General features: G+C 38.6%; 2 protein-coding genes across 8 annotated transcripts in view; both read right to left on the minus strand.

Moving 5' to 3' along the window:
* The window catches only part of SRP19 (signal recognition particle 19), a 5,759-nt gene extending 1,260 nt beyond the window's left edge, over positions 1-4,499 (minus strand). The window contains exons 1-3 of the mRNA XM_070742900.1: positions 4,333-4,499; positions 2,719-2,794; positions 1,624-1,695 (exon numbers count right to left, since the gene is read on the minus strand). Of these exons, the coding sequence (XP_070599001.1) occupies positions 1,624-1,695; positions 2,719-2,794; positions 4,333-4,373 (189 nt within the window). The 5' untranslated portion in view covers positions 4,374-4,499. The remainder of the gene's footprint in view (positions 1-1,623; positions 1,696-2,718; positions 2,795-4,332) is intronic.
* A 6,710-nt stretch (positions 4,500-11,209) lies between these two features.
* Positions 11,210-98,945, minus strand: APC (APC regulator of WNT signaling pathway). 7 transcript variants are annotated; one of them, XM_070742918.1, is made up of 17 exons: positions 98,481-98,945; positions 96,744-96,790; positions 71,216-71,368; positions 61,782-61,866; positions 58,642-58,843; positions 54,533-54,641; positions 54,112-54,225; positions 49,805-49,888; positions 45,691-45,795; positions 37,229-37,327; positions 28,657-29,035; positions 27,366-27,461; positions 25,262-25,401; positions 24,568-24,645; positions 23,092-23,208; positions 21,621-21,835; positions 11,210-20,852 (listed from the first exon to the last, which is right to left on the minus strand). In XM_070742918.1, the coding sequence occupies exons 3-17, from the start codon at positions 71,348-71,350 to the stop codon at positions 14,297-14,299; spliced, it is 8,514 nt and encodes a 2,837-aa protein (XP_070599019.1). In that variant the 5' UTR covers positions 71,351-71,368; positions 96,744-96,790; positions 98,481-98,945; the 3' UTR covers positions 11,210-14,296. The 7 variants fall into 7 exon arrangements, with proteins under 7 accessions (XP_070599019.1, XP_070599022.1, XP_070599020.1 ...); XM_070742921.1 differs by having other exon boundaries at positions 54,112-54,213; positions 98,481-98,936; XM_070742919.1 differs by having other exon boundaries at positions 98,489-98,636.
* Between the last annotated feature and the right edge of the window lie 45,234 nt (positions 98,946-144,179).

Consider the following 144,179-nt stretch of genomic DNA (forward strand, 5'->3'; position numbering starts at 1 on the left):
TTTGTCACAAACTGGAATTATAGTTTTACATAAGTGTACAGTAGAACAGTGTTTCCCAACCTTTTTGGAGCTGCGGCACATTTTTCATATTTTCAAAATCCTGGGGAACATTGGGGGGGGGGGGGGGGGGGCTAAAAAAGTTTGGACAAAAAAAATCTCTCTTCCTCCCTTTCGCTATATTTCTCTCTCCCTCCCTCTTTCTCTCTCTTCCTTCCCTTCTCTCTCCATCCCTCTTTCTTTCTCTCTTCCTTCCTTCCTCTTTCTGTCTCCTCCTTCCTCTCTCATCTCTTTCCTTCCTCTCCCTCCCTTTCTCTCTTTCCTTTCTCTCCCTTTCTGTCTATCCTTTCTATCTCTCACTCCTCCCTCTTTCATTCCCTTTCTCTCCCTCCCTTTCTCTCTCATTCCTTTCTCTCCCTCTTTCCTTTCTATCTCTCTTTCTTTTTCTCCCTCCTTCATATCTTCTTTCTCTCCCCCCTTCCTCCCTCTTTCCTTTCTCCCCCTCCCTTTCTCTTCCTTTTTCTCTATCCTTTCTACCTCTTACTCTTTCTTTCTCTCCCTCCTTCATTCAATTTTCTCTCCCTCCCTTTCTCTCTCTTTCCTTTCTCTCCCTCCCTTGTTCTCCCCTGGGGCTGCCTGTGCCTGCCCTGCACCACCCAACACGGACGGACAGCCTCCGGTCGTCGGTTCATGCCCCCCCCCCACGGAGGGAGATCAGGCTGGCGAGGGCGGTGGATCCGCGTCCCCAGCCACTGGAGGGAAATCGGGCTGGCGGGGGCGGCGAATCCACCTCCCCAGCCAGGCGTAGAGAAATCGGACTGGCGGGAGCAGCAAATCCACCTCCCCAGCTGGGTGGAGGGAGATCAGGCCGGCGAGGGCGGTGGATCCACGTCCCCAGCCACTGGAGGGAAATCGGGCTGGCGGGGGCGGCGAATCCACCTCCCCAGCTGGGTGGAGGGAGATCGGGCTGGCGAGGGCGGTGGATCCACGTCCCCAGCCGCGCGGAGAGAAATCGGGCTGGCGGGAGCAGCGAATCCACCTCCCCAGCTGGGTGGAGGGAGATCGGGCTGGCGAGAGCGGTGGATCCGCGTCCCCAGCCGCGCGGAGGGAAATCGGGCAGGCGGGCGAGTGGCCGCGGCTCCCTGTGCGGCTCTGGAAAAGGGTGCGCGGGGGAGGCAGTTTGGGGGGCGCAGGCATGCCCAGCCTACAGGGAACGGTGCCCGGGGCCGCTGCACCAGGCAGCCTCCTGTTTCTGCTGCCATTGCCCTCCCGCCGGGCCCCAAAGGACAATTGTTGCCACCCCCGCCAGGAAAACTCCAGCTGGGCGGGGTGCTGCCGGTGGCTCCGCCCTGGAGCTCTTGCTCGCCGCTGCCATCCCCAGCATCTGCCCGGGGCCGCTGCAGCCAGCAGCCTCCCGTTCCTGCTGCCATTGCCCTCCCGCCGGGCCCGAAAGGACACTTCTTGCCGCCTACACTGGGAAGCTCCAGCTGGGCGCGAATAATAAAGCTCAGCTTCCGGTCTCAGAAGCTGAGCTTTGCGGCACACCTGATGATGTCTCGCGGCACACCAGTGTGCCGCGGCACACCGGTTGAAAAACACTGCAGTAGAAAATAACAAAAAAATTACCTCCAAAAGGACAGTAAGACCAACTGCTTCACAAACATCTTGAATTTCCGTTGATGTAGGATTTTCAATAGCCTGCCAAACCGAAAAACCCAGAGATTTATTATCTTCTATGATTTCTTGCCACCAGTTAATCAATTATCAGTTAATACTACTAGAATTTGGAGCCTTCAGCATTCTATTGCAATAGCATTAAAATGATTGTGTGCATCTTATCCATTTATAGGTAAAAGGAAAAAAAACAATTCCTAAAATATATTTAAGAGCAATTGACTGAAACAACAAAAATTAACAACATTTAACGCAGTGGTTCTCAACCTTTCTAATGTCGCGACCCCTTAATACAGCTCCTCATCTTGTAGTGACCCCCAACTATAAGTTTAGTGCCAATTCTTCCAACAGATCTTTAAGCTGATTGGCAAGAGGTCAGAGGGACACCCCCCCTGTAAGCACTTGATTGGTTGGATTGTAAAAATATGTTCCGAGATGCCAGAATAGAAACTTTAGTTGCTAACATCATTGGAAATTTGTCTTTTCCCATGGTCTTAGGCGACCCCTGTGAAATGGTCGTTCGACCCCAAGGTTGAGAACCACCGATTTAATGGGAGCATTTAGTCCATATGGTGTATAGAATTTGAGTGTGTACAGCTTTAAATATTGCAAGCCATATGTAGCTTTAAAAATTGGCACTGACAATCCTTGCCAATGTGTTAGTTGATACCAAAACAAAAAAAACAGCAAATAAATGTTCAAGTAACAAAAATGTTACAGTTAACCATGGAGTAATTATAGGTTGCAACTGAACTTTTTAATGTTCCTACAAACATAAATTACTTTAATAATTACATTAAAACAACCAAGTCTTTTTATGAATGCAGGATATAAACATGCAGTGACAAAACTAACATTGTGAGCTAATGAATATATACAAAAAAAGAGCTTTACTTAAAGCAAATACAGATACTACATCTTAAGTTTCTGGTTAATAAAGCTTTATCCATAAAATAACACATATGTCACAGAAATATTTTATTCTACATAGTTTACAAATTATATTTTTGATGCACAGATTTTCTTTCCTCCCATCACCCCAATTACTTTGTCAAGAGGTATTCTTCTTCCTTCTGCTATTGTCTTCTTGTTATTTATATAGGCTGGATATATACAGATAAACCTAAGGCAAGAAATAAGAATTGAAAGCTGTCAGGATATAGAAAAGAATGTTTATTCTTTGAAATATTCTTCAAATATGACATACACAGCTCCTAAAGTAAATAAATCCACTATGGCTGAGAACTGTATGAGTGAAAGGGCTTATTTTTATATTTTTAAAGTTTAACTAGACAACCTTCAATGGGTCATTGTTTCAAAGACATTGTTTAACCCTTTGATGGTGAACCTATGGCATGCGTGCCACAGGTGGCACGCAGAGCCATATCCGAGGGCATGCAAGGCTTTGCCCTATATCAGCTCCAGTACGCATGCACCAGCTATTTTTGGCTTTCTGGAGGCGGGAGGCCATTTTTGCCCTCCCCAGGCTTCAGAAAAGCCTCCTTCTAAAGCTGCACGCATGTGCCAAACGGCAGAGTGTCAGAACCATGCTGCCCCGCCAATGGGATAAAGTGAGGCAATGTCAGTCATTTTTTGGCAGCAGAGCTGAAAGGGTCCAGCAGAACAGCTATGAAGGCACATCAAAGGTAAGGGGCTGGGACACCAACAGGGCTGGAGTCGATCTGTGAGCGAGTGACAGGCAAACTCTAGGGTGTCCACGGGGAAAGCATTTTGAAATTCCCTGATATTTCCCTGACATTTTCCTTATAACTAGTGATCTAGTTAAGATGCAGTCGTAGATGACATCATACCAAATGGCTAAGACGTGGAGCAATATTGGTAACTGAGGAAGCAAGTTATTGCCACAGTTATGCTAATTTTTGCTTGACTCTACTAGGCAGCGTGATCTGTTCCCCCCCCCCCACAATTTATTCCGGTTTTTTCACAATTTCCCCGATAATTCTGATATTTTTCGAACCGCTGATTTCCATGATTTATTCAGGTTTTTTCACGAATTCCTTTATAATTCCGATATTTCCCAAACCACCTATTTCCCTGATTTATTCCGTTTTTTTCCACAAATTCCCTGATATTTCCAGAACCACAGATTCCCGATTTATTCCATTTTTGTTCACGAATTCCCTGATATTTCCAGAACCACCTATTTCCCTGATAATCCCCCGGTTTCCCTGATTTCCAGGTTTGCTGGACACCCAGTGAACTACAGCTGGCAGTTATCTGAGGTAGCCTGCAGTGCAGCTGCACTCTTAACAACCGCGGCGAAAGAACCTAAAAGTCGCCAGATGGGGCAAAGTCACTTCACAAATGTCTCACTGAGCAACACACATTTGGGAGGGGGGGGGGGGCCTTCAAATGTGGTCGTAACTCGAGGACGGAGCAGAGGTCTCCAACCTCTGCTCTAAATGACAAGCTGGCTAAGGAACTCTAGGTCTAGGAGATGAAGTCCACAAGTCTTAAAGGGGCCAAGGTTGGAGACCTCTGATTTACGGACTCTGAAACGAAGCGCATTTGCACTGCGGCGCAAAGCCGACAAGGCTCCTTTATATAAGCGACCGGATGACTCTCGGCCACCGCACCATCCCTACAACCACAGCCGCCCGAGCCGGGGGCCCATCCCCCCCCCATTAAACCCTACCTTACCGAGATTTATCGGAGGGCAAAGAGGGGGCAGCCCAAGCCATGGCCTCCGCATCGGCAAGCGGCGGCGGCTTTGAGTGACTCAGCCATTCACCGGCCACGGCGAAGCGGAGGGAGCCAAACCGGCTGTCCCACCCTTCGCATCAGCGATGCCGTTCGATCTCATTGGCTAGCTGGAAACGTCGCTCGTAGATTAAAGCGAATTGGAACGGGGAGACTGAGCTTCGGTGTCGCGAGAGTTTCTGTCGGGTCAGGTGACGCGGTAACGATAGAGACGGGAAATCGAGGTGCGGGCGGAAGTCGCTGATTTTACCTCCCTAGCCGGGCGGGTGACGTAGCAAGCCACAAAGATGTTTGGAGATTTATGTAGAGGGGCCACTGTGAACAGCTTCGGGATAGTGATGTAGTTTCCCTGCTGGCATTATTGCACGTGACTGATTGTTCTTTTTGGGGGGTTCTATCTCTTATAGAGAGACTCAAAGGATGATAAAAGAAGGGAAAGGAAGGTTGAGTGAATAGAAAATGGAAGTTCAGACTGGCAGATATTGACAGTAAAGATCTGTATTGAAGCCAAACATCTTTTTGCTGTTTTTTTATTTTTATATGGATGTAATTATTTGGAGAAAAAAATATTTTTTTAAAAAAAAGATAAAAGAACTTGATAAATGTCTGAATCAAAAGCAATGGCAACCATGGGAGAAAATTCAGAATCCATGCTTGCATAAGAGTAAAAAAAACATAAATGAGCAATTTAAACAGAGAAGAAAATTGACTGAAATTACACTCGCTGTACATCATCTGTGCTGAGTGCGCAACTTGTTGGGTGACTTTGACCCTTGACATGAAAGCTTGCTCATCATTCCCAGTTTGGTGCTCTCCAGTTACCTGTCAGGGATTGTGGGAATGAATTGAGATTGGAAAAATGTTTCCTAGTTATGAAAATTTCAACAGCAGTAGGGAGCGAGGTACATTAGCAATAACATAACGACTTATATACCGCTTCACAGCCCTCTCTAAGCACTTTACAGAGAGTAAGCATGTTGCCCCCAACAATCTGGGTCCTCATTTTACTGACCTTGGAAGAATAGAAGGCTGAGTCAACTTGAGCTTACTGAGATTCGATCTGCCAAACTGCTGGCAGCCAGTGATCGGCATTACATTGGTTCACCTAATTCAAAACTAATAGAGCCTTTGGAAGCTCTATTTTATTTTTATTCATTTATTTTATTTAGTCAATTACATATTGGTAGTATACATAGATATAACGCTGTTTATATACATCAGGTGGGTATTAATAAGAGGGAAATATTAGGACAGGGATTCCATGCTCTATTGTTCATTCCTGAGTTGGTCCTTTTTTCTGTTCCAAAACCTTATTACATAAAATGAATAAAATGGAAAAGAGGTTCAGCTGACTATGAGTGCTGAGTACTCCCACATCTCTCCCCCCCATATTTTTTATTATTATTTTTATCTCCGCATCCATACATATATTTAATGCATATACTGTACCTTAAAAACAAAGTATCCATAACATATATAAATTCATAATTCTCTCTAATCTCTTACATTGTCATAACTACTCCTACATCTCTTGCTTTATTACATAAGGTAAGGGAGACAGCATGAGGTGTGGTACAAATTTGCAATTCCCCCCTGTTGCTGTCATAATTGGTGGATAGTTTCTTGACAGCTGGTAACATACTGAAACTGGGAGGGCAGCAAAGCCAGAAGAGAGTTTAACATTGTGGCTGTTAACTCTGTAACATTGGCAAATAGATAGTGTATCCATCCGGATTTATTTCTCCTGTCACATTATATGTTTATAGATGTGTTGATTTACTTTAAATTGTGAAGATATAAGCTACAGAAACATGTTTTTATGCAAAGATGTAAATGGTACATGCAAAATCACTGCAAAATTCAGAGATCTACTTCAAATGCCTTATTAATCCATTTGGCTTCTGGTAAGTGCTTGGGGATGATTTGCTTGAGAGCAAGATCCCCCCACTGGTAGGAGAAAGTATCTCAGATCCTTGACAAAATCCCATCTGAGAAGCTTCTCTCTGCCAGCCAGTCCTAGTTAGCTCATCAGGTCTTTGAGGATCTCCAGGAGATAAAGATGCAAAACCTGAGCACATTAGACAACAATTAAGATTACTTGAATTCTCACTTACTACATCAGGTAGCTGTTGTCCAATGACCCTGTTCCAGGTATCCGGCTCCCTTTGATTACGGACAATAGTACTGATTTCTCCTCTGTCTGCTATGATTACTTCGTTCAACACTTTGCTGGCAAAGTCACTTAAATCTAATCTAATCTGGACTCTACTCGAGTGAGGCTTTGCACAGTGTTTTTTAGAGCACCATCTTACCAAGTTATCTGATCTGTAACTTCATTTGGCATTATACCTTTTAATAGGGGGCTCTCAGGGACATCTTTATCCATGGCTGGATTTTTGTCCTTAGCTTCTTTGGTCAGCTGGAGAAGTATTATTTCCCTCAATCTAAGTGGTGGTTGTAGGCAGCGAAAGGCTACCTTCACAGTGGGCGTGGCTTATGCAAGAAGCCCTGCATTTTCTTTCAACATATTTCAGGGCAAATTGGGTGCTCTGTGGTGGAGCTCCATTTTTGCCACCCCACTGCGTCTCCCCCCCCCCCAATCCAGGCAGCAGCCTACCGCTGGTTGTAGGGAAGAGATCATTGTGGTAGTTTTGGTCCTGCACAGTCCTACAAGTGTTGATTATGTAACATCTACCTGAGTCACCGGAGGAGATGATCAGACAGTTTGATCTTGGTACCATCAATATGCTGATTAAACCCTACTACACATTGCACCTCTAAGCCATGCTGGAGATGCTTTTGAAGTCCTGCCTGATGCCTGGAGATTATATGGGTCTTACTGGGAAAGGACTGAACCCTAGACAAACATAGTTTCTGTTTGTATATTCCTCTATACCAGGGCTGTTAAAGTCACAGTCCACGGGCCAGATGCATCATGCACTGGCCCCACCCACACCCAATTTAGCAAAGGGAGGGAAAGTCCCAATATGTCACATGATGCTGCTGTGATGCAATGAGTTTAACAGCTCTGCTTTATACCCCTTACACCTAGGAAGAAACCTGAATATGCCAAGATCTTCATATGTGTGTGTGTGGTGTGTGTGTACTGCTCAAAAAAATAAAGGGAACACTCAAATAACACATTCTAGATCTGAATGAATGAAATATTCTCATTGAATACTTTGTTCTGTACAAAGTCAAATTTGTACAGCATGTGAAATGATTGTCAATCAGTGTTGCTTCCTAAGCGGACAGCTTGATTTCACAGATGTTTGATATACTTGGAGTTATATTGTGTTGTTTAAGTGCTCCCTTTATTTTTTTGAGCAGTGTACACATACACAGTATAAGAAAGAAAGAAAAAAGAAAAGAGAGATTAGAGAATATGCTACTGAAAAGGTTTGTACTGTATCACAATTCCCTAGGCATCTTTATATTGCTCATCTTCTGAGAAAATATATGAGAGATTGGTCCTTAGAAACAGAGAGCAGCTGACTACATAGGCAAATAGACTGCATATTTTAACAGTTTCCCAAACAACCAACTGTTAAGGACAGCACGAGATGCTTAACAGTAAGCCATTGGTCCCTTGAGTTTCCCAACACATTTGAATGTTGGCATATATTCCAAGAGTTGATCAGTACTGAAAAATACACAAGCATCTGTTTCTAGCATACTCAGTGAAGCTGATCTACATATACAAATTCCTTTAAAGACACATACTTTAATATTTTAATGAAGCACCAAAACTCACATTTAAATTATATCATGCTTTAGTCTCACTGAAATAAGTGGGAAAGTTAATCATAGTTCTATCCATTTCATAGAAACATAGAAAACTGGTAGCATCTTTCGGGAATTAGAGAGATTAATCCTTCCTTCCAGGACTGTGGAGTCTCGCCTTTATTGAGTACAGTACTTCATTAAATGTTGTAATACTTTTTAGTAGGTTCCTGTAATTGCTTATAAAATTCAGCCGGGATCCCATCAGTCCCTGGTATTTTATTATTATTTTGCTTCTGGATTGCATTTTCTAATTCTGTCATTGTTATATCTTCCTCCACTCTAAATTAATTTCTGACATTTCTGGTAATTTGGATTGGTTTAAATACATTTATATATCTTGTTCCTCTATTTCATCTTTCATATAGTTTTTGAATTTTTTTTTTTTAACAATGCCTCTAGCTCAAATTGTTTATAGTATTCCCCATTTTATCTTCCAATTGTTGTATATATCTTTTATCCCTTTCTTTTTTAAATTTATAAGATAACCATCTACCTGGTTTGTTGGCCTGTTCGAAGTCATTTTGTTTTGCTAATTTGATCTTTTGTGCCATTTCTTCTTGTACCATGAGGTTTATTCTGTTTTAACAATTCCTTCTCTTCTCTTACTTTTGCATTAGCTGGATCGTTTTGTAATTTAATTCCTAACTACAGTACTCTAGTTCCTTTTGACTTTCCTTCATTTGATTAGCTCTGGAAGTTGAAGTCCACATGTCATAGAAGAGCCAACTTTCCCTACCCCTGCCCTAAGCTGATGTCTTGACTAGAAGTGATTTGAATCAGCCAGAAGTATCCCGTAATTGCCAGCTAAAAACATCAGACATTAATGTTTTCTGGGTACCCACAGCAGACTCAAAGAATAGATCTCCCTGTTATATTTTCATTGGCAGGGAAACCCCAAAGTGTATCTCAAGAGAACTGGCATTCATTAAAATAAGTATTTTGTTTTATGATAAAATCCATAAATGAGGCATCAATTTAGAGCATCCACATCTTAGTCAGTATATATACTGCTCAAAAAAATAGGGAACACTCAAATAACACATCCTAGATCTGAATGAATGAAATATTCTCATTGAATACTTTGTTCTGTGCCAAGTTGAATGTGCACCACAGCATGTGAAATTGATTGTCAATCAGTTTTGCTTCCTAAGTGGACTGTTTGATTTCACAGAAGTTGGATTTGCTTGTAGTTATATTGTGTTGCTTAAGTGTTCTCTTCATTTTTTTGAGCAGTGTATATTCCATAGCCCTTGTCATCTTCATGAATGACATACCACGTATGTCATTCAGATGTAGCCTATAATAAACAAAGGTAGGCAGGAGCAAATTCTGGACAATGTTTATAACTAAGAAAAAAGCAGTGAAATGTTTGCATAATTACAGGAAAGCCATATTGCTGCAGATTTCCAATTTTAAAAAAATGATATTTACTTTAAATAAAACAATTTTATTGTCGCAGAAGACAAACCGTACATTTTACTCCTATTTAAACTGAGCCATGCTTTAGTTCCCTTGAGATTGTATAAAATATGAATTTTCAAATACAATAAAAAGATGTTTTAAGTCTATTTTGAAGCAAGGTTCAAACCAAAATACTTCTCTATAGACGTTGCTTAAAGGTGAGTGGAATGTCATACATGCATTTTTAACACATGTTAAAAGATCAGCAGAGAAATGATTACAGTACGTCTGGTAAAGGCTTTGTGATATTGAATGTTTCCTCAGCAATAATGGATAAACAATAAACAACAACAAGATTGCCTAGCTCTGAAAATGATGTTGTGATGTTAAGCCAAAATCTGGGTGTGATATACTGTATTAGGATCTTATACTCCATTCTATTTAATATCTATTCAACTTTATAAAACTACGAGTAGACCAAATTTACTGTCTTGCACTTTTTCATTTCAAGGAAAAGTTTTTCAATCTAGTTTAAGAACGAATGAAACCAAGGTTATCTGTATATATATTTAAATGTTCCCATGCACATGAATACCCTATGCTCAATTATACCTATGTTTCAGGAAATCCTAAATTGAGCAACAATGCAGTTATATACTGTACCCTACTGTGGAAAAGCACCCAATTCTTTTAATTTTACAGTTTTCAAATTCTGCTTTGAAAATTTCCATTTCAGATCTCTAGGTCATAACTGGCTAGTTCAGTTTATTTAAAAAACAAAATACTATGGCTGTATTTAAATGAAAACAGGGCAGATAAAAGAGCACAAAAGATATAGAGGATAGGTTAACTACAATATTAAGTGTCAAATAGTAATGATAATTAAGCAAAATCGGGCGATCTTCAAAATCATGGCTGGTTAAGTCATGGGTGGTATTCTCAGCAAATCTATCACAGTTATTAAGAAAAGTTATTTCGGCCACTCACCAAGTGGAAAATGCAACATCGAAGCATATATATGAGTGACATAATTTTTCAGAACTATTCTTAAACCAAGCACACGTGAGGAGTCTCCATGAGCTGGGCATAAAGTGTAACTGGCAAAAGGAAAGTCTTCAGACACCCCGCCAACCCCCAAACACAGACACAAAGTTCTTTCTGAATGTCAGTCTAGAGCCAGATATTTTCACCTTGGAGCAATCTTATGAGACCAACTGGGGTTAAATATTAAGCTTACATGTAGGTTCAGATTTACAGCTGATCCAGGGTTATAAATAATTATAATGAAACTTTAGAACTCAATGTCAGTTAAAAAAAAAGTTTAAGCCAAAATGTCAGATAGCAAACCTCAACAGAAATTAAGCCAGATTTCAATTTCAGCAATGCATTTGATACACAATATGGCTCCTTCTTATATATAAAATAATGGAAGGCTTTGTAAACAGGATATAACAAATGATTAGAATACTGATTTTTTAAAACCTGTAATACATTGTGAATTCATTCATTTCCCCCCCTGTATGTTTATATATTTGATATATTGGAACTGAAAGTGTTTAATGTAAATAAAAACAGACACAATAATACATGCACATTTTCTGGAACATTTTGTTAAAAGGATGCACTTTGGTTTGTCAAATAATTTGTTTATTTCAGTGTGAGAATTAAATTACAAAAGAAAAGCTCTTGTCTTATACATCAACTCACAAATAATCAAAGAAGTGAAGAAAATTAGTACAATTCTCATTAGCAAAATTGCAGAAAGGAGCAGAAAAGCTTTAAACAAATCTGTCAACTTTTAAAAAAAACGTTGCCTTAATTTCTTGACTTGGTTCTATCCATACTGCACTTTTACAAGATAGTGATTAATTTCAGTAGAAGCAAAATAGCAGTAATCAGCAAGTACAAATATGACAACATTAGTGATCTCCAGATGCTAAATTAAAGTTTAATGGTCAGCAAAGACAGGGGTACATAATGGGCTTTTCCTGTTCTGTTTTCCTATTGTCTTTATACAAGAAGTGATTTAAAGATAAATTGAGATGAACCATACTGTGTACTGATCCTGTTTATTGATCCACATAAGATGCCTCACAAAAGTACATTGAAACATATACATTAATCCATCACAAAGATTATATATATGATAAGCAGGCCTTGTGTTCACATAAGATATTCTACCAATATGGTATGCCAATAAATATGCCCCGTTAAAAGGCAAAAAGTACAAGAAATAAATATGTATAATATTTTTGACCAAGAATCAGTAATGGGGAGTTACGGTACATCTATTCTTTTGCCATACTTTGGGGGAGATACCTTGAATTTAAATTAATTATTTTTGTAGACTTAGTAATGATAGGATTAGAATTGGGCTAAATGCCAACCTATGTGTGTGCATTTTTTTTAAAGAAGTGGAATAGGGGCTGGGAAATTATAAACCAAGCCTGCATCATAAAATACTATTATGTAATGCTAAACCAACTTACTGTTACAAGGCCTGGATCTGCCTCTCTTTCAGTATAGCTCTTTTAGACTATGCCACCTTAAATAACCTGATACGTTTTAGGTACTTTGGATTTCATCAATCCTGGTTACTAAGGTCAATGGCAGATGACTGCAGAAGCTGTCATTCCAAACACCCCCCCAAAATCCCTATAATTCCTACTGCAGGCTAATTTATCATTATGTCAAGGCCTGGACAAATTGCAATTAATCTCAATTATCCTTAATATAAAAATACTTAAAAATTATTAGTTTGCAAGGGGGGTGTTGCTAACCTTAATAACAGCAATAATAATTTAAGGTTTTATGAAGTGTTTTAAAACTGAGCGCTGTAAAACCTTAAATTGTTTCTCTAACTTTTATTTTTTTCACATTTTTATCATGTGTAAGAAGAGAAAATATAAGGAAATAAGTAGAAGGGAGACTTGCAACCATTTTTCATTATCTAGTTTCCTGTTTTATGTGAATTTGGCCATTGATCAGTTGAAAATACATACTAACTGTTGCTGTCACTCTAGCTTAATGTAGAGGTTATTATCTGGTCTGAAAAAGTAAAAGAGGTACTAAAATAGTTGTAGCATCCGTACATTTTACGCATTGGTTTGATTTACAGATTAAATGGGATTATCTGAGAACATCTGTAAACAGATATTGAATTTGTAAAATAAACATGAATAGTATTGTAATGATGAAAACCTGCCTGAGATACACATTTGACTTGCTTACTACTGTTTTAATTAACAATGTGCACACACATGTTGCTATTTCTGTATAGAGGCACTTAGTAGAGTACTTCTGTTGTAAACAGTCCACGGAAGGTCTCTAAAAAGTAAAATATATGTAAATACCAAGTTGGTTTGTCCAGAGTAGTTTAATATACAAATCTTATTTTCTATAAGACACTAAAATTTAGTATATTAGTTTCTAGTGCATTAACCAAATGAAAAAAAATATTTTAAACAACTTTCATTCTCAATACTTATCATGTTGTATTTGTATATTGAAAGCACTCTAGGCTGTGCAATAGGAAATGTATGCCTTTGGGCATATGTATGGAAGTACTTATTTTAGCCTCTTTTTTGTACTGGAGGAACCAATAAACATTTCAGCTGAAAACACTAATGCTATATCCTAAAGCTGCAGCTGATACATATAAACAGCTATTAGAAATTGGAAGAAAACCAGTGTGCGACTGTATTAGGCAGTGGATATAACGCAGACCCATTCAAATATGTAAGAATGTTTCCACTGACTTCAGTAGAATTATTATTGTTCCCAACACGCTTTTTGAGGAAATGCATAATACGAAAAGGATTTCTTAAACATATTAAAATTAAACATTGATTGTTATGTACTGCAAAAGTAACACACAACAAAATGTACATACAGCAATAATTTATTCTGTCATTTAGTTTTGTTGAGACTTCACCTGTGCCTCATTAATAAAAGAGCAGCCATCTTACCTCAAATACCAGAATATACAACAAGTTACAGCATAGCAAAAATCCTACCTACTGTCAGTTAAAATCTAGTTCTGGTAAAATAATTTTGTTCAAGGTTTACACATACACAGATGTCCTTTTTTTCTTTTTTCTTTTTTTGTAGAGCACAAAACCAAAATGTATTCATCTCACTATAACTATCTATGCACATTATGTGACCACAGAAATGTTAATTATCATTTCAGAAAATGAACCATCAGTTCTATCCATGCAGGAATAAAAGGCTTGTTCAGCAGAAACCATATTACTGTGAATTTCACAGCCACATGATTAATTAAAAGATTAGTGGCTTCACAAATACTAAGGTGGAGGTGTTTTTGTTTTGTTTTTGGCATAAATACCAATTTTTCCCTGAAGTTATTTAGCCATTTTGCAACTCTTGAAGTGAGAGATATATTAATAGAATTATTTATTTTAATCTGTTTTCTAAATTCCCCCAACCCATCAAAACAATTATAAAGGTATGGGATGTTAATTAAATATATGTAAAATATACTGTACAAATATAATTATTTTAGCAATTTTATTGCTAAGTTATCAATTGGGAATCCCTCAAATATTAGTGAAGACAAAGAATATTATATATGGCTTCCAGAACAAGAACCCTCTACAAGAATCAAACCTATTTACAAAAAAAAGAGGGGCTAACCACAATTTTGCTGCTTTATTTTTAAAAAATCCACATAAATCAATACATTGTTAATTTCCCATTAAACAGAAGTTACCAGATAAGACCCTGAATGGCGCTTAGGGCTTTGTGCACCACTCGAATCTGTACTTTCAGTCTTTGAGTCTCGTTTTTTTGTACTGTTATTTACTGGTGTTGGTATCTGCGATGGTCGAACAGAACTGTTATCTACACTACTTTTCCTGGGGCTTGGATTATAGTTAAAAGGCGTCACACGTGCTGCAACAGCACCACTTGGTGAGCTGTGTTTACTTGAGCTGCTAGAACTAAATGGTGTGCGCTCAGTCAGAGTGGTTTCACTAGTCTCTGGGGCAGCTGTAGAGCTGCTTAGAACAATTTTAGTTTCAGTTCCTTTCTTGTCTGGACCATCGGATTGGATAAATGAATTCAATCGGGTTTCTAAACCCATGGTGCGAATAGGGACGTTTCCGTTTCCGTTTCCGTTTCCTGCATTTTGTTGTCCATGAAGATCTTTTGAATCTTTGCTATTTATACTACTTTTCTCTGAACCACTGTCAATAATGGGGGGAGTATTTCCTGTTGGAGATTTTCCAGACCTTGGATTATTAATAGGACAGTCCTCAATCCTCACCCATACATCCTCTGTTTTAGAGACTGCAGGAGCCATCTGATAAATTAGAGTTTTTGAATCAACACCATTGGTGGGACTGGGTGAGATATTCTGAGGAGGACTTGTCATTATTTGAGGAATTTCATTTTCCTTTATTTTTCTCCAAGTCCCTTTGGTTGGTGCTTGGTTTTCTTTACCTTGTTTGAGTCCAGAAAAGGAAGTTACATGTTGCTTTTCATCTTCACTTTTTGCCTTTTCACTGGATTCTGAAGAAGCTGAAAGAATTGAGGAAGAACTTCCTGTCCTTCGCCAAGTACTTACACGAGGAAGTGATGAAGAATGTTTGCTGTGTTCACGCTTCCATGTTCCTGATCTGTTAATTGGCAATCTGGATGGACTCTCAGAATGAGATCGAGTTATGTCATGCCGTTTTGTTGGCCTCCCATCATTGTATTCTAAAGATGGACTCAGGTTAGGAGGTAATTTTCTCCAACCATTGGCTTGAATGGCCGAGTGAGCAGATAAAGACATGTCAGGAAGCGATGGACTTAAAACTGGAGTCTGTGTTTGGGACTGGGTTGGAGAGTCTGGTCTAGAAGGTGACAAAGATTCAAAGGAGACAGACTCTTCTAATTTCCTTCTTAAAGTAGGACTTGGGGTTTCTTTAATAAAAGTTGACTGACGTACTAAAACAGGTCTCTCTGATCGGTCAGATTCACTTCCACTTGATTTGGCTGATGACATTCTCGGTAACTCAGTCTTTTTATTTGACCCACTGATATTAGAATTTTGATTTAATCCTTTTGAGGCGGATTCACTTCTAGGAATTCCACTAGTGCTTTTAGGCAATCCTGTTTGTTTCGCTACAGTTTGCTGGTTCATTTGTCTGCCAGGTGATGTATATGCCATTCTTCCTGGACCTGATGACTTATTGGAAGCTGTATTTGGTGATGCTGTTCTTGGCAGCTGGGAAAGCTTATTGGGAGGACTTATGCCATTTCTACCTGGTGAAATTGAGTTTCTGCCAGGAGACTGCAGAGGCCTACTTAATGGTTGTTGTTGTGGTCTAGAAGGTGTAGAATCTCTAGATCCTGATCTAGAAGGTCCTTTACTTGAAATAACCTGTTGAGACGGCTGTCTAGATATAGGGCTTGGGTCAGATTTCATAGGTTTGACAACTCTTGGAGAGTTAGTAGAACTTTGGCTTTCATTGGGACTTTTGGATGCTGCATTCTTTAGTTGTGGTCCTTTTTTAGAAACTGGACTTGTACTTGAAGAACTATTTCGAACTCCAGGAATATGAATCATTGTTCTTCCTCGGGAAATAGAGGGCATATTTGTTTGCAAGGGCTGTTTCAAATGACTTGTAAGTTCAGAATTAGAACGAGCTTTACCTGTAATCATGCTTTTATAAACTTTCTTTCCCCCTTTAATTCCTTTACTTTCACACTCATTTTTCTTATTTTCCAGTGTACTTTTATCTCCTGGTTTAATAATTCTTGGACCCTTATTAGAAGTAAAAGGTTTTTCTTCTTGATCTGGTGTAAGATGAAATGGTGATCCTAAGGAAATTCCTGATTTTAATGAAAGGATTGAATCTGAATCTGATGAAGCTTGTCTAGATAGTGATGCTGCTGCAGCAGCTTGATGTAAACAGCTAACTATAGAATTTGCACCTTCTTGAATAGCTTTCCAGTCAAAGTTTTCTGAATCGGGTGAGAAGCCGTTCTCTGAATCAGGCCTTTGTATATCTTTCAAATCTAATGTGAGATCTTCTGCTAAAATGCTTCTGGTGTTTCTAGAACTAAATTTTTCACTATCCCCCTTTGATCTTGATGGCTTTTTCTTTTTAGGCATGGCTGAACTAATACATTCCTGCAAAAGATCATCTTCTGAATCAATACTAAGAGAACTAAGGGAACTGTTCCTTGAAAAGCATACAGGTGTATCTTCCACATGAAACGATTTAGGAGCATATCCAGAAACTGGTGCTCTATTTGACTCTATGTGTTTCTCAGGTGGTTCTATTTGTTCTACAGGTTCACTTTCTTTGCTATTGTTATTTTCCTGGTCAATATCACTGAGAGAACTCAGAGAGGAATTACGAGAGAAACAAACAGGTGTATTTTCTATTGCAAAATTTTGTGTTTTTTCATCCGCAGATGTAATTTCTTTGGCTGATGGACAAAAAGAGGTCTGGTTTTGCCCCAAAGGTTTGGGTTGATTTCTTCCAGTTGAAGAATGCTTTTGGCCAGCTTGTGTCCCAGCGACTGATTGCTGATTTGAAATATATTCCGTATTAGAGTTGACTTCAATTTCATTGTTTTTTCCCTTTCTCAGTTCTGCCTTTTCTCTTGAAAGATCTACATCGTCATCAAATTCCAAGGAACTCAAAGAGTCATTTCGAGAAAACGAATATGGGGTTCCTTCAATTGGAGTGTAGTGATGGGGAGAATCAAATGCAAAGCTTCCTCTTGTACGCTCTTCATTATTTGGAGGTTTATCATTAAAATCTTTTGAATTATTTTCAAGAGTCTGCTTCTTTGTCTCTTTATTCTCATTATTTCTTTCACTACTAAAATTATTTTTTGATTCTACATTTTTTCTTAAGCGTGCTCTATACTCATTGCTTTGTGGCATAGGCTTTACTGGGGACGTTGGTTTCTTTTTGTCTATTTCTAATTGATTTTTATTATTTATTGAGGATGATGTAGATACTAGCTGGACCTGATCCATTATCTTTTTCACTCTGAAAGGTTTGTGACTTTTCCCTTTTGGCATAGCAGAATTAATACATTCTGCAAGAATATCATCACCTTCTTCTGTTTTGTCATCATTCAACCCAACAGTAGTGCTGCTTTTTCCCCTTTGAGCATCTTCCGTATTTCTTCCTTCTGTTGGAATTGTATCCCTCTTTTCAATTTCAGCCGATTCCATTTCTGAAACAGCAATCCCTGTACTGGCCAGTTCATTTGGTGGTGATTCTATTGTTAGATCACTCAGAGATGTAGCTGTTGAAAAATTTATTGGTGTTCCCTCAACACAATAAACACGTGGCATGTCATCACCAGGAGTAAATGTAACATGCTTCTGGGAATGTAATCTGCTCTGAGAAGGAAGAAGTTTATATACAGGCAAATGGCTTGGTTTTCTGGCTACAGGTGGAGGTATTTTGGAAGCAGTTACTTGCAAAGGCTTTTTGGCTTTACGTGAAGACTTTGTTGGCATAGCAGAAATAATACACTCCTCCAATATTTCAATATCATCTTCATCTGAATCATCTAGAATATCTTTCTCTATTTCAGTGCATTCTTTTGTATCTTTTTCTATATTATCCTTTGTATCATCTGATTGTTCAAGTTCTGCTTCATTTACATGATCATTTTCATGCACAGGAGGCATTATTCTCAGTTCTACATCTTTCTGTATAAATGGTTCATCAAGACTCAAAGCACTCAGACTTGATGAACAAGAAAATCCATCTGGTGTACTTTCTGTTGCAAAGTGTAACAAAGTGTCAGCATCTTGCATTACCTGTACCCTTTGAACAGCTGTATTTACAGTTGTTTGCCTTGGTCCAGATTCTCTCTTTTCAGTGTTGGATACTTTTGCCTTGGCTGCTTCTCTCTTTACTTGGGGCACTTGGGTAGGTGGTGGAGTTTTATTTCTGCTAGGTGGCATTGTCTGCCCAGGACTATCTGGAAGATCACTTGGGCTTATTATACCACTTATCATCCCACTGCATGGCTCACTTTGAACAGAGCTAGCAATTGAACGACTCTCAAAACTATCCAAGGAACTCACAGAGGTACATCTGCTAAACATAAGTGGAGTCTCCTGTACATAATGTTCTGGTGGGCTCTTGGGAGTCTGGGCACCACTTTTTGAAGGAGATTTGGCGCCCGAAGAAAACTCAACAGCTTTATGTCTTGCTGAATCAGATGAAGAAACAGTGGAAGTCTGAAGTCTATTTGATTTTGTTCTAAGATGCTGGGAAGCTATTGAGGTTTGATTAGTTGCTGCTGCTGTTGACAGATTCCCACTGTTTTCTTTCATTCCAACTATCTTCAGAAAGTTATCAGTATCAGCTACCTGTGTGGAATGATCACGTCCTGTTTCATCTTCAGCGGATGATAAAGATGATAGAGAACTACATCTTGAAAAACATATTGGAGTATCTTCTACACAGTAAGTCTGTATTGTTTCCTGGTTAATAGAAGATGTTTTGCAGGATGTAGGCTTCTGAGCATGATTTGCCCTATGATGAGCAGAATTTGGATGAAGTTGGTTATGTTTTTTTGATGCAGCAGAAGATGATGTATTTCTACTGCTTGGTGAAATGTGATCTGTTTTAGTACTCTGTACTGATGGAGTTTTTGAAAATGAAAAAGATGGTTTCTGTGCAGGAGGAACCTCCGTTGAATATCGAAGACTGTAATCAATTGGCTGATCCACATGATGCACTTCTTCATTGTATTTTATGCTGTAATTAGTTGTATGATCTTCTTCCTCATGCTGTTCTTCTTCAGAATAATGCTCACTATAATTTGTGGGCTTATCAGTCTCATAATCATCCACCTGACACAAGGACTGATTGGCTTTGTGATTTACTCCATGATTACACCCTACTCTGTTTTGTTCTGAATTGCTAGATTCTCTTGATCTGAAAGGAGGTACACATTCTGGCTGTCCAAAAGCTGACTGGTAATTTAGGTGTTTATTATCACCATTCTTAGGATACGCAGGATATGTTCCACTTTGACTTCTAGATTGCCTTTGCTCATTTTGCTTTATTTCTTCTTCTATTACATGCTTAGGTCTTGCCCATCTTTCATTCTGAGATGGGCTTTGCCTTCCAGAATTCAATTGTTCATCAGAATATTTCAAACTATAGTTTATTGGAGTATCCAGTTCTCCATCATTATCATCCATATGATTAGCACTATGTATTTTATGAGCTAAATCAGCAGGATACTGTCCATAACTGCAAAATTTACTTTCTTCGTCTTCAGAATAAGATTCTATAGGTTTCATTTGTCCTCTTTTACCATACCCATCACTGCTACTGACACTGTTTAAACTATCATTAGAAGCTCTTTTATACTCTACTTTTGAATATGGTACAGAACATGCCCTGTTCTCAGATTTTGGAAAGTTATAACTACTTGTGTGTGAGTGAGCAGTAGAAGTTCTTCTTAAAGCATTTCTGTCTTCTGATAAACTGTGAATTTCTGTTATAGATCCACTGCTTCTTTCATCTTGTGATATGTGCATATTTGCTGTTTCCTCCGTTGTTTTTGAAATCTGAGAAGCAGCAGTAGAAATCTGCATTCCTATTCGTTTAGAAGAGTTTTCTGTTGTGGTATGATAGCTGTTCAATCCCACTGCACGGTCCCTATCTAAACTCCGGTCTTTTTCAGAACGAGAATTCTCCGTGTTTCCTCTGCTTGATGAGGAGGAACCAGGCAATACTGTAGTATTTAAATATGGCGAAAGTACAGTCACATTTCCACTGTTAAAGTTTTCTGATCTGCATACTCCATCTTCGTGGCGATTACCATCCAAAACATATTCACTGTAAAGATTCTGTTTATGCCTTTGCTTATTGCGGTGAGATGTTTTAGGACTTAAATTATCAATGTTGTCAAAAGTCTCAGATAATTGTTGAGCATCTAATTCGGCTTCCAGTGCTTTTTGCTTTCTGACATGAAGTGATGGCAAGCTTGAACCTGGAGACATAATATTAGCATCTTTGTATTTTGCAGGTCTGTTTGCCATTAAATTTCGAAGAGCTGCAGCACTCCCCATGGCTATCATTTTGTGCTTTGAATGTATGAGATTTTTGAGCATACTGACTGCTCCCAAGTCCCACAACGCTTCCTGGTCCTTTGCATTCCGTGCAGACAAGTTCCACAAAGTTCCACATGCATTACTGACTATTGTCAAACTGTGAGACTTCAAATGATGTAAGAGGGTTTGCAAGCAATTATTCTCTCTCAGTATTTGCCTGGAATTGAGATGTAAACATAAAAATTATCACATTAATACCATGAAAAAGCTCAAATATATATCAACTTGTTATTTTTCATAAATAATATTGCTTGAAGCTCTGAATAACAAATCCTCTTAAAAAACGAATCAGAAATGTCAAAATAATTCTATGGAAACAATAGTTTCCAACAGATCACTAACTATGGCAAATATTCTCTATGCCAGCGGTAGGCAAAGTTGGCTCTTCTATGACATGTGGACTTCAACTCCCAGAATTCTTGAGCTAGCATGATTGGGTCAGGAATTCTGGGAGTTGAAGTCCACAGCTCATAGAAGAGCCAACTTTGCCTATCTCTGCTCTATGCCAAGGAGATAGCCATATGAATATCCTTAATTATTACATGCAGATATTATATATTATATATTATATTTATTAGATTTGTACGCCGACCTTTTCCGAAAACTCGAGGCGGCTCACAGAATAAATATAAACAAGGCGTACAATTATTATGCCGATAATGCTATTTCACTTAAATATTCTGCACATACAATACTTTTACTCTGGAAATATGAATTTAATACAGAAGGATGAGAAGGAAACAGGGCTACTCAGCTGGCTCTGCTGAAACAGAGGCTCCTCCTCTCCTTATAAGAGATTCAGTATGTTAAGATCTAATTCCAGAGTTTGCCCCCCACTCCCAAAGGATTCATAAAATAAATTTGACTGAATCGATAAATTTGACTGAATAGATAACTAAATACTGCAATAAAACAGTATTCTCACCTATGGTCCTCATTTGTAGCAATCAAGCTAGACACATTACGAAGAATTCCCCCTCCACTTTCAATAATGGCTAAAGTATTTGTTTGGCTTCGGTATGTCAGTGTGCCAACCAAAAAGGCAAGAGCACCATCCACTGCACATATATCAGCTTTATTCTCAGTGCAATGTGCTGATAGATTCCATAAGGCACTCAATACACTTTTCAGCGTAGATTCCTGCAGAGTAAAACATTACATTAGATTTCTTAGCTGTATTAACACTTTATTTCAATAGGAAATAACTTAAGACAGTGGTCCCTCAACTTTGTAGCCTAGCAACCTGGCTAGGTGTAGTGGGGTAGAGGAGAATTGGGCCGTATGAGCAGTGGGCCAGTGAACAAGTGTGCACAGCTCAACTTGTGCAAGTGGCAGACCAGAGGGCACGTGCATACACATGCACTCAACTGCAAGTTAAGCTGTGCACATGTGTGTGTGCTGGCCCACATCCTGGTTGCGACTAGGTAATAGCCTAGTAGTGGGCCACTGCTCAGGGAACAGTGAGCCCCTCTTATGATGGATAAATTGATTAGTAGATAAATTGGCCCTACAGGATCAACAGGTTTCTATGTCCCTCACAAGTGCTTGGTAGACTTTCTCTTCCGCTTCCCTTTTTGCTCAAAATCACTGCCCTGCCCATGGCAGCAACCATGTCGCAACTTTATCAGTGCATGGGTCTATGTCTATATGTGAAACAGACTATATGTCTTTATTTAAATTTACAAGGAATTTGTATATGTATACTCATTTACTATTATGTCATTGGAAATACACCATAGGCATTTTATTATTTGAAAATAATTCAGTGATAGCTTCTTCACTGTGGCATGGGAAAAAAGAAATAAATACATTTATGCATTCATGTACATTAACATGTAGACATATTGTAGCACTAATAAAAACTTCAAATTGTTAATATAATCAGATTTATTAGAGAACACCTCTCTCCCCGAAATAAGGTACTTATTTTGGTAGTTACTTCTTATCAACTTTTCTAACAATTTAAATGTAAGCATATTTATCAATATCATTTACTAAATGGAAATTACTCTATAAATTCATACAGACTTTAATCTATGGGAACTAACTAATTTTACCCAACATATTCAATTGATTTCACTGGGATTCAAGAGTAATTTAATCCACAACCAACTAAATTTGTTCTAAACTATTACTAACAATTAAAAACAGCTATCAAATAAAAATGTGTAGTTTATTTAGAAAAATTCTATTAGTGGAAAAGACTTTTTAAAACCAATTCTTCCTCCTAGGTTCCTTCCCAGAGAAGCTCCCACTTTCCAAGAACTATTACTGATGATTGTCTTCTTTTCCAAAAGTAACTATCTGAACTTTCTTTTATGTATTATTCTTAAACAAGGAAATATAATTTTTAAAACATAGTTAAATACTAAAGAAACACTGATTTGCTACAGTACCTTTTTTACTTCCAAAGCACATTCCATCAGTGCTTTCACACTCCCCACCTCTCGTAGTGTCTTCTTACTATTCACATCTGCCCGCCAAGACAAATTTCTTAAAACACTTGCAATAACCTATAATATTGTCAATAGAAAATAGAAAAAAGTAATGTGCTTTAATTACCATGCATTTAACAGACTCTTACTTGGTATTCTGAGAAATAGTTTATTACTCATTTTATTATGCTAGTTTATACAGTGGTATAAACCAGTGGTGTAAACTGCTTTGAAATTCATCGAATTTGGTACTCAACACAATTTGACATGCAAATTTTGTCCCGGTACTCATCATTTGTTTGGTATTCAATGCACAAGCTAGAACTTGTCAGTGTTGGCTGTTTTGTGACTCACTACACTATTTTTTACAGGAAAAAAATGTTTGGTATTTGTTTTTGGTATTCATTGTACCTCCCAGAACTAATTAATTATGAGTACTGAAATATCGCTGTGTATTGATTTTAAATAATTCTGTGCTTGAGAGTTGTCAGAAATGTAGAACATCATCTTTTTAAAATTTATCCTAAAAATTCTTGACAATAGACAACATTTACTATGAGGTAAAATGGTATCTATAAATCTTTTTCTACGTTTTCTATGTTTTTTACACTATTCATCTGTAAATGAAAGTGTTCTAGTACATTATTGTGAAATAAGAAAACTTTTCCAATGTAACTATTTTAGCATAAAATATTCAAAATAAAAAATATTTCTCAGGATACAGAAATAAATTGAATCAATTTAAAATCCTTAATATAGACAGTTTGCTTATAGCAAATTATCTTATTTGACAGACTTTCATACATTATGAATTAGTTCAACTCCACATTCATTTAGAATTTCTTTAAAAAATCAAATGTTGTAATAAAACAAAGGACAAATAACATTTAATGTTTGGTTTGTGCCATTAATCAATTTAGTGACTGTATACTTCCTAAAAATTGTCCATGGTTGTATCAATTGTTTTCTTTCCCTCAAAAGCAAATTAAAAAAAAATTATGCCACTCAATATACTAATTGAAAGTTTACAGAGTAAGAAAATAAAAAGGGAAAACTTTTGAAAAACCAGAAGATCCAGATAGCAGATTACAGTATACCAGTGGTTCTCAACTTTTCTAATGCTGCAACCTCTTAATACAGTTCCTCGTGTTGTGGTGACCCCCAACCATAAGCCTAGCACCAATTCTCCCAACGGAGCTTTAAGCTTATAAAAATACGTTCCAAGGTGCCAGGATAGAAGCTTTAGTTCCTACCGCATTGGGAAATTTGTCTTTTCCCATGAAGGTCTTAGGCGACCCCTGTGAAACGGTCATTCGACCCCCAAGGGGGTCCAGACCCCCAGGTTGAGAACCACTGCAGTATACAAAAGAAGCAAAAAAGAAACTGCATGAAAGTTATAAATATATAGGAACATAATACTTGAGCAATGAAGTTTACCTGCTGCAAATCTTCACTTTCAGATTTTAACTGTGCTACTAAAGCTCTCATGCAACCCTTCATAGAACACAAAGTAGCCTATTTGTGAGAGAGAGACAGAGAGAGATTTTATGAAGCAGATAATTAGATATATGTTGGTAGTGGAGGATAAATTAACTAATGGATTTTCAAAATATAATTCTTTTCTCTATTTTTGAACTTAGTCCACTAACCGCTTCTCATAGAACTAAAGTAATAAGCAAATCTTAGCTGAGAACCCCCAAACCTAATTGAATATCAAAAGGGGAAGGATCCCTCCCCAAATTATGGGGGAGATCTGAAATAAACATCTCAAAAAATCACAATAAAGCAAAGACATTTCCAAATATAAATTAAAATAATTCATGAATAAGCATAAATAACACATATAATTATAGGTCAACATTCATTGCACAGAACAAGAGTAGGAGCATAATCTTTTTTATAAAAAGACAATTTTAACTAACAGAGCTGCATGAATAATGCAAAACAAAAAGAACTACATCTTAGCTCATTTATAATTAGTTCACACAAGAAGAAAACTGCTTATGATAGATTCAGATGGCACCTAAATTCAGAGTTTACAACAAGACTTAAAATAGCAAGAATCAATCTGCGAAGTACCACAACATCTATTACAGTAAACAGAAATAAATCCAAAGATATTCAAACCTACCTTATTGGCTACATCTCCAAAAGTTAAATTTGTCAGAGCCATTCCAGCATATCGTCTTAATGTGACACTATAATGGTCGTTAGTAAGACCATACATTTCACAATCTACCTGTAGCAATTCTGCAATGGCTTGTAAACCTCCTATTAAAATAATTGAAAGATTTGTTAGAAATATTGTGGCAAATTGGTATATTTATTCTCCAAAATTCCTTTCTTAAAAATGTTAATATATAAAAAAACAAAAAACAAAAATTAATTATTATGGCTTTATTGTACCCAAGAGAAACAAAACTGATCACTCTTGGAAATAGCATATTCTTAGCTTTACAATCCTGAATTACAGATACAGTGATACCTCGTCTTACAAACGCCTCGTCATACAAACTTTTTGAGATACAAACCCGGGGCTTAAGATTTTTTTGCCTCTTCTTACAAACTATTTTCACCTTACAAACCCAACGCCGCTGCTGGGATGCCCCGCCTCCGGACTTCTGTTGCCAGCGAAGCACCCGGTTTTGCACTGCTGGGTTTCCCCTGAGGCTCGCAAAAACACAGAGGCCTGGAGGTAGGGTTTCGAGGACTTTGGTGTTTTTGTGATGCTGCGATTTCACTGATGCTCCCTTCGCTGGAAAACCCCACCTCCAGACTTCCGTTGCCAGCGAACCGCTCGTTTTTGCGATGCTGGGATTCCCCTGCTGGGATTCCCTTGCAGCATCGCAAAAACACAGAAGTCCGGAGGTGGGGTTTCCTATGGAAGGGAACCTCAGGGGAATACCAGCAGCGCAAAAACAGGTGCTTCAGCTGGCAAAAGGGGTGAATTTTGGGCTTTTCTATTGATTCCTATGGGATTCCTATGGGAAACATTGTTTCGTCTTACAAACTTTTCACCTTAAGAACCTCGTCCCGGAACCAATTAAGTTTGTAAGACAAGGTATCACTGTATATGGTCAGTTTCTATTTATTGATTTAATGGAAATTCTAATATTATTTTGTCAGGTTTAATGATTTAATTAAAATTATGAATGAATTAATGTCTTGTATGCTTTAAATTTCAAATTTTATTGAATGCTCTACATTTTCCTGTATGCCTCAATCTCCAAATTTTATCTTTGTAAGCCACAGGAGTTACTGAGTGTGAGTTGGGCAACTACATACATTTTCATTTATTCATAAATGTGTAAAATGTAAATATGAAGCAAGGAAATTGGGCTGTGAACAAGTTCATGGGCTGCTTTGAAAACTCCTGCTGGTTATTGAAATATACATGTACAACCTTTGGGCTGAAACTGCCAGTGAAGCAAGATAATATAATAAGTAATTAATTAAGTATATATATATATATATATATATATAAATAAAATAATTAATATAACAGTTGAATTAAATTGGTGGAAGAGCCTCTATGTGTGTAGATGACTATCTCTGCCTATGTAGGTATGTGTGTATGACCTCTGTGTTGGCATAACAGAACTACCATGCTAATACGGATTTTGAAATCTTTTTCTTGGCTAGCTTCCTTTATTTTATGTATAACATGAAAAACACCAGATGGAGCTATTTAAAATTGGACCCTAAAAATTCTTGAGAATTCCGTTATTTTTCCTTCTAAATACTAACTAAAGCTATCAAGTTGCATATTTTGCTTTTTTAAAATAAAATCATCATTTAGCTTCATCTTTTTCTAATACTGTAGTAAGCTTACTTAAATAACTCTTACATTTTATATTTTTAAACACGGAAACTCAAAACAAAAGCACTTTTTTCTTTTTTTGGTGGACGTCTCAGAGCAAACTGAAACTGCAGAACACCAGACAAACCCTGATTTATATTTCTCCCCTTATGAGTGTATTTTACTGTACTGTCAGTATTTTCCCATTTTCATCAGTATATTTTCAGATAAAAAGGAATTTTTAAAAGTGTGTTCAGTTCTCAATACACCTAATAAAAACATCTAACGTATAATAGAATGTTTCCAAATCTGCATTAAATCATGCAGATTTGGAAACATTCTATTATACGTTATATATCTGCTCCCTGTAAAAGAATGCCCTAACCTTCGTCTAACAATTGTATGTTATTTTTCTGCAATGTCTTTGTTTACTTACCAAGTTCATTCATTGCATGCCTATGCTCTTCATCAAATGAAAGCTTCATTAAAACACATACTGCAGGACAGATCTGATGGTCAACTGGAGCTGGCACTATGTCAGAAGAAAAAAATCATTTTCATTGAATGTATCAGTTGAGGAATGCAACAAAACCTTTAAAATTACACTGTCAAACAATTTATTAAACAAATGCAATCTAACAGATATACTTCTCTAAGCTTTTGCAATGAGAAAAATAATGAAATATGCCAGTTTTGCATTAGGAAGAATCACCAATCAGTTACAACACTTCCATACTTGCTATCAATGAATGTGATACCTATCGTCAAATGTAAACAGGGCCTGTCACTCATAATCATTTCCATGTAACTTCAATTTACAGGTAGTCAATTTACAACTATTCATTTGGTGACTGTTGGAAGTTACAAAGGCACTGAAAAAAAGAGCTCTGGTGTGAATTATATTGTTACTTTAGTTATTTCCTGAAGCCATTTATGTATTTTGGACAATATATTTTTGTTTCAGGATACAACCACCCCATATGAAAGAAGGTGCCTTGTGTTTTTTTACATTTCCAACAAATTGAGTTCAAATTTGGATAAATGTTAGCTAATCTAACTGTAGCTCAGTGCCATCGATAAAATATTTTGTAATAATTTTCCTTATATGATGGTGATTTAGTACATTTAAGATTTCTATCCCATACTTTATCCCAGTCTGCCAAGTAGATATTATGTCTTATATTTTGTGCCCATGCACTCATGGGTCCTTTAACTATACTGTATCTTCCATTCTTTCAAATTGTAACAGATAATTATAGAGTTTAGAAATAATATTATTTTCTGGGCCTGTCAACAATTTGTCTAGTGTTCTTAATTCTGTTTTGATTCCATTTTCTTCCATGTCTTTCTTATATCGGGATTGTATTTGTGCATATGGCCACCAATCAGTATTTATATTTTATTTATCTAATTCTTCTCTGCTTTTTAGTTTTCCAGTTCCATCCAAGATGTCCTTCTATTTAATCATTTTGTTCCTATCTATTGTATTTGGATACATAATTGCTTTCTCTGTGGACAGCCAATTCGGAATTTTAATATGTTTTTTTATTTCCCGCCAAATTGAAATGAGTGTATCTCTAATAATGTGTCTATGGAAATATTTAATATATTTTTATTTATAACAACCTTCTTGGGGAAAAATATTCCATAAATAGCTACAGTTCAAAGCTGTTAACACCAAAGAATACTTCACAACATTTTTGAAACCTGAATTGCAATCAACATACTTGGATTTTTATCTTGGTCCATGCCTTGATCATGTGCTTCCTGCCATTCCCAACAAGTTTCACAGTAAGCTCGGATTTGTTCTAGAAGATGGAGAACACGTATTTCTCGTCTGCCTCGTTTATCATCAGGCTGAGAATGAATGATATTATGTAGTGCTGCACTGGCTCTGGCACGAGCCTCTTTACTTCCACGAGAGTTGCCCAACAACACAGAGTCTTTATCATTGCCATGCAAAAGTTGAATGAGAAGAGGAAGACATCCAGACTGACGCATAGCTATGCAGCTATCCTGGGAGCTAGACATGGCTAGCAATGTTCGTGACATATCATCTTTATCATGAGTGCCCAACATTGACAGCAGTGAATACACCATTTCAACCTGCAAAGCAAATAGTTTGAAAACACTGTTATGTACAGTTAATGTGGATGGGATACACTAACATGAATATTCAAGGGTGACTCCTCTTATATGAGATGTATGAGTAATTTACATATAAATATTGTTTATACATGCACAGAGGTAGAGATTGATGTAACGTAATGTAAGATAACATAAAGTAATGTAACTTACCATAACATGTTTATGCACCAAAGGCAAAGCACAGGCCTTTTTGGGTAGTAATAATTTATGTAGATAAACAAAGTACTCCAAAATAATTATGCATTAGCATTCAACTGAAACTATTAATTTGGCAATAAACAGATATTATACCATTTAACAATATTAACAGTATCATGACAGGCATATTAGCTACCTCGTTTCATAAAACTGAAATAATTATTGAACGGGTCCAAAGACGGGCTACAAGAATGGTGGAAGGTCTTAAGCATAAAACGTATCAGGAAAGACTTAATGAACTCAATCTGTATAGTCTGGAGGACAGAAGGGAAAGGGGGGACATGATCGAAACATTTAAATATGTTAAAGGGTTAAATAAGGTCCAGGAGGGAAGTGTTTTTAATAGGAAAGTGAACACAAGAACAAGGGGACACAATCTGAAGTTAGTTGGGGGAAAGATCAAAAGCAACATGAGAAAATATTATTTTACTGAAAGAGTAGTAGATCCTTGGAACAAATTTCCAGCAGATGTGGTAGATAAATCCACAGTAACTGAATTTAAACATGCCTGGGATAAACATACTGTATATCCATCCTAAGATAAAATACAGAAAATAGTATAAGGGCAGACTAGATGGATCATGAGGTCTTTTTCTGCCGTCAGTCTTCTATGTTTCTATGTATTAAACAGTAGGTTAAATGTTAAAATTTGGTAATTTTTACATATTACAAATAAGACAGCCAGGTTGGTCTAGTAATTGTCTCTATCAGTCATCCATATCATGACTGTCGTAAAGGTGCTTTTTTTCAAGAAGCAACAAGATTTTTTTTGTTTTTCCTTGAAGACATTTTGCTTTTTTCCCAAGAAGCTTCTTTAATTCATGAAGAAGCTTCTTGGATAAGAAGAGAAACGTTTTCAAGGAAAAACAAAGAAAGTCCAGTTGCCTTTTGAATGAAGCACCTATAGGTCTAGTGCTTCTAGTCCAATTTTAGACATAAAAAGCGGGCTCTGACTTTGGGTTAATCTCTCTCAGCCCAATCCCCCTCACAGGATTGTTGTAGTGGGGAAAATAAGAGGAGCAAATAATAATAGGAATGTTAGCTGCTTTGAGTTATTTATAAACAACAATAAATGTCGGATAAAAAGTTCAAATAAATAAATAAAAATTCAAAAACATGTAAAATAAAATTTTTCCACAGGATACATAATCCAAATGGATTAAGAATAAAGAATTCACTGTTAAGTAAAAATTATACTATATTGCATGTATGGAGCTTGCTTTTAAAAACAAAATAACAAAATAAGGACACGTTTGTTAATATTACATTTTGCATTATTGGAAAAATAATGACGCAGGATTAGAGACACTGGGTTAGAAGACTCTTAGAAATTTTCTAGTCCAGCCCCCTGCCAAGGACAAGAGTGATCAGACCATTGCAGACAAATTGCTGTCCCAACTCGGATTGATGATGGAGAACCCAAGACTTCATGAGCCAGTATGGTCCACTACTTAATAGCATTAATAGTCAGAAAATTCAAGTTTATCTCTTCAAAGTACAACCATTAGTTCTGGCCCTACCTTTTGACTGTCTTGCTTTCAGTTAGGACTGAATTCGTGTTTTCTGCTCTTTTCTTTAGGCTAAATATTGCTAGTTGTGTTCTCTGTAGGATTCAGTCTCAAGCCTCTAACCTTCTTAATACCTCAGCATTTTTCTTGTATTGTGGTAATCAATACTGGATAAAATACTTGAGGTGTACTCTGACCACTCTGGCACAGATTGGAAGTATCATTTCCCATTTCCCATTATCATTTCCCATTATCTAATCCAGAGTTTAATTGGAAGTTACAGAAAACTGCTGGCTCATGCTTAATCTGTGGTCTATAAGGATATCCAGATGCTTTTTGTAAGTAGTACTGCTGAGCTAATTACTTATCTTATATCTGTACAACTTATTTGTTTCCTTCTTAAATGGAGAATGGTACATTTCTCACAACTGAATTGCATTTTGTTGGAAAAGACTCATTGTTCAAATCTATTAAATTCCTTTTTACAGAATCTGTCTTTTGAGATATCAAATCTAACTGCACAAATTATCGGACAAGCAAAGGTGATGATTTTAAAATTGTGAAGAATTGAAGCTGTATTTATGTTAAATAATGTATTTAATTTTGAATGGTATGTGTGACAAAACAGAAACAAATTTACATGCATGTTTGTAATGACAAATTAAGGACTAAGAAGATTATCTTCGTATCTTCCTAACTGTGAGACAAATATGCCCCATTATCCATTTTTAGAAGAAATATCCTACTACACAGCCTTTCTTTTATACCAATCCCAAAATGAAGATATAGTATATTTTTAAAGTAGAATTTTTCATAATTTCTCAACATAAATCTACGTGAACAACTGGGTATTACCTTCACAGCCATTATTGCTTGGGCTGCAGGAGAAACCTCTCCTATGTCAGCAAATATAAGTGCAGGAAGTTAGACTTTGAGCTCTTTATAATTCACTATAGTGCAGGAATGAAAAAACTCAAGAAAACTGAACAAGCTTACTAAATTTCATGCCGACAAATCTTAAGATCCAGGAATCAGAGTTCACTCTATAGTCTTGTGCCAGTCCAAAGGTCAATCGGGGAATCAGAACATGTTTAGATGGTCACTTCTGGGACTGGAAAGATGTTTTCTAACAATAGGCTGATGCCAAAACTCTTTTACAGCTCTGAGTCATGCACGTCTATCTTTCTGGGTTCTGCCTTTCTTTTAAGCAATCTCGCTGAACATTTCTGTTCTACTCACTTGATATTTGTGTGAAGGCTGATGATCTTTTCCTGCTCAGGTTCTAGGTCAGGTGATTCAGCCTTCCGCCACGCTTCTGTACAGGTAACTGACTATCTAACCTTATCCCTACCCCATTTAAGCAAACATTAAGCAAAATAAAGATGTGATTAATGCTTCACAGAGGGGGTACCATAGATCCCCCCCCCCTTAGCTACCTTAACCTAAATTATTTCACAAAATTGCCACACTCAACTTTAATTTTCAGCACTTATGGAATCTTAATGTCTTCTCAGTGAATCAATGAAAGGGCTGATGCTTAAGGCATCAACTGGCCTTAATCTGATCTACCCCTTTGAACACATGTGAAGTTCTCCGAAAAACTGCTGGTTCTGAATCGCAGAAATCAGTACCAATCATGTACTGTTCTTTTAAGTCAGAATTTGAATCTATTCAGTACAGGATCTTAATGGGAGATGAAGCATGAAATATTTCTATCTTTTCACTAATTTTCCTGTGCTAATGTCATTTTGCAATTATCGATGCAATAATTTTAGTTGTCAATTAATAGCTCACTGCTGCACTGCCACTCCCCGACAGCACATATTGTTTTGTAAAATTTATGAGCTGGGTAAGATCAAAAGAATTCTGCCACTTTTCCCTTTTAGCCCTAGTGCTAGGAAGATCAGAGAACCTATTTATCAATCTTTTGGAAGACTGCTAAAACTCTGCCTAAAAATACTCAGCTGAGTGGTTGGTAAGGGAAGGATGTGGGCCGGGATGCAGCTGGAAAGTTATTCCTTCCTGTTTAACCTGCAACCTCCTCTGCTTCATTACTAAAGCTGATTGCCTAGCATTGTCCAGGTATTTCTTCATTGCAATCTTGTGTTAGACAGGAAAAGGTATGAATTTTATATATAGGTCAAATCAAAGCAATTTTACTTATGGTGTTTTAAAAGTACAGTGATACCTCGTCTTACGAACCCCTCTTCATATAAACTTTTCGTGATACGAACCCAGTGTTTAGGATTTTTTTTGCCTCTTCTTCCAAACTATTTTCACCTTATGAATCCGAGCTGCCAGATGCCCCAAAGTGCTGGGATTTCCCTGGGAATCCCCACCTCCAAACTTCCATTGCCAGCCAAAGCGCCCGTTCTTGCATTGCTGGGATTTTCCTGAGGCTCCCCTCGCTAAGATTCCCTTTATTTTTGCCAGCACTGCTTTGAATCCCAGCGACAAACTCCCCCCTTCTAAACTGCATGGGGGAAATGAGAAGAGTGGGGGGGGGACACGACAAAAATGGGAGGCAAAGACTCATGGAGCTCAAGAGAGGAGAAAGTTGTGGGGGAGATGAGCAGAGTGGGGGGGACAAAAACGGGAGGCTCCTGAGCTCCATAAGAGAGGAGAAAGGTGTAGGGGAGATGAGCAGAGTGGGGGGGACAAAAACGGGAGGCTCCTGAGCTCCATAAGAGAGGAGAAAGGTGTAGGGGAGATGAGCAGAGTGGGGGGGGGGGGGAAACAGGAGGCAAAGACTCATGGAGCTCAAGAGGAGGAAGGTGTGGGGGAGATGAGCAGAGTGGGAGGGGGGGACAAAACAGGAGGCAAAGACCCATGGAGGGTCTGAGTTGGGGTGAAGGACAATTCTGGGAACACAGACTGAAGCTGTTCCCTGTAAGATGGGTTGCCACAGTGAGGTGGGTGGTTGATCTGCTTAGGCCATGACACACTTGATCAAAGCCTCTGTACTGGTCTAATCAGGTTCCCTTCATAGGCCTATTGTGTGAGGGAGGCCTAGGCCTCTTCAGAAAAATGTTGAGCTAGGCTCAGTGTACAGAACACATTATTCCGAAAGGCTACCCTAGAGGTGCTAGATTGTGTCTTACTCCCACAGTATTTTTCGCCAGATAGTAAGTCATATGTGTACCAGGTTTGGTTGAAATTGCTCAAGGTGTTCCACAGTTATGCTAGAACATACATACATAAGAAATGCTGGAGATATGCACATTAACTCTGCCAGGAGGAAAAACCCTAGGAATAGCCAGTGGTACAAATTTGTCACAGTCATTGTAACTATATTATCTAGGCCCTCAGAAGTCAGGATTCAGGCCCGACTACAGCACAGAAACTGCTTTTGTCGCGCTGATGGATGATCTCTGGCGGGCTGTGGCGAGGAGGGTGTTTGCCCAGGTTCATGTGGTGTACCAGTTGCAGCCTTATTTGGACAGGGAGTCCCTGTTCACAGTCACTCATGTCCTTGTTACCTCAAAGTTTGACTACTGCAATGCTCTCTACATGGGGCTATCTCTGAAGAGTGTTCGGAAATGTCAGATCAGGCAGAATGTGGCCGCGTGAGCATTCATGGGTCTTCCCAGACATACCCATGTTTCGTCAACACTCTGCACTGGTTGCCGATTGGTTTCCAGACACAATTCAAAGTGTTGGTGATGACCTATAAAGCCCTACGTGGCATTGGATCAGACTACTTACGGGACCGCCTTCTGCCGCATAAATCCCAGCGGCCGATCAGGTCCCACAGAGTTGCCCTTCTCCAGGTCCCGTCGATCAGACAATTTCGTCTGATGGGGCATAAGGGAAGAGCCTTCTCTTTGGAACCAGCTCCCTCTGGAGATTCGGACTGCCCCCACCCTTCCCGCCTTTTGCAAGAGCCTTAAGACCTATCTATGTCGCCAGGCACGGGGCAACTATCAAATAACCCCCCTCTTCTGAACATTAAAAGTTATGTGTGGTTATGATTGTAATATTGATTGTTTGATTGTGTACTATTGCTTGTTTTTTAAGATAATGGGGTTTAGCCATAGTTTTAATTATTATATTTGTACTTATATTGTTTTTATTGTTGTGAGCCGCCCCGAGTCTCCAGAGAGGGGCGGCATACAAGTCTAATAAATTATTATTATTATTATTATTATTGTTGTTGTTGTTGTTATATGCTTTCTCATTATGTGATAGAAATAAGACTCATAAGACTTTTGATAACAAATAATCACCCACTATTCTTCTTCATACATATGTGAATGCTCCCAAAATAGACACACCAGCTTGCACAAAGTTGGCCAGTCAAATTTCTCTTACTAAAGCATGGCCATACATTTGCAAGAGTAGTTCTGGCTGAAATTTTATACAATTAGTTTTGAAAAATCCTAAAGACATGATAAAGTGGCAAAAGTTTGGAGGTGGGCAAATTTGTCTTTATCTGAAGAATACAGATCATATTGTCTGATACTAATACTTGAAAAAATTAAAGAGGAGATGATAAAGAGACTGGTTTATAGATGGCTCTTAGTTCTCTCTGAGCTTGGTTGTTTTTTTGCAGATGTTTCATTACCCAAACTAGGTAACATCAAGGTAATGCTAGCAAGGAGTGAGATTTGCTCTCAGTTTATATTCTAGTGGATTGTCCTGAGGTCTTAGAGGTTCTTTGGCTGGGCTGTTTACTGTTGATCCTGGCATCAGGTCTCCCAAGGTCATATCATTACATCAGTACAGTATAAGACAGAACAAAAATTTTGTCTTAACAAATCAGTTAAATGAGCTGGTAATAACAATGCAACTAAACAGAATCAAATGCAAAACATTTCACTTAGGAAACAAAATTCAAATGGGCAGAAATAGGATAGAAAATATATTCTCAGACTTGATAATATTGTAAAATGATTTTGTAATATTGATTGAAAACTGAATATGAACCAGCAAGGTAATGTGGTTATCAAAAATGCAAATACAAATAATAGAAAACATGTCATTTCCCCCCTATAACTCGGGCCCCTCCCTTGAATGTGTATTCAGACCTGGCTATCACACTTTGAAGACTCAAATAAAATGGAATACGTTTAGAGAAAAGCAATGAGAACAATTAGAAAGTTTAGAAAGTTAGCACAACAAAGTAACTGGGAATAATGAAAGATAGTCTTTTTAAAATGTCTCAAAGGACACAACACAGATCAAGATATTTAATCCAAAAATGCATTTCAGCAACATTGAATTCCAAGTAGAAAAAGTAACCTGATAGTAGTATCACATAAGCAGAGAAATTGTAGATTGTTTTTTATTGCATATGTTCAAGCAGACTAAATAGCCATCTGTTGAGAGACTATTAATTCCTGCACCAAGCAGGGAACTGGAGTCAATAGGCTAAACTCTTTTAACTTTATAATTTTAAGATGAAACTATACAAAGGTACTCTCCCCCTATAATTTGGGATGGCAGCTTCAGGAATAACTTTAGGATGTGAGAATATATTAGTAAGCACAGTGCACATAGCAGATTTAAATCTTACAGCCGTGCAGAATTGCAAATTTCTTTACACTGACTATAGGAGAATATGCAAATTTTACATAGCAAACATTTAAGCAAATTGAAATCTAAAACATCTGGATAGTATCAGCTTGCCCTTGATCGTACCAGCATTAACAGGACATATGCACAATCTGAGGACTCACTCAACTTCTTTCAGGATGTCTATTAAAATGTTGTTACAGATACTGTTAGGTCTTAAAATCATTATTTAAAATAATATTGATAACTAGCTCTATATATACCAGGTGTGCATTATTGGAGTTATATATTAATTATGGCCATCTTCATTATAATAAATGTCTATCTCTCTATCTATACATTTTACCCTAAATTTCAACCTATAGTATTTTTTCAACTATTCAGTTTTTTGTATTTTTCTGTATCTATTAAATGACTGCTGCAATAATCTTAAAACCCCAAATTTTATGAATGTTGTAAAGCAGGGGTCCCCAAACTTGGCAACTTTAAGATTTGTAGACTTCAAATCCCAGAATTCTCCAGCCCACACAGCTGGCTGGAGAATTCTGGGAGTTGAAGTCCACCAGTCTTAAAATTGCCAAGTTTGGGGACCTCTGTTGTAAAGCATTACTAAACACAAAACAATGAATTTTTTAAAAAGTAGGATTACAATTGTATCAGTTTAAAAACATTCATATAAACCATTAAAATAGTCCAAAGCAACAGACTATTCCATCTATTGAAATCTCTTTCATAGTTTAAACAAAAATGGAGTCAATTCGTCTCCAAACTGATACTCTTCATTTTCACACCTATTTCTCTGAATTCACAAAGCAGAATAGGAACTACAGTGTCCAATACTGATTATAAATTCAGATAGGTCAATGCAGATGTTAAATATATTTTAATTATAAAATGGAGAATTAGCAAATCTACAGAAAACTTTGGTTACCTTGGTTCCCAAATGACTTGTCAGTCTTCGAGGAACAGAGTAATTACTATTAGAACTCATAACACTGGATGTTTCATGGTCCATCCGAGCAGTTGAACTCTGTAAGTTTAAGAAATAGGGTTATAAGGGGGTTAAAATATTAGCACAATGCAAATGTGGAATATCTCCTTATTTTTGTACATATATTTTACTGAAGTATAATTAACAAACATTATCAAGTAACAAAGTAACATACTGTAAATCCAAGATGCATAGAGAAAAGATATATAGAAAATATTTTTAAAATCTATTTAAAAAGTAAGTAAAGTAAAGGTACTATAGATATACAAATTTACCATAAAAGTTATAAAATTTTAGCCTACCCTATTGCTTTTGAAATAAACTATGAAACCTATCCAAACCTGATAGAATTGCTTGTGATGTTTTATTATTTTAATAATTCCTATATTTTTTTTTGTAAGATAGAAATTGAACTAAATTTGTTAAATTCATCTTAACTGTTAAGGGTATTTCAATGTTGGGAAATTATTTTATCTGCTAATATTAAATAGATAAATAAGCTTCCCGTTTTTAAGCGTGAGACCTGGTCCTGTAAATAAATGTAATAAATTTAAATCTGGGAAGCATTTGGTTGTTTCTTTAATAGAAGTACTTAATCCTACAAAAATATTATACCATAAGGACATACCTTTATCGAATTACTATCACAATTGAAATTGAGGCCACTTTTTGGGCAACCTATCCAGCAATTGGAAAAACGTCTGATATATGTGTGCCAATCTAAATGGACAATTTAGTGCTGGCAATGTATTATCTTCCACTGCAGTTCTTACACTGATGCTCGTATCCTTTTGTTTAGATTTTGTATAGCCAGTATAGTATAGATAGGAAAAAACATTTCCCACTTATGCAAAAACAGGTTCTTCTGTAGGATTTTATTTTTTTTTCTATTGGTCTAACTTGGTCTTTCAGATCTTCTAGCAGTATACAGTGGTACCTCTACTTAAGAACACCTCTTCTTAAGAACTTTTCTAGATAAGAACCGGGTGTTCAAGATTTTTTTGCCTCTACTTAAGAACCATTTTCTACTTAAGAACCCGAGCCCGGAAAAATTTCCCAAGAAATTTGAGAGCGGCACAAAGGCCTGGCCAGTTTCCTGCCATTTCCCCTTTAATCCCAGCCATCTGGGCTGCCAGAGGAGCCTTTAGGTGGCCCTTAAAGAGGCTTTGGCAGTCCAGAGCGAACAAAGCATTTTCCTTTCTCTGGGCAGTTGGACAGGGAATAAACCTCTGCCGGCGCCCAGAGAAAAGAAATGCTCCCTTCGCTCTGGGCAACCGAAGAGTCACCACAGCGAAGGAAAGGCGCCGGCTAAAAAGCGAGTGGAGAGGAGAGCCCTTCAGCATGACAAGGAAGAGGCATCAGGTAGCAGCAGCCAGTATATGGGCGGCAGTGTATGGAGGGCAGCCTTGCGCCAGGTGTATTGGAGGCACGTGCTCCTCCTTGCCGCCTCAGAGTTCCTCTTTTTTTTAAGCCTTAAAGATTTTGATTTTTTTGATTCCCCTCACCACCGTTCCCTGTAAGCTGCGCACGTGCGCGTGCGCTCCAAGGTGCGCGGCTACTTCCTCTTCGCTGCAGAGCCGCACGGAGGTGAAGACATGGCGCCCGGCCACACTCTGCCTCCCAGGAGCCCGGCCGACTTTTGGAGCCGTTTTGTTTTCGGCCGGGCGGAGGCAGCGCGCGGAGGTGAAGACACAGTGCCTGGCCACACTCCGCCTCCCGGGAGCCCAGCTGAAAACAAAACGGCTCCAAAAGTTGGCTGGGCTCCCGAGAGGCGGAGCTTGGCCGCGCGCCGTGTCTTCGCCTCCGCGCGCTGCCTCCGCCCGGCCAAAAATAAAACGGCTCCAAAAGTCGGCCGGGCTCTCGGGAGGCGGTGCGCGGCTACTTCCTCTTCGCTGCAGAGCCGCACAGAGGCGAAGACACGGCGCCCGGCCACACTCTGCCTCCCAGGAGCCCGGCCGACTTTTGGAACCGTTTTGTTTTCGGCCGGGCGGAGGCGGCGTGCGGAGACTAAGACACGGTGCCCGGCCACGCTCCGCCTCCCGGGAGCCCAGCTGAAAACAAAACGGCTCCAAAAGTCGGCTGGGCTCCCGGGAGGCGGAGCTTGGCCGGGAGCCGTGTCTTCGCCTCCACGCGCCGCCTCCACCCGGCCGAAAACAAAACAGCTCCAAAAGTCGGCCGGGCTCCCGGGAGGCGGTGCGCGGCTGCTTCCTCTTCACTGCAGAACCGCCGGGCAGAGGCGAAGACAACAGTGCCCTCCACTCTCTCTCCATCTCTCTCTCTCTCTCTTTTTCTCTCTGTTGCCGGCGTGGTGAACGAGAGAGAAAGAGAGAGAGAGAGAAAGGAGGGGAGAGAGAATGAGAAAGAAAGCGAGAAAGCAAGCAAGAGAGAAAGACAGGGAAAGAAAGCAAGAGAGGGGGGAAGGAGGGGGAGGGAAAGACATAGAGGGAGGGAATGAGGGAGAAAGAACAAAAAAGAGAGGAAGGAAGGAAGAGAGAAAGGAAGAGGGATGGAGAGAGAGGGAATGAAAGATGAAGGAAGGGAGAGAGAAAGGGGGAGGGAGAGATAGAAAGGAGGGAGAAGGGGGTAGTTAGGGAGAGGGAAAAGGAAGGGCTTGGAGAAAGGGGGAAAGAAAGATAGAAAGGAAAGAGGGAGGGAGAGATAGAAAGGAAAGAGGGAGGGAAAGATAGAAAGAAAAGAGGGAGGGAGAGATAGAAAGGAAAGTGGGAGGGAGGAAAGAGGGAGGAAGACATAGAAAGGATAGAATTATGGATGCAAGAACTTGCTCATGTGTGATAGCGCATGCCCACACTTACTTACTTACTTACTTACTTAATTTATTTATTTATACTTATATGCCGCCCAGTGCCAAAGGGACTGCCGCTCAGACACTATACTTTTCCGCTCACCCCGAAAAAAAATTAGAGGGAACACTGCCCCTCACCGTACCTTCTTCCTCCTCCTCCTTCCACCCAAATTCCGCGCTTTTATTTCTTTCCTATTGGGTTTGCATACATTATTTGCATTTACATTGATTCCTATGGGAAAAATTGCTTCTACTTAAGAACGTTTTCTACTTAGGAACCTGGTCACAGAACGAATTAAGTTCTTATGTAGAGGTACCACTGTACCTATCTTCTTCGTAAATGAATCCATTCCATCTTTTCATTGAATGAGTGGGAATAACATAGCTCCCAGATGGGCAAATATTCTGCAATATAAGGTAGAACTAATGATTTAAAGGTTTTCAAAGTCACATGGATAGGTGGAACTGGATATATGTGGAACAACAAGGCCTAAAGCCAAGACACACAATTATATCAGCTTACAACAGGGAAAGAGAAATGTTGATTTCCAGAAATGATTTATTAGCAGATTAAATGGGATGGCAAAGTTCTAAAATAGGGCTGCTATTTTAAATAAACAGTATAAATGAAATAAAACCAAAGAGAGATATACTAAGGTCAAAATGCATCAGTATCAGTAAATATCAGTTGCATAAATAAAAAAAGAATCCATTAAATAGTAGGATGTATTGATTAAAACAACATCAAGCAAAATAGTCTGTGAGCATTGCAAGGGTACAGCTATTTTACATCACAGAAATAACTATGGATTTTGGTGTCAAAAATATTTATTTATTTCGCAGCTCTGTTATTTTTTAAAATAACTTTAAGGCAGTGAACACACTCAATACTTCTACATCCTCCCTTTCCCCCTATTACAACAATAACCCTCTGAGGTAAAATGAACTGAGAGAAAGTGACTCACAGTCACAACTCACAGTCTAGTGGTTTCTAGTCTAGTGTGCCTTAACCACTAGACCAAACTGCATGATAGGCATCATATATATATTAGAATAGTATCTGTTAAAAGGCTCAATTTTAATCAATTGTAATCAATTTTACAAGGACCAGGAAATCCCAAAGGCAGCAGTCTGGAAAACATTTTATAAGATTCAAGCTATCACCGTACATTGCCAACACAATTATATGGATTTATGAAGTCACCAGAAGTTGAGTTAAACTTGAAGATGGTTTTACATACAATTCTACTGTGAAACACACCAGTGGAAGATAGTTAATGATATCCTCTTCCCCCTACAAAGGGCTCCATATTATTCTGTAGGATCCTCTTGAGCTAGGGTAGTTTGTCACAGATGTCTGTCTAAGAAACTAAACACTTACCACTAGAAGAAGGGAGAAAACCACTATCTGTTGGTACAATTCTCTGAATCTGAGTCACTGAAGGCAGAACCAGTATTAATACCAAATATATAATAATATAGAAGCGACCAAAGCTCAATTACAGGACATTAATATTCAACAAAGAAGTTAAAACACTATTTTTCTACAGAGCCTTCCTGGAATAAAGTTTTATTATGTTGTGGTTGAATTAGTGGATGATTATCTGGGAAGTGATGATTGCATCTGATGTTACAACAGATTACTTTGCTTTTGTTCTGTGGCTTGAATTAATGTATAGGGTAAACAACTCAAAAGCTATGAATTTTTAAATTTTCAACAATCATAGCCTATCCCAATTGTAAGACTTTGGGCAGAGTACAAAAAGGGTGTATAAGAACAGAAGATGCCAAAAGTAAAAGCAAAATATGCAAAGATAGAATTGCTACATGAAACCGCTGGTTGAGATCATCCAGGGGCATGTGGTGAGGTATCATCAGTACACTGATGATATCCAGCTGTACATCTCCACCCCATGTCCAGTCGGTGAAGCAGTGGAAGTGATGTGCCAGTGTCTGGAGGCTGTTAGGGTCTGGATGGGTGTCAACAGACTCAAGCTCAACTCTGATAAGACAGAGTGGCTGTGGGTTTTGCCTCTCAAGACAATTCTATCTGTCCATCCATTACCCTGGGGGGGAGAATTATTGACCCCCTGGGAGAGGGTTCGCAACTTGGGCGTCCTCCTCGATCCACAGCTAACATTAGAGAACTATCTTTCAGCTGTGGTGAGGATGGCGTTTGCCCAGGTTCGCCTGGTGCACCAGTTGCAGCCCTATTTGGACCGGGAGTTACTCCTCACAGTCACTCATGTCCTTGTCACCTCAAGGTTAGACTACTGCAACACTTTCTACATGGGGCTACCTTTGAAGAGTGTTCGGAAACTCCAGATTGTGCAGAACACGGCCGCGAGAGCTATCATAGGGCTACCTAGATTTTCCCACGTCTTTCCAACACTCCGCGGCCTGCACTGGCTGCCCATCAGTTTCCGGTCACAATTCAAAGTGTTGGTAATGACCTATAAAGCCCTACATGGCATCGGACCAGAATACCTTCGGGACCGTCTTCTGCCGCACGAATCCCAGTGACTGATAAGGTCCCACAGAGTTGGCCTTCTCCGGGTACTGTCAACTAAACAATGTCATCTGGCGGGCCCCAGGGGAAAAGCCTTCTCTGTGGCGGCCCCGGCCCTCTGGAATCAACTCTCCCCAGAGATTAGAACCGCCCTCACCCTCCTTGCCTTTCGTAAGTTACTAAAGACCCACTTATGTCGCCAGGCATGAGGGAACTGAGATATCCCCCAGGCTTATACAGTTTACGCATGGTATGATTGTGTTGCATGGTTCCAATGTTGGGTTTTAGAATGATTTTGATATTAGATTTGTTACACTGTCACTATTTTTTGTGAGCCGCCCCGAGTCTACGGAGAGGGGTGGCATATTATTATTATTATTATTATTATTATTATTATTATTATTATTATTATTATTATGTCAATACAACACAGCAAACGAGATCACTATGCTGGATTTTGTATTTCATCCCCAGTCAGGCACTTCCCAAGCACCTAGGACTGCGTGATGTAGCGGCGAATTATGTTTGCCGATCCCAGTAAAGAGGCCTTTTGCAATTGACAGATGGAGATTTTGTCAATTCCGATGGTTTTCAAATGTTCGCTGAGATTCTTTGGCACTGCGCCCAGCGTGCCAAGTACCACTGGGATCACTTTCACTGACTTATGCCAGAGTCGTTGCAGCTCGATTTTTAGATCTTCGTATTTCACTAATTTCTCTAGCTGCTTCTCCTCAATTCTGCTGTCCCCTGGGATTGCGATGTCAATGATCCATACATCATCATCATCATCATTATTATTTTAAGTCAACTATGACCAAATACGATGGAAACTTTTCATTAACTTGGAAAATATTAAGGAAGAAAGAGTGGGCATATTTCTCCAGGAAAGCAGATTCTAGTTTAAGTGGTCACTCCACAGAAGGCTTTTCATTTAACCCAGGGATCCCCAAGTCCTGGTCCATTGCCAAAACTGGATCACAGTTCATTTAGAACCAAGCCACAGAAATGGTGGGTAAGTGCATATGTGCACGCAAATCTGCATTTATGAAAGTGGTTGACTCCTCACAAAACCATTCCTTTCCCCTGAGCTGCCTCTGCCTCTGCCAAGCCAGAAAGATTGGAGACCGCTGATCTAAACCAAGTTCTAAGTACTTCCTGCAAGAAAGATTCTCAACAGACCTCCACGTGACTTGACTGAATATTTTTGGGAAAGCAGTATCCCAGTTCAACAGCATATACAAGGGTTGCCAAGAAAGTAATGCACCACATTTCCCACCCACCCTCAGCCTACAGTAATGGTACAAATGCGAAACTTTAGATATACATTATTTGAATTGTCAGGAGTGTGTGTGTAAATTTAGCATTTCTTCAGACAGATAGCATAGCTGCAGCAGTGTTTTGAAATGGCGTCTGTAAGTGATGTATGTTACAAGCAGCGTGTCGTCATTGAATTTCTCACTGCGGAGAAAGAAACATTGGGAACATTCACAAACATTTGTGTACAGTTTATGGAGAATCTGCAGTCGACAGAAGTACGGTTAGTCCCTGGGCACAGAGGGTGAGGCCATTACAATGCAGAAATATCTTTGTGACCAGAACAAGGAGTAGTACTGACAGAGCATACACGCCCTTGTGTCTTGTTCAAGAAAGGCCAAAGAATGGGACGGAGATTCCGTGGAAAAATAGTGAGTGTAGAAGAAACATTATTATTTCTTTTGTGTAAGTTTCATTGTGTTCAATAAATAATAGTTGAAGAAAAAAAATATGGTGCATTACTTTCTGGGCGACCCTCGTATGTCTCTGTTGATGATAACCAGTACTTTGGGAAACCTACTTTTAACCATTAGAGAAGCCACAAGATTGAGTCAGCATACTAGCTGTACAAATAAGTAACTGAATTACTTTGTATTGATACCACCTTCTCAGTAACTTTATTATTGCTATCTGAACATTATTACTGCTCTGACTTGCTTTTACATTTTTTAAGTCCAGTTCTTTTATCACATCTTATTTTAAGCCATCTAATTTTAATGTTATTTTCTATAAAAATGATCAAATAAAAAAATAAAAATTCACAGACTGAAATCTTGTTACTTAAACACGTTATGATGAAATATTTCTTACTAAAAAGGAAAGCTGTTTAAAATTCATTTGCTGGTTTGATATATTTAGGTTTCAGAACACAAATAATCCAAATAAAATGTGATAAAGCAACAACAACAAAGATAAATAGCCTTTGTTTTTATTTATACTAATATGTCCTCCTGACTTTTTAAAAAAACTTTTAAAATAAGTTTTCATTAGGATTTAGCAATGGATATTTGTTGTTCCAAAACAGGGGAGAAAAAGAATAAAATTAAAAATATGTTTTAGCCATATCTGGTACATAATACTAGGAAGTCTTAGTAGCATTACATAAAATCAACTCTAGGTATATATTTGTATATAAAGGGATTTAAACTATTTTACAGATTTATAAACATTGATTTATAAAAGCCAATTATAATAATTACAGTATATATATTATATATTAATGTAGAGATTCCAAAGCATGTTGTCAAGGACTCTTGAAAGCAAAATGCAGATTTATATTAAATTAGATAATCCCTGCCCTTTATATAGCTAGAGCTGGACTAAATCCAAAATACAGCGTAAAACACAGGAAGCATTTTAAAATAATATATCTCCTTTCAACATTTCCCCAGAATGATAAAATTATTTGGTTTACAAATTTCCACCTTTTGAGAAAAACAAAACTATTTCAAAATTGTTCCACAATTGAAAAGAATATTCTTTTGACTAACATATCCATATTTATAATGACAAGCCAAACTGAAAGATACATTTATTCCTTTTCATTCAAATGTATACGTAACAGCTATTTGAAGAAGAATTATTCTATTACAATGTGGAATGTTAAAATATTTCACTTTAGAAAAAGATTAATGAGCGCTCATCTCTTCCAGTGGGACGCTAGCTTTCTGGTTTAGCAAAAATGAAATTAATTCACGCAGGTACAGTTGCTATTAGAGAATTACTACCGCTAGCGTACAAGACGACCGTATTTTTAAGCAAAATGTATAGCCTTACCTGGCTACTGCCAGCAGTTGCCGCAATGATTTCAGCTGCTCCTTGACATTCATTTTGCCTTTCAGATTCATGTGTACTTGCACCATGCTTGCTTGGAGCTGTTCTCTGTTAATGCAAGAATTTCTGGCATTATGCATAGAGATCAAATACACTTCATCATGCAAAATCTTCTAAAAACTGAACAAATCAATGCTGTAGTTTTTCATGCCATTAAAGTGCACTTTGCATTTTCTAATCCCCAGCCTCAATAATTAGCACTCGAGACTGGCTGCCTAAGCAAAACTGCAGAATGAAAGTGAAGCATGTCCTCTGAGGATTATAGCTCTAGAAGACAAAGGATCTGCTGTGAGACACAAGACACCATCTTCCACCAGCTGTGCTCACATCACTTTCAGAAATGTAACAGAATTAGAACAAGCTGCTTTGTCACATGATCTACGCATTTACTGGAGGCTACCACTAAAGCAATAAATATAACACAAATAAATATTTGCATGAAAATATACACAGAACTTCAGCTTAAAAAACATTTTTTAACGTTTCAGTTATAGGATGACCTATATTGAAGCATCCATTTTAACAGCAAAGAATGCATTGTCCCTAGTTTAATTTCCAACTAGACATATAAAACTATCCATTTCCCCCGAACCCTCCCCCCAAATTTATAAATAAAAAGTTTATAGGTTCTTTACTTATAAAAGCAACATTATTTTTGTTAAAAAAATGACTGAATATAGAACAGCATACAGTACCATTTTACTGCTCAGAGCAATTTATGCATATTTTATGGAGACAGCTCTATAATACAGGATTTTAAAAGATCCCCAGCCCCAAGCATGCTAGGCAAATGATGCACGCACAATCCTTTCAATGTATATTCTACACTGTCTGCCTGTTTACTCTCTTGTAATCCCATTCCCTCCAATGAATGTAAAGACAACATCAATTCCCTTCTTGTTAATTGTCCCAGGTGAGCATTCCAAAGGGCAAGAGAGTTGGGGAAAAGGAAAAGCTGAAATAAAATCATGAACACAGTCATGGTCATATGATGTCTCACTTAATGACCAAATTGCTGATCCTGATTGTGGTTGCTAAAGAAGGATTTTCAATCACAAATTATTTTCGCATGTTATGACCGTTTCTGAAGGATATCAGTAATCATTCCATTCCCTTTTAACCTTATTTGCCTCTATCTGATCACTGTTATGTTTATTTTTGAATATTCCTGCACGTTTTCCTGTATTTTCACTTATCTTCTTTTAAAGGTCTCACCTTTTCTTCCCCACCTTCCTTTTGTGTTATTGTTGCCATTATTGATACTTTCTTGTCCTATTTTGTTTAAATTTTGCACTCAGTTATAGATTATTTAGGGGAAATGGTACAGACCACAGATAAGTGGATTTTATCTTCTTTTGATGCAAGGATTTATTGGAGAGAGAGAGAGGGAGGGAGGGAGGGAGGATATACACTTACTCCAATAGTTGTACTTTATTTCCATGTTTTCTTTTTTTATTGCTAAAAAATAGCAATCCCTGGGGGGGGGGTGTTTCATGTACTTCTATATCTTACATTTCTATATCTTATGTCCATGTACAACATTTCTATAGGTTTCTATAAATTTATGCAAAGCCTCTCCCTTACTTCTTCCTCTTTTCTTTTGTAATCAGGCTTCAATTGCCAATATTTTCTAAGATTTAAGTTAACCACCTGTCCTTGGCTGCTTTTCCTGCCATGGAATGCAACTGTTCACCTCATCCTAATCATTCCAGATTTGGGTAACCTGGTTGCTGGCTGGCATTTCCCAAACTTTTCAGCCAAGTCTCTGGCTTAAGTTGCCATTGCGATTTTTTTGCAGTGTTTTCCTGGGAGGAAGGAAAGCTGCTGGGCTTAATTGTTGTTTCTAGCTCTTATTCTACTGCTGGATTCCAAATTTTGCAGTTGTGTTCTTCTTCAGTACCATCAAGGAAATGCTGTATCCTTTCCCTGGCCCATAAGTATCACCACAGTAGGATTTTGTTCACTCTAATTCCAGTATTTCTGCCTTTTTCATACTGTTCCCTTTCTTCCTCCCTGGTGAACACTAAGGAGAATCTCCTCCCAAAACATCTGCATCCAAATAAAAAAAAAAGTTTCGCTTTCATTAGCTGGAGCAGAAATGCAGTCCTGCTAATTTGCTTGCACCAAAATCCCATGAAAAAAGTAAAAAGGAAGAAAGGGCTCATACCGATTATTATGAGGTCCTTCCTCCACATACTTATCCCTCCATCTTTTCTTATTTTGATAGACAGGGAAAGATATTTAGATCTTTTCCTCTTTAAACGTTTGTGAGTAATTTATTCAGTTTTCACAATGTTCCTACAAACACCCAGGTTCTCCTCTTAAGCTACTTATGTATAACTATGTTATGTTATATTGGTCTTTTATCTCCTTTCCCTTTTGTTCTTACTTTCCTCTTCTTTTTTTTCTCCTTTGGCTCTATTCTGGTGTATAAATTAGGTTAGGAATTACCACATATACAGCTCTAAGTCAAGCTGTTATCTACTCTTGAAGTATACACACCTTTGAACTTACACAGAAGTTGATTCACGTGAGTCAACTGTGTTTTTGTGTTGAATTTATCATAACCTGGCACCCTTGTTTAGTTATAGCTATTCTGATGTTTTAAAAACATCTCATTGCTGTTTTGCTTGGTTTATCATAAAAGAATGTTCTTTACTGTTAAAAAATGTTGGTTCCTTCCAATAGTAAAATTTAATTTTTCTCTACTAGGATAAAATAGATATTATCCCTTGTTATATTTTGCAGATAAAAGTTGTTCCTCATTTTAAACCAAACTGTAGTCAATAATAGATTCAGTAATTGTATGGAATTACAACTCCCATCCTTGATAAAATCAGATTTATCGGGCCAGAAGCATTCTTCCTTTTAACTTTATCTTTCTGATAAATATCTTGATACTACTATACCAAAATGATAAATCTAGACTTCATATAGTACTATTCCTTCTCCTTTTTCTTCTTTTCCTAGGTAGAATCTTCTACTAACTATTAGAATAAAATGGGTTCTCCAGTTTTAAAGCAGACAATACCTGGTTTCAAAGGAATGAAATGCCATGAAAGTTTTACCGTTGTCAATTAATTTTAATTTATGGAGCCCAGAAATATAACTTTAAAAGGAATGACTTTTACATGGAAGTACAATTCTTTGTGCAGAATTTTACAATGAAGTCTCAACAATTATAAACTTGTGTATTTCCTGCTCTTAATATATTTTAGGTATTTATTTATTAGATTCATTGCTCAACAAATAACTCTCAGCAGTGGGAGATCACTAGTAGGTTCTACTAGAAAATCCATGGCTCTGAGCTATAATTGAGAGCCAAATAATGTATGGCCTTAAAAATAAAATTAATATTTTTAACTTTTGTCAATACAGGGCATGGAACATTTGCTGGATGCTACATATATCCACTGTACTAATCATCAAGTAAATATTGATATTGGTGATTTTTAAAAATATCCAGAATAAAATATGCATATGGCATGAGAGGTGTGATGTCCTGGCCTAATTACTACAATTGGGACTGTCTGCATGTTGTTTTAAGTCAGAGGGAATTTTTTAATACGGCTATTGATGCTTTATGTAATTGGAGGATCATGCTATTAGTTGTACATTATATATCATATTAAAGAAGAAAATAGGACATACACACTTTAAATAAACCTCTTGTGTGATTGAAACAATGTAATACTGGTATGCAAAACATTTCAAACCCAAAACAAATTTCAACTGTTTATCTTTTGAGCTCAAAAAATGTTTTAAAAGTCTAAAATGGGGCAGTTTTGCACTTAGAACACTTTTAAAATAGACAAAACAATATCAGTTAAAACAGTTGCTTCAAATTCAAAACAGGATTATTTTGAGCTCAAGATGAGGCATTTTGACATTTTTTTATTACCATCATAATATTACTCAGCTGCAGTTTAGCCAGAACTAAAAGACTGGCATAGGTTACTAGTTATTTCTATTGAACATGCTCAACAATCTGTTAATTCCGATTGTTTCTTTTAATCCCATTGATGTCTGAATAAGTAGGGGGGAAAAACCCACTAACCTCTGGCTCAGCAACCTGGGATTGCAATAGTTGTCTTATACGTAGAATATCTTTCTCAATTTGTTGAATTCTAGCTACTCGCACCTGAAACAATATGAAGTTTAAAAACTATTACTTATTATTTCCCCTTTAAAAATTAGATATGAAACTGACAATATAAAAGCTTCATATAGTATAAAGCTTGACTCATAATATTTATTTATTTATTAAATTTGTTTGCTACCTAGCTTGTTTCGAAGTGAATATATTGCTACTAGCTGATACCCATGCTTTGCTATGAAACTATGTGATGGGGCTTGATAAATTGACATTTAGAGCTTGAAAATTAATGAATAGTTTAAAAATGGACTGCATTATTTGGACTGTGATGGAGGTTTCTGTTATAGATGAAGACATTATTTGCATAGCATAGACATTCAATTAATTTCTCAGATGAATTGCTCAGGACCTCCCTGTAAACAACATTCCTGATTTTGCTTTCTGGCTAGAGATGACCAGGCTGTCAAGTGAACTGACTCTGGAGCATGCCACATAGAACCGGCCCTAGGAGAAACAAGCAGCTTCCCTTATTTGTGTTTTCCTAATTGCATCTGTAAATCCTTTCCAGTGTTTTTTGACTGTTTTCCCTTTAACTGGTGTTACAGTAGAAGGAACAGATTCATCTGAGCTGAGGAGGAAAATAAGGGGACAAAATCTGTCTCTGCCTACCAGTATCCATTGGTATTCATCTGGCTAATGTTCTGTTAGTGTGTTAGAATGTTGAAGGATGTTTGGAAACTCAAACAGTATTTGCTGGTGAGCAAGGAGACAGGAAGGAGTCTGTGCATGGCTTAGCTCAACTGTTCTGTAGTAAAGCTGATTGCTGCTGTGAAAGCAAAAGTGAAACTGAAACTCCTCTGCTTGTGTTCTGCATTTAAATAAGATTTCTTTTCAGGTGGGGAGGGGGAAGTAGAACTCTTTAGCATCAGAGTCTGTTAATAATAAGAAATACTGCAATGGTCATTTTGAAAAATCCCTTCTTAGTAAGCACCTAGAAGCCAAGAAGAACATATGTGGCAAATTTCAAGTTTGTATGCTTTAAAGTTCTAGAGATTTCATGATTAATGTGTGAGTGGTTTTCGCTTTTATATATACAGTGTTCCCTCGCTTTTCGCAGGGGATCCGTTCCGAGACTGCCCGCGAAAGTCGAATTTCCGTGAAGTAGAGATGCGAAAGTAAATACACTATTTTTGGCTATGAACAGTATCATAAGCCTTCCCTTAACACTTTAAACCCCTAAATTGCAATTTCCCATTCCCTTAGCAACCATTCAGATTATTACTCACCATGTTTATTTATTAAAGTTTATTTAAAAAAATATTTATTAAAGGCAGACGAAAGTTTGGCGATGACATATGACGTCATCGGGTGGGAAAAACTGTGGTATAGGGGAAAAACCCGCAAAGTATTTTTAATTAATATTTTTGAAAAACCATGGTATAGACTTTCCGCGAAGTTCGAACCCGCGAAAATCGAGGGAACACTGTATAGATAAATAGAATGGAAGCTAATTCTGAATTAAGACAATCTTCCAGAGAAGCAGGAGGACATCATGGTAATAGAGAAGGTGAAGCATCATTAGGAAAACACCTTAAAAATAGTCAAATCAAGATTCAAATGTTCTTTTCTCACGATATAAGGTCTCTTATTTCCAGCTAAAATTAATCCTACAAATATTTTTATCCCCAAATGACAGAAACATGACAAGAATTAAATAACATTTCATTGAATTATAATTGCTCATTAAAATTGTCAATTTATAAAATTAATTGATACAACATGAATCTTCCACAAGGCCCTTCTAAATTGTTTAAGACCCATCTATATCGCCAGGCATGGGGGGAGTTGAGATATCCCCCGCCCCAGGCTTATATAGTTTTATGTATGGTATGCTTGTGTTGTATGGTTTTAATGATGGGTTTTAGATGTTTTTTAAATATTAGGTTTGCTATATTGTACTATTGTTGTTGTGAGTCGCCCCTAGTCTGCGCAGAGGGGTGGCATACAAATCTAATATATTATTATTATTATTATTATTATTATTATTATTATTATTTCATTTTTTTTATTATTATTACCAGAAATAGGAAAGAATGTTTCACACAAAATGTGTTGAAGATAAACAAGACGTATTTGATCCATAATAGAGCCATTCATTCATTCATTCATTCATTCATTCATTCATTCATTCATTCATTCATTCATTCAATTTTTTATGCCGTCCTTCTCCTTAGATTCAGGGCGGCTTACAACATGTTAGCAATAGCACTTTTTAACAGAGCCAGCATATTGCCCCCACAATCCGGGTCCTCGTTTTACCCACCTAAGAAGGATGGAAGGATGAGTCAACCTTGAGCCGGTGATGAGATTTAAATCGCTAACCTGCAGATCTAGTAGTCAGCTTTAGTGGCCTGCAATACTGCACTCTACCCACTATGCCACTTGGCCCATTATGGAGGGAAGTAGTGACAACTGTTAAGTTAGACAGCCTTGTTTAATGACCCCTATCCTGTGCTCTCCTTGATGCCACTATTAAACAAATGCAAGGGTCGTCACGAAAGCATGAAGTAATTCATGGGTGAGGGAGGCCCTGAGGGGCAGGTCACCCAGTTGAGTACACACGTGAGGCAGACAAACAGCAAAAAGCTTGGCAAAGCCAAACCCAACCCAACAGGGAAGAAGAACCCAGTTCAATTAAGACTTACTGCTGGATTCCAATACCAGAGAAGCTTCCAGACAAGTCTTCATGCTTGGCTAGTGAAGTCAGTTTGTGGGCTGGGTTAGGGTTAGCCTCCTCCAGAAACCAACATTTCTTTGTAACAACAAACAAAACAACTGGGAAGAACAGACTTCTTAATCCCCCCCCCCAAAGGTTTCCAAGATTTTTTTTATGCCTATCTGATTACCTTTAGGACCCAGCTTCTGCTTCCCACATTTGTACTTTAGATTTTTTTTTAAAGAGATGGACTTTTTTTCCAGTGCCTCAAGGCAAATAAGCTGTAGGAGGATTTTCTTGGCTTCCTTTCCTCTATTCTTCAGCTTGGCAGAGACTCATCAAGATAATTTACAGATTTTTGTCACCCTCTTTCCAAGAATGCAGTAAATTTAGCAAAGTAAGTGATTAAAAGTATCAGGATTGGAGGGCAGAGGTGAAGAGTTCAGTTTCAGCACCTAGCTGGAGGGGCTTGTAGAAAGATCAACAGAGTCTATCCCTTCATTTCTTGATACAAACAACCATTTGTTGAAGGACTAAAGGGGCATATTGTGAAATAAATATATACTACATTATAGAACAGCCATAAGAGCCTAAATCTTTATTAGATCTTCTTAGATTTTTTTCTTGGTAGCTTAATAACAATATGAACAACATATTAGAAGATCAGATCTTAAGTACATCTGCAGTCCTTTCATAATCCAGTGTTCTTTTACAATCCATGTGAAGCAAACTACTGATGATTCAAAAATATACTTTAAAATGACCTGTTTCAAATTGTCTAATATGATTAAGTCATTCTTTTTTTTGCTAAGCATAGGAATCTGCGTAGAATTATTTGACAGAAGACTCTAATAATATCCTTTTTTATTTTTTATTGCTGAAAGATTACTGATACTACATTGTGCTGTACTGCTATACAGTATTATATTTGAGTCTATAATGCCTTTTAACTACTTAAAAAGAACTGACCTCAATTATCACATCTTTTTAGATACAGATAACAACATTCAGGATTCTTTTTGAGACTTAACCTTTCCCCAAAAGAGAAGGACTTATGTTCACTCGGTCTATAGATTCATTTTTGGGGGTCAATCCAGTCATTCTTCCATATGAAAGAAAATAAGCATTTAGACTAAGAAATCCATTGATTCCTTGATCTCTCTTACTGTACACATAAGAGAGAACTTCTGTCTCCTGGTTGATCTCTCTTTGATAAGAAGAGTGAGAAAAGGAATGGCAGGGAACAGATCGACAAAAGTACTAAGCAGAGAAAGATTGTAAAACTTTGGAAACAGATGCATGAAGACAAATAAGCAATGCATTTACTTTTCTTTGAGTGAAATTGTGCACTCAGTTCATACTATGTCAATACTATATTGTATTCAATACCACTGTTTCTGTTCTCAGTTTTTTGAACTGTTAGGCTTACTGCATAATTATTAAACATATTATCTGAAAACAAAGGCACTTTCTCAAACAGCTTTAAATGCACAAAAAACAGGTACATCTTTGTTGCTAAATTGTTACTGAATTGATGTGGAGAAGTGATTACCTGTGCTCTCTTCTCCATGTCCTGACAGGTACCAAGTTGTTCTTCCATGGCAGCTCTGATCTGTCTTGCTTCATATTCCAATTGCCGTCTGTTCATGTCAGTCTGCAATGAAAACTAAAAACATAGGAAATACAATAATCCCAATTAAGAATAACGCTAATATTCCATAATAAACTAAAGAGATTTAATTATGCGAATCTAATGTTTATAAAGGTTAAGGTTAATTAATGTCATTTTCCCAATATGACATACACAGATACACGGAAAGACTGAGAAAATCTAGAAACATATGAAGTCTTAAAAAAATATTCTCAATGTATTTTTGTATACCTTAACCTTGTCCTCAAAAAATCTGAAAAAATGACATATTTTAACCGGTATATTTTGATTTAAATAATACTTATCACATGTTAACACTTACATTTTCAGTAAGAGGAAGACTATCTATCCTTTTAGTCAAATTCTGAAGCTGAGCATAATACCAGTCTTTTTCTTTTTCTTCCTTTTCAAGCTCAGCAAGCAAAAGAGATCTAGAAATGAAGAAACAAGTATTTTATTATTCTACATTAGCCAATATATAACATGTAATGTGAATCATTTTTCATTTTCATAATCATCCATGATTATGGATGAGCCAGTGAGGTTCATAGTGTTGATTACAGATTTAAATGTACCCTCACTTCAATCCAAATCCAATATTTTATTACTTACGCTTATCGCATTCTCATCTTAACTAATTTTTTTCTCATCTTGTACTATGCTTGATTTGAGGTTCCCTTCATAGTGCTGTATATTTATTTGGATTGATACATTCTGATTTGTTGTTACCTTAACAATATCAAACATATAGTTAAGGAATACATTTAAAAATTAGAAAAGGCTACCTTTCAAATTGTTAATATTGTCATATTAACTTGTTATCTTTCAAGTGTAAGAAACTAGATGTTTCACAGCTGCTCAAAATTTCAACAATACATAATATTCATACTTATTCAGCATGTGAAAAATTCAGAAAAGGGGCATTGGTTTTTGTAATATGGAGCTAACCTCCAAGATTGTAGTTGCATTCCTTTTAGCCAATGAGAACTGACTCTGCCAATATCTTCATCCTCCTGCCTTAATTCTCCCCTTTTTGATGAAGGACCATGAACAGATTGGGCGTGTAGCTCCCAAATGCAAAAACAAATAAGAAAATAACAATGCAGCAAGGAGCGCAGATCATAAGCTTTTGCTCTTAAGCTTCACAGCTAGCGGTCCATGGTGGAGGAGGATACCTTTTGCCCCAAAGGTTGAAAAGAGACAAACATGCCTCTGTTCTGTGCAAGGTGGAAGTGCACTTGAGGTAGATCTTCAGGGCTCTTCTAACATCAAGGTTGTGCCACTGTCTTCCTAAAACATGTGAAGGATAGCAGCAAAAATTGTGGACAATTTTCTGGGCGCTGTGAAAATAATTGTTTATTTTTGGGACAAATGTGGGGTCCAGTTGGAGGATCTTTCAATCACAATGAAATATATAGAAATCCCAAAGCAGCAAGCTCATAATTCTGTGAGTGCAGGTAATTGCCACCAGGAATGCAAAATGGTCCTCAAGGGCTCATGGGGGCACCTGTTTCTGTCGAGAGAACATTTGAGAGGTCCTAGGTTGGGTTCCGATGGATGACAGGAGAACACAAATTCACAGCCCCTTTCAAGAACCTGGATAAGGAGTCCAGAAAACCGCAGGACAAAACAGAAAAGAGCGCCACCACCTGATGGCAAAGCATGTTGGGGGGAAAGACCCTTGTCCATGCTGCAAGAGTTCGAGGATGTTGGTGATGGACAGCTCAAAGGGAGACTAGTCCTCCTGTGAGCACCAGGAGCAAAAAATTTTCCAAGTGGCTGAATAAGGTTAAATCAGAGTCCAAGGCAAAGTATTCCTCAAAGTTCCAATTAGGGAACTCCAATTTCCAAGACCTCTCCAATCAGCTGTTGACCTTTCAAAGGGGTGGATGCCAGGCACCACTTATGGTGTGTGTCCACAGTCCAATTGCACAGCCTCTCTCCCTCTCAACATGATGGGGACACAACAACATGATGAACTGTATTAAAGGATCGCAGCATTAGAAATGTTGAGAACCACTGCCCTAAGAACTGCCTCAATCAATACCTTGTTTTAGCAGCAGCTATCCATGCCTGAAAATTGGAGTCAAGCATTGCTATTGGTGATGGGGTCAAAGCCTGGCAGCTGTTGGAGTAAAGGTAGCAGTAGCCTGAGAAGCTGAAGCCCCTGATATCTTGTGACAGGGAGGAGCCTCCCACACGTCATAGTCCATGATAGTTAGATCTCGACTGTCCAAGACATGGTCTCCAAGGGTTGAAGGGAGGCCATCTCAGCTTGGTCTACATCCTGGTCACTCTTGGCTGCAGAGTCAGCGCCACTTGATGGAGCATGAGGAGGTTCCTGGTCTTTGTGGCTGAATTTGACACAAATTTTGGCCAGTGCCTTAGTCCAGCGACTTTCATTCCTCCGGGTCATCCTGGAGACCTTGGGAGGATTGAGAGAAGCAAAGCAGTGCTGTTGGTGTGCCCTCTCCCTATGAGTGGATGACCTGGACATGTCCAGGGAGACCTCGTGGTCCAAGGCCGAAGGCAGGTTATTCCAGCTCATGGTAAAGCAGATATTGTGCTTGCCTTTGCCAGTGTCCACCAGTCCTAGGCCATAGGGAAATTTGGCAGAATGACAAGTCAAAAAACAGTCCAGGCCATTAGAAATGGGTGCAGTCTTGTCACAAAATGGCTACTGCTACACTCAATGGGTGTGGATAGGCTTAAAATGGCTGATGCCTTGTTCAAAATGTCTGCCCGAATGAGCATACTATCAAGGCCAGTGTAAAATGGCAACTGATATAATCAAGATAGCCACCATCCCACAGAATGATGTCACCTCACAAAATGACAAAATGAAAATGGTGGTCAGTTTTATTTTGATCTCTCCAATTATTAAATGGACACAAGGCAGACTGGCTTAATCCAGGAGCGTTCCTCCTCTTGTGAAGCCAATGATGAGCAGAGCCTGGCGGCAAAATAGATGGCCAAAATACGGGTGGGAAATACCGGCCTGAGGGGACAAAGGCCCTCTGCCGGAGAATAGACAACAGCAGGCTGCTCAACCATGATGGCTTTTGTGGCAATAACTCAAGTCCATGCTGTCACTCGACAGCTCCAGTGAGAGTCGATCCTGATCAGAGACAGCAAGCATTAGAAATGTCTAGCCTAGGTCGCCAAGCCTCATAGAGGCGGAAGAATGGAGCAGTAAGTTCCTGAGGGAATCCCCACCCCGGTCAGCAATGGTCCTTGACTCAAGCCCTGGCAAGAGGGAAGAGCCGAAGCCTCACCATGCTTGACCCAGTGCCTTCAATGAAATCAAGTCAACAGGAGAGAACTCACTGTGCAAAACTCGGTGACTTATGTCAGTAATGATGAACCTCTTTTGGTTTGCATGCCAAAAGGTTGTGTGGTGTGTGTGCTAGCACATACCCACCTTCCCACACCCATTTCCTCCCCCCCCATGCATGCGCAACCCCCCTGCACTATCCCCTGACGATATGCACCATTCCCCCCACATTCCGGCAAATGCACACAAGCTTCATTGAAGTCTCAGACGGTAAAGAAATGGCCAAATGGACAAACTGGAAGTTCAGAAAAATGGACTTCCAGTTTTCCCATTGTAATGTTTTTCACACTCTGGAGCTTTTATGGAAGCTTCTTGAACCCCCAGAGTGTGAAAAACAGCACAACAGGCAAACTGGAAATCAATTTTTCTGAACTTCCACTCTATCCATTGTGCTGTTTTTTGCACTACATGGCTTCAGGGAAGCTTCCCTAAAGCCTCCACCCGGAAGGTGAAACGGCCTTCCCCAAGGCCAAAAATTAGCTGGCTAGTGTGCGTATGCGCACTGGAACTGACATAGGACAACGCCTAGCATGCCCTCCGATATAGCTCTGCGTACCACCTGTGTCATACGTTCACTATCACTGACCTTTGTGGTGGAAAAACACAGCTGAATAATGGGAGAAGGAGAACAAGAATCCTATTCACGCTGAGTCAAAGAGAGGGAATTAAGGCAGGAGGATATACAATTTGATAGACTCAATCCTTACTGGCTGAAGCAATAATGCCATCCCATTCTTGGAGGTTAGCTTCACCCAATGTGGAGTATGCCTACAATAACTTTTCTGGAGTGTCATTTCCCATTCACCCCCAACAAAAGCTCTCTGGATTTCCTGTTTTCCAACTTCTCCTTTCCTTCAGACCTTCTGGAAGTTGCTCCAAACAACCCTGCCAAAGGGTTGTTATAGATTTGCCATCAGCTACACTAACATAGCTTGAAACATACATTTTCAAATTTGGGGAAATTATAAATAAAATTGTTTCAACATGCCAGAAATAAATATTTTTGTCTGGTCTATCCATTCCTGGGGGAGGGAGGGAGGCAGGCAGGCAATAAGACTAATTTAAAGTTTCAGATTTATATATGAAATAAAAATTACCTTTCTTTCTCTAGTTCTTCTAGATAACCAGTGCTTTCTCTACTTCCGTTCATAAAACCTCTTCTGGGAAATGATCCCATGGGAACAGGGCTGCATTCACCTGATCGACTGGAAACTGATCCTTCTCTGCTTCCGTATGAACGCATGGATATCTTTGGCCTTAGCTTCACTCCAGGGAAGTTATTGCTATCCAAATTCAGTTCTAAGCAGAAACAAAGAAAACTGTTGCGTTAACAAGAAAAAAAACTATGATTTTTTAATAAAAAGTATGCCATTTCCTGTTCAGGTAAGCAATGTTACTCCAAAAAAGTACATAGGTAGTTCTTGACTCGCAAGCATAATGGAGCATGCCCATTATGGTAGGAAATTGTGAGAGCCATTAAGTCAAGAGCCCATGTGATCTTGTTATTTACAACCCCTCATTCCTGTTTTCCTAATTTGGTTGTTAAACAAATGCATGGATGGTTAATTGGAATTAACCAAGTTAATTTCCTAGGAAGCGGAAAAGCCCTGCCTAAGATTTCCCAAGGCCTCCCCCAGTTCCTGGAGCATCATGTGCTCTGCTACTTGCTCAATGCGGTCCCCGCAGGGCTTGGGCATGCTTTCCATCCAATGGGTCCCACCCTGCATGAGCCAATGAGAACTTACCTTTCTATGATCTCTAGAGCTTGGGTTAGGGAAGGAGGACAGGCCACTCCATTGCTGGGCTACATGACACAATCCCAGAAACGGTAACTTTTTTGGGTGCTCACAATTCCATGCAGAATGTAGCTGTGGGATGCCGTAGAAAAGCTATTCCATTGCTGGGCTACACAATATAATCTGGAAACACCTGCCATTTTCCAGGTGGCCATAATTCAATGCAGCTACTCGTAAAAATGGCAGTCTCAAGAATTGTACCACGCGACCCATCAATGGAGTAGCCTGTTCCCCTTTCTTAACCCAAGCTCTACAGATTTTTGAAAAATAAATAAGAAGGGGGGGATGGGGGACCAAGGTCTGCAAGGATGGCGGGGGCGGGGGAATGGGGGAGATAGGCAGAAGAGAACTTGGCTGTAAGAGTGAATGGCCATGGGGAGCACCGGCATCTATAACTTTGGGACTGAAATGTAAAGTAGTTTTGGGGGATCTGTTAAAATGGTCACTAAGTGACCGGTTATACATTCAGGACTACTTCTAAGAAATAAACAACAGCAACAACAAAAACCCCTCAAAGAATGCAGTAAGAGAAAATAAAAGGAATACTGCTAAATCTAGTTTGCCCCAGCATTTTCTTTATCTTTTTATGCCTTCCTGTCCTTGGAAACAATCTTTCTACCGTGTCCCTGCACTAGCTAAGTTATACACTGCATTTTTTCTTTAAAGACTTCAATATTCACCTTTTTCTCAACCATTTTGTAATTTGAACACACATTTTTTTCATTCAGCACCATTCTTGCTCTCTCCTTTTTATTCTTTTATTATTTCCTTCTAGATACCAGTTTATATTGCATTCAAATATTCCTTTCTTAACAAGAATTCATTCCCTACCCAAAGTCAACTGCCTTAACACCACAACTACCCTTCTTTGCGATTATGTTTATTGGATAAGCTTTGACAGAGTATTGAAACATAAATCACATAAAAACACTAAAGATATTATTACCGTTACCTTTTTACCTAGTATTTGTATCTCTTAAAATTTCTCCAGCTATTTCTCTACCTTTAGGAAATATTCTATCAAGATACACCAATTTATCTATTTGTTCCAGTTTGTCATTAGTTTGGTGAAAGTTTCCTCCAAATAAAAAAATAAAAGTAGGCAATAAAATCTTCTACATTGTTTCCCTGAAAGTAAGACTCAATCTAAAAACAAGCCCTAGTTTGATTTTTTGGGGGGGTGGGCCTAATATAAATCCTATCTTGAAAATAAGCCCAGGGTAAGGGCATAGCCAGCATAAGAGGGGATAAGCAGGGGGGACGGGGGACGATGGTGTCCAACAGCAGTCACAGCCCACTGGTCCCTTGGCACAGTGCAAATACAAATAAGTCTGAGTGTGGAGACAGAGGTGGAAAAAGACAGGTGATCTGGATGTGCTGGGCAGCTGCTTGACTCACAGGAGGCCTGCGTGGTAGCACAGGCATGGGGAAGCATGTAATCCTGATATGCCATGCAGGTGTTGGCTTAGCATGGCCCCAGAAAAGCCAAGAGACGGTGGGTCAGAGTGAGTGGTGTGGTGGGATTTCCTTTGTCTCTGCCTGGCTCTGCAGTGCACTTTTCGCCCAGAGGGAAATGAAGTTTTGTCTGCTTGCAAAGGGGACGCTGCTCTGTTTCATCCTCTTTGCAAGCAGACAAAGCTTTGTTTCACTCTAGATGACAAATGTTTGGGCAGCTACCACTGGCTTTGTCCTGTCCCATTGTTGCTCACACAAAGCCTCAACCAGGGCCAAACTCTCGCCATGCCCACCCTGCCAGAAGGGGAAGAGCCCCTGCGAGGCTAGCAACAGCATGGGCAGCCGCTTGATGGCCAGCACAGCACTCACCGTGGCCAAGAAGTGTAATGGCAGCACCTGGGCTAGCAGGCAGGAGGCCAGCAGGGCGGGTGGAGGCTGGGGCATGCTAAGAACATGGCCAATTGCAGCCTTAGGCAAGCAGACAGTAGGATGAGAGGGTGGGGCCAGCAATAGCTGCGTTCACACTCCCTTTGGCTCCCATGCTTTCCATCTCCTGCATTTAAAAAAAGCCTGAGTGCTTATTTTCAAGCCAAAAAGAAAATAAGACCATGTCTTATTTTCGGGAGAAACATGGTAATACTTCCTAAAGACACAATATTTTCATACTAAATTAAAATTAGTATCAGTTAGGATTACAATTATTCAGCTATTTTATCTTCTACTAAATAGCATTTTATTAGGAATCTCACAAAATATTGCGAAAAATGTTTTTAAGTTGCAAGAATGGGAATCTATTCAGTATTAAATATGACTAAACATATAACTTTTAAAGTATGACAGTTAAATTGGCAGTGTTTTCATATTTGAATAATTTGAGAAACTTTTTTGGGGGGCGTATATATGTTTGGCTCGCAATGTTCATCCTCGCAGAAAGAATTCATGGAAAATATTTGCTTTGCTAACTGGTGTAGCCTTCTTCCATTTACCTTTAAGACGTTCCAGCAAATCAATCTGACCAGATGAAGCCATTGCTTCATCTTCAATACTTCCTTGCAATTGCTTCAATACCTCCTGTAATATAAGGAATGGTATTATTTTTAAAAATTAAGCAAGAATGAAATATAAAGATTACTGTTTTGTAGTGTACCCACTTTCAAACACATCTTTTGAATTAGGTAAGACCATGTATAGATTTATTTTATTTAAAATGAGGAATTAGATGATAGAAAATGCTGCACATCTTTAATCCCAAATAGCTATTATTTAGTGCAGAATGATATTTTTTTCAAGAAATGTATATATGATGTCTTAATACTTTTACAACATGTACTCTGTACATTAGAATAAGTGCTGTGCTTTTAGAATGAAAACAGATTAATTTGTGTGCGTTTCAATAAAAATATGAAATTCTATTAATGTGTTAAAATTAAAATTATTTTAATCAATTGCTAATTAAAATATAATATAAAAAGCAAACAGTAATGGGAGCACTTGGAGTTATAGTTTCAATCTGAACTTGATGTTCTAATTTATGACATGATATGTCTCCTTGAAGTCTATGTTAACATATGATAACAGGTCTTCAAGATGACCAGCTATTCGATTCCCCTCCCCAAACTTTTCTTTTAGTTAACATTTTGATTATGTTGTAGGATGTTGAAGGCACTGAGTTTAACCTTTTTGGGTGCTTTTAAAAATATTTATTCATTATGTTTTGTTCACAGAAAATGCCGCTACCAATCAACAGTGCTTTCTGTAGCAAATAATTGTATTCCTATGAGTACCTTATTTTCAGAAAAGGTGTTTCAAAAAAGCATAGCTGCTTTGTGATTAAAAGCTATTTTGGGACTTTTATGAAGAGGCAGCCATACCCTAAATGATGCACAACTAGTAAGTAAAAATGAGCTGTGATAATATACTACATATTGACATACATTTTAATCTCTTTATATAAGCACTGTGTTCTCTTCCTGTTATGCATATGATCACCAGATTTAAAGTCCAAAGGACATACAGTGGTACCTCTACTTAAGAACTTAATTCGTTCCGTGACCAGGTTCTTAAGTAGAAACGTTCTTAAGTAGAAGCAATTTTTCCCAATGTAAAGCAAATAATGTGTGCAAACCCATTAGGAAAGAAATAAAAGCTCGGAATTTAGGCGGGAAGAGGAGGAGGAAGAAGAGGAGGAGGATAATTGCTGCCAAAGGAAGAAGGTAAGGTGAGGGGAATCAAAAAGAGGGACTCTGAGACAGCGAGGAGGAGCACGCACCTCCAATACACCCAGCGCAAGGCTGCCTCCCATACACTGCCTGCTGCTGCTGCTACCTGCTGCCTCTTCCTTCCCATGCTAAAGGGCTCCCTACTTCTCTCACTCACTCGCTTTGTAGCCGGCACCTTTCCTTCACTGTGGTGATTCCTCAGCTGCCCAGAGCGAAGGGAGTGTTTCTTTCATCTGGGCGCCGGCAGAGGTTTATTCCCTCTCCAAGAGCCCAGAGAAAGGAAAATGCTTCGTTTGCTCTGGACTGCCAAAGCCTCCTTAAGCGCCACCGAAAGGCTCCTCTGGCAGCCCAGAAAAGCCCGAGATGGCTGGGATTAAAGGGGGATGGAAGGAAACTGGCCGGGCCTTCGTGCTGCTCTCAAATTTCCTGGGAAATTTTTCCGGGCTTGGGTTCTTAAGTAGAAAATGGTTCTTAAGAAGAGACAAAAAAATCTTGAACACCCGGTTCTTATCTAGAAAAGTTCTTAAGTGGAGGCGTTCTTAAGTAGAGGTACCACTGTATTTCAAATCTGATGTTTCATTCCTTATGCTGAACACCTTGTCAATTAAGTAGGAAAACGACAGAATCGTTTCAAAAACTGAATTATATCCGTGCAATGATTTTTCTATAAAGTTTGCTTTGTTATTGGTATTTATCTAATGAGGATATCCAGTGTTATCTTCTATTGAAACAATTTTGTTGCCAATTCTTCAAATGTGGGAAATTTGGGATGAAATTGCTTAATAAATGATTCAATAAAAAAATTGTATAATCTTTAATTTTTGCAGAACAGAAATAAAAAAAACAGAAAATCACTACAGTACTGAGCAGTGATTTTTAAAAAACCCTAATCTTTTCTTATTATAGAGCAAAGAGTGAAAAGAAGCTTATCGGTTCAATACTATCTAAAAAATTTAGAATATGTTTCTCATTGAGCTACCAAACCACCTTCTGCTTTCTTTTCAATTTCAGAATAAAGAAAGATGAGATGGAGATTATAATGTACAGTAGTTGTAATAGATTTTTATTTATTTATTATTAGAGTTGAAAGGGACCTTGCAGGTCATCAAGTCCAACCCCCTGCTCAAGCAGGATCCTTACATCAATTGCCCAGTCCTTATTTTTGTGTATTTAAAATTAGAAGGGCCCTGTTAGATGAGTACTTCAAACTCTGAGAAAGCAAGAAATGGAAGACAAATTCAAGGAATGGCAGATGTCAACTAATAAAGAGAAGGGCAGAAATATTGACTCTGGGTAGTTCCTGCCACTTCTGCTGACTGAATTTTTCCTCCCCATCACCTCACCTTCCATACGGATACAAATGTTATGTCTGTCACAACCAAAACCAAAGTTAGGCAATCTATTGTCAACTGGGGGAGCACACTTAAAAAAATTGAGGGTGGGTCTATTTAGTAAGATTTGAGTTATATCATGAAATTAAATGGGTCTGGGATTTTTCTGGACTGAGTTTTGGATGTCTCTTTTCTATGCTTGTGCCTAATTTAGAGCCTTATAATTTATTTATTTATTTGTTTAATTTAATTTATATGCTGCCCAATCCCACAGGACTCAGGGCAGCTCACAACAATAAAACTAACACAGTATAAAGTCAAATTAACACATTAATAACAGTAAAAACCCTTAATCTAATCAATACAGTCATACTATCACACACACCACTCAAAACATGTTTCGCCCGGGATTAAAGTTGTTAATTTTCATGGCCTGCTGGCAGAGCCAGGTCTTCAACGCTTTTCAGAAGGCCAGTAGGATGGGGGCAATATAGACCTCGAAGGGTAGTTGGGCCACCACAGAGAAGGCCCTCTCCCACGGGCCCCCCAACTGGCACTGCTTAGTCTATGGGACCCAGAGAATGCTGACCCTATGGGATACAATTGGTTTCTGGGAGATATGTGGCAGGAAACGGTCCTGTAAATAGTCTGGTCCTAAGCCTAAGCTTTATAGGTGATAACCAACACCTTGAATTGTCACCGGAAACAGCTGGTAGCCAGTGCAGAACGTGGAGTGTTGATGTTATGTGGGTGTACCCAGCTCGCGCAGCTGCACTCTGGACTAACTGTAGTCTCTAAACACTTTTCAAAGGTAGCCCCATGTAGAGCGCACTGCAATAATCAAGATATGAGGTGATAAGGGCAGGAATGACTGAGAGCAGAGCCTCCTGGTCCAGATAAGTGGTGTTATAAATTTGATTTATCTGTGCTTCCTATCTTAATTACAGCAACAAAAACCAAAAGGGATGTAAAGGCACAATTAAAGGATGTATTAAGTCCTGGACCCAGTGGTTGCTCACTCCCTATATACACCCAGATCACTCTATATTTTCTGGAAGAATTGTCTGGACTATTAAACAGCCCTTAACAAATTTTATAATCTCATATTTCTATGTAGATAGGGCAATAAATTGTTGTGCTGAAAAGTGTAAGTGTAACTTTACAAGGTCAGTACCTCCAACTCAGTGTTTCTGAATACCAAGAGAGAAAAAACTCTCAGTGCTCAGAAATATTTTTGCCATGGACTGTTCTTAGTGCGTTGTGCAACTATATGAAAAGGCAGACGGACAGACAACTTAGGCTCTTGCATTTTTTAAAAAATCCCTGTTTTTAACTCCCTAACTTGGGTACCTAATCCATTTAAGCGTTGGCTTCCCAGCACTAGCAGCAACTAAAGAGGGAAGTCTGGGGTGAATTTGGCAGGCTCATGCCTACATCAAATAATTAAAGAAGTATGTTGTCATTTTCTGTTCTCGGTAGCAATGGAAGACAGACTATGAGATACTATGACTTAATCAATTGTTGAGAGTTTGGATCCTGACCAGAATATAAATTGACCAGGGAAGTCTCAGTTTAAACTATAGAGGTCTTGTTTGTAGCTTACCCAATCACATGGAATGCAGAGGAACCCTTGATATGAATGAAGGAGGGGGATGGCCCTTGGATACTAGGCTACTGATATTGATAGGTCAACATCATCTACCAGGTGGTGTTAAAGTTGCTTTAAATTATTGAATGTGTCTCGGATAGGCAATACATTCATTCCACTCACTTCAAAGTTTTCTAATCTGTTTATGCATATTTAAGTAGGGTATAAGTACACTTTTATATATATTATTGCATGAATAAAAAAGTACTCCATGCTAAGTAGTTGCATCCAATTTATGCTAGTGTTTGTCAAGGCTATCCATAATGTTTTGTTCTAGGAATATGATTTTAAAAACCAGCAGAAAAAGCAGACATGCCTTCATAAAAATTCAAAGTTTTGGTGCTCTCTGAGCTTGGCTGTTTTCTTGCAGGTGTTTTATTAGCAAACTAGTTGTTCTGCCCGCGTGTTTCAACCGCCCGTAATTACAGGGTAATTAGTCCAGGAAGACACACACCACACGATAAAAAGAAAACCCAAAAGTTTTTATAAACAGAAAAACAGAAACAGCTCCCTTTTTAAATGTCAAAGGGATTTTCTGGCACACAAAAGGCACAGGTTAAATGCAATCCAATTGCTCACCCAATAACTGGGAAATTGAGTCCAATTCTAAAGTCCAGAGAGTCCCCCCACAATCTTGAACAGTACAAAAACCACGATATTGATGAAACAATGAATCAGATAAACTGCCATGAGGTTAAAACACCAAGCTGCACTTTTATCTGTAGCACTAATTACAGCAACCCCACCCAACCACAGGTGGCCTCATTTTCTCTTGTAATAATCCTTCAGTTGTTGTTTCCTATGCATCACTCTACGCATGCGTGGATGTGTCATTAATTCTTGTTCAGAATCCAGGGATGATACAGATGATTGATCTCCTCCTGGGCTGTCTGCCAAACTCCCCTCTTCCCTGTCAGTCACGCTTCCTTGGTCAGAGGAGGCTTCGTCGGCAGATTCCATCGGGAGCAAAACAGGCCTGCGGCATGTGGATGTTTCCCCCACATCCACCTGCACATTTCTTGGGGCAGGAGCTGGGCCAGAGCTAACCACAACACTAGTTAACTTCATCAGTGCTAGCAGGAAGTGGAGTTTGCTTTCATTTTATATACTAGTAGTTTGCCCTGTCAGTATTGGTGGGAATGATCTTGGTGGTTTCTTGGACTGTTATTTATAATTAACTTGTTTAGCTAATAATAAACAGTAGATTTGATTTCATCCTCTAATATGTTTTGTTGCTGTTTCTTTTTTTATTCCTTCTTGCCACATATACTATTGTTAGACCTCAAATGTATGGTTTGGTGGTATGCCACAAATTTCGCAGTGATGTTTCTTCTTTCTTATTCTCTTTGAAGGAGTTTCATTTGTCTTTCCATAATTTGAGTGTATTCCTTTTCTCTCAAAATATTTTGGTTCATTTATTTATTTATTATTTATTATTTAGATTTGTATGCCGCCCCTCTCCGAAGACTCATTGTCCATCTCCGCCTCTTCTTCTGTCCATTCCATATAACTTAGGGAGTTATGATCAGCCCATGTGTTTGTCATTATGTCTACTTTAACTATATCTCTTCTGAGTCCCAAGTTCATCCATACCATATCGATTCTCAAGCATGATTTGTGTGTATTTGAGTAAAATGTATGTTTATTCTTTAAATTTATTTCCCTTCATATATCTTGTAAATTTAATTCTCGAAAAATATGTTTGGTAATGTTCTTTTTTTCTAGTTTCTTTTATTGCTTTTATAATATTTTTGATGTCTGCTACTGTGTTAAAATCACCTGTTAGACAAATGGTTTCATAGTCTTTGTCTGTTATTAAGTTTTCTATAGATTTCTTTCTGATGGTTGTTTGGTGCATAGATTGAAGTAAGCAACATTTGTTTCTGTTTTGTTACGATTTCCATCATTAGTATTTTTCCTTCCTTTTCAGCATATATTTGTTTAGGTTTTCACCATTCTTTAATATATAAGGCTATACCTCTCTTTTGCTGTGTTAGGGATAGATAAAAACTTTCCAATTTTGGGATATTCTAGTATATTGCCATATTGTTTTTTTAATATTAACTTCCTGTAGGCAGACTATGTCCATATTCAGTCTTTCTAATTTTGTCAACATTTGTTTCCTTTTTGCTGGGGAGTTCAAGCCATTAATATTAATTGAAATCATATTAATTTCCTCTTCCTGGCTGCGAGGAGGAGGAGGCGAGCCAGGGATTGAGGCTCTGGAGCTACCGCCGCAAGAGGGGAGAAACCCCCTGCCCCCATTCGCCAGCATGACGCAGAGGCAAGGAAGGGCCCTTCCAGCCGCCTACTCCTAGGATTCGCTTCCCTACACCTCTGGCTTGGTGGGTGATTCTCTTGGCGGGCTCTGTAGCAGGGCCCTCCAGCCGCCTCGCCTCTTTCCCACCACGATCGCCATGCCACTGGGCATGAGTTCAATCGTTGGGCGAGTTGCTTCTGCCGCCTTCTTTCTCCTTTTCTTTCTCTCCAAGAAAAGGGTGGCTTGGAACAAATGGGAGCTCCACACACTGGGGGCAGCCACCGGGCAAGGGAATAGATGCATCTGTTGCCCCCGAGTATGCTTGGCCCAGGGAAAGCGGTAGCGGGAGGGGGACTCGACAGCTAGACAGAGAGAGAGAGACATCAGCCTTATCAGCAAGGCGTGGGGCGTGAGGCAGCAGGTGAGCAAGAGTGGATGGCGAGCAATATACCTCAATAAGGGTGTGTCAGGTATTTGAGGCATGCCCCCCCTTCCCTGAAAGTTGTTGGGGGGCTTATTTTTTTGGGGGGGGGGGCTTATTTTAGCCCATGTGCTAAAAAGCCCTATTGGGCTTACTATTGGAACATGTCTTATTTTGGGGGAAACATAGTATAAAATGAAGAAAATTGCTTAATAAAAACCATTTTTAAAAAAGGGGAAAAAAACAGCCAAGCTCAGAGAGCCCCATGGATATCACAATTCAACCCTGAGTTAAAAATATTCTCTTCTATTGGCACAACATAAAATGCTTGGTAAGGTACTCATGCTGTGTTGCTGATTCTTGTTTTTTACAGGTAGTCCTCGAGTTACGAATGTAATGGAGCCTGCCAATTACATTCTTAAGCCAAGGATTCGTAGGAGTGAATCGTATGACTTGACCGTGATCTCTCCCTGCTTTCGCGCACACATTCTCTAATTGAATGCATTAAATGCACATTTAAGTATCTCAGGTGGGGAAGACCATGGGGCACTCTAGTGATGGAACAGACTCCCTGCTTCAGACTACCCAAGCCTCTGCTGACCCACAGATACCTCATGCAACTGCTTCCTCTCCCCATTCCACCATGCTGGGTTTCCAAAGGCAGGCCTGTGGAGACTCACTTACCTTTTGAGGATCAATCTGTCTCCTCTCCAGCCTGTTTCTTTGCCTGTTCCCAGTGAATGGTGAGAGCAGAGGAAGAGCAGGACGGGCATGCCCTGCTCAGCTTCTCTGACTCACTGAGACTGAGACTGCCTGCCACTTGTGGAATGAAAGCTTTTGAAAGCCATGATCTTATAAGATTTCAGGCGCCCAAACACTTTTGCAGAGAATGGGTACTTTAAATCCTACAAGATCAGGGCCCCCAGAAGCTTACAGTTTTTGTTTGCATGCACACATTGTGATGCATTATTTTGAGTTACGGAGATGAAGCCGAATTCGCTGTCCCAAAGCCTTCCAATCAGTGTGCAAACGCTTTTCTATGCCAAGCCTGGAAACCTTTGGAGGAGACTCATTGAGGCTTCCCGCAATTCCAAAAGTGGCAGGCAGCCTCAGTGAGTGAGAGAAGCCGAGCAGGGTGTGCTCATCCAGGCCTCCCTCTGCTCACACTGCTCGCTGGGAGCAGGCGAGAGAGACTGGAGAAGAGACAGCTAGCTAGATCCTTAAAAGGTAAGTAAGTCTCCACAGGCCTGCCCGTAAAGATCTGGCAGGGGGAGGGAATAGGTTGTTCATAAGGGTGAATGGTGTGGTGCTACAATATTCATAATCTTGGGATTGTGTCATATGTAGGGTCGCAACTTCAAAAGGTCACTAAGTGAACTGTCGCAATTTGGGGATTACTTGTATTTACAAACATCTCATATTGCAAGAAATTCAATCTACTTATATTCTATTCCATATAATTATTAAATGATAAATCTAAGATTTTGAGCTTCAAGGTCTGAAAAGATTTTTTTTAAGCCAAGGTGGCTTCATGCAGTCTTACCAAACTTGGGCTTAAAATAATGTGTGGAGTAATTTTCAAAGAGGAATTCAGGAGCCCACCAAGGCAGTTTCATTCCTAGCCAAATGCTGTGACTAATATACTATGCTAAAAATATAGTCCTGAAAGGGAGATTAGATATAAATTTTAAAATGTAGAAGCTGCAACTATACCAAGAGGTCAGCAACCCATGGCTCTGGAGCCGCATGTGGCTCCTTCATCCCTCTGCTGCAGCTCCATAACTCAAAATATGCATCACAACATGTGACACCTACCAATGTGCAATTTATTAAGCTTTTTAACCTCCTGTAGGCCAACAACAGATAAATCCAAAGAAAAAGAAAGTTTAAGAAGAAAACAGAATCTTTAATTCAACTATACAGTATATGCTAGCTTTGTGGCTGCTCAGGAAATAGTCAGGCATGGAAAGTGGCTCCCGGTGTTTCCTTTTCTGTGGGAAATGGGTCCAAAAGGCTCCCTGAGTGTTTAATGTTGCTGACTTCCAAACAAGTCCAAACAATTCTGGGTCTTCCATGGAGCACACTTCAATGCCTTTCTCAGTGCAATAATGCACTGAAGATATAATCAGACAACTTTTAAACACAGAAAATGTCCCTGTTATCTCTAATGAAATTGAAACCTTAGAATATGTTTTCTTAAGGCATACATTTTACAAGGAATTGATCTCAACCTAAAAATACAAAGCACATGAACAAGCAGCACTCACCATTAATAAGGCATAATTGCCGATTATTTTAAGAAATTGTATTATATGGGTATTATAGTCCTGGGAATATGAATACACACACACACACACACACACACACAAACAAACAAACAAATATACAAAAGAGGTCTGATACAACAGAGGTTTTTTTAAAGGAAAATCAATTATCTAAAAGGGCAAAACTCAATATACATTGCATTACGGGGAAAAATATAGAGCCTTTTAATCCTAACCACAATCTCAAAATGCTTTTAAAGTAAAATTATTTTCATACCTTCATATTAGATGCTTCAGTTTCCAGTTTTGTAAGATGATTTGAATTATCTTCCAGTTCTTGTCGAAGATTTGAGTTCTCCATTTTTAAAACCTCTACTTGTTTTAACAACTGATCATATGACACTGCAGCCATTCTGGGCTACCCCAGGACCTGAAGCAAATAGACAATAAACATTTGTTTTCATTTGGTCCAAAAAACATGATTTTTTTTTAAAGGACATTGCTTTCCATCTAAATAATCTATCATTCCATTTTTCATATATTGTAAAAATGTCTTGGAACTTCAAGTAATTATCTATTTAAGTACAAAGTACAGAGCCTATCTACTTGGTTTCCAGACATATACAGTAAATGTTTTAAATATATAAATAAATAAACTTTTGAACGACTTTATTTCAAACAATTACATTTAAGACAATATCAAAGTATTAATCAATGAGGACTTTTCATTTCAAATTTTAGCATACAGCATGCATTTCTATATAGAGACAAATAGTATGCTTGAATTTATTTGCAAAATAATTAAGAACCAATGAATGTGCGGTAATAAATAGATAAGTCCCTTAATTCAATGTGGTAAACTTAAGATAGACTCAATTTCTCACTGTGGAAAAAGGGATGAAAGTTTAATATTAACAATCAGTGTGAGCTGAGTTTGCAAGAGATACCAAAAATAAAAAAGACTATCTTAAAAGTAAAGTCAGATGGGTTCAGTGTGAGAAAATAATATGAATTGATGGTCTGAACTCCCATTTTATGCATGTTGTTTTTTAGAACAGAAATAGAGCCCTAGCTGGTCATTCCGCCACTGAGAAAACAAAGAAACTACAATTTAGGAGAGGCAAAAGAGACAGAACAGCTAATTTAAAGAAATTCAAGACTTCAAGTCAAATGTATCAGAGGTAGCCCCTGGTTTCTGACAGCAATAGAAATTGCCATCGTTAAGTAATGTGACTATAAAGTACAATGTCATGTGTCTGCATTGCTTTATGAGGGCAGTTTCAGCAGTCCCAGTTGTCTTTATTAAGCAAAGATTGTGTGTGCCATTAAGTGAGGACTTCATGTGATGTTTACTTCCAACTTCCCTCTGGCTTCCCCATTGATTTTGCTTATGAGAAGCCAGGAGGGAACATTATAAATAGTCACTACATGATTGTGGAAATGCTACAAGGGCTGGAACTCTGAGAACTGGTTGTAATGAGCACTCATTCAGCACTGTCCTTATCTCTATATCTCAGGATATAGAAGGAGCTGAAAGAAGGAATGATGGGAACACTTTTAGTTCTCTTTGAGAACTCCTGGGGTACTGATGAGATCACAGAAATCTGGAAGAAGGCAAAAGTCATTCCAATCTTCACAAATGGGAAGAAAGACGACACAGGAAACTACAAGTCAGTCTGATATTTATGCTGGACAAGATTTTTAAAATGATGATCAGGCAGTATGTTTATAAACACTTCGATAGGTATGCTACAGTTAGCTGCAATTAGAATGGGCTTGTTATAAAGAAATTTGCCTAACTAATATAATCTTTATCTGTGAGAGTAATAAATTTAGTAGGTCAGAATAATGATAGAATAATAGACATGTTGTATCTGGATTTCAGTAAAGCTTTCGATGGAATAACTCCTTATTAATAAAATTGTATAGCATGGCCTAGAATCTATTATTGGACTAGAGAAGATTAAATAACTGTATTCAAAGAGTGCTCATCAATGGTTCGAAGCAACTTCAGCTTGAAAAGAAATATTTTTTAAAATGCCCAGGCCTCTATCTTTTATGTTTTGGCTAATGTTTAACATAAAAGGGATATTTATAAAGATTGCAAACAATACAAAACTCAGAAAAGTGGCTAATGTTTACTGTTTCTTTTTATTTTTATTACATAAATAAATATATCTATTTACAGATCATTGCCCATTTTTGGTATACATTCTTGGCTAATGTTTACATAAAAGAGCAATTCCAAATAATCAGGACAGACTTGAGCAGTCTGCTAAAATGAACAATTTAACTGATAACATGTAAATTCTGCATGCATAGGAAACCTGTAAAACACAATTATAGGATGGGCAAGACTTGACTTATATGACTGCAAGTCAAACATGAGTTAGCAGTGTAATGCAACTGCTATATTGGGGTGCATCCACAAGAGCTCAGAGTCCAGATAATGAAAAGTAACTGGGACTGAGACCAGGCCTCACTTGTGGAGTAATGTCTCCAGCTCTGAGTACCATACTTCATAAATGACAATGACAATTTGAAGTAAATTCAAATCATCAAGAAACTGAGAGGTACAGAAACCAAATCCCATATGGAATGATTAAAAGATCTAAGATATGTTTATCTTAAAAGATAGCTGAGAGGAGATACGACAACAGTCGTATGTGAAGGGCTGTTTCACAAGACAAAGTACAGTACTTACTTTGATACCGCACAGGGTAGGCATGTCCCCTGAATTTACTTCAATTTGTCACTGTCATTTATAAAGTTAAAATTACAAAGGGGAAAGTTCAAATAAGTTATGAAGTGAACCAGACTACCATATGAAATGGTAAGTTCTTCCTTGATGAAAGCCGTCAAACAGGCTGAATGGACATGCGGGAGCTGTTAAGTGGATCCTGTATTGACTAAAAGGGTTAGATGATCTCTAAATTCCATGTGAATTTTATGAAAAATGGATATGCTTCTAGGTAGCTACAGAAAGGATAGTAGGCAACCGTTTCACCATATGCCTGATGGCAAGTACTTGCATACATAGATGTTATGTGACTAACATTCCATTTGAGAATGTTACTTGAGTACAATAGACAAATCTATTTTCCTACTTTTTTCTAAAACAGTGAAATAAAATGGAAATTAAGCAGAGAATGCACCTAATTGAAATACAGTATATTAAAATGTAAGTGAAAACTTAGTTCTAAAATAGTAGGTGTTCAGCCATGAATGAGCAACAGGGTATTTTGGATGGGAGTACAGTTAAGCATTTTCCTTGATTTCAAGGACTGTGTGTCAGCTGCTCCATGACGATCAGAAAGTATGCATGTATATACAAATATTCCATTCATACCAGGGGCATATGAGATGACTGGAGAAAAGTTTAATTCATATGTGAACTATGAACAGTAAGTAAAAAAAAATCAAATGAATCTTCCTTGCTAATTAGTTTGGTCCCATTCATTCATTTTCCTGGCCTAAATAAGGCCAGGAATGTAACTTATGGAGTTTCCAAAAGGATATCTACAGTAAAAAATAAGTGTGCAGTATGTGATATGGGTAGAGAATAGTGTAGGAGGATCTGATGGGATGGCAAAGCAGGCCCAGGGCCTGCAGGGATTCTGAGGGTGGGAAGCGGAGCACAGGATGCCTCAGGGAATAGGAAAAGCCCAGGCAGGGCTTGCCTCCCAGGGACCCTGAGGCATCCCTGCTCCACTTTATAACTGCATTGGGGAAAACAGATAGAGTCATTCAAATGGAGCAAGCATGTGAGTGCTTCATTTAATAGCCATCACAACTTGAAAGAGTAATGGGCAGGCTTATTATAATCATTGATCAAAGGCTACCTGTAAATTTGATGCCTGGCTTCCATATCATCAATTCCTATTTTGTACTTGGTACAGAAATTGCAAATTTAGGCAATTTCCTCCAAACATACATTACTGGTTAGTTCACATATTGACAAACCCAACCGATGAGGTACGTAGTACTGACAATGTTTGGGGGGGGAGGGGGTGACATCTCCCTGAATTTTTAGAAATCATTTTTACCCTTTTGTATGATCTTTGGATGGGATCATTACAATTCTATAGAGTTTACATTTGACTATATAAGTTCCAAATATACGCAAAATAAGAATGAAAATGTAAATTATGTTAATCTCAACTTATATATGTTATCCCTACTTAGTGATAAATTAATATATATCGACACAATATATCCATGAAAATCACTTTTGATAGTCACCGCATTAAGTTTTTACTTTTGTGATGTGTACCACCTACAGTTTACATTTTGGAAATGCTCATTTAATGTTTTGTTATGTCTTATGTCTTATGTTTGTTTGTATGTTTTCTTCTTTATAATCAATACAATTATTTTTTTTTAAAAAGAAACAATTTATTTTCCAAAATAGATCAGATTTTAATGACTGCTTAGAACAGACCTGGGCAAAATGCGGCCCGAGGGCCAGATACAGCCCGCCCGCTGAGTTAATTATATTAGTCCAGCCCTCTAAAGCCATCCCAATTTCTCATGCGGCCCTATGGCAAAATTAATTGCCCACCCCTGGCTTAGAAGGTAGTAATTTTGGGGAAAATAGTATTAGGTTACAGAAAAAACTTATATTCTTCATTGCAATCATTTTTCAAAGCATTTGCAAGTTGAAATTTTGCATATTAAAAGATGACTACACAACATGAAACCTACTTAGTAAACATTTGCACCAGGAAATGAGTATAAATATATAAATGTACTGTAAATATGCATATTGCATGCAGAGTATCATTGTACCCAGAGAGACTAATTAATGTGTCAAGAGGTTCATCCACACTACTTTTCATTTTAGTAAAATGATAGCATTGAAAGAAGGAGTAAGGGTTTGTACTCTTCTCAAGAATGAAAAAGGTAGATAATGAAGTGTTAATTACTAAAGTAACACTTTGGCAAGAATTAAATAAATGAAGGATTAGATGAAAGAAAAAGACTAGCTGAAAAAAACAAAATGTTGTAAAGAGCCTACACAGCATCCTGGACTCAATTGAAAATTTTCAAGGAAGCTGGAGGAGTGGAAGACAAAGAAGAGTTAGTACAGTAGTATCCACCTTTTTAAATCTCTTTTAGAGCAGGTGATGCTCATGGACCAACTGATGGTCCACAAGAAAATTTTGGTGGTTTGCAGAAAAATTATTTGCATTTTTATATTGTACTAAATGCTATTTGTTTTTTAAAAAATTCATATTGGTGGTCCATGGGATTTAAAATTACGAATTTGGTGATCCCTGAGGTCCAAGAGGTTGGTGACCTATTTTAGAGGGCTTCAAGGGCAGACTTACATTAAGAATACTTCAGGAGTCTTTTTAAAAAAAAAAACAAAATCAGATTAGCAAATTGCCTGTGCCCGAGACTGTATAGACTCTAAATATTATATGCAACTGTTAAAATATCAGCGAACCATTCTGGCTCATAAAGAATTATAATGTTATGCATCTATTCAAATAGAAAAAATGAAATTCAGTCAATCTAGTTCTTGTAAGTGCTTACCAACGTAATTTCTGATTTGTTCGGATTCAGTTTAAGGCTATTTTGTCTTATTCAATAGGTATCACTTCAAACAGGAATTCTGCATTTCAAATGTTCTTTGCTTAATGACCCTATCTGGGGCAGGAATTTCCATCACTAAGCATTGTCTAAACGTCTCTTAAGGTTAAGTGAAATATTGCGTTAACACATCACTTAATGTGTCCCAGTCATCAGTCCCAGTTTCAGTTCTTAGGCCAAGACTTTGCCCTAATTAGGCTTCTCCTGCCTTCTGCTTCATTTTTGTTGCTACTTCAGTCCCTACCCACCTATCTCCCCTTCCATCTTACTGTTTTGGTTACCCGGCACTCTGCCACCCCAGCCTCAGCTTTTTCCTACCAATCTTCACTATCTCCTTCCTCCTGCTTATACAAGATGTACCTGGGCTAACTCTTTGCAAAGGTAGCTGCTGGCAGCACAAGGCCTTGGGAATGCCGCATGCACCCAAAAGCTGCTTTGGAGAGGGACCGGCATGTGAGCCATTCCAGCAGCAGGAGGGAGAACATGGTGAAAATCACCTGGGTGTGGTGGAGGGCAAGATGGCAGAGGTGCAGAGCACAGGTTGGGTAAAAGGGCAAAGTTGGGGGGGGGCAGAAAGACGGGGAGGACTGAAGTGCACTTGGCAGTTGTGAATGCTGGGTTCTCAAATTCTGATCACCTGGCCATGGGGTCCTTGCAACAGAAATATCTCCAAGGAAAAACTAGAAGTACCATTCATTCAGCATCATTGTAATTTTGAACAGTTACTGAATAAATCATTATTAAAACAAGGACTAGCTGTATAAAGCAGTTACAAGCCTTGGTAACAAAAATTTCAACAATCATTTGAAACTAATACCAAGTGACAGAACAACACTGAATTTCCAAAAAAATTAAATATTAAGTAGCATTCTATTTAAGTATTTTAATGTTAAATATTATTATTAAATATTGAAGAGCATTTACTACTACTAAACAATGCTAATATTGAATATTATGGAGCACCATTTAATAATTTATATATGTCTGTTTAGACAAAAAAAAGAGATACTTAAAAGACGAATCAGAAACTCATCATATAAACAAGGCTTTTTGGCATTCACAGTTCAGGACATCAATTAGAAGTGTCAGTTGGCTTTATCATCCAGGAAGGATTAGAAGCCATATTCTATGTAGCAACTTTCAAAAATAATAAAAATCTTAAAGGTAACTCAATATGGGTTTCAGTAGGACAATGTATATGTGACAAAGATAAATATTTACCTTCAATTAAGAGTATGTCAATCTCAAGTAGTAATCCACACAATCTCCTTGCTGAATTACAAGATTTTCACTTACATATTAGCTAACAGACTATAGAAATGTATTTCAGATATACTGGTAGATAAAAATCAGTGGAACAACTTGCCTCCAGAAGTTATGAATGCTCCAACACTGGAAGCTTTTAAGAAGATGTTGAATAATCATTTGTCTGAAGTGGTGTAGGGTTTCCTGCCTGGGCAGGGGTTGGATTAGACCACCTCCAAGGTCCCTTCCAACTCTGTTATTCTATTCTAATTTGGATCAAACGGATTTTTTTCTTATAGAGAAATATAAAGGGCTAGAGTAGATTCATAATAAATACAACAAAATATATAAACAAAAAGAAGAAAGCTGAACACATTTTTTTGGATGGAAAAAAGCCTTTGACAACTAAGAATGGTACTAAATAAAATGAATCAGGCAGAAGAGATGCAAGCTTGGGTTAAAGGATATACAAATGGCAAAAAGCAATAATGTGTTGACAGAATTCCAAATCAGTAAAGGGACAAGGCAAGAATAAATATTTTTTCCTTTACTATTTATCATTGCTAAAGAAATATTGGCTAAAAGTAGCCCACAGTGATAAACAAGTAATAGGCCTCAACATTTGTGAAGAAGAATGTAAGCTTAAAATTGTAAGCAGATAATGCAGTATTAACTGTGATAATTAGTACATTTCAGTTAATGAAAACAATTTACAATTATGGAGAACAGTTTATATAAAACTCTTTAAGAAAACAAAACTTTTGTTGTGAGCCGCCCTGAGACCCTAAGGAGCTGGGCAGCATAGAAATATAAATAAACAAACAAATAAACAAATAAACAAATAAATAAATAAAACTAGCTACAGCATTTTTATTACAAAGAGAAATCAATTTTCTGCCAGAAGAATTGAGTTGTTACTCTATTTACAAAACATTAGTTTGGAATTGATAGGACACAATAAAGAAATATATAAAAATAACAATATAAAATTATGGCCAGAAATTAAGCGAGATCTTGAATAATGGAGGAATCTAAAACAATTTTGATTATAAGATATTTTACAATTTTCAAGATGAATGTATTACCCAAGATAAACTATTTATTTCAAATGGTACTAATTGGCAAGAAATGGCAAGAAACTGTCACAAAATTTATATAAAGATGGAAAAAACCCAGAATCAAACAAAAAATTCTATGAGATTTCAAAAAGAGAGGTGGTCTCACTCTCCCAAATTTCAAATTGCATCATAAAGCAAGCTGTCATGAATATTACTGAATAAAATTTCCAAATAGCAGAATAGCAATTCTGGAAATAATTGGCTTAGCTAATAGATTTCATAGATATTTATGGTATAGAGACATGGAGGAAATATGTTAAAGAAAAGATTAATAAACGAAATTTGATAAATGTAAGGAATTCTTCAAAGGGAATAACAGGCCGTATAGTTTCATCTCTGGCTTTTCCTTCAAATATTTTTCATGTTGCAGATAATTACAGCAAGAAAAATGTTACCGTATATGAAGATATGGTTAATTAAGATTCTGCAAATTTACTGAAAAAGACTACTTAAATCATGGGGGATGTATTTACAAATTGCAGGAAGGATAAAATCAGATGTGAAGAAGAAAGAAGCATATTAAGTAAAAAAAAAAATGAAATGATCACACAAAACCAACACTATGTATTAGGGCACATATATAAATTTTATACATGATGTTAAACAGAACAAATTAATTATATGATAAAATGGATGCAAACTTTCAAACAAATAATCGCAACACAATAATGGGAAGAATTATGAACTAAATCTATGAATTAAGTCTAAAATAATTACACCAATTAACAAATTAAAGGAAAAGGGATACAAAATTTTGTACGATAACTGATTGGTCCTTAAGAGAATACATAGTGATGATAAAACTAATACAAAACTCATACTTCACAAGAAGTTTAACCAGATTTAAGCAAGAATGGTTTCCATACATTCAAATATCACACAGCATAGCAAGTATATTAACTTACAGTTTGGTTTCTAATGGGCCTAAATGTCTACACGCATTGTAAAGTGGTAGATTATCAAAGAAGAAGAAATCAGAAACCTACCTTTTTTTTAAAATCCTTTTTATTTTTCAACATACTTTTTGGTATTTTAAATCTTTTTAAATTTCCTTTATTTCCCCCTTTTATTAACAAGTTTTAGACAGACAGATTGTAAAAAATACAATGGAAATTTTAATATTAAGTAATTATTTAATACTGAAATCTTTATCATATAAAAATGCAATGAAATTCAGAGTGGGTCTTTTCAATATTATATTCAAGTAAGAATGAAAAAATCAATAAATTTTATGCTACAGAAAACTGGGCAAAGTGTCCCCTTGATCGAAGTGCAGAAGAGGCGGTCCTGTTTGGCTGCCTTCAGGGGCATCCCCAGGGTTGAGCTGCCGGCTTCCTGCCAAAGGCTGCCAAGCGGCCTCAGCAACGTTCGGTGTATAGGACGCACCCAGTTTTTGACACATTGTTTTGAAGTAAAAGGGTGCGTCTTATACACCGAAAAATATGGTATTGTATACAGTACTATTAACAAGTACTGTAGATATATATATATTTATTAATAGAGGGTGCTATGACATTGAAATTCAGTTTCACAACTCCATCTGATGATGATGAAAAAACTAGTTATTTTACTGTTACAGATCAAGCACAATCTGGAAGAAGGAGCAAGGGAAAAAAACCACAAGAAAAAACAGAAAAAACATTGAAACAGGAGAACAGGATAGGAGAAGCAGCAGAGTGAATTAAGAGAAGGCAAGAAAATAAATGCACACATACAAAAGAGAATCAGAGGTGGCAGAAAGCAATGGGTTAAAAATAAGAACAAAATGTAGCAGCAATGGAAGAGTATTCAGGCAACAAATAAACTGAATAGGCCTAAAAGACAGAAGTGGAAGAAGCCGTGATATCAGGAAATCAATGTGGTGATAGAAGGGACTCCAAGTTAAGAAACAAAAAAACCCGCTTTTGCACATGCACAGAAGCGAAAAAAATATGGCGTCACCTATGGTGTCGCTGAGTCAATTTGTGGGTGTGGCTAGCTGGCCATCACTACCAGTTCAATGAGCAGGGGGGAATTCCTGCTACCAGTTCTAAAGAACCAGTTCTAAAGAACTGGTCCAAACCAGAAGGAACCACCTCTGAAAGAGAGGAGAGTGATGGAAAGAGTAATGGAAAGATTTCAACAAAGGACAGAATATTGAGGACAGGAGATTGAATGGACTTTAACCAAAAGCAACAAACAGGCCTGGGGAATAAAGGCAATGACTGCACTAGATAGCACTTTACTAGAATTTCAGCACTCCTGCTCTAGGGATATTCAACATATTGTCAATCATTCTGCTGTTCTGCACGTGAATTCCCTGTACTTCATGTGCTTCCGACGTTTAGGCATTTCATGTGCTTCATGTGCTTCCGAAGTTTAATATTAGGAAGCATTATTTGTCATTTGCACTGTATGGTTTAAATATTGTCTTCCTTACTGCAGTTTCGTGATTATATATTATTGATTATAGTTTTCATTAACATTAATACAGTATAAATTCAATCCAACTAAGAGGTCAGTAGAGTTGCATTTTCCCCATTCATAAAGGTTTTCATAAAAGTCAGTGAGGTTGGGGCTTAAAATTATTAGTCCAAATTAAGTAACAGTAGTTTCTTTGACCGACAGGTGACAGGTCAATGCCATTATTATTAGAACTGCTTTATAAAATCTTAGTAAGACCACACTTGGAATACTGCAACCCGTTTTGGTCACATTATAAAAAAAGATATTAAGACTTTGGAAAAAGTACAAAGAAGAGTAACTAAGATGATTAAAGGCCTGGAGACTAAAACATATGAAGAACAGTTGCAGGACTTGAGTTTGGCTAGAAGGACTAGGGGAGACATGATACCAATATTCCAGTACTGTATTTGAGAGGCTGCCACAAAGAGGAGGGGATCAATTTATTTTCCAAAGTACCAGAGGGCAGGACAAGAAACAATGGATGGAAACTAATCAAGGAGAGAAGCAACCTGGAATTGTGGAGAAACTTCCCAACAGTGAGTTAATGTTAATGTTCCATTCACCAGTGGAACAATTTGCCTTCAAACATTGTGGGTGCTTTCATCACAGGAGGTTTTTAAGAAGAGACTGGATAGTCACTTATCTGAAATGGCATAGGATCTCCTGGAGCTGGACTAGACGCCCTCCAAGTTACCCTCCAGCTCTATTCTGATTTTGATTCCTTTGATTCCTATCTCTCTCTGCATTTCCGCTGCACGAAGAAGATTAGCAGCAAGCACGCCCAATTACCGGTAGTTTAGCGCCATGGTATATATATATATAATGCTAATAATATCTTTCTGTTCACACCCACAAAACCAAGTAGATTATTTCCTAGATTATTCACTTGCACTGCTGTTACCTATTTTCAGTAATAAAGCATCTGGAAGAAAACGACCAAGCTCTGAGAGCACCAAGGATCCCACATTTCAACCCTAGGCTACAAATATTTTCCTTTATGAATAGATTATTCTCCCTTCATCTTCTACTACTTATTTCATCTTCTACTACTTCATCTTCTTCTACTTCTACTACTCCACCTTCATCTTCTACTGCTTAAGTGCCATAGTTATTTATGTTAGCCTTTTGGAACTGCTACCAATTTATATAGTAATATTGTCTGAATGGTTAAAATTACATATCCTAAAATACATTTCATAAAAAAGTATTCATACAATACTTTTCATATAGATACCAAGTGGCAAATGTCTATGTTTAAGCAAGAAAAAATAATATTGAGTTCAATGGAACTTCAGTATCAGATGTTATACATAGCACTGTTATTTAGTTCTGTTGAATTTATTTAAATAGCAGGTTATATTTTATACCCTTTGCTATAATTATTAAAATCATAACATTATCTTGAAATTTTATCTTGTACACTTTCTAAAAACAAATTAGGTGAGATTCAAGATTAAAGACCAGTACAAATTCAATCGGGTTCCATTTATTCAGTTCATGACTGAAGCCTCATGGATTTCAACAGGGCTGCCCTAAGTATAGTTTCCTCCCATTCTTTTAAAATAAGGAATATTGGTTGACATAATTAAAATAAGACAATACTCATAAATGAAATCAATGTTGTAAAAAAACAGGAAAATAAAAGCATACATATGTACAAAATTAGCATTTCTAAATTTAGATAACGGATTTTAAAGAATAATCTGGATTACCCAGCTCTTCCCACAAAAGCAGCAAATTTCCTCTAAAATGCTATCTGCTGCTTATGTTACCAAATATTATTTTCAATTTGTCCATTTACTTTAAAATATTGCACTGCCTTACTATTTATAATTCTGCTGATACTGAAAAATCCTTCATTTTTCAGACATACTGAAATATCTAAGATGACCTAATTATTACATTAGAAAACTATGACAAGAAAAAAAAGAAAAAACATCTCATTTGCTATTTTTTAATATTATCCAAGACTGAATAACTCTCAGAATCTTTTTGATGATGAATATACCATAAGTCAGACAGCTTCGGTTGATGAAAGCAAAAGAAGAGACCAATATTCATCTTTATTTCCTATTTCAGCAATTGCTTTTTTTTCAGGTGGCAACTGCTTTATTATACTTCCTGATTGCAGCAATGCAGAAAACCTTCTTGTCTCTAGGTAGCTTTTTCTTTTTAGTAAGGAAGCATAAGCTGCTGCAGCAAACCGCAGAAGTGCCACTTACACATCATGTCAGTAACAAAGGCATATGATTTTGCACCATTTTCATTACAGAATCCTCCTGGTTTCCCAACGTCAAATCAAATATTTCAAAGCTAGAATAATTTGCTTTCTATAATACTTGCCTCATCTTCCCCTACAGCCTCTATTCTGCGGGACTGTTAGATTCACATCAAGGCATCTCCTGTGTGGCTTTGTGTCTTTTTCTCTGGCTGCTGCTGCTTCTGTGACAGGAGGGAGGAGGAGGAGGAGGAGAAGGAGAACCAGAGGATTTCAATGGGCTCAGTTCTCATTCCTCTAAGCAATGAATCCGTTTCATTCTTTGTTACCCTTTCTCCGTCTCCTAAGATACCATTTTCCTGTTTTCTATGTCAAACCTTTAAAACAATCTTTTGTTCCCGATAATGACATCTTTTTTTCCAACTGCCTTCTAAGTGCACCATTACCAGCTTCTTCCAGACTATCAAAAACATGGATTATAATGCTAACAATCTGTCTCTCGTATATTTCTGTAAAAGTCAAAATGAAGAGACGGGTAAAAACCACGAGGCTGCCCTCTCTAATATTTGTCAATACAAATGCATGGATCAACCCATTGCCAGAAATACAAATGCTAGTTTCTACTAGGAGCACAATGCCAATGTTACACCTACCCCATCTCCGATGCTGACTGCACCTCCATTCAGTCTATAATATCCAGTAGCCTCCTGTATTCAATGACTGCGCTACAGTTAGAGCCACTACAGCCACATTCCAATCACGTGGGTGCCCAGCCCAATTCAGCCAATGGCCTTCTTGCTTCGGAGAAATGTAAAAGACTATGGTTCATACCCAACGCTTCCTTCTTCCTACTCACCCTGACTCTTGTCAGTTTGCTGCCTGGACAATCTACACAGAAAGGGGAGGGGTAACTTGTCAAAGAGAACAGGAAAGGACACAACCTTTACAGAGTAAAGAGGAAAACAAAATAAAATGGAGTCAGGGGAAAAGTAATAGCTGGACTTGAAAACATATCGAAAACAGAATTCTTTTATCCTAGTTAGCTGAAGAATTTGTATCTGCATTGAGAGGGGATTTTTCAAGAGCAATATTTCTATATTAATGGCAATTGATAATGAACTCAAATTGTTACTAAGGAAAATAATTAGTTCCTTTGATTACAGTGAGAGCCACTTCAGGTCTGTTTTCTATTACTAATCCTGACAGTCATTTAATCCATTTAAATTTAAATTATAGGATCCTGCTTTAGGATACTTGTTAACAAAAATTGCTTTCATTTCCTATTTATAAAAATCAAGTTTCTGTAATAATGGTAATTTAAAACAGTTTAAAACATTAAACACAAAAACATAGTTTTTAAAGCAACATTACCTATATTTTACAAAATTATTTTTGGTTTGCTTTAATTTATAAGAAAGTCTTCCTTAAGTAGAATATGGAGACATCCATCTAATTTTTTTGGCAACAATGTGGAAGCAGTTTTTTGGCAACAATGTGGAAGTACTGTAGTTTATCACTGCTCTTTGTGGCATGTTTTTATTATTATGGCCAGCTGTTTAGATTTCCTAATGACCCAGGAAAGACAGATAAATAATATTACTGCAGGATGTAAGTGCTCTTCATGGGGCTACTTTTAAAGAATGTTTGGAGACTTCAATTAGTCTAAGATGCAGCCGCACAAGCTATTGTGGGTGTGCCTGGGTACACCCACATAACTCCAACACTCCGCGAACTGCACTGGCTATCAATCGGTCTCTGGACACAATTTAAGGTGTTGGTTATCACCTATAAAACCTTACATGGCTTAGGACCAGATTATTTACGGGACCGTCTTCTGCCTCATACTTTCCAGAGGCTGATTAGAGCCCACCGGGTCAGCCTTCTCCAGGTCCGGTCAGCCAAACAGTGCCAACCGGCAAGACCTCAGGGGAGGGCCTTCTCTGTACCAGCCCCGTCGCTCTGGAACCAACTGCAGATCCGCTCTGCCTCCCACCCTCCTGGCCTTCTGGAAACCCTTAAAAACATGGCTTTGCTGGTACTCTGCTCCAGCCCAGAAATGATTTTTTTTTTAATGGATTATTTTTATTGATTGTTTTATTGGGATTTTAATTGTTGTATACTTTTTTATTATTGTACGCCGCCAAGAGTCTGTCACGAGTTGGGTGGCCTATAAATCCAATAAAACTAAACTAAACTATAAATAAAGCTTCCTTTTGAAATTGAATGCTGGTGATTTTGTTAATGCCAATGGTAATCAAGTTGTGCTTGAAGTGTTTTAGAGTAGCACCCAACGCACCTATTATTACCGGTACTATCGCTTCTTTTTTGCCACAGTCATTCTACTTCTATTTGCAGTTTTTTTCATAATTTTCTAGAGTTATTTCACTACTATTCTTCTGTCTCCAGATATTGCCACACCAATTATCCAGATTTTCTTGTCCTTTTTTATCAACAATTACTATGTCAGGAGTGTTGTGTAGCAGATGCTTATCTGTTTGAATATTGAAGTTCAGACCATTTTTTTATTTTTCATTTTCTATTATTCTATTTGTGGATCCACCAGTTCTTTCTTGCAGATATTCCAATAAACCTTTGTTGCTATTTTTTATGCTTTTGTTTATCAACAATCTGTGCAATCTTATTGCAGCAGCTAACTACATGGCCCATTGTTTCCTCAGCTTCTTTGCTATCTGTTGTTGTCTTCTCAACTGTGGCTTTATATGCATTTGTTCTTAAGGCTTGTTTTTCTGACAACATAATTAGCCCCTTTCTTCAATTTTCCTGCTCTTAGCCATTGCCAATTTTTGTCCTAATCTGCTTTGCCTGCTATTGTTTTTATGTAATGGCCAACTTAATTTCTCTGGTACTCAGTAAATCTTCATTGTATAATGGCTTCAAGTGAATCTTTTCACTGACCTTCAAATATTCTTCCAATGTCCCTTTTTCTTTTTCCATGCCCACCTTTGTGTCTTGGTAAATTGAGTCCTGCCAAAAGCATTGCATGGATGAATGGCATAAATTATTATTATTATTATTATTATTATTATTATTATTATTATTATTATTATTATTATTATTGTTGTTGTTGTTGTTGTTGTTGTTTTCCTTGCTTTCTTATCCAGAACTTCTAAGTCTGCTGGAATTCAGTTCAGTATTTCAGCTACATCTAGTAACTGGGATTACCTGATTATTAATAATCTTGATGGCATTTGTGCCACTGATTTTGGATTTTAAGATCTTTGCTCTCATTATGCATTTATTACTAACCTTCATCTAGGCCAGTGATGGCACTCAGAGCCATATCTGATGGCATACGAGCTGTTGCCCTAGCTCAGCTCCAACATGCATGTATGTGCCGGCCTGCTGATTTTTGGCTCACATAGAGGCTCTGGGAAGACATTTTTGGCTTCCAGGGAGCCTCTGGGAGATGGGAAGGGCATTTTTACCCTCCCCCGGCTCCAGGAAAGCCTTTGGAGCCTGGGGAGGATGAAGCATGAGCCTACTGGGCCCACCAGAAGTTGGGAAACAGGCCATTTCCAGTCTCCAGAGGGCTTCCGGGGGGGGGGGAGCTGTTTTCGCCTTCCCCAGGCATTGAATTATGGATGTGGGCACTCGCGCATGCACAATAGCGTGCACACACATTCTTTCGGCACCCGAACAAAAAAAGGTTCAACATCACTATTCTTGGCTTTAGTATGCTTAATGTTATCAGCTTGAAGAATGCTCAGATATTCATAATGAACATCTTCATGCAGATTCTTGACGTTATTTCAATATGTCATCTTGATTCTTTAGGTTTTCACTATTTTTTCCCCTGCTGATGATGAAGGGGGTATTTTTGACCAGAACAAACTCCACTGTAATATTTTGTCTGAATATATGGACAGGATTGAGCAACAATTCTATTTCAGATGATGTTTTTCCATACACATTCAGATTGTCCATCTAAAGAATATAGCCTGGCAGGTGTTTTTGATGTTCAATAGCCATGGTCTAACTTGTTCCGTACTGTTGATAGAGAAATCAACAATAGTAATCATAGTGAATCTACTTGAAAGATTCTTCTCTACTGGTTTTTCATCACTGACTAGTAACTGTGTCTTGCATTGTACCACTGATATTTGTACAAAGTTTATGTTTCTACAGATTTTTATTTTCAGGAACTTAATTATCCAGCCATGTGAAAAGGGAGCCAATATAATTGAATTGAAGCTAATCACAATCGAAGCTACATTAAAGTTGATCTTTTTCTTACAGTTTTCCAAACTGTATCTTTTGTCCCACTATTGTTTGCATAGTTTCCTTACTGGTCACATGGAAAAAGTTTATTTTCAATTAGATGCATCAGCTATCAAACCAGTTACAGTTATCTGAAAGTTACAGATAAGCAGGTAATTGGCCTGTAGTTGCTTAGTGCTGTCCCTTTTGTTGGAGCTTTCATTATCAGGTAGGTTTTGCCAGTTGTTAACCAATCTTCAATTTCACTTCCTTGCAATATTTGTTAAACTGCTTGGCAATGAGTGGGTGCAGATCAGTGACATAAATGCAATTTATCTTCAACTGGTGCTGACCAGGCCTTGATTTTCTTTTCCCCTTTCTTTGCCATTTCTGCTGTTATTACAAGTTCTTTAATTTCAACTTCACCCTCCCTCTTTTTTCATTCATTCATTCATTCATTCATTCATTTAGACTTCTTTGCAGCCCAATCCCGAAGGATCAGCATTCATAATGTATTTCTTTGGGTCATCCCATAACTGTTCCCACTGCATATCTATTCTTTGTAAGGTGTTGGCTGGCTCATTATAGCCTCTCAATTGATGGATTGATAGAAATACTTTTGTTTTAACTGAAATTGGAAATTCTGCCTGTAGTGTACAATTTAAACTTCATTTCTGTTGATTTTCTAGGCTATGGCTATTGTTTATTAATTTATTATTTCCAGTGCTTCCTTGGTCTTGTCTCTAGAACATATTTCTTGATGAAGTGTTCCTTGATGTTGCTCTTCAACTTTTTTCCCTTTCGCTTCAGTTCTACCTTGCTTGCATCTGATGTTGCTTTGTGATCTTATTTTCCAAACTCTACTTCCATTTTGATAGTGGCCTTTTTTCTTCTTTGGACATTTTGCAACCAAGATCTTCAGTTATAACAGCAGCTAAACTGCCCATTAGTTAATCTGTTTCTTGCAGCTTGGGGATGCTTATATAGTATTGGCATCGTTTAATACTTAAGCTGTTTTTATAGCAAACTTTAATGCAGGCCACATTATTGTGTTGTTTTTTTCTGTTCTTCTAAATGCTGTTATTCTTGATTTCTTATTCTTCTTTTCCAGTTAGATGATTTTGTTGTTTCTGAGGAGAAAGTGGAGGAAAGGATGTCTGGTTTGCAAATGAACATACAGTTCAATAGTGATAGTGGCTTAACTATCAACTCCCCCTGGCTTCTGCTTCTGATTTCTTTGCCCTGGGTAGACATTCTACTCCTCTGAATACTTTATTTCATATTATAAATTAGTGTTGACTGATTAATCTCTGTTCTATTATTTCTGTTTCTGGATGTTTTTCTTTTCCAGAACTAGTGCATTCTTTTCGAATAGCCTCTTCTCTTTGGTCTGATTTGCAATAACAAATCATTATTTGTTTCTTTTTGGTCTTTCAATATTTGCCATGGGAATCCAACTTTTCATTCAGTAATTCTGAAACTGCTGGCCCTGGTTTCTCAGCCAACATTCTTGAGTTATGTAGCCCATTTGTCACGAAAAGTCCAGGAATTCAAATACCTAGCATGGTCCTTGATCACCTCGGCAGCAACTGGTGTAGTATAGGTTCCTGTAAATTACGTGTCATCGATTGGTTTATGGCAGAGGCACTTAATTGACTCCCTGATGAGACTGTTTAGTAGGCTTGAACGTCTGGCATATTTCTCATCTTCCTCAGAGGATACAAGCTCCACAATCACATCAAGATAGTCTGTCACATTGGGGGATTATTATATGTAGGTAGTCTATAGTTAGATTCATTGTCTAACAGACTAACAGAAACCTAATAGTTCAAATCCTAGTCAAGAACTTAAAAATTATAAAGGTGGCATCTAACAATATAGGCAGTTCCAAATAAGGTGGGTTTTTTTTTTTGTAAAAGTAGGGTGTTTCCAGAAAACAAAAGTCCTTAGATATAAGTCTGAGGGCTCAAGTAACAACAAATTTCCTTTTTTTTAAAGCGTTTAACTTTAGTCTGCAAGTTCAAGTATTTTTGTATTATTATTTTCATGGTGTAGTCCATGGGTGTCAAACTTGCCACATCACATTGTTGTCACATGACGTTTTGCAATGTTTTCCCCATTTACGGAGTTGTGGTTGGCGTGGCCACTAGTTTGACACCCCTGGTCTAGTCTGTAGCTTTGGAATATTCCCAATGGTGTCTCAAAACACATTATTTATAATATCTCTCCAGCAACACATCATTTTATTGAGCAGGTATTACTTATAGAAACTAGATCCCATAAACCTCAACAATGTACAGTATTGGTGAACACCCTGAGGTTTTTTTACATATAATGTGTGGTTAATTGTAAAGATAATATTCCTCTTAAAATGAGTTTGACTCCAAGTGACTGCATGGACATGTCTAAGTTTTTACAGCAATATATACATGGATTATTGTTATAGCATTCTGAGTTAGGTTTTTTATTTTTTCAAATTTCCAGTTTTGCCTGTATCACTTTTTTTTAAAAAAAACAACTGTATGGCGCATGTTAGTCAGGTATCCCGAAGTGGCTGGCTGCTTCAGTGAAAGAATTTTTTTCGAGCAGTGTTATCTTGCCCACGGGACACCTGAATGCCAGTAGACAATTGGGGGAGACTCCTATCCTGCCCCTCAGCGGTTTTTATTCGCTCATGAGAATCGAACCACTAAGCTGCCTCAGCAGCCCCATATCACTGATAAACTCAAATCACCAATCTAAGGACTACTGAAGTTCAACCTGATATAGCTTTTCAAGATCATCTGAACAAGCTGGGAGGGGAGCAAACTAACTACATGCAGGATATATGTAATTCTTGATGCAGTTATCAAAAGTTCCACACAGTACAATAAAACTGATTAACAAGTAATCACACAGAGATCATCTTAAGAAGAGGCAAAAAAACTCTTGAACACCCAGTTCTTATCTAGAAAAGTTCTTAAGTAGAGGTGTTCTTAAGTAGAGGTACCACTGTACTAGCTTAAGGTAGTTTAACTTTGGCCTAGGCACATCATAAAAAAATATTGAGATTCTAAGGACATTGTGAACCAAGAAAGTTTGGGAATCTCTGCACTATATTATAACAAAACTTATAACAGAAAAGCATGTCTTAAATAAAATAATAATTTTTTAAATTTAAAACATATAATACACACTTTCTTTAATAATGAAATCAAATTCATTGTATACATGATGCACAATGACAAAAAGGCTTTGAATTGAGATAAAAAATCCAACTTTTTTCTATTAACATTTGAGATCACTGAAATTGAACCAAAAGATATTGATTTTCAACATCACGTTTTTTGTACATTTGTATCTATGTAACAATAAGATAACTAAGCACATAAATCCTCATCAATTTTTCAATAAGCGATTCAGACCATCAATTCCAGCTCTACCTACTCCAGTTAAATCACTGAACCATCAATCATTCTATCACTCGTTGTGATAGACACACACAAGTCCTGTACAATATCTAGCTTCCTAATTTGTTGAGATTGCCAATACCACCTGAAATCAACACTACAGATTCTTCTTCATCCTCCCTTCCCCATTCTGCCATTCTGGTCTTCTAGTCCAATCCCTGCTTAGGCAGGAAACCCTGCACCACTTCAGACCTTAAACATTTCCCGTGTTGGAAGCATTCATAACTTCTGGAGGCAAGTTGTTCCACTGATTAACTATTCTAACTGTCAGAAAATTTCTCCTCAGTTTTAAGTTGCTTCTCTCCTTGATTACTTTCCATCCATTGCTTCTTGTTCCACCATCAGGTGCTTTGGAGAATAGATTGACCCCTCTTCTTTGTGGCAACTGCTGAGATATTGGAAGACTGCTATGTCACCCCTAGTCCTTCTTTTCATTAGACTAAACATACCTAGTTCCAGCAACCGTTCTCATGTTTTTGCCTCTAGGCCACTAATCATCTTTGTTGCTCTTCTCTGCATTCCTTCTAGAGTCTCAACATCTTTTTTACATCGTGACAACCAAAATTGAATGCAGTATTCCAAGTGTAGCCTTACCAAGGCATTATAAAGTGGCATTAACATATCACGTGATCTTGATTCTATCTCTCTGTTTATGCAGCCTAGTTTTTTGGGGGGTTTTGGCAGCTGCTGCACACTGCTGGCTCATATTTAAATGGTTGTCCACTGGGACTCCAAGATCCCTTTCACAATTACTACTGTTGAGTAAGGTAACCCATATATTGTACCTGTGCATTTTGCTTAATAAGAAAAATACCAGTTATCATCACTGAAAAAGAATATTTAGCTAGAGAGTTCTAGAAATGAATATAATGTTACTAATCAGTATTCAACCTAATATTTTCTGCCATTTAATGAACTATTCCAGGAACAGCTACATTTTACATAGTGTTACTTGCTTTTTTGTTTTTCACATTGGATATGCTTAGAATAATGTAGTTTGACATATAGGTAGATGTATTTATAAAACATAAAATTAAAATATATATTTTATACATTAACGCTATAAAATACGCCCAATTTTAATCTTTATACAATTACTAATTTAATGTAATATAACTAAAGACTTTTCTGAAGCAAGTATTTCAACAGCTGAAGTTAAGACATTTTGTTCCTTGGTAGAAATAATAGCATAAAGACCTACTTTTTCTTGCCTAAACCAAGAGCCTTTCTTTTTTCACCATTGAATTTCATTTTCTATATGAAGAATTTTCAAGTAATAGCGACATAAAGTGTGAAAATAATAGCTTTTCATTTCATTTGTTTGAAAACCTATGTATAATATTGTAAACATTTATTTTACTTAAATATAATAAATGCAGATTTATATTTATAGTGTGATCAATGACTTTCTGACAAACGTAAGACTCGTTGCATTATATGATATATGGTCTATGACTGTGATGGCGAATCTCAGGCACGTGTTCCAGAGACGACACACAGAACCCTCTCTGTGGGCACACATGCCATCACCAGCTGCTCTTCTGGTTTCCTGCACATGTGAGCCAGCCAGCTGATCTTCCTGAGCGCTGGAAAATGGCCTGCAAAAACAGACTGGAAAGTGCGCAAAACCCGGGCATGCACATGCCTGCCAGCTGGTCTCCAGGTTTTCCTGCTCACGCTTACATGCGCATTCGAGTTTGAGCATTGGGTCCCAAAAAGGTTCTCCATCACTGGATATACCTGGATCCAACTGTTCATATTTAACTGCACTAATCTAACATCCAGGAATGATAACCAGGTATGATAATATGAAAAACAGTCCTTTAGGAAATTTTTCAAATGGGAATAATTTTCATGACACGTTTATTATTTCAAGAATTCTATTTTTAAAAAGCTTAATAATATATTTTAAAACAAGATGTTATATCGTTTTCCATGAAAAGGAAACAAAATATATAAAAAGGGTTCCTTGCAATTGTCAGTATTTACAAGAATAATTTTATATTATCTAGTATGGTTTGAAAATAAATTACATAAAATATATTGATTTGTATTTGTAATAATAATTCAGATTTGCGCTTATTTGCAATCACAGTCAAATTACAAGAGAACCCTGCCTTGCCCATGTAACTAATTAAGCTCCATTCTAAATTCTAAAATATTTTGAATTCTAACTTCTTACAAGAAATTAATTTATGAAAATAAAATATGAAAAAGCTTCTTATCAGAAAAATTTAACCAAAGGCAAAACCAGTATGTTTTCAAAGTTGCTGAAAAAACATAATTAGCCGTTTCATTTTATAACAGGAATGGAATGCAAATATCATTGCCAGGTCCAGTGGGTTCAATCTGCACTAATGTGAAAACAACTACTTGCATAAAATATACATATATTACATCTACATCAACTATTTGGCAATTGTAGCGATAGAAGATGGGAATGTAAACAATATAAAATTAATTTTAGGCACAAATAATAGAAATAACTGGGACCACCTATAGCACTACATTAATAATTGCACAGCTTTTTATATGACAGTCTTACTTCAAAATGAGGATAAAGTGATTCAACATATAAATAAGAAAAATACCAGTTATCATCACTGAAAAAGAATATTTAGCTAGAGAGTTGTAGAAATGAATATAATGTTAATAATCAGTCTTCAACCTAATATTTTCTGCCATTTAATGAACTATTCCAGGAACAGCTACATTTTACATAGTGTTACTTGCTTATTTGCTTTTCACATTGGATATGCTTAGAATAATGTAGTTTGACATATAGGTAGATGTATTTATAAAATATAAAATTAAAATACTGTATATATTTAAAGCAATGTTATACATTAATGCTATAAAATACGCCCAATTTTAATCTTTATACAATTACTAATTTAATGTAATATAACCAAAGACTTTTCTGAAGCAAGTATTTCAATAGCTGAAGTTAAGACATTTTGTTCCTTGGTAGAAATAATAGCATAAAAGACCTACTTTTTCATGCTAACAGAGAGATACACAAATTCACTGCTTAAAGAGGACAAGAACTTTTCCCTATTCAATTTACCCTTCTAAATGCATTACACTTGAAACATTTTTGGAAAAAACTTCATGAACCAAGTCCAGTTCTCAAGGTCTAACAATGACATCTAATTAGTGAGCTGGCACTTGAGCTGGCACCAAAATGTTAGTGAAATACACAGTTCCACATTAATTCAATATCACACAGGCTATAACATAAGTAGCGAAAAGTCAATTCTTACCATATGAAATAAAACAAAAAAAATATTGTTAATATAAAGAACATTTTAAAATCTTAATTTGCTAACTTTACTCACTTAAGAAAATTCCCATACTTGTGCCTTGCTTTTATTATAAAGGCAGCATAAGAAAATTCCTAATTTTCATACTTCCTCTACTCCAAAAGTATTATGAATTGAAGATAAGTGCCCTCAAAATTCTTCCACAAAATTGACTGATACACTGCTTCAATATGGCAATGTAACTTTCACCATAGCTGAGAATCTATCCAAAATGCTACATCAGAACATCAATGCTCATAATGAGTATCTCATATTACATGCTATGTTGTTGAAGTAATACTGGAAGTAATTTACATGTCATTTTCAGCCAAAGTAAAGTTATTCCCAGTTGTGCAATTCTATACAGTGGTACCTCTACTTACAAACTTAATTTGTTCCATGACCAGGCTCTTAAGTAGAAAAGTTTGTAAGAAGCAGCAATTTTTACCATAGGAATCAATGTAAAAGCAAATAATGTGTGCGATTGGGAAAACCACAGAGAGGGTGGAGGCCCTGTTTCCTCCCAGGAGATTCCTAGAGAGGCCCCACGGAAGCTCCTCCCTACCTTTTCCGGTTACAGTTTCGGAGGCTCAGGTTTGTAAGTGGAAAATGGTTCTTGAGAAGAGGCAAAAAAAATCTTGAATACCCAGTTCTTATCTAGAAAAGTTCATAAGTAGAGGCGTTCGTAGGTGGAGATACCACTTCTACTATAATTTTAGCTTGTTGTAAAAATATTACAACTACCGGTACCAACAAAAAGTGCAAATCTGAAATACAAAATTGCCAAACATACAGGCAGCAAGTCTTAAGAAGACTCCATATGGTCTCTGTTAATATAAACCCTGTTTCATTAACCATTTAGAAATATTTTAAAAATAACGAACAAGGGTGATTTGGAATATTTTTGTATTGCTTTACGTTACTGAACAAAGATGGTTTTTATAAAGAAAACATTTATAAGATAGGCTGGTAACTGATTGAAGAATTGATATAAATGGAAGGTTCTCCAAGAGTATGTGCTGAAGCTATGCTTTTTAACATGTTTCTAAGTGATCTAATCAGGGGTGAGAAACAAAGCGATTGCAGATTCAGACAGCATGGTTAAAAATAAATTAGAATAGTTCTAAAAGGAACAATCAAAATGGAGGATTAGCTTCAAATAGCAACAAATAATTACATGAAAACAATTAATGCACAGGGTTCCGCACCCCCCCCCCCCCAAAAATAACACATATACAGGTAGTCCTTGGTGTATAACAGCTTTTGATTATAAGTTATTATGGTCATAAGTTGAAGCTATTCAACTTATTGACTTGACCCAATTTTTGGACCATTTTTTATGGTGGTGGTTAAGCAAACCAAATGGTTTTAAATCCAAATCATGTGATCATTAAGCAAATCCATTCAATAGGCATTTTAGGGAAGTGCACTTTGTTGTTCTTTTCTTCTAGGGTTCCCCCCCGTTTCACAGCACATTTCCTGCCATGCAGGCCATTCAAAGGCAGACATGCAGTTCCTCTCGTGTAGGAGTATGGGGGGGATGTATGGTTATGGTCTAATGTAGATTAGGTATAAGCAATTTACTTCATAGAAAATGAGCTATTTAATTCTTTAAATCTCAAAGTTATGTGGGTTGCATTTTCAGAAAACCCCTTATATACAATCAATAAAATGCTGTTGATGGGAAAGCCCCTTTTCACAGCTGGAAAAGGTCTAGGTAGAAATTGATCTATGATGTTATAGTTAGACATACAAAGCGTCCACGAAGTTGGAGACAGAAGATGGAAAGGATCATGTGGAAATAGTTCTTCTCTGTCTCATGTTATTCAAAAGTACAGCACTACAACAAAGAAACACCATGAAACATTTATGATTCATCCTTCAACTATCAATAGCTCAATCTTCCAGAAATAAAATATTCCCTGTATCTTGTCATAGTTGAACTGATTTTTAACTTTTCAGTACTAAGAAACCACATTAGTAAGTGCATCCAAGTAACATAGTGATTACTTAGAAGTAATGTAGGGAATTATATATTTCCAACAACTTTCATATTAATGGTAACTCTATATAAAACAGCAATATATTACTCACATATTCAATAGTACTAACTATTAATCTCATCAAGGCAAGTTAATATAGGAATAACAGTAGTCCAACAACAAATGTCACCACTGAATAACCTTCCCCAAATATATCACAATATTACACGTACCTGAAGAACAAAAGTTAGATTCCCTCTGCCTCCATACAATATGATATCTAAGGAGACAAAATATGTAATGGAAGGATTAGCACAAACAAGCCCTGCTTCAATAAAATAATGAAAACTTGAAATACCTGAATAATTCTAACACTGATGCTCAATAAACCAATACATTGATTTAATAAAATGCAACTCATCTCATTCCCTTCTGATCAGCTGAATAAAACATTGATATGTAGATTGTATATTTGTAAGCTCAGTTCCTTTACAATATGAATAATTCTATAAAGATTATTCAAGGTTAAAGATATTAGTAACCTATTTTTTCGTTAATCACAGCTCCTGACATTGCATAAAAATTGTATTACTTTTGCCATTACATTATTTCAAAATGCTTTTTTATTGCCCATGTAAATTTTATAAAGCTGCTTATCATAAAGAGATCTACGATACCAGCCAAATACAGTTCATTCTGTTTGGTAATAATTCTCTAAGTTTCAAATAATAATCATGTTTGATTGAAGATGCTAAAAATAGAGGACCTAAAAATATGCATGTGCTACTATTGAATTATAGTAATTTCACAATCATTTCAACTAAGTGTACGGTACTCATCAGGACCAGAAAGTACTAACACTTTTAACAGTTTGCTGTGCATCCTCTTGGAATTTGGTAATCTTCATATTAGGCAAACATTTTAGGTGCCCAAGAAATTATTTTATCTAGGGTCTATGTGTTTGAAATAGCTCTGACCCAGATAAAAATTGCTACTTTATTAAACTTTTATATGGACTGAAAGGGAAGGGGACTTTTCACCACTCTCAATAGCAATCGCACTTAGACTTATATACCGCTTCACAGTGCTTTATTGCCCTCTCCAAGCAGTTGTTGCTCCCAACAATCTGGGTGCTCATAATAGTAAGGATAAAGTTTTAAGAGTCAAGTGAATATCACTGAGAGTTAAAAAAATCCTTACTTCAGTAAATAACAGGTATTACTGAATATAGCAAATACAGACAAACTGTGCCCACATTAACTAAGCCTACAGCTCAAAATGTACCTGACAAGATTTTTTTTTTGGACAAGATTCCTAAACAAGTGTTTCTTTCTGTACACCTGTAATTCACCTGTTAAGTTACCCTCCACAGTGCACAACTCACCCCATACTATCCAACTTACTACGAGCCCGTTCTTCCTAAAAAATAGATACCCAGCTTCTCCCGTATAAAGAAAACCTGAAGAAACCATGGAAGGCGAACAAAAGCCTATTATCCGAACCAGCATCCTGTTTCCCTCCGAAGAGCCAAGTTAAAGCGCTTAGGGGGAAGTCGCCCAAACAGGAAACGGAGCTTAACGAGACGGCACCGGACCTCCATAATTTTCATTTTTATTTTCTTTAAGAAACGCTGAAGCCAACACAGGCAACAATCGTATTTACCGAGAACGTCAAGCCCCGTCTTCGAACGGCGCAGAATTGCCATGCTTAGATTTTTCAGAACCCAGCCAGACAATGGGACGGTAATGTCCGCGATCCCATGAAAGGGGGAGGATCTGAAAAGGCGCAACGCCCCTTAAAAGGCTGGATCGCTTCGGTTTGGCAAGTCAATATCTCAAGGCTGCCAGAGCCGAGGCTATAAGGGACGACAAAAAGAAAAGGGGGGGGGAGAGAAAGGGAAAGGCAGCCTCGTTCTTCGCAGCCGCCGCGACAGGGCAGAAGGCACATGCCCGCCGACAGCACACACTCACCTGCCCACCTCGTCGCACTCCACACCCAATGGCGCCGCAGCCTCCGCAGCTCCCCGAACTCTGCCGCCGCCTCCGTCGCGGCCGGTGCTCGGGGGACTCGGCCCCACCAAGTAACCAGGAGATGACCGCCCGCACATCCGGCAGGCCCTATGGGACACCGCTTACAAGCGGCGGGGACAGCGGGCAACGGGGGGAATAGTATCCCTCGTCCCGCCACCTTGACCCCGCATTGCCGAAGAGTACAGGGAGCGAGAAATCCTCCCCCACTCGGCACGGTTCTTGCGGCAGTCGGTATCAAGACTTTCGCCGACCTTTGCCTTCCCCCCGTAAGCCTACCTGCGGCCGTCACCGCCCCCTTTTCTTCCCCCACTGCAACTCCCTCAGCAGCTCTCCGCCGCCATCTTGCTTAGGGAGCCTACTAGGGACGCATGCGCGATACTTGGAAATCCCAGCTCCGAAAAAAAAGGTTCAGCTTGCTTTCTGGGTAGGGTTAAGCCGAATGAGCGAGGAAGCCGAGTGCGCCTGCGCTGGCTCACACCTGCTGTGTGACAGGAAAGAAACCCGGGCTAGTAAGAGGGAGGGGGGAGGCGGAGCTTCGGTTTATTCGTGGCTTGTCTTGAAGTTGCGGAAAAGGAGGTGTGGAACGATGATTAAGGGCAGCACGCCGAGTTGGGCTTTTAGGTTTTAGGATCTTGGAGTCCTAGTGGACAATCATTTAAATATGAGCCATCAATGTGCAGCAGCTGCCAAAAAAGCCAACACAGTTCAAGGCTGCCTTAACTGCCACACTTGGAATACTGCATTCAGTTTTGGTCACCATGATGCAAAAATTATGAGACTCAAAGTGAAGAGAAAAGCGACAAAGATGATTAGGGGACTAGAGGCTAAAACATATGAAGAATGGTTTCAAGAACTGGACATGGCTAGTTTAATGAAAAGAAGGACCAGGGGAGACATGATAGCAGTGTTCCAATATCTCAGGGGTTTCCACAAAGAAGAAGGAGTCAACCTGTTCTCCAAAGTACCTGAGGGTAGAACAAGAAGCAATGGGTGGAAGCTGAACAATGAGGGAAGCAACTTAGAACTAAGGAGAAATTTCCTGACAGAACAGTTAATCAGTGGAACAGCTTGCCTCCAGAAATTGTGAATGCCCGAACACTGGAAGTTTTAAAGTAGATGTTGGATAACCATCTGTCTGAAATAGTGTAGGGTTTCCTGCCTAAGCAGGGGGTTGGACTAGAAGACCTCCAATGTCCCTTCCAACTCTGTTGTTATTTTTACGAGGTTGAGAGTTTTGAGAAAGTATATGAGAAGAACAAGATTGAAATAAGTTGGGGTTCTTACAAAGATAAATTTGCATCTGTAATGCAAATTTACTGATTCTACAGAATGTAGAAGGTGCTTTATAAAGAGGTAATTGGACTTTCTGGTTTTTCTTTGAAGACATTTCGCTTCTCATTCAAGAAGCTTCTTCAGTTCTTTCTACAAAAAAAGAATCTTGAAGGGTCAATTAACATAGGCAACATTCCAGATATGTTGGGTTCTAATTCCCATTATCCTTATAAAGTAAATTAAAGTAACTAAACTTCCTATTATCTTCTCCAACGGTTTGGTATTTTGCCTTTATTTAAAAATATATTGGTTTCTTACAGGTACAGCATGGGGGGGGGGAGGATATGCGTATATCATGATCTGATTCATATATTGTACTGAGTTGTGGTTTGCTGAACAAGTCAGAATAACTGGATTTTGTTTTGAACAGAAACCATAAATCAAACTGCAATGCTGGGCTTATATAGGCAAATTTTAAACAAATTTCATTATGGTGTAGTATAGTACAATATACAAACCTGATTGTTGAATATATTCTAAGAGTCTAAACAAAAGAAAAAACTAAACTAAATATGTCACCTTCTTCTTTTTATTTATCTTTCTGTGCCCTAGCTTGGCGCACAATCATTATCCTGTTCAGGAAGAAAACATATTTTTAAGTGAGAAATAGCTAGAAATGTGTGAAAATTGCTAAGTTCAGTAATTTTGAAAGACAACACTGGAGCAATTTTGAAGTTGCATAATTAGAACAGACAACTTGTACTTAATTGATTCTTCCATGTCTTCAATTCAAATAGGTCCAATGGCATTATTTTAAACAGTTTTTTCCACCAGTGTGCTGCAGCACACTAGTGTGCCGTGAGACATGGTCAGGTGTGCCATGAGGAAGTTAAACATGGATGCCCAAACTACAGCCCGCATGCCATATACGGCATGTGGAGGCCATTTATCCAGCCCGCCACCAGCCGCCTCAATCCAAACATAAACATTCCCCTCACAATCCCTCTAGCTATCAGCAACAGGAAGAGTGGAGGCACAGGAAACGCTCACTGACCAATCACCTTCTAGGATTCATCCCAACCACTAGCAATGAACCAATAGCAGGTCGCCTCTCATCCACACCAGCTCGGACTGCTGTGCACTTGTCATTGTGTGGCCGCGGCGAATAGTTGAAGCTGCTACTCCTCCCCATAGTCCCAATTTCTAATCCTGGTCAGGACTGGAGGTAAATGTTGCCACCATTAGATGAAGCCTCAGCTGGTTATGTCTATCCTGATGGTGTATATTATTAACTATATGTATAATATGTACTGTGTTAGAGTGTCATTTTGTGTCATTTTGGTTGGTGGTGTGCCCCAGGATTTTGTAAATATAAAAAATGTGCCGTGGCTCAAAAAAGGTTGATAATCACTGATTTAAAAGATAAGGAAAGTGAAACACATTCTAAGAGCTGATTTAGAGGTGCCTACAACTGCATGTAAGTCCTTGCCACTTAATTATGCTGTGATGGGGTTGACGGATAAGTGATGGTTGTGGATGGCTGCAAACAGACCAATGTGCATACTTCTGAAATCCAAATCTCAACTATACGTTGTAAGGAGATGTGCATCCTGTACACTGAATGGTTGATCTGATGTGCCCCCTAGCCAGAACGTTACATTTGCAGAAACAAAAAGCTATGCAACCGTCCCCAAATGACAAATGCATTCGTTCTGACAAGTACTCCTGGAGAACTCTGCTCAACCCTTAAAAAGTTTAAATGGAATTCTTGCAGGATATATTGTACAGATAACTAACAAGAGTTGGAAGGGACCTTGGCAGTCTTTTAGTCCAACTCCCTATTCAGGCAGAAAACCCTATACTAGTGATGGCAAACCTATGGCATGGGTGCCACAAGTGGCATGCGGAGCCATATCTGCTGGCACACGAGCCGTTGCCCTAGCCCAGCACCAACGGGCATGTGTGTGCCAGCCAGCTGATTTTTGACTCGCAGAGAGGCTGGGGGGGGGGGCGATTTTGGCTTCCACAGAGCCTCCGGGGCGATAGGGGAGGGTGTTATTACCCTTTTCTGGCTCCAGGGAAGTCTTTGGAGCCCGGGGAGGGCAAAACATGAGCCTACTGGGCCCACCAGAAGTTGGGAAAAGGCCATTTCTGGCCTCCAGTGAGCCTCTGGGGGGGGGGAGTTTTCGCCCTCCCCAGACATTGAATTATGGGTGTGGGCACTTGCGCATGCGGGATAGTACACATGCATACTCTTTTGGCACTCAAGGAAAAAAGGTTCGCCATCACTGCCCTATACCATTTCAGACAAATGGTTGCCCAATCTCTTCTTAAAAACCTCCAGTGTTGCAGCATCCACAACTTCTGGAGGCAATTTGTTCTACTAATGAATTCTGTCAGAAAATTCCTTCTTACTTCTAGGTTGCTTTTTTCCTAGAACAGGGGTGTCAAACTCAAGGCCTGGAGGGCCGGATCCAGCCCATGGGGTGTTTAGGTCTGGCCCGTCAGGCCACCTGGAAACTGTGAAAGACTGGCCCATGGTGCCTTTGCAAGCAAAAACAGAACTTGGGAGGCCTTCATGCACCCCCGTCCCCGAGCTCTGTTTTTGTTGGCAAAGGATTGCAGAAGGCCGACACAGTCAAAAATGGAGCTGGTGAGGGCCGTGGGTTGTACTTCCAAGCTCTGTTTTCATGGCAGAGGGTTGCAGGAGGCTGTCGCAGCCGAAATGGAGTTCGAGAGCCCATTTTTGCTAGAAGAACACTCATGTCTCCAACATGAGTGACAGCAAGCTGGCCACACACACATACACACGGCTTCTCAAGGTCAAACACAACTCTGATACGGCTCTCAATGAAATCGATTTTGACACCCCTGTCCTAGAATATATATATTCTGGTACTACTGCCCTTCCTTACAGCTGCAATCCCCTTTAAATTAACTTCACAATAAAGTATTTTATGCTTTACCAAAATTTATGCCTAAGTCAGTATACATAGCATTGTTTGTAAATATTCTTGTATTTATTCTTCTTTGTCCATAATCCAAAAATGACACACTGATCACTTTTACAATATAAAATGATTCATACTTTTTATGCTGATCGTTCAACTCCATCAATAATTTTTAACTTAGTCACAGACACTTGTATTTTAATCATAACTGGCAGTCTGATTGCCCTGCCTAATCTTTATGAGTGCTTTCTTTGTAATGCCACTAGAAACTGTGACATCATAACAAAGACTTTAAAAAAAAATCCAAATATAGATTAAGTCCTTCCTCAAACTTAGTTAGATTTGTCTATTTGGTGTAATAAAGAAGTTACTGTTTTGGTCCATACTAAGATTCTTTTCACTGAGTAATAGTATAAAAAGGATTGCCTTTATTAAAATAAGAGTGCACTTGAAATCTGTTTAATCTGTATTTGAACATTTGCCAGAGGAAAAGCAAGCCAGAAATGATTTTTTTCCCCTGGAAAAAATTAACTATGTCCATACAAGGTAAAAAGAAACCTAATTAATATGGAAAATAAAATATACTTAACAAATTACAAAAAAGAGATACTGAAAAGAGGTAGTACTGTACGTTAAGTGATTTTATCATTAGGAGATGAGCATCTTAGTCTAACTTACGTATTTTTACTGTTGAACTACTTCTATGATTTTATGACCCTAAAATAAGCTGTTTGTCTGCACATGAGTTTTAAATTCGAATCATGCTATTATTTCTTTCATGTTGTGCTTATGGTTCAACTCTAATCCCATATAACTTAAAATCTCCCACCTGCTTTCTTCGAGATATATTTGCTTCAATTCTCATAAATCTTTAATAATTTTGATTGAGGATTATAAGAACTAACATGTCTGTAGTAGAGGTATGTTCCTTTGGGTTCAGATCGGTTCGCCCAAACTAGTAGTGAACCACTAGTGATATCATGGTGATGTCACAAAATCAGTTTGGTTGGTGCGGGTCCATGGGCACTGCTATCTTTTGGGTAAAGTGACTAGACATCCCACCATCAGCGGGACAGTCCTGCTTTTAAATGATTTTTCCCACGTCCTGCGCTGGTTCAAAAATGTCCCGATTTTGGAGCTAGTTCCTGTCCCCCAGTCCTGAAGCCTGGCAAAGTTTGCAAAAAGTTTGGAGCAAACACGCGCACAGCCCTTCCTGGGAGGTGCTGAGCTTCTGCCCTTCGGCTACAGAAGTGGCTTCTCTCACAGCTGCAGTGCCCCGCCCAGCTGGAGCTTCCCTGGTGGCAGCGGCAGGTGAGCTTTGGGGCCTGGCAGTGGCAAGTGAGCTTTGTAGCTCTCGGGCGGCAGGAAGGGCTCGGGCAGCTCTGGTGGATGCAGGGCAGTGAGGCGAGCCGTGAAGGGGTTGAAGTAGGAGCGGGAGGGCACCGGCAGCAGCATCACCGGGCAATAGCTGTGGGGCAATGGCGGGGTTGTCAGCTGCGAGCGGGAGCTCCAGGGTGGAGGCACCGACAGCGGTGGCTGGACCTGTTGCAGGACGCCGTACATGCTGGTGCTGCGCTGGTCATGGGTGCGGGGCTGGCACCTCCGTCCCACGCACATACCTAGCGCAGCGCCAGCATGTACGGCATCCAGTAACACATTCAGCCTACGTCGTCGGTGCCTCCGCCCTGGAGCTCCCACTCACAGCTGACAACCCCGCCATTGCCCCACAGCTATTGCCCGGTGATGCTGCTGCCGGCACCCTCCCGCTCCTACTTCAACCCCTTCACGGCTGCCGGCACCCTCCTGCTCCTACTTTGACCTCTGTACGTGGTGTACGGGAGAGAAACAGAGAGAGAAAGAGAGAGATAGCAAGAGAGAAAGAGAGAGCAAGAGAGGGGGGAGAGAAAGGGAGAAAGGAAGAGAGAGAGAAAAAAGAAGAGGAAGGAAGAGAGAGAAAGAGAGAGAGAGAAAAGAGAGCAGGGGAGTGAGAAGGAGAGAAAGGAAGGAAGAGAGAGAAAAAAGGAGAGGAAGGAAGAGAGAGAGAAAGAGAGAGCAAGAAATGGAGAAAGAGCAGGGGAGAGAAAAAGGGAGGAAGGAAGAGAGAAAAAAGGAGAGGAAGGAAGAGAGAGAAAGAGAGAGAGATAGCAAGGGAGGGAGAGAGGGGGGAGAAAGTAAGGGAGGAAGGGAGAGAGAGAGAAAAGGAGAGGAAGGAAGAGAGCGATAAAGAGACCGAGAAGGAAGGAAGGAGGAGAGAGAGAGAAAGAGACAAGGAGGAAGGAAGAGAGAGAAAGAGAGTGAAAAAAAGAGAGGAAGGGATGAAGAGAGAAAGAGAGGGGGAGAGAGAGAGAGAGAGAAAGATTTTTCTTTTGTGATTTTTGCAGCCCCCCCCCAACACAATGGTGTCCCTCTTTCCCAATCTTAAAATATGGTCACTTTATTTTTGCAGCAGCCAGTTTCCGGCACTGTGCCATCTTGTTTTTGTCTCTCTTTTTTGTGGTGAGTGGGGGTGGGTGGGAATTTTTTGAATTTTTTAAAAAAAAATCTGGGATTTTTTTCTTCTTCTGAGAAGCTGAGTTTCCAGCACTGTGGATGCAGTTGCCATCTTGTTTTCAGCAAATTGTTTTGAATATTTTTGATTTTTTGAAACTGTGCCTGACCAGTTGAAGCAGCCATCTTAAATTCTCCTGTGTACTATTTCTTGCCATATATTCTCCTCTTTGCACTATTCCTTGCCTTGTATTGCCCATTTGGCCCAGGAGGAACAAACATGGTCATATGGGATTCCAACAGAATGGAATAATTGTACAGAAGGAGGAAGGGCACAAGGAGCCACAGCTGCTACTCTGTCTTCTCCTGCAAGGTTGATGATGCTGAGTCAGCCAGCCATCGATTCAACAGCAGCATTGTGTCAACAGCTGCTTTTGATTCTTATCAGTCACTGAATGAATTATCTGCAATGACTAAGAAGGTAAAAGGAGATGTGTCAGGGCTTAGAGCAGTGATGGTTAATCTTTTTGTTGTGTGATGAAAGTCTGTGCATGCCTGCACCCATAATGCAATGCACACCAATCTACCCATACATCTCTCCCCCTGTGCATGTGTGGGCAACTCCCTTATTCCCCCTGCTCATGCACACACAACCCCTGAGCTCCATTTTGGCCGAGTAGGCCTCCCTGCAGCCTCCTGGGAGAAAAATTAAGCCATTGGGGTGCCCACGCCACACACCCCTGTGCCCTGTTTTGGGCTGAGTAGTCTCCCTGCTGCCTTCTGGGAGCAAAACAGGTTGCGGGGTGAAGGGGTGCCACACTCACCCGTGCCCCATTTTGGGCCTAGTAGGCATCCATGTAGCATCCTGGAAGCACAAACAGGCTGCAGAGGGTCCCACGCCACATCCTTCTGTGCCCTGTTTTGGTCCTGGTTAGCCTCCCTGCAGTTTCCTGGGAGCAAAAAGTGGGCCATGGGGGAGACACACTTCATCCTCATGCACCCATTTTGTCCCTAATAGGCCTCCCTGCTCTTATAACCCATAATGCAATGCATGCACAACCCCCTTGTTCTCCACACATGAGCATGTGACTCTAACTCTAACCGCCACCCCTTCACACGAGTGCACATCTGACATATGCACCCTGCTCTCTGCACATGCATGGCAGAGATCCAAAAATCAGCTGGCCATTGGAAAACGTGTGGTGGACAGTGTTCCCTCTAATTTTTTTTTTTGGGGGGGGCGGAAAAGTATAGTGTCTGAGCGGGAGTCCCTTCGGGACTGGGCGGCACAGAAATAATAAATAAATAAACAAACAAACAAACAGACAAACAAACAAACAAACAAACAAACAACCCACCCTGTTTTGCCTCAGAGAATTTCAAAATAAAATACTGTACTGTGTGTCTATAACAGTGAGCTCATAATAGGGCAACTCTATCAATATCAAAATGCCACTTAAATAGTTGAGCTAGTTTCAAACTAGATTTTGATTTTCTTTCTCTCTTCCTTACTCCCATTCTTTTTCTTTCTCTTTTCCTTCCTCTCTTTTTTCTATCTGTTTCTCTCTCTTCCTCTCTCTCTCCTTCCCTCTCACTCTTTCCCTCTCGGCTTCTGGGCAGGTTTGGAAAACTCTGAGTTGATGATGATTTTTAAGTGAGCGATTGCTCACTGCTCAGCTTAGAGGGAACTATGGTGGTGGAGCTGAGCTGGGGTGACAACTCGCATGCCCACACAGGAGACTCTGTGTGTTGCCTTTGGCCCGCATGCAATAGGTTCGCCATTACGGGCTTAGAGTATTTATTGGCAGAGAAGCAGCAACCATGGGTTTGTTCATTCCTCTCTTTTGCCCATCTCATTTTCTGCAGACCAAATTTAGTTTTGTTTCTTTCTGCATTGGTAGTTTTATGTTTGGGATCAAAGAGAGTAAGATACTGATCAGATGATGTTGTTCTAGTGCTGCTCTTCTATTGGTTAGATCAGGGATGTCAAACTTGTGTTGCCATAGTATCATTACATGATATATTGTGACTTTCCCCCCCTTTGCTAAACCAGGAATGGACATGGCCAACACGTGATGCATCTGGTTTGTGGGGTGCAAGTTTGACAACTCTGGATTAGATGAAGGTTAAGCACTGAGTGGTTCATGGTGGTCCCTGCATGTTCTATGCATTTTTGAGGTCAATAGACATGAAGACAACTGCAAGTCAAATTGAAAGTGCTTTGTTGGGAATGGAAGTATTGGTAATGTGGTAAAAAGTTCTTTCAGGCAATCCTTTTTCAAAAATTACTCTATAAAGAGCTATACAGCCAGAATCATTTAAAGTCACTAAATTGTAGGAAGATGCCTTAGGGTCCACCTGCATCAGCCATACATTAAGTACAGCATTAAGAAATATAAGTATTCTTGTGCAGCTTTCTTGAAATTCAATATAGCTTGGGGGGGAAATTCAAAAACTGAAAACTTTGCTACCGTGAATAATATGCCTCCTTTATAACCACAGAATCTGTCTGAGTAGTTGTCACAATTATTTATGCTGATAACACAAACATTTATTGGAAGCCCTTTTAAAAGGAATCATGTCAGTGCAATCGCTTTCCTTCCAAAAAGTCTTATACATTATTAGGCTGGAAACAAAAATACAAAAGTTTTACCTATATATATATTGGAAGCCCTATGATGCCAGTATATATACAGTGTTCCCTTGATTTTTGCGGGTTCGAACTTCGCGAATAGCCTATACCACGGTTTTTCAAAAAATATTAATTAAAAAAATACTTCGCTTTTTCCCCCCTATACCACGGCTTTTCCCACCTGATGACATCATACGTCATCGCCAAACTAATATTTTTTGCAAATAAATAACAAAATTTTTTATTGTTGTTAATAAATAATTTTGTTTATAAATATCAGGATCACTAAGTGTCTTATTCAATGGTGAGTACCAGTAATAATGGCGAGTAAATGGTTGTTAAGGGAATGGGAAATGGTAATTTAGGGGTTTAAAGTGTTAAGGGATGGCTTGTGATACTGTCCATAGCCAAAAATGGTGTATTTACTTCCGCATCTCTACTTCGCGGAAATTTGACTTTCGCGGGCGGTCTCGGAACGCATCCCCCGCGAAAATCGAGGGAACACTGTATATGATTTCACATTTGCATTATAACAAAAATTTTGTTGTACAATGTTTAACAATTAGAAATAGCAAAGCCTGTATTCATAAAAAAGAATTAACATTTATCATATCACTATTATTTTGCCATATTTATGTGAGACAGCATTTCTTGCCAGCCACATCTACCAAACCTACTAGAGACGTGATGGTGAATCTATGGCATACCTGTCACAGGTGGCACACGGAGCCATATAGGAGGGCACATGAGACTTTGTCCTGTGTCAGCTCCAGCGCACATGTGCACCCTGGCCAGCTGGGTTTTGGCCTTGGGAAAGGCTGTTTTGCCCTCTGGACGCTTCAGGGAAGCTTCCCTGAAGCCCTGGAGGTGGGGGGGGGGGGGAAATCACCCAACAGACAAACTGGAAATTTGGAAAAATGCACTTCTGGTTTGCCGCTGCTCTGTTTTTTGCACTCCGGAGAGTTTAAGAAAGCCAATGAGTCACTGAGTTCACAAAGTGAATAGTACCATTTTCAGCTGAAATTCTTGCCAGAACAGTCAATAATTATTGACCCATTGCAGATCTCAAAAGCCATTTCTTATTTTCAGTCTTGGAAATATTTAAGCACATATTGATACAACGCTCCTGTAATATTTGCTTCCATTTCAGTTCCAAAGAAAAGAACAAAATCGTCAATGACAGGCCTCCTGTTTCTAGATTATCTTATTTATTATTTATTTTTTAGTTGAATTTATATGCCGCCCCTCTCCAAGGATTCTTAGTGTCTATTTAGAAAAATTAATTGGCTCAAAGAGCTACATGAAAAATTGGGACTGCTGGGGAAGCTGACACCATAGCACCCCCAACACTGTCATTGCCCTGCCCCCCCCGATGCCAATAATCCCCCACTGCCCTACCTCTTTTGCTGATACCTCATTCCTTACTGATACCACCCCACATTTGCTACCAATGCTGTACCACTGAATCCTATTGACAATATCATGGGCCTGTCAGCCTCGCTGTGTTGATTTGATTTGATTTGATTTGATTTATTATTTTATTTATTATTTTATTTTATTTTATTTTATTTTATTTTATTTTATTTTATTTTATTTTATTTTATTTTATTTTATTTTATTTTATTTTATTTTATTTTATTTTATTTTATTTTATTTTATTTTATTTTATTTTATTTTATTTTATTTTATTTTATTTTATTTTATTTATTTTTTTTTATTTTTTTTTATTTTTTTATTTGATTGACACCCCTCTCCGTAGACTCAAAGTAGAGTCTCACTTTTCCTAAATTCTGAGCGAAGCCAGCCTCACAGGGCCAGATTGGGGACCACCAATGGGCTGTATATGGACAACAGGCCATAAAATGCCCACATTGGTTTAGAACCATCTACCAGAAAAATACCAACATAGCATTCCTGTGAGCAGCGTAACGGGAATAGACATCTATAGTTTGATTGGAACTGCTGGCTTAGTTAATATACAGTGTTCTCATGTGAGCAGTGATGGGAACACATACCTAGTGTTTTCAGTTTAACACCTTTAAATTGCTCAAAGCCCAACTCAACCTGCTGCTCTGTTTAAAATCTCCCAATCTTTCTGAAGCTCCATGATTGCATACACTGTCAAATTTGTATATACTGCCTGATTTTCACTTACTTAACAAAGTGCAATTTTTCTTCTGACCTCTGACTATAAATTCAATACTGTAAGTAATATAACATAAATTTGGGTTAAATGTTAGAAATGTATGTAATTAGAATATAACTGCATCAATATACATGGTCCATGTTTCTCTATATCTCTTTTAAGATATATCTTTTCTATTCAGCTATAAATCTTTTCTAGGGCAAGGCACCACAGCTAAAGTCAACTTTTTACTGCAGGCCATATTTAAGTGTGGTCAGTAGTTTAACAAAATGGGTAGAAATCATTTTGTTCAATAACCTCATTTGGGATTTTACTTGCTTTGGCTGTAATTATGCAAGAGTTTGACCATTCTCTCTATTAAATGTAATTTTGTAGTTATTTTTAATTCTGTAGTTGACTTCTGCAAATTATTACTTTTAAGAGCAGCCCAATCCCAAAATTAAGCAATTTTACCCTATAGAGTGTAATAATAAGATAGGTTTTTTTTAAAAAAAATTCCAAATCCACCTAGAAAATGTACAAATACATCAGGCAAAGCAGGGGAGGACATTGAATAATAGCACACATACTTTGTTAGTTACACAAGATGCATCTTGTATCCAAATTAACCTAATAGCGCCAGCATAAAAAAGATTTCCTTTATAAATTAGTTTTAAAGATATGACAGGAAGCAGCAGCAATTCATTAAGAAATTAAATCTACAATTAAGCTGTAGAATGTCCTTGTAAACAGATGTTTTTGGTCCTAGACTGACGCAGAAGTGAGGCTATTTCTAGCATGTAATGATGCCACAGAGCCCTGCTGTGTTAAAACTGTGAAATTTATAAGGAAAAGGTCCCTTTGAGAGGGTACCAGAGATTCAATTGCCAGGCCATTACGTTCTATTACTGTCTCCTTTCTAGAAAACAATGACATAGAAAAACCAATGCGCAAAGCCTATCAGCTGTGCTGCTAGGGACAACTGTCAGCACTAATCTATCACACCTTAGGTATTCTTAAGACAATGGCTGAAACAGCAAGAAAGAGATTCAGCCACCAAGGGGGAGAAAAAGGCTTGCAGCAAGGACAAGGTCAGCTGCTGATAATATAATAAGCCCAGACAATGCTTTCAAACTGGAATATAATCTTAACCATGGATGCATCCTCTCTCTGGGTTCATTAATCACAGCTGCACAGTTTCTGTAAACTGCAGCAAAGAAATGACCATATTTAAAAGTACTGATGGTATTATGGCTAGTAACCTTTGACTAAATGCTTGATTTTATGTTTTGAAATTGTTCCACAGTCAAGTCAAGATTCTGTAGTGAAATTTGCAAGAGTTCTTTAAAGCAGTGTTTCCCAACCTTGGCAACTTGAAGATATCTGGACTTCAACTCCCAGAATTCCCCAGCCAGCATTCGCTGGCTGGGGAATTCTGGGAGTTGAAGTCCAGATATCTTCAAGTTGCCAAGGTTGGGAAACACTGCTTTAAAGATTATACCAAAGGGCAGGGATGGCAAACCACAGGTGGCACGCAGAGCCATATCTGCCGGCACCCAAGCTGTTGCTCTAGCTCAGCTCCAATGCCCATGTGTGTGCCAGCCAGCTGATTTTTGGCTTGTGCAGAGATTCTGGGAGGGCGTTTTCAACTTCCAGAGGGCCTCTGCGGGGATAGAGAAGGCGTTTTTGCCCTCCTCAGGCTCCAGGGAAGCCTCCGAAGCCTTGGGAGGGTAAAAGAGGAGGGCAGAGGAGGCTGTTTTCACCCTTGCCAGGCATTGAATTATGGGTGTGGCACTCGTGCATGCACAATAGCACATGCACAAGCTCTTTCGGCACTCAAGGTTTGCCATCACTGCCATAAGGAATTGTTTTCCTTCCTTTTATAAAATGTCTCATCAAATCCATATTAGACTGTCTTGAAGCAGGCCTTGTGCTGGTTTCACCATTAAGTAGCCACTCCGGGTCCTCGGAGAGGGGGAGCATACAAGTCTAATAAATAATAATAATAAAAGTATAGTGTGCCCAGGAATATCTGTGAAATGAAAGATTGTAAGATATAAAAGGTGAAATTAGAACAAGTAAATTAATTTTGCATCTCTAGAATGTTCACTAAAGACAGGAAAATGGAGACATGCGTAATGCTGGGAGTGCGTAGTATATGGCCTAGTGCAAAGAAATATTATCCAAAATGCTAAATGTCTGTGTATAAAAGTGTGCTTGTGTTTATTCTTCATATGGAAATGAAAGTTTGGTTCATCATAAAAACAAAAACTTGAATGAAGTACTGGAATAGATGAAAGAAGAGGAAAACCCAAGTCATAATTGGATTGAGTTGCTGAGTTTCTCAAAAATAAGTTTAAAGAACAAAAGTCAATGTATAAAGTGGTGCATGGATATGGTAAACGGATGGTTTATAAAGAAAGAAAATTAGAGAATAGCTCATTGAATTGTATTGAGGTACACTACATTTGATTAGGGTTTTATCCTTTTATCTCATCTTTCAATTCTTTTGCTTGTGTACTGTCCTCCACTTTCCATGTCAATGCTTGCCACAAAATGAAATTGTATGCATGCATCTTTCTACAATCTGTCATTTTAACTCTAGGGCTAACAGGGAACTTTCTAAATCTAAATCCAAAATTTACTCCTTGAAACAGTTATGAAGTGTTGTCAAACTACAGATTTGGATTTTACTAAATTTATGCATAGCCAATAGATTTAACTTACCCAATGATCTATTTTATTTTATTTTATTTTATTTTATTTTATTTTATTTTATTTTATTTTATTTTATTTTATTTTATTTTATTTTATTTTATTTTATTTTATTTTATTTTATTTTATTTTATTTTATTTTATTTTATTTTATTTATTATTTTATTACTTTATTTTATTTTTTTATTTTATTTTATTTTATTTATGTTTTTATTGGATTTGTATGCCCTCCCTCTCCATGGACTTGGGGTGGCTCACAACAAACAAAGAATACATAATAAAATAATTTGATCCAATTAATAATAATTAAAAGACTTTAAAAAAAACATCCTAAAAATTAAAACATTCAATTAACATTAACTCAACCAATAATTTATTCTAAACACATTCGTTGGTCGGGGGGTGGAGTCATGGAAGTCAGTTATGCTCAGGGGTGGGCTACTGCCTGGATGGGGGAGGGCACGGGCGGGGAACGCAGTAGGGTAGCAAAAATGGAACTCCACCCAGAGCACCCAATTTGCACTGAAACGGTTTGCAAGAAAATGCAGGGCGTCCTGCATAAGCCACACCCACAGTGTGGTAGTGAAATTTTTGGTAGCCCTTCACTGGTTATGCTGATTTACCTTTATTACATAATTGCCAACTTGATTTCCATTAAATGTAGGTGTCTGAGGTAACAATATTTCTGTAGCATTGCTACTAATTTTTTTGAAATCACAATAATGTTTACTCTGAAAATGAGTAGCAGTATTAATAAAATGTAGCATATCCTTTCACCATTACTCTTTTCCTTTTAATATTGTGCCAACTTATTTAGGGATCTGACCCTCATGCTACATTCACTACATCATTTTATAAGAGTGTGGAATCATTCCAAACAGATCAACAATGGAATTTAAAATACTCTTCTTATGAATGCATTAAACTATGACATTACTCGTTTGATGTATGGGAACAAGAAGCATGTAGGGAGGAAGGGCAAATATATACTGCTCAAAAAAAATAAAGGTAACACTCAAAAAACACATCCTAGATCTGATTGAATGAAATCTTTTCATTGAATACTTTGTTCTGTATAAAGTTGAATATGCACAACAGCATGTGAAATTGATTGTCAATCAGTGTTGCTTCCTAAGTGGACAGTTTGATTTTACAGAAGTTTTATTTATTTGGAGTTATATTGTGTTGTTTAAGTGTCCCCTTTATTTTTTTGAGCAGTATATTTTATATAAGTCTTCCTCAACCATCTCCAGCTGTATTAGGACATTAGTTCCTTGGCTGGATAGAATGTATAAGTGGAAGTAACTACTAGATTTGTAGAGTGTCAGGCTGGATTGAAATACATAACATATTTAATATTATTTTTGGAATGCGTAGATACAAATTTGTCACCCAAAAGTTCTTTTTAGTTCGAATATTCTTTTTAAAATAACCTGCTGCAATCACAGAACACTCAGTGATTCACAAAATAGGAATAATAATAATAATAATAATAATAATAATAATAATAATAATAATAATAGACATGATGCTATGGCACAGATGATCCACTGGAACTTGTGCCGGAACTACCATTTACCAGTGGCAAAGAACTAAGAACTGGTGGGATCATTAGCCCGAAAAAGTGGTCGAAAATGAGCAAGCAAAACTACTGTGGGACTTCCGACTTCAGACTGACCGAATTCTGAAGCATAACACACCAGACATTGTGATTGTGGAGAAAAAGAAAGTATGGATCGTCGACATCGCAATCCCAGGAGACAGCAGAATTGAGGAGAAGCAGCTAGAGAAATTAGTGAAATACGAAGATCTAAAAATCGAGCTGCAACGATTCTGGCATAAGCCAGTGAAAGTGGTCCCAGTGGTACTTGGCACGCTGGGCACAATACCAAAGGATCTCAGCGGACATTTGAATTGACAAAATCTCCATCTGTCAATTGCAAAAGGCCGCTTTACTGGGATCGGCAAACATAATTCGCCGCTACATCACACAGTCCTAGGTGCTTGGGAAGCGCCCGACTGGTGATGAAATACGAAATGCAGCATAGTGATCTCGTTTGCTGTGTTGTACTGAAATAATAATAATAATAATAATAATAATAATAATAATAATAATAAGTCTTCGGAGAGGGGCGGCATACAAATCTAAGTAATAAATAAATAAATAAATAATAATAATTTATTAGATTTGTATGCCGCTCCTCTCCTTTATAATAATATAAATATATTAATAGTAATGTCACTTTATATGCCACTCAACTCCCAGCAACTCTGGGGCACTTTATATATTATTTAAAACATTATTTAAAACAAAAACAAGATATCAAAAGAAGGGTAAATATAGCAGGATGGGGGGGGGGGAACAGGAAGACAAAAGCAAAGGAAGACAAGCCATCTACAGTAGTTGAAAGAAAAAGTGTGACTCAGCCAGTGACTCAGCCATTGAAGTCAAGCTAGTAATCAGAGTTATATGCCTGACTTGTAACAAATAACATTTAAATTTTCTAACTGCGTCTTTGTAGGAATACATTTGTGGAATTATCTTGGACTACCCACGGACTATTCTTGGATTTCCCTGAGCCTGGCATTTGATTTGCCAGATACTTGCCTATTTTCTATCCAGAAAGCTTTGAATTAATTTGGTGATTTACAACTAAAAGTCTTAGGTTTGCTAACAAAAATTGGCTACAGGTAGTCATAGATTTATGACGGTAATTGAACCCAGAATAACGGTTATTAGTTGTGACTGTTATTAAGAGGGTCATCACATGACCAACCTGATTTTATGTCATTTTGCAGTAGTCATTGAATGAATATTTGATTTTGATTTGATTTTATTGCATTTGCATGTCGTCCCTCTCCGTAGACTCGGGGCGGCTAACAACAGTAGTAAACAGCACATGACAATCCAATATAAACAGTTAAAAACCCCTATTGTAAAACCAAACATACATACAGACATACCATGCATAAAATTGTAAAGGCCTAGGGGGAAAGAGTATCTCAATTCCCCCATGCCTGGCGGCAGAGGTGGGTTTTAAGGAGCTTACGAAAGGCAAGGAGGGTGGGAGCAATTCTAATCTCTGGGGGGAGTTGGTTCCAGAGGGTCAGGGCCGCCACAGAGAAGGCTCTTCCCCTGGGTCCCACCAAGCAACATTGTTTAGTTGACGGGACCCGGAGAAGACCCACTGTGGGACCTAACTGGTTGATGGGATTCGTGCAGCAGAAGGCGGTCCCTGAGATAGTCTGGTCCGGAGCCATGAAGGGCTTTATAGGTCATAACCAACACTTTGAATTGTGACCGGAAACCAATGCAGACTGCGGAGTTTTGGTGTAACATGGGCATATTTGGGGAAGCCCATGATTGCTCTCGCAGCTGCATTCTGCACGACCTGAAGTTTCCGAACACTTTTCAAAGGTAGTCCCATATTGCAGTTGTTAAGCAAATCCATTCTCAACAATGCATTTATTGCTGGAAACTGGAAGTAAATGCCAGTTAATGCCAGTAAAAGAAGTCACAAATCTGTAATTTGATGTGTAATTTCTATAGGATCTGAAATAATAGAACATTGAAACTTTTTTCTACAAGATCATAAACTATTGACTCTCCATGGGATCCAATTAACCCTTGTCATCATTATTTCAGTAGACTTGTGAAAGAAGTCTTGTGGTAGACTAACCTTCCCTCTTCTGGAGTGTGCATTACTTCAAAAATGCTTTAGAAGAAATGTTTTGTACCTTACACCAGTGTTTCCCAACTTTGGCAGCTTGAAGATATTTGGACTTCAACTCCCAGAATTCCCCAGCCAGCGAATGCTGGCGGGGGAATTCTGGGAGTTGAAGTCCAGATATCTTCAAGTTGCCAAGGTTGGAAACACTGCCTTACACAACCACCATTTCAACTCCTGCCTGCTATTCATGTAAAGAGCCCAACCTTTTTCAGGCTTACTTGTCAGCCTGGAAAAAAAATCACAATCTACACATTAAAGTTAATGTGATTCCTAAAGCAGTAGTTTTTTCCCCACTGCTTTATGTTTTCAGACTGTGCAGAAGTCTGAAAAAAGTGGAGCAGATTTAATGAATACAGAGAGGTTGCATTTGCACTATCAAAGATTATGTATGTACCCATCTCTGTCCTTTTATGTTATAATGAAATCAGGTCATTGATCCATGACTGTTTAGTTCCATTTCTGAACTTGGGATTTTTAAACCTCATGGTTGTGCTCAGTGTGACAGATTTAAATGAGTTAATTGTACAATGCCGCCCTCTTCCTAGTTGCTAAGTTACAGTGGTATGCCTTCCAGCTGTAATAACCAATTCTTTATTCTAGTATAATTTACCTACATTTGAGAAAAAAGGTTGAAGTTGAAGGTAAAGTCAGTAGAACAAGGTTGGGCTGTTTACATGAATAGAAGGCAGGAGTTGAAATGGTGCTTGTGTAAGATACAAAACATTTCTTCTAAAGCAGTTTAGGAATGCTTTCAGTAGAAAATACTTTTTTCTCCTATCTTGCTATACCATTTTCAAATTAATATTTTAATTTATCCATATTTAGAAAAAAATGTTACTAACTCTGCAGAGTTTACCATGTGATTATATACACAGAATATAAACATAGATTGTGTGTCTTATTACCTACAGAAACACTTTTCCCTGTGTGTGAAGAGGAGGTAGCTAACATTAGTGATGGGCGAACCCAACGGTGTTGGGGTTAGGCAAGTTTGGATGAACTTCACGCAAAGTTCTGCCGAACCCGAATCCGAACCCGAACGGTCCATGGCGCCAAAGCTCTGCCCCCAGAATCCCATCGTTTTTTATTTTAACGGATTTTTAATTTTTATTTATTTTTATTTTTACGAAAAAGGACCCCGCAGCGGCGCCGCAAGCAAAGGGAGGTCCTTTCACATATTTTTTTTTTATTTTTGCGTGAAAAGACCTCCCTTTGCTTGCAGCGCTGCTGCGGCGTCCTTTTTTGTAAAAATACAAAAAACTATTTTTATATGAAAAGACCTCCCTTTGAAGGAGCTGGGGAATCCCACGAAGAGATTCTGGGGGCGGAGCTTTGACGTCACGGATACCGGCAGGTTGCTAAGGACGCCAAGGTGATCACTTCCTTAGCAACCTGCTGGTATACGTGACGTCAAAGCTCTGCCCTCGGAATCTCTTCGTGGGATTCCCCAGCTCCTTTTGTGCCTCCCTCCCAGCCTCCCGACCGGCCGACAGCTCCCCGGTGTTTGCCTTCCTCCGCCGCCACCAGTGCCCGGCTCCTCCTCCTCTTCTCAGCAGATGACAGCTGGGTGGTGGCTTTGCGGTTTTCGGCACAAACGCTGAACCGAAGCACAATTTTTAAAAAAAATTCGGGTTCGGGTCTGGCATGCCGAACACCACAAATTCGGCATGGACCCGAATTGTGTGGATTCGGTTTGCCCAACACTAGCCAACATTTCTTAGGCAGAGATGGGAGTTATATAAACACAACAAGCACCCGGTTTCAAGAATGCAAAACACCATGCCAAGAATCCATTAATTAATTGAAAGGATAAGAGACAGAAAAGTAAATTTAAACCATCTTGAATATTGGAGTCACTGACTATTAACTATTACCGTAACTTTTTTGTATGCTTTCATTTATATGTAAAAAGCAATAACTTTGCCTTTTCTATCATAACCCTGTCTCTGAGATTTCTTCAGATTCTAGTGAAGGAGTAAGCTTCAAGAAACTGAGATTAATGATTTACTGCTAAATCCTTCTTAAAGGACTATGTCACAGAGTCTCCCATATCACCCAGGAAAGTTTATGGGTTTAATTCATTTTTATTTCTTCTCATGCATTTTTATATTTTTGCCTAATATATTTTTAAAAGAATATTTTTTTAAAAACACTCATTTTAATATTCATTCACCCTCAGAGAGGGGCAGCATATAAATCTAAATAATAATAATAATAATAATAATAATAATAATAATAATACTCCATTAATAGAAATATTTGGTTTGTACTTTTCCAAAATATGCATTTTATACAAATTTTCCAAAAACTGCAGAGAAAAATCTGGACTGCCAAGAAATTTTGAAATCAAATAGTAAAGTAATTAAATTGCAGCCGCTGTATTTATGAGGTGCGAATTGAATAGGTGTTGTAAGATATGATTAGAGAACGGGTAAAGTGAAAAGTGAAACTAACCAGAATACAAACTCAAGTTCAATACTCTACTATGATTTGGCAGTAGGGAGTGGAGGGGTAAATTTTCTTTATTTTTCTTCATACTCCATTGGTAGCTATCAGGTTTTGGATGGCAGCCTTGTTTAAAGTGGCCTGGGTTTACTGAGGATCTGAATGGACAAACAAGCTGATTGTCATAGGGTGCAACTAACAATCTGAATACAGGCCAGATAGATTTCTTGTTATTTTAGGTTTCTGACATATTTGGTGTTATCCTTTGACAGCAAAGCACCACCCAAGAAGAACCAGCTTTATATCTGAAGCTTCATATCAAAGTGTTGGTTATGACCTATAAAGCCCTTCATGGCATCGGACCAGAATATCTCCGAGACCGCCTTCTGCTGCACAAATCCCAGCGACTGATTAGCTCCCACAGAGTCAGCCTTCTCCGGGTCCCATCAACTAAACAATGTCAGTTGGCGGGCCCCAGGGGAAGAGCCTTCTCTGCGGCGGCCCTGACTCTCTGGAACCAGCTCCCCCCAGAGATTAGAATTGCCCCTACCCTCCTTGTCTTTCGCAAACTCCTCAAAACCCACCTTTTTCGTCAGGCATGGGGGAATTGATTTCCCCCGGGCCTACATAATTTATGTATGGTATGTCTGTAGGTATGTTTGCTTAAAAATGGGTTTTTTAAAACTATTTTAAATTTTAAATTGTAAACTATTAGATTTGTCATGGACTGTTTTATTGTGTTGTGAGCCGCCCCGAGTCTACGGAAAGGGGTGGCATACAAATCTAATAAATAAATAAATAAAATAAATATATTAGAGATGGGTGCAATTGGATGGATAGATTCAGGATATGGTGGTGAAGCTTTAAAACATGCATTTTGATGAAAGCCAGGGGTGGGGGCAACCCCCTGACTGGCTGTGGTGAGGCCAGGAAGATATGCACAAACAGGGAGACCCTCTACAAGCGAGTGCTTTCCTGGTGCACGCCTTTGCTGCCCTTTGGCTGAGCATGACTTGAGGTCTCCCCACTTGTGCACATCCTCCTGGCCTCACCATAGCCAGCCAGGCGGTTGCAAGAAGAGAAGGAGGGAAAGGAGGAGGAAGGTTGCCGGAGCCTTAGTGCAGGAGCAAAGCAGCCCTGTGGTTGTTGTTATATATTACAACCGGAACTCTGAAATAACTCTTTATTGACTTAACGAGGAACTACAGAACAGGCACGAACTAGAACTGAACAACAAAACAGAAATTGGAATAATCGCCTCAGCCGTGCCTGACAGCTCTTAATAATTAGCTGTCAGGCGTGGCAGCCAATCCGGGCTCCAGAAACTCCCGCTCCCGGAACTGGCCAATCAGGAATAACCCCGGCTGTTGCTAAGGTCGCAACAGTTGTCTTTGTGCCACATTTGCACTCAAGGCAGCCACTTCAGGCTGGAGGTTGTGTCCGCCATGCTCAGCTGAAGAGCTGAGGGAGGAAGGGGAACACGGCAAGGTGGTGGCTGGAGCCTTAGTGCAGGAGCAAAGTGGCTGTGTGCTGCCTTCGCGCCACATTTGCACTCAAGGCAGCCCTTGCCTCCTTCTGCACAAGCGGGGAGGGGAGAGATGAGAGAGAGAAAAGGGAATTTCCCCTTTTCTCTCTCTCATCTCTCTAACTTTCACATGCACGCACATATACACAAGCAGGATATCCTCCTGGGCTGGGATTACTGCGGTGGCAATGGTGACTCTTCCTCCAGCTGTTGCTATACATGCTCAGGTGAGTAGCTGGCCATACTCCACGGAAGAGCCAGAGCTCTTTCCACCGTGCATTCCGTGGTGGTAGCAGCTGCTCCTCCCTTCCTGAGAAGACATGACGGGAATCGCAGCAGGTGCTGAGTTACTTGTTAAGAACACAGAATCACAAAAAGCAGTCAGTTGTGGGCAGTGCGGAGAAAACCATGGGGGAGCTAGGGTAAGAGAGGGAAATGAGAAAATGATGGAGGGAGAGAATGAGAAAGAGTGAAAAGAGAGGAAAACAAATGAGAGCAAGAAGAAAGAGGAAGAAGGAAGAAAAATAAAGAAATATGTAAAGGAAAAAGAAAAAACAAATGAGTGGGAGAGAAAGAGAGAAAAGGGGAGAAAAAGAAAAAAAATGGAAAAATGAAGGGAGAAAATAAGACAGAGGAAAAAAGATAAACAAATAGAGAAGAAGAGGGAGAGAAATGAGAGAGTTGGAGGAGAAAATGAGAGAAGGGGAAAGAAATGAGAGATAATGGGAAAGAAAGGAAGAAAGAAAAAAGAAAGAAAAGGAGGAAGAAAAAGAGAGAAAAACGGAAATGAGAAGGAGGAAAGAGAGACCCATTTCACACAGAAAACACCTGGGGCCACAAAACCTGGGTAAGCATGAGTAGGGGAGCCATGTGACTGGATGGGAGTGATGTTGAGTTGGCCACACCCAGGTTTTGTGGCTCCCAGTGTTTTGTTTCTGTGGGAAACGGGTCCAAATGAGTCTTTGGGTGTTTAAGGTTGCAGACCCCTGGCCTAGTTATTAGTGGAAGGAGAGACACAGAATTCTCTTGTTTGGAGGTGAGATTGAGGTGCGCTCATAACTGCCCATACCAACTTATTCTGGATCAGTACACCTTTCGAGTGGTCTTAATGGGCAGTCCCATGTTCAGTCCACTGTAATAAAGCAGGAAATAGAATTCACTCCGGAAGCTATGCTATTAGGAGTTTGGAGAAAACACTACTCAAAACAAACAATGCTTCTTACAACACACATAAACACCGCAATGAGAATTGCAATAGCACAACTCTGGAAAAATGACCAGACCCCAATGGAAGAATTAATTATAGATAAGATATATACATGCGTGGAGATGGACGAACTCACTAACTCAATCAAGGGAAACAAAATCACGGAATCAAAACGAACGTGGCAAAAATAGCATGAATGGATTCAAACGAGAATATAGAAACAATACAATAAGAAGCAACAGCACAATGGAAACAATCTACAGCTACCTTGTAAAAAGTTTTATTTACCAGTTATTGAATATAACAAATATTAGAATACAAAAGTATGAAATATAATGTATATAATGGAATGTAACAGGTAAAAATCTATTATAAGAATTTTAATAGAGATGGTTTATAATCTGTAAAACAAAATAATGTGTGATTTGAACTATATGTGAAAACTCAATAAAGAAATTTTTTAAAAAATAAAATAAAGCAGGCAGAAGGTCACCAAGGTATGAATGATTGTGAGAAGGAATTCCCAGTGTAAGAAAAGGTGTAATTAGGATATTTGTCACCAGCTGTTTGAGCAGGAACTCAAATTGAGCACCAATTCTGTCTGGAGGAGTGCTACTGCACAGATAATCCCCCCCCCCCATCCAGATCCCAATAGCTTTTAGGCATTGACACAACACATCAATCACATCATATGTACAACTGATATTTATGCAGGAGTATCAAGACAACCTTGAGAAAGAAATTCAAGTGCATTTATATATTGTAAACAAAACGTAGCTCTGAAACAAAAACGTGAGGGAAAAAATTGAGATTGTACTGACCTGATTCTCTGGGTTGGAGAGGAGAGAAATTCTCTAAGCTTTAATATTCTGCTCTCGTACCATGCAACATTAATATAGAGTTCCATTTCTCTTTGTGGAATTTTTTTAGAGGACTCAAAGGACTGTGTCAATAGATGATCTAGTCCAGTAACTTCATGTAAAAGATAAATAGAAGGACTGAGAGTGTTAAGCTCTGCGAGACCCCCACATATGAGAGATATTCTGATTATTTTATTTCCCATCAATGCTGATTAAAACTAGCTACAGAGAAAGGAGAAAAACCATTGCAACTATGTGCCATCCATTTCAGTTTACTCAGACAATATAGAAGAATACCACAATCCAGAAAGATACCATATGATAATAAAACTGCTGAGAGTCTAAGGAGAACTAGAACAATTGTTTAACCACTATCTTACATCATTATCATTAACCACTATCTTATACCACTATATTATTGTTCTGTCTGGGTCACTCCGGAAGCTATGACCAACCCAAAAAGATAAGCCAGACACACCGGTTGAATCCAAACACAGTTTTATAATGGTAAAAAGCAAGGAAACCAAAAGAAAATGTCCTTACAAGTCAGGAAAGCACTGGAACTCCAAAAGAAACACGAAAGCAATTGTTCATACAGAAAAATAGGATCCTTAATGCCAAACGAGGCTGTTGAGCTAACAGACCCAAACCTCCCACCGGTCTTCAAGACTGCTGGGCTACGAGCCAGGAACAAAAACGCTGAGAGAAAATGCAGATAACACCAACTTCTCTTTGATAACACTCCACTCTGCCGAAATGGTTCTCATGCCTTATAAACCCTTCCCTGCTAATGAGGACCACACCCAACCCCCAGGTGCTCCTCATTCAACGCTGAGTTCTCCTTTGAGCTATGCGTCTCTGCCGCTTACTAATGATAGCTTGTGCTTCATCATCCAGGGAATCCAGAGAATCAAAGCTACTTGCTTGAGATAGCCCTTCCCCAGGGCTCCCAGGCCTTGCTTCATCTTCACTTTCTTGACTGCTGGCTCCACTGTCCGGCTGTACAGAACTCTCCCTTCCGCTCTCAGACTCCCCCGGGCATGGAGCCAGAAGAGACGCAGCTGGTCTTTGATCTGGCTCAGGCTGAACCACAACAATTATATCGTGTTTTTATTCACAATATGATTGATACTACTTTGATACTATATCCTGATCTGAAATGTGATTGAAAAAAGTCCAGATAATCCATTTCCTTCAGAGGTCTCTGAAGCCTGGCTACCTTCTCAAAAACATTCACTAAACAGTTTGGAGACTGGATAAAAATCATCCAGCATCATTAGATACAGCTATGGCTTCTGGAAGATGTAATGCACACTGTTATCTTTCAAAGCAGATAAAGCCATTCAGTGCTTCATGCACACAGACCAAAGGTGAAATGCTCCCGTTTCGCTTGTGCCTGTTGGTCGTTGAAGTCACGAAGGGAACACAAGGCTCTGCCCACCTGCCCGGACACCACTTTGGGGTTCTTTTACCCTATGCGCATGCATAGAACACTTTGCGCTTGCATAGATATTTAATATCTACATGAAACCGCTGGGTGAGATCATCCAAGGGCATGGGGTGAGGTATCATCAATATGCAGATGATACCCAGCTTTACATCTCCACCCCTTGTCCAGTCAGCGAAGCAGTGGAAGTGATGTGCCGGTGCCTGGAGGCTGTTGGGGTCTGGATGGGTGTCAACAGACTCAAACTCAACCCAGATAAGACGGAGTGGCTGTGGGTTTTGCCTCCCAAGTACAATTCCATCTGTCCGTCCATCACCCTGGTGGGGGAATCACTAACCCCCTCAGAGAGGGTTCGCAACTTGGGCGTCCTCCTCGATCCACAGCTCACATTAGAGAAACATCTTTCAGCTGTGGCGAGGGGGGGGGTTGCCCAGGTTCACCTGGTGTACCAGTTGCGGCCCTATTTGGACCGGGAGTCACTGCTCACAGTCACTCATGCCCTCATCACCTCGAGGCTCGACTACTATAATGCTCTCTACATGGGGCTACCTTTGAAAAGTGTTCGGAAACTTCAGATCGTGCAGAATGCAGCTGCGAGAGCTATCATGGGCTTTCCTAAATATGCCCATGTCACACCAACACTCCGCAGTCTGCATTGGTTGCCGATCAGTTTCCGGTCACAATTCAAAGTGTTGGTTATGACCTATAAAGCCCTTCATGGCACCGGACCAGAATATCTCCGGGACCGCCTTCTGCCGCACGAATCCCAGCAACCAGTCAGGTCCCACAGAGTTGGCCTTCTCCGGGTCCCGTCAACTAAACAATGTCGGTTGGTGGGACCCAGGGGAAGAGCCTTCTCTGTGGCAGCCCCGACCCTTTGGCACCAACTCCCCCCAGATATCAGAGTTGCCCCCACCCTCCTTACCTTTCGTAAGCTCCTTAAAACCCACCTCTGTCGTCAGGCATGGGGGAATTGACATTTTCCCTCCCCCTAGGCTTATAAAATTTATGCATGGTATGCTAGTATGTATGATTAGTTTCTAAACTGGGGTTTTTAAAATTAACTTAAATATTAGATTTGTTTACATTGTATTGTTGTTGCTGTGAGCCACCCCTAGTCTGCGGAGAGGGGCGGCATACAAATCTGATTAATAAATAAATAATTAATAAATAAAATAGAGTGTAAAAGAACCCAAATGGCGGCATCAGGACAGGTGGGCAGAGCCTTGCACTCCCTTCACAACTAGCTCTCCGGCGACCAACAGGCACAAGTGAACTGGGAGCATTTCACCCCTGACACAAACACATTTCACATCCTAGAAAGCATTAACTAATCACAGATAGAGGGATCATGGGTCTAAAGAGTCAGCATCTGGGTCAAGTGTCGCAAGGAACCTGCCCACTTCCTAAAGAACAGTACAATGATCCCTGTTTCATTGTGGATGTTATGTTCCAGGACCACCTGTGATAAACAAAAATCTGTGAAGTAGGATTTTCTCTCTCTCTCTCCCACACACATTGTCCCTCACTTCCTCCCCTCTCTTTATCTCTCATCTCTCTGCCTCCGTCTCTTTCTCTCGCTCAGGGAATCCTCGTGAGGGGCTCCCAGAGGCACCCAGCAGCAAAGCATCGCTTTGGCAGGGACAAAGCAGGTATGCCGCTGAGTTAGCCGGTCCCAGCGGTGGTAGTGGTGGGGGCAACTGCTGAGGCGGCTGTGGCGGCTTCCCTCCTGGTTAACTCAGCGGCGTGCCTGCCTTGTCCCTGCCAAACCGGGTAGGTTTGGCAGGGACAGAGCGGGGTCTCCAAACTTGTCCCTGCCAAACCGGGTAGGTTTGCTGCTGGGTGCAGAGCGGGGTCTCCAGCAGCCCCTCGCAAGGATTCCCCAAGAAAGAGTGACAGAGGCAGAGAGACGAGAGGTAAAGAGAGAGGGTGGAAGTGAGGGACAATGTGTGCATGCGGGGAATCTTCTTTGCGAGGGGCTCCTGAGGCTCCACTCCGCAGCAGGTTAAACCCCAACAGCAACCCGCGATGCACTGAAGCAGCGAAAGGTGAACCACAAAGTGGCGAGGGATCACTGTAGATGCCCTCTTATAATCTCTGATGAGTTAATCTGCACTGATCAGAACAATTTTATCTGACAGGAGGCTGGAATATTCCTCAGGGCAACCTTGAAAATACTCCTACGATTCTTTCCTCCTCAATAGAGATAAGTTTATCTTTAAAATCTTATCTTAAGTAGGTTATCTTAAATATGATCAGTGGGTGACTACCTATGAATGTAGTAAGAATGGGAAACATTTTGCTGCCATTACTACCACAATATACTCATATATTTGGTTTGTTCACTCTTTTATCATCTTCAATACACTAAAGTATCTCTTCTATTGTTTCATTTGCTGGAATTCCTTAGAAAATTCCCCACCGATTTACACTTATTTAGGTCTTGGTAATACATGCCAGATCAGCCATCCCACCCATGATAAGAATGGATGAGAGCAGCTTTAAATAACATGGCATTTAATTGATGCTAGAGGCACATGCGTTTGAAACTTTAGAGATTTGCCACTGAGGATGAATGTTAGTGTCTGGAAGGCACAATCAATTTCAACCATTGGTTCCACCTTTCCCACGATAGACCCACCCCCAAATTCCTATCATATTTCCTCTGCCCATAAAACTGGGAGGGTGGTGTCTGCCCTCTCTCCATCAATGCTATCTCTTCTCATACCTCACTGATTATCTCCCAGGAAACAGGGACCACTTACCAATTAATTAACAATGCTCATCCAACCCCAGCATCAATCAACTATTCTAGGCCAACTATTAGGCTGCATTGTTCTCAAGCGGCTTCCACTTAACAGCAGCTGCAAGAAAGTATAAGGCTATCTAGCTTCAAAAACCATTACCCATTCAGAGATACTTTTGCTGTAAACCTAGGATAGCAGATGCCACCATACAAACCTACATATACAACTTCACACCCACACAGGACACAACCAGAGATCCCTCTAGCCCAATAAACACTCCAGTAAACAGTCCAACATTCACTGGCAGGCAAATCTAATAAAACGAATAAAAATCTCCAAAATAAAGATAACAGAGTAGAATCATAAAGGAATTCTACATCCTCTAAGCGCCTAATAACAGCAATGTCTCTAAGTTGAGAGGCAAAGGGCAAAGAGATGGAGTGTTAGACTTACTTGCAAATCATCCTGCCTTCTCTACAAAACCTCTGCTTGTCACCAAATGTAATAACAATAGCAACACTTATATACATATATACATGTACGTATATATATACCAGAATATCTCCGGGACCGCCTTCTGCCGCACGAATCCCAGCGACCGGTTAGGTCCCACAGAGTTGGCCTTCTCCAGGTCCCGTCGACTAAACAATGTCATTTGGCGGGACCCAGGAGAAGAGCCTTCTCTGTGGCGACCCTGACTCTCTGGAACCAGCTCCCCCCAGATATCAGAGTTGCCCCCACCCTCCTTGCCTTTTGCAACCTCCTTGAAACCCACCTCTGTTGTCAGGCATGGGGGAATTGAAATTTTCCCCTTCCCCCTAGGCTTATAGAATTTATACATGGTATGCTTGTTTGTATGATTGGTTTCTTAAATTGGGGTTTTTAAGATTATTTTTAATATTAGATTTGTTTACATTGTCTTCTTTATTGTTGTTAGCCACCCTGAGTCTTCGGAGAGGGGCGGCATACAAATCTAATAAATAAATAAATAAAATAAATGAATGAATGAATGAATGAATAAATAAATAAATATACTTATATACTGCTTCACAGTGCTTTATAGCTTTCTCTAAGCAGTTTATAGAGTCAACAAATTGACCTCAACAATTTGGGTCTTCATTTTATGAACTTTGAAAGAATGGAACATGGAAGGCTGAGTCAGCCTTGAGCCAGTCAGAATCAAACTGCTGGCAATCAGCAGAAGTAGCCTCCAAGTCATTGGACAGGGGTGACGTACAAATCCAATAAATGAATATGAATATGAATATGAATATGAATATGAATATGAATATGAATATGAATATGAATATGAATATGAATATGAATATGAATATGAATATGAATATGAATATGAATATGAATATGAATATGAATATGAATATGAATATGAATATGAATAAATATAAACTGGATTCTAATGAGGCATCAACAACCAACCTACACTATTGCCTCTGAGTTGTGACTTTTATTTTTTAATACTTTGCTTAAAACAGTTTTTCTCCTGAGGTTCAATATTTATTGGTGACAATGTTCAGACATGCTATAAATATATTGCATTCCTTTTTTTAGCATTCATTTTCTCTGTGTTACAGGAACTACATCATCTGTTTGGTGAGCATGATTTATGGTGATTTGTTTTGAGGTTGATATATCAGCCTGTCAAAGACAGGCAAATTATTGCTTCCTGTTAAATATGGCAGAAGGTCTGAAGAGATGTTGTCTTTTTGCTGCAACAATTTCACGGGAGGAGAGAGGTTTACTGACAGCGCAGCTTAGCATCATTTTCTTATCATGAAAGAGAGATCCTAAGAATACCAAAATCCAAGAAATTATTCTTAACAGGGCTGCAAAAACATGGATAACCACTAGATAGCAGCAAAGATACACAGATACATTTTTAAACTTTTGCTATCATGAAGCAGTTGACTGGACTGTTGCAGCTCATACCCAATAGCTCTGAATGGAGCACATAAACTTTAGTACACAAGGGATAGTGACCAAGGATTTCACAATTATACTTTAATGGAAAGTCGTAACACGTACAATCTTGAAGGTAATATTGGAATGGATTAGCTAAAACATGCTTTGTGACTTGGGAGAGTTATTATCTCTTAGCCCAGTGATGCTGAAAGAGAGTGGGCGCACACTATCAAGCATATCATGTCTGGAACCTGTTGTGGTTCCGTCTGAGGCCCCTCAGGGAACGGCTGATCTTCTGTCGGTTTCCAGCTCAGAGGGAGAGGCTGAGGAACAGGAGGTGCAGGCAGACGAGGAGGAGGAATCCCAGGCTGAAGAAGAGGGAGGACAGCCAGAGTTCCACCAGAGGGAGCTCTCCCCAGCAAGCAGCCTGGATTCCTTAGAGGAAAATGCACAAGCCATAATTGATCTGCGACAGAGAAGAGCTACTCAGAGAAGGAATCAATTGGCTAAGTACTTTCAGCATTAAAGAGGCAACAGCTGGGTTTGGGTGTGGTGCTCTTTGGAAAGGCTAAAAGGCAGACCCACCCTTCCTGGCTTGTGGAGTTTTATCTTTGAGAGTCTTGGGACCTGGCTGTGAACTTTGGCGTCTTGGAATCCTGGTTTGTGCCTTTGACTATTGAAACCTTGGCGGGGTGTGCCAGCAAGAAGCTTGCTGTATTGTCTGGACATCAGGACTCCGCTGTAACGTATTATAGCCTGTCTGTTGGGAAGAACAGGTTTTCCTCTGTGTTTATTTTTTCCAGCTATAAAATACTTTTGGCTTTTACCAGAGTGTCTGGCTGTTTTTTCCAGTTGGTGTTGAGGTCTGGGGGAACCCAGACAGAACAGAACCCATACCACATCTCAGACATCAACACCCTTGAAAATGTCCAAAGATATTTCACCAGAAGAGCCCTTCACTCCTCCACTCGAAACAGAACATCCTACGAAAATAGACTAACAATCCTGGGCCTTGAAAGCCTAGAACTACGGCGCCTAAAACACGATTTGAGTATTGCCCACAAGATCATATGCTGCAACTTCCTACCGGTCAATGACTACTTCAGCTTCAACCGCAACAACACAAGAGCACGCAACAGATTCAAACTTAATATGAACCGCTCCAAACTTGACTGTAAAAAATATGATTTCAACAATCGAGTTATCGAAGCGTGGAACTCATTGTCGGACTCAATTGTGTCAACCCCTAACCCCCAACATTTCTCCCTTAGAATCTCCACGATTGACCTCTCCAGGTTCCTAAGAGGCCAGTAAGGGGCATACATAAGTGCACTGGTGTGCCTTTCGTCCCCTGTCCAATTGTCTTTCCTTTCTCTCACTTATCATATATATTTTCTTTCTTTCTTATATCCTCTCCTCTAAGTTCACTTTACCCTTATATATATTACTACATGTCTATTTTTCTTCCTATGTATTTGTGTATTGGACAAATGAATGAATGAATGAATAAATAAATAAAAAAAATATGTGAGTATGAGTGCCCACACCCATAATTCAACTCCCCCCCCCGGAGGCCTTCTGGAGGCCAGAAACGGCCTGTTTCCCAACTTTTGGTGGGCCCAGGAGCTCGTGTTTTGCCCTCCCCAGGCTGCAAAGGCTTCCGAGGGTAAAAATGCCCTCCCTCATCCCCCTGGAGGCTCTCTGGAAGCCAAAAGCGCCCTTCCAGAGCATCCGTGAGAGCAAAAATCAGCTGGCCGGCACACACATGCACATTGGAGCCGAGCTAGAGCAACAGATATGCCAGCAGATATGGCTCCACGTGCTACCTCTGGCACCCGTGCCATAGGTTTGCCATCACTGCCTTAGTCCCTTGTAACCCCAGAGATAAATATTGTTAAGATAAAATTAGAATTGATCCCCATCTAAACTGATTTGGGTAACATGGTTATTTAACTGTGATAATAAAATAGAAACATAGAAACATAGAAGACTGACGGCAGAAAAAGACCTCATGGTCCATCTAGTCTGCCCTTATACTATTTTCTGTATTTTATCTTAGGATGGATATATGTTTATCCCAGGCATGTTTAAATTCAGTTACTGTGGATTTATCTACCACGTCTGCTGGAAGTTTGTTCCAAGGATCTACTACTCTGTCAGTAAAATAATATTTTCTCATGTTGCTTTTGATCTTTCCCCCAACTAACCTCAGATTGTGTCCCCTTGTTCTTGTGTTCACTTTCCTATTAAAAACACTTCCCTCCGGGACCTTATTTAACCCTTTAACATATTTAAATGTTTCGATCATATCCCCCCTTTTCCTTCTGTCCTCCAGACTATACAGATTGAGTTCATTAAGTCTTTCCTGATACGTTTTACGCTTAAGACCTTCCACCATTCTTGTAGCCCGTCTTTGGACCCGTTCAATTTTGTCAATATCTTTTTGTAGGTGAGGTCTCCAGAACTGAACACAGTATTCCAAATGTGGTCTCACCAGCACTCTATATAGCGGGATCTTTTTAAAAAAAAATCCTTTCTATCCATTTTCAGAGACACAATGCCTCCGCTAGACAGGAAGTTCTATTCTTGAAAATGCATTCTCAGCATATGATGTTAGTCAGTCTCCTGGGTATCTGAATTAACAAAGCTTCCTTCCTGAACTTCTCAATGTCTATTTTTCTGGGCAAGATTAATAACAGGAGACAAGTTATATTTCAGCAGCCCCCAATTAAAGAACTTCCCAAGGATTCCCCTCCCCTCTGTAAATTCCCAGGAAAAAATGAAAAATCTGTCTGCATGGATTTTCTGCAGATTTCACTGAGCACAATTTATCTCAGCCACTCTGAATTTATTGATCTTGCATTAAAAGTAAATGATAGCTCACATATTGGCGTTGATTATCTTTTTTCTTGAACTCATAGAAATTTCAGTTATAATCATACCACCACCATTTCACCACAGCGCTGTCAAATTGGGATGTACCATATAATAAAGATATTCAAGTATAACATATGAAATATTTATTTGTTTGTTTATTTATTTATTTATTTTATTAGATTTGTATGCCGCCCCTCTCCGAAGACTTGGGGCGGCTCACAACAACAATAAAAAACAGTATAAACAATGGAACAAATTTAATAATAAGAATTATATAAAAAACCCCAACTGTTAAAAAAACCATAGAACACATACATACCAAACATAAAATATAAGAAAGCCTGGGGGAGATGTCTTAGTTCCCCCATGCCTGGTGATATAGGTGGGTCTTGAGTAACTTGCGAAAGATAAGGAGGCTGGGGGCTGTTCTAATCTCCGGGGGGAGTTGATTCCAGAGGGCCGGGGCCGCCACAGAGAAGGCTCTTCCCCTGGGGCCCGCCAAACAACATTGTTTGGTCGACGGGACCCGGAGAAGGCCAACTCTGTGGGACCTTATTGGCCGCTGGGATTCGTGCGGTAGAAGGCGGTTCCGGAGGTATTCTGGTCCAATGCCTTGAAGGGCTTTAAAGGTCATTACCAACACTTTGAATTGTGACCGGAAACCGATCGGCAGCCAGTGCAGGCCACGGAGTGTTGTAGAAATGTGGGCGAATCTAGGAAGCCCCAAGATAGCTCTCGTGGCCGCATTCTGCACGATCTGACGTTTCCAAACACTTTTCAAAGGTAGCCCCATGTAGAGAGCCTTGCAGTAATCGAACCTCGAGGTGATAAGGGCATCTACAGTACATGTGTTAATTATTTATAAAACATTCATAACAAGTCCCAAGGCAATTTATGGTATGCTTTTCCAAAACAGATAACATTAAAACTAGCATTGTATTTGAAAGTAATTACAAGGAGAAATGAAAAAATAATTTTAAAAGAATGCTGAAAAATTTAACAGCTGCTGTAATAGACCAAAAACGTACTTCAATCTTCCCAAATGCATACATACAAACAAATGTACCAGATATTTTGGAATTCCCCAGCTACCATGTTAGAGATCCAACATTTCTGGAGAGCATCAGGTTGGGAAAGGCTATTTTAAAGCTTCTAAAGTAAGTAATAAGGAAACCCACATTTATGTTGCTTTAGAACTTACAATTTCAACAAATTTAAAATATTCTAGGTTGACAAAGAGTGATCTTTCATGTTTCTAATCCAACAATGTCCAATGATTTTAGGAAGCCCATAAACAGATCAGTCTGGATACTTTTTCTAAATAACAGCAAAAAGAGAGAGATTTATTGACGTTTTTGAAGTGTATAACAAATAGGAGATTATTACACAAAGAGATCTGTGATAGAAAATAAGATACAAAAAAAGAACAGTCAATCTCTTCATGCTCTTTTTTATATATATATTTTAAAAAAGAGGAAAAATTGAAAAAAAGACTTCACATAAGCTCTCCATAAGCAAACCACACCCATATTTTAACATTTATGTTCAATTGTACATTAACTATACTTGCAATCTTACAATTTTCAGCATTCTCAGACCATTATTGGGGTTTCTTTTAATCAATTTGGGGGTTTTATCACATTTATAGCATTGATTATAATTCTATATGCCTTGTTATACAAATCTCTAATAAAATCCTTCTATTCTTTCCATTCTGTTTCAACCTAAGTGATTTCATAGCTTTTTAAAATTCTGTACTCTGTTGAATACTTCATGTTTATTCCTCTTCATACACTTCCAGCAAAGAAATATTAGAATAGAATAGAATAGAATTTGATTAGCCAAGTGTGATTGGATACATAAGAAATGTGTCTTGGTGCACATGCTCTCAGACAGTGTACATAAAAGAAAATATAAGTTCATCAAGAATCATGAGGTACAACACTTAATTAAAATAATCAATCCAATCATATTAGGAACCAGTCAATACAAATTGTAAGGATACAAGCAACAAAGTTACCATCATACAGTCATTTGTGGGAGGAGATGGGTGATGAGAATGATGAGAAGATTAATAGCAATGCTTAGTTAGTAAACTAATTTACTTAGTTAGTAAATTGTTTGACAGTGTTGAGGGACCAACGCTCTTCATTATCTACATCAATGACCTTTGCGATTACATCACAAGCAACTGTGTCCTCTTTGCCGATGATGTAAAACTCTTCAACACCACCGATAACACAACTACTCTCCAAAAAGACCTTGACGCTGTTTCTGAGTGGTCTAACACATGGCAACTCCAAATCTCAACTAGCAAATGCTCTGTCCTACACATTGGGAAGAAGAACCTGAACTCCAAATACGAACTGAATAATCAAATTATCACAGATAATCCCCACTCGGTTAAAGACCTTGGTATACTAATAACAAAAGATTTAAGTGCCAAAGCCCACTGCAACATTATAGCCAAGAAGGCTTCAAGAGTTGTAAACCTAATCCTACGTAGCTTCTGCTCTGGCAATCTCACACTACTTACCAGAGCTTACAAAACTTTTGCCAGACCCATCCTCGAATACAGCTCATCTGTTTGGAACCCATATCGCATCTCAGACATTAACACCCTTGAAAATGTCCAAAGATACTTCACCAGAAGAGCCCTTCACTCCTCCACTCGAAATAGAATACCCTATGAGACTAGACTTTCAATCCTGGGCCTAGAAAGTTTAGAACTAAGACGCCTTAAACAAGATCTAAGTATTGCCCACAAGATCATATGCTGCAACGTCCTGCCTGTCGGTGACTACTTCAGCTTCAACCACAACAACACAAGAGCACACAACAGATTTAAACTTAATATTAACCGCTCCAAACTTGACAGTAAAAAATATGACTTCAGTAACCGAGTTGTCGAAGCGTGGAACTCATTACCGGACTCCATAGTGTCATCCCCAAACCCCCAACACTTTACCCTTAGATTATCTACGGTTGACCTATCCAGATTCCTAAGAGGTCAGTAAGGGGCGAGTACAAGTGCACTAGAGTGCCTTCCGTCCCCTGTCCTATTGCTCTCCTATATCTCCTATATACCTTTCCTCTATTCCTATATCTCTTCTTCTATTCTTTCATTGATATATTCTATTCCTATATCTTCTTTTCTATTATTTCTTAGATATATTTTACTATGAGTATCTCCTCTATAACCTTCATCATGTATTTTACTATGTGTATATTGATATATACCCACTAAAACCCTCATTGTATATTGGACTTTTATATCCTTTCTTTATATATAATAACTCATGTCTATCCTCTTCAATATGTATTGTGCATTGGACAAAATAAATAAATAAATAAATAAATAAATATTTGTTTAGCAGGGTGATTCTGCTAAGTAGCATTCACATCTTAGGAGTTAGACCCATATCTTAAATGAAGATTATTAAATGAATGTAAATATAAAACTGGGGGCTTTTTGGGAGGGGGGTGTCTAAGAGACAAAGAACTTGAAAAGGTAGAACTGTTATGCAGTATATGCTAATAGCAGCAAAAATGCTCTATGCATAAAAATGTAAAGTTACTTTAATTTTCACAACGAATGACTGGCTGCAGAAGCTGATGGAGTTCGCAGAGATTACTAAATGGACTGATTGATTAAAGAAAAGAATACAACTAACTTTGCTGTTATTTAACTTCATGTTTAAGGAAGAGGGGAAAAATGAAAATTCAATTTTGAGTTTTGTTAATTAGTTAGGTTTGTTGCTATAGAAATGGCTAGTAACATATTACAGGTAGTCTTCAACCTACAACCATAATTGAGGCCAGAATTTATGCTGCTAAGTGAAACATTTGTTAAGTGAGTTTTGTTCCATTTTATTATTTTTTTCTTGCCACTGTTGTTAAGTGAATCATTGTAATTGTTAAGTCAGCAAACATGGTTGTTAAGTGAACCTGGCTTCCCCATTGACTTTGTTTGACAGAAGGAGGCAAAAGTTGATCACATGACCCCAGGCACTGCAACCGTCATAAATATAAACCAATTGCCAAGCATCTAAATTTTGCTTATGAGACCATGGAGAAGCTGCAATGGTTGTAAATGTGAAATACATAGTCACTTTTTTCAGTGTCATAACTTTGACTTGTTATTAAATGAACTGTTGTAAGTCAAAGACTACCTGTACTATGTAAAAATAAAAAGTTGAGGTTGTCTGTTATTACCTGATTGTACTGCACTAAAAAGAATTGGAAGTCAATATTTTTGTTTTTCTATCGTTCATTTATGTTACACTTTCTCCTATTTCCTTTTTCCTCCCCTATTTTCCCATTATTTTCATTTTTCTTTGTATTTTATATTTTGATAACTAATAACATTTGTAAGACAGCACACTTCCAAACAACTTATTTCCACCAGAATTGCTCTGCACTTTTTCTACCACTGTGCAGCATTTATTCTCATGCAACCTTTATTCTATCCACAACCTCTTTCATTTTATCGTCATTCCATGCATCCTTTTCCTTGTTTCCCATTAACAAAATTTTCTGTATTTCAGTGGTGCTGTCTAATATAATTTTTTTCTAATTCTGCTCCAAGCAACTTCCACATTCTTTTTCATTTTGCTAATTTTTCATTCATTCTATTGAGAGATTAATTTTAACTTCAATACTATTCATACAGAATATATGTAGTACACTCTTTTCCTGAAGTTCTTTCATTCTAATTTCTTTCACTTTTTCTGTTCTTCCATGCTCATTCGTCTCCAAAACCAATACTACAAATATTGGTCTCTCATACATTCAGAAATCTATATCTTTGTGTTCTTTGCTACCAGTAATTATCTCAGCCTTTCATAATAAATTATCAATTCTATCCTACCTTAAATTGATAGTCATTCCTTTGTGATATTTACATATGAATATATGATGCATGAATAGACATATGTTTATGTATCAATAGACTTACCTTTATGAAAGAAGCAAACCATTATTTAAACAAAAATATACCAAAATGTTATCTATTCTCATTCATTCTTGGGTTTCTGAGCGGCACAATAACTTTTTCTGTGTGTTTTCCAGAGATATAAAAATAATTTTGTTCTGTTTGATGTCATAATTACAACAGACAACAGATTGATATAGAAATGAGAACATAAACTCCTTAAAACCCACCTCTGCCGTCAGGCATGGGGAAACTGAAATAACTTCCCCAGGTCTATATTGTTTATGTATGGTGTGTTGTGTGCATGTTTTTAAATTATGGGTTTTTAGTTTAAATTATTAGATTTGTATTACATTGTTTTGCCACTATTGTTGTGAGCCGCCCCGAGTCTAGGGAGAGGGGAGGCATACAAATTTAATTAATAATAATAATAATAATAATAATAATAATAATACAATTAAAGGAAACAAATGGTAGACAGCATAGCAAAATAACTAACATTAAACACAATAATAAAATTGATGACTGTATATATATATTTTTCTTTCTGTTACTCAGTGCTTGAAATACAATTGTTAGTAATAGTCAGATGATCTAACTCTTCATACTACCTATGAGCCTAATGCATGTTTCTCTGTTATGAACTTCTAGTAATATCAATTTTAATTTTAATTAAAAATCTGTTCATAATAAAATCTGACCAGTTCTTCATTTTGTAATTTAAGGCAAGAGTGACACCTTGTGTGCAGAATAAATGGTACAAAGACAGTGATCTTTGCTCAAACAAATCCACAGAACTGCTTCTTAAAAATTTGGAGGCGATAATAGAACAAATTAATTAGAATAAGTATTTTTAGCATCAATGCAACAACAAAAATACATGCATGGCAATGTAAATCATTTTGCACTGCTTAGATTTATTTGTAGCGACTCTTGGACTAAGGGTAATATCCTCAGGAAAATGACTTCTTCCCTAAACAATTTACCAGAAAAAGGAAACAAAGGGATATTAAAAACAAGGAAGGAAAATAGAGGCAATAGAAATGCAGTGTTAGAAAGAATAAGGCTTTAAAAAATAAATTGTATCCCAATGAATAAATCTACAGCATGATAGGTAAACTATTTGAATCAGTGGACACATCTGGAATTTTGAGAGTATATTGAAGCACATTTATGGGAAGTTGCTATAATTTAAACTGTAGGCTTAAATTTCTTAACTCTAGCAAAAAGTAAAAAAAGGAAATTGGAAAAAAAAGAGAAGAGAGAGGATCAGGATGTGTTCTAGCCAGGAAGAGATTTATCCATAAGATTTTATTGAAAATAAAGAATCAAAAATATAGACTCAGTGAGCAACTATTTTCAGGCATTAAAGTTTTAGTGTGGTTAAGTATGATGGCTACATCCCTAGTTTTTACATGCTTGTAAAAACAAACACAGTGGCTACTTTCGAATGACTGACACTTCACAAAGCATGCCAATGTTGTTTTGAAAGTATGTCATCAGTTCTATGTCATCAGTTAGGCCTAGCAAGTTTTTCTAATTTAATTTTAAAAAGCTGGAAATCACATTATTTTGGAAGGGGTGGGGGTTGCCTATGGAGAAAAGTAAAATGACAACTAAAATACAACAGCCTAATAAGCATGAAGGAGAAAGCTGCTATATCAGGAAGATCCCATCAGGAATTTTTGGTTGATACTTGGCCTGGGGGAAAAAAAAGGGAGGGAAACTTTTTTACCCAGCAGCTTTAAATACCAGCTGGAAATGAAGCCAGCTTAACATTTTCAGTTTTCTGCTTTGACCATAGTAGCCTGCTCTCCTGTCTGGATCGCATTTACTATGGCTTTGATCGGTTGATTTGTTGTCTTGTTGTCTTACCTCTCATGGACTGGCTGAAAATAAAAAAAAAGAAAATATCATACTTTATAAATGTTTGCTTCCTCAGTGAACCTGTAAAAACACACACACATACGCATAAAACTGCTACTGTTTGAAATTTCACTAATGAACTTTGTCCAGAAGAGAAGGATTTAGGGGTAGTGATTTCTGAGTCTCAAAATGGGTGAGCAGTGTGGTCGGGCGATAGGAAAAGCAAGTAGGATGCTTGGCTGCATAGCTAGAGGTACAACAAGTAGGAAGAGGGAGATTGTGATCCCGCTATATAGAGTGCTGGTGAGACCACATTTGGAATACTGTGTTCAGTTCTGGAGACCTCACCTACAAAAAGATATTGACAAAATTGAACGGGTCCAAAGACGGGCTACAAGAATGGTGGAAGGTCTCAAGCATAAAACGTATCAGGAAAGACTTAATGAACTCAATCTGTATAGTCTGGAGGACAGAAGGAAAAGGGGGGACATGATCGAAACATTTAAATATGTCAGAGGGTTAAATAAGGTTCAGGAGGGAAGTGTTTTTAATAGGAAAGTGAACACAAGAACAAGGGGGCACAATCTGAAGTTAGTTGGGGTAAAGATCAAAAGCAACATGAGAAAATATTATTTTATTGAAAAAGTAGTAGATGCTTGGAACAAACTTCCAGCATACGTGGTTGGTAAATCCACAGTAACTGAATTTAAACATGCCTGGGATAAACATATATCCATCCTAAGATAAAATACAGAAAATAGTATAAGGGCAGACTAGATGGATCATGAGGTCTTTTTCTGCCATCAGTCTTTTATGTTTCTATGTTTCCATGTCCAAAAATGGGGAGAAAATGCCATGAAGGGTAGTGACTACTGACTAGTAATCAGGAGAGAGGAAATATGTCTTCCACAGCAGACACAGTAGCCAATGGAGTTGAGGGGTTTTCTATCATTAAATAGAATGAGGTAAAAAAATTAGTTGCGTTGGCAGAGGTAAAAACACCCACTGTCACTGACATACAGGTAGTACAGGTAGACCTCGACTTATGACCCCAATGGAGCCCAAAATTTATGTCGTTAAGTGACACATTTGTTAAGCAAATTATGTCCTATTTTGCTAGCTTTCTTCACACAGTTGTTAAGTGAATCAGCACAGTTGATGAGTTAGTAACCTGGTTCTTGAATTTCCCCATTGACTTCGCTTGTCAGAAAGTCACAAAAGTTGATCACATGACCTTGGGATATAGCAACGTTCATAAAAATGAACCAATTGCCAAGCATCTGAATTCTGATCACGTGACCATGGGGATGCTGAAAAGATCATAACTGCGGAAAATGATCACAAGTCACTTCTTTCAGTGCTGCTGCAACTTTGAACAGTCACTAAATGAACTGTTGCAAGTCGAGAACTACCTATACTTAACTCACAAACATTTATTACCGCATTTTATGGAGTATAAGATGCACCTTAGGGGATGAAAATAGAGGAAAAAATCTACCTACCAGGTATTTACCTGGCTAGCATCCTTAATCTGGTAAGCTTCAGCATATTATTTTGCAAGGGATTCGCAGAAATCTGCTCCAGAACTATCTCTAATCTCTTCTACTCATACTTTATTACTCATACTGTTTTTTTAAAAATAATGGGTTTTTAGATATTTTTTAAATACAGTGAACCCTCGAGTTTCGCGTCCTCGAGCATCGCGAAAGGGATATATCGCTAGTTTTCAACCCGGAAGTAAACTCCACCATCTGCGCATGTGTGCCTTTTTTCTATGGCCACGCATGCGTAGATGGTGGAGTTTCCCTGGGCGGCTTCCCTGGGTCTTCCCCCTCTTGCCCCGGTACGGCGGCGCGAGCAACGGCGTGGGCGGGCGGGCGGCACGCGCGGGGACACCCCAGCTCCGCTTCCCAGCTGGGAAGCGGCCCCAGCAACGCGCGCGCGCTTGGGGACATCCAAGCTCCGCTTCCCAGCTGGGAAGCGGCCCCAGCAACAGCGTGGGCGGGCGGGCGGCACGCACGCGGGGAAACCCCAGGCGCGAGCAACGAGGTGGGCGGGCGAAGGGCGGGCGGCGGTGGAAGTAAAAACACCATCTGCGCATGCGCAGATGGTGTTTTTACTTCCGCACCGCTACTTCGCGAAAAATCGATCATTGCTTGGGGTCCTGGAACGGAACCCTCACGATGGTCGAGGGACCACTGTATTAGATTTGTTCATTGTACACTGTTTATTGTTGTTGTGAGCTGCCCCGAGTCTGAGAAGGGCGGCATACAAATCTAATAAATAATAATCATAATCATAATCATCATCATCATCATCATCATCATCATCATCATCATCATCATCATCATAATCATAATCATAATCATAATCATAATCATAATCATAATCATAATCATAACCATAACCATAACCATAATCATAATCATAATCTTTTATAAACAAAATCAGATTAGAGCACAGTGGAAACTATATACTTCACAGCTATTCTACATGGCCTGCTTCAACAGATAGGGACATTGTAACCCTACTAGAGTTTATAGGGAATTAAGACCTTTTCCAGTTCAGTCAGCCATCTGGTCACCTAAATTAGCTAGGAAAATCAGGAAAAAGAAAGACTAAATGTTTACGTAGTATGCTGAGATTCCTGTCTGCATTACTAGTATTAACAAAAATTACACAAGACTTGTAAGAAACAAATACTGTATAAAGATAACCAACATAACTTTCCCTGAAAAACAAAAGAAAACCACAAAAAGTCTGTTAGTGATTTTTATCTACACATTCTTGCTAATCTACATGGTTCAAAAAAAAAAAGAGATAATTTTTGCTCAGGGATAAATATTATCAAACACTTCTTCAGTCATCTAGATTTTAATTTAAGAGTCTTTCTACAGTGAGAATTTACAGCATCACAAGAATGGCATTACAATCCCAAATTTACACACATACACGCACACGCATACCTCATAAGTGTTGACTATGTATTTTCTTCTCTAGGCTATTATTTTAAAGTCCTTGTTCTGTACTACAAAACACCAGGCTGTCACAAAATTCAAAGAATGAGTAGAGTCAGGACAATGACACAAAGAGAAAACGGTACATAATGAACCCGAGGACTGAGTTCTGCTAAGGATTACTAATGAAGAAACCTTTGTTAAGTTGAGAACGAATGAATGAAATTTGTTTGGAAAAACAGAATTGTCATTTTGGCTTGATTTATTTCATATATTTCCCAGATTAGGCAGATGGGTTGGTTCCTTTTGTGAATCCTATTCTCCACACAAGATTTTCTGACTCATTACTCTTCTATGCGTGAAAGGGCCTGTGATGCAAACTCCCTTCCTATGCCAGTCCACAGGAAAGTAAGTTTGCATAGAACCTTGAATTTGAGGAAACACTTGAATTTCACCGAGGAGGAGCTCCTTGGATTTTGGCCAAAATACTTCTCTCTGTTTATTAATAGCTTACAAAAACATTGTTTTAGCCACAATTGAACATTTCACCTTTGCATTTGGCAATGATTTTAAGGGGTGTTCAAAGTTTCTCCATCACAAAGAGAAGATAAAATATATTCAAAATAATGTGCTGAAGTTCAGAACAAACAAAACACCAGAAGCATTTACAAAATGCGAATACAGTGTTCCCTCGATTTTCCCAGGGGATGTGTTCCGAGACCACCCGCGAAAGTCGAATTTCCGCGAAGTAGAGATGCAGAAGTAAATACACTATTTTTGGCTATGAACAGTATCCCAACCCTTCCCTTAACACTTTAAACCCCTAAATTTACAATTTCCCATTCCCTTAGCAACCATTTAGATTATTACTCACCATGTTTATTTATTAAAGTTTATTTAAAAAAATGTTTTTTAAAGGCAGATGAAAGTTTGGCAATGAAATATGACGTCATCGGGCGGGGAAAACCGTGGTATAGGGGGGGGGGAAACGTGAAGTATTTTTTAATTAATATTTTTGAAAAACCGTGGTATAGACATTCCGCGAAGTTCGAACCCATGAAAATCGAGGGAACACTGTACCTCTAAATTACCCTAGAATGTAATTTTATACCTAAGTAATCGCATAGGAAATGTCAGTTAGTAATCTGCGTAAATCAAAATAATTTCATGAATGTTACAAATCTGCTAACAATGAGTAAACCAATAGTTATCTGCTATCAATTATTAACCCCATTTAAAATCCCTTTTTATAGTGCAATATTTAGCTTACATGAAGTCTCCCTATTTCTTTCTATTTCTTGGAACACTTCTGAGCTGTTCAGTCATTTAAAATGAAATGCAAATAATCTAAATAAGAGAGACCACAGAAAAGCCAGTTATCAATTCCTTTAACCATAGTTGACAGACTGCCTTGGTTTTCCACTTGTACATACATTGTTATAATGGATGTGTCTGCTCCTTTTTCTCTCTCTTAGTTTCTTTTTGCAATCTATGCATTTATTTGACCTTGGGCACATAAATCAAAGTTTATGTACATAATATTTAAAATTCAGCTAGTACATTTGTCTGCCTGTCTGTCTGTCTACTGCAGATGTGCACCTCTGAATTCCAAAGAATAGGATATCATTGCTGATGGGACCTAAGTTCATGCATGCAGTACATGCGTCTTCCTTTTTTTAATTAGCTGTCTGAAGCACAGAAGATAAATTAACCCTTTTTAAAATGCGTTAAGGTAGAAAAGAAAGTTACATCGCTCCAGAATAGCCATTACCTCACCTTCTGTTGTGGTTAGCTCTGGCCCAGCTCCTGCCCCAAGGACTGTGGATGTGGGGGAGACATCCATATGCTGCAGGCCTGTTTTGCCCCCGGTGGAATCTGCTGATGAAGGCTCCTCTGACCAAGAAGACATGAGTGACAGGGAGGAGGAGAGTGTGGCAGACAGCTCAGAAGGAGATCAATTATCTAGCTCCTCCTTGGATTCAGAACAAGAGTTAATGATACAGCCACACATGCGGAGAGCGATGTATAGGCAACAACAACTGAGAGATTATTAACAAAGAAAATGAGGCCACCTGTGGTTGGGTGGGGCTGTGGTAATTAGTGAGGCTGCTATAAATAACAGCCTGTGGGTTTGGCCATTGAGGAGGATTATCTGATCCTTGTGTTTTGTGCCTGCTTTGCTGCGTTTGACCTTTTGTGTGCTGATTTTCCCCTGCTTTGAAACTAAACCAGAGCAAAGTGTGTTTCACTTTGTGAAAGAAGAAGGACTGTGCATTACCTCACAGCTGCAAGCTAAGTATCACAGAACTGATAAGGGACTTGTACCAATTACCAGTTTGTTTGGAGACAAGTGCTCTTTGTTATACAAAAAGAGGGCTTAGTTTAAGTGAAGTTTCATTATAAAGAACATTGTTTTGAATTTTCAAATGTGTGTGTGTCTGAAATTTGTACCTGTGAATTTTCGGGAGGAGTCTACCAGAGAGCCCGACAGAACACCTTCTAAAAACTATAACAAGTAAAGCAATGCTGATTTTGATGTATGAACATTCCCACATTTTAAAAATGACTGTTTAAAATGCCACAATAGATAGGGAAGAAAAAGTATGCTTATCTATTGTGACATTATATTCATTAGCTAAATGCGCATGTATTTATGTCAAAGCAATGGAAACACATTGCCAAAGGAAGAATACAGCAAATGCAAGCTAAAGTATTGCCTTGCAGAAAGAAATCTGGTTTTCTTTCCCTAAGTTCATACTGAAGTTTTTTGTAGTATTTTCATAAAGTGCTGTATAGAATGCTTTTAACATTATTTCTTCCTTGCTGGAATGACTTTGAAGTGAAATATGCTGTGATTGCTTCAGTTACTCTTTGCTGCGGGGGCTTTATCTTTGTTATGATTCTTCGCTTTTTATGTTTTCCCAATTATATGTAAAAGTCAC

The sequence above is a fragment of the Erythrolamprus reginae genome, chromosome 2, assembly GCF_031021105.1.
Source record: "Erythrolamprus reginae isolate rEryReg1 chromosome 2, rEryReg1.hap1, whole genome shotgun sequence".
Lineage (NCBI taxonomy): Eukaryota > Metazoa > Chordata > Lepidosauria > Squamata > Dipsadidae > Erythrolamprus > Erythrolamprus reginae.

Excerpts from the sequence above, each read along its gene's own strand:
- APC (XM_070742918.1), bottom strand. The coding sequence starts at position 71,350 with ATGGCTGCAGTGTCATATGATCAGTTGTTAAAACAAGTAGAGGTTTTA. Across the intron at positions 49,889-54,111 it reads ACATGGAGAAGAGAGCACAG|GTGCGAGTAGCTAGAATTCA; the intron begins GTAATCACTTCT and ends ATATTGTTTCAG. Across the intron at positions 20,853-21,620 it reads GCTACAAATGAGGACCATAG|GCAAATACTGAGAGAGAATA; the intron begins GTGAGAATACTG and ends TCTCAATTCCAG.